The sequence below is a fragment of the Cnephaeus nilssonii genome, assembly GCF_951640355.1.
Source record: "Cnephaeus nilssonii genome assembly, chromosome: 9".
In the NCBI taxonomy this organism is placed as follows: domain Eukaryota; kingdom Metazoa; phylum Chordata; class Mammalia; order Chiroptera; family Vespertilionidae; genus Cnephaeus; species Cnephaeus nilssonii.
The window spans coordinates 74,967,627-75,111,805 of NC_137080.1; the positions used below are offsets into that span (position 1 = coordinate 74,967,627).

Sequence of the window (144,179 nt, forward strand, 5' to 3'; positions counted from 1 at the left end):
AGTAATACACTGATGGACAATAACAAAACCTATTTTAATAATTAGTCATCTGAGAAATACTTTATTTTTCAGAATCCTTCCCTTTTATTTCATGTCTAACAATTTTCCCTCATTGTGTTAGTTTTCTAGGGCTGCTGTAACAAAGCACCAACACTATGGATGCTTAAAATAACAGAAATGCATTGTATCACAGTCCTGGAGGCAAGAAGTCCAAATCAAGGTGTCAGCAGAAGTGTGAGCTTCTGGAAGCCTATAGGGGAGAACCCTGTCTTCCCTCCTCCTAGCCTTTGGCGGTGCCCCCCCCCCCAATCCTTCGTGTTCCCTGGCTTATGATGGAACTCCAATCTCCACATCCATCTTCACAGGGCAGCCTCCTTTTGTCTTCCCATCTCTTCCTTCTGCACATGCCAGTCTCTGTGCTAAATCTCTCCTTCTCATAGGACACCAGTCATATTGCATTAAGGCGCACCCTGAGGCTTTCATTGTAACTTGGTTATCTCGGTAAGGACTCTATTTCCAAACTAGGTCACATTCTGAGGTACTGGGAGGTTAGGACTTCAACATACATTTTTCTCGGAGGGACATAATTCAATTCATAATACTCCTGCTTGGCAAGCTAGGTTGTCTTACCGATTCCACTCTTCAAAGAGATGATCTCTGAACTCAGAGCATCTCTCTTAACCCTCTTGCTTATCAATAAATGCTGAATGAGTACACAACTGCTTAGAGGCTTTTTCTCCATTAGTTGGAAATTTCTTTACAGGAAAGGGCTCAGTATCTACCCTCTTCCATCATGAGTTTTTTGGCATATTGCTTTTGACTTAATCTGATGAGTACACAGATTAGGGTGGGGTTAATGCCCAGTAATGGTTGATGGGATCAGACACAAATGACAGACTGGCAGATATTTCCAGCACCTCTGTAATCATATCATCCAGGAAGAGTGACAAACTACCTCACCAAATGCAGGAGGAGCAAGCATAGAAGCTGCCCCCGACCCTGCCTCACTGGGGACCATCAAAGCAGAAAAGATTTGGAATGACGGAGAAGGGACAGAAATGTCATGTTAGATAATGTGCCTAGTAACCCTTTAAACTGCTTCTTTCATTTAATACTGTGATATTTTGCCCACAGAAACTGCCCCTGGAAACAGTAGTACCCGTTTCAAAGGAAAAAATTACACATGAACCTATAGCCAGTTACCTTTTTTTCAAATTCTGCATTCAAAATATAAAAAGGAAAAATATATAACAAATGTGGTAATTTAGGTGGTCTTGGTAATTCTCAGTAAAACGTGTTAAATAAGGTATCAAGTATATACTCAGGAGATGCTAAGCATGAGTTATTCACCAAGTGGGTTATAGATTCAATCCTCAAAGTCAATCTCCTTTATTCAATTTTAAAGAAATCTGGAAACAGTTAATTATTATTTTTTTGTTGTTGTTGTTGTTCACCCCAGTCTCTATTCCTTTGGCAGCCCATATAAAGAAGAATAGTGTTCTGGTATGCATTATGGACTATATTCAGGGGACATCTTTTATTTTTAAGTGACTTTGAATTCGGTGTTAACATATATTATTTAGATCTACATAATAAATTATATAGCAATTTATTCTATTTCATTCCCACATTTAAGATGTATGGGCTGCATGGTGTTGCATCTATAGGCAGACTCGCAGGAACTAATCCCAGAGGCAGCTGCAGAATCAGTGCTCAACCATTATCTCAGTGTGACTCCGAGGCACCACACTGGGAGAAAGTGCCATTTCTTTTAGGGACAGTAATGTCTTTCGCCCTATTCATTCAGGCTCACTACGGCAGAATGAGGGGCTTTGACAAAGTGAAGATTATTCAAAGCCACACCTAAATGACAGATTTGTGTCCTTCCTCTGTGAAACTGTGGAGTATCCAAATGGTGGGCCCATGCTTAAAATTCCTTATATTCAAATTTAAGGCTATTATTATATTCAAGGCCATTGTAGTAGAACATCATTTTGAGGGCTGTTGTTATTCTGAGTGAAATGAAGACTTACAGTAAAAAAAAAAAAATTAGATATAAGTACAATCCAAGCAAAACTGGTATTTCAAATAGATAGTCTCTGAAATGTATTGGCAGGCAATTATTAAAGGTGTAAGGCAAACATTAGTGCTGCACTTCTTTCAAATAAATTGTTTTGTTTTGTTTTGTTCCCCCGCCCCCGTTCGATATATACCTTATTCTATGATACTGAGTCCAGAGAAATGTTACAAAATTCCAAACACATGACCTGCAGGCATGAATTTGTCTTACTGCCTAAATGGTTTCTTAGCAAATCAGCTAGGCACCTGCTAATCCACAGTCCCAACTTCCTGCAAGATTATTTTTCTGGAATACATTACTCCCCTATCTTGAATTTCTCAGTACTTGATCATTATTGGTAAATTTTAAGAATGCAAATTTTCATTTTCTTTTCATCTAAGACAAAGACTATTTAAAAGTTGTTGGCAGTATATCTTTCTTGTGGCAGAAATATCAAATCCTAAATTTTGGAAGTTACACCAGAATTCACTCTCCAGCTATTATCTCAAAATAAAGCAAGTAAATCACTATGTCTGTTTTTTTCTTAAAGACCTTTGGCTTAGGTGTGGTGTTGGCTTCGATCTCTGCACTGCGATAGATGCTGGGGTTCCTCCTGCCAAGCCATTTACTTGGCATGCGTGGGTGTGTAGGATAAGAGGCTGTGGAGATGAATAAAAGAGTTGCTATAAGGACTGAGCCAAACCCAGGAGCCAGAAGTATTTCTTCTTAGAGCTCTGATTATTTGATATGAAAATAAATACAATCTGTTTTCTACTCCAGTGAAAAATGCAGCACTCCAGTTATACTTAAAATAATATTTTTTTGCATTTTTTATAGATGATTTCTCTAGAGCAGTTTTATTTCTTCAAAAAGGTATTGTCTCCCTGATAATATGAACCATATCTTCTACATATGTTTGTGTCTTATGATAGCATAACTTGTAGTAATTTATGTATATTAAACACCTGATATATATTTTTGGCTAAATGATACTTCATTTTTATATAACTTTGTGGTTCATGGTATGTTTTCTCTCTCCCCACCCCCCTCTCTCTCACACACACACACAAGTATCTAACAACCTCACATAATGTCAGTTGTGCCAAATAAAATTGTTTCCTTGAAACTTGGGGAAATAAGGGATTTGTTCATGGATAAAGTAAATTCAAATCTAAACTTACAAAATCTAAATATATTACTATTCCAGAGCCTACCACTGGTGGCAATCTGATGGCCCTCAAACCAAATTTCAGTCACAGATTTCTTTTTTCTCTTTTCCTTAAAAGAGAATTCATTAAAAGCTAAAAGGAAGTAAAGTAGCAGAAAGAGAACCTGAAAGGACAAAGAACTATTGAGAAAGACATTTGTTATGGGAGATCCTCATAAAACCTCTGTGAGGGCTAAGACCTCTGTCTTGCCACGATCTTTCCTTCTTATAGAATACAAAGGAATTACAGATGATGAGTTTTGTTTTTAAACAAATGAAAAGTCTCTTAACCTTTTGCACTTGGATGTCGAGTGTGACTCGACACGGTTAGCATCGGTAGCAGCTCGTATGTTGAGCCACACTCGACATGTAGTTTCACCATGGGGGAAGGGGGATTTTTGTCTATTTTTCCAGTATCTTTTCTTGTTTTCATTAGCATGAAAGGACAAGTAAAATGTAAATGCCGTCTCAACTGATGCTACCACCTAAGCTTCAACAATGGCATCTTCAAAGTCTATTTGTTTCTAAGACACATCAGTCACGTGAAAAAGGTTAGACCAGTACACTAACTTCCAGGGGTAGATTATTATCCACTAACTTAGAGCAATGTTTAGATGGAAAGCTCCATATAATCACACCTCACCCTAACAAAAAACACAAAGATTGTGTTGTTTGTTCTAACAGAAAAATCAAAGGAGGAAGAAGAGAGACAATTTATATTTGCGAAACATGTGAATGTAAACCAGGTCTTCATGTGGGTGAATGTTTCAAAAAATATCACACCATGAAAAATTATAGAGATTAAAATTACTCTTCGAATGTATCAATAATTTGAAATATAAAAAAATCCAAATAAATAAGTTTGTATGAAAAGAAACTCCAGTTTTTTATTCTGCTGCCCCGCTTTGTAAAATCTGGGGTATTTAAAAAGTTAAATCCCGAGTAGAATAAAGGAATCGAGAAAAAAGCAAGTGAGTGCAAAGGGTTAATACCCCTTTTCAAAACATAGGCAGCATATAAAACAATGGAAATAATAATGTAAGTCTACAGTTCTACTTTTACAAATTTCTCTCTGCTCCTAAAAATAAGTTGTATTTGCTTGGTTAATTATGTTTATTAGGAATTTGAAGGTAACTTGCTCTTCGATGACATAAATCAAAAGTTATAACTAAAAATCTCCAAGGATCCACAGAATCTACCACATGGAAGCAGTCAGGACAAATTCACTTTAGAGCCCGGCCGGCATGGCTCAGTGGTTGAGCATTGACCCATGAACCAGGAGATCACGATTCCATTCCCAGTCAGGGCACATGCCTGGGTTGCAGGCTCAATCCCCATCAATGAATCTCTCTCATTATTGTTGTTTCTATTTCTCTCTCCCTCTCCCTTCCTTTCTCTGAAATCAATAAAACATATTTTTTAAAAATAATTAACACTTCAGAAAGAGATTCAACTGGCCCCACAGGTCACACCTAGCAGTGGCTATACAGTCCAAGCACTTTTCTGTGTCCCCATCCCCAATTACTGTAAGAACACCATGAGCCCCAGGTTCAGAATTTACTGGACAAGTAACGAATCTCAATTCAGACGCAATTTGGAAGCACTGCTATGATGGAATGATATTGTTTAGCATCATACTTAATAGGGAATTAAAGGACAGGCTATTCCTTCTGGCAATTCTGCATCTCTAATTTCCCTGACATTTCCCCTCTTTTTATGCTCTTAAACGAATCACATAAAACTCAATCTCAGAAAAGAGAATCATTCTGAATCTTGTCATATCTTAAAAGAGGATTAATGTTCTGATTCATACTGAGGGCCTTTTAATCATTGAATTGTCTAAAAAGATATAACTTTTTAAATTAAAAGTCTACCCTCTTATCCTCACTCAACTTCTCAAATTCCTATGGCATTTCCCAAGACCTGGTGAGAAGGGTCTATAAGTCCCTTAAAGAGGTCTTTGGATAAAATGTACCTCCAGTGGAAAATAGGTTAAGATTTTTTTCCTCTTCTAATATACTGGTAGTAGTTTGCTATAGTGGATAGTTAGGAAGAGCTATGAGTCTATGTTGGGCTCAGGATGAATTTTGAGATTACTTTGTGGTCTTTCCTCCAGGCTTCACAGAAAAATGAAGATGGGAAGGCCAGGTATTTGCCATGGTCACTCTGATAACCGATCATCAATAGGGAACACGTGTTTATCTCAGATGGCTATGACTCAGGCTTGTTGGAATCTCAATAAGAAACAAAGGTTAAGGGCCTGATTAGCCCTCATATAAAGCTGACAGCTGCTCCTGGCTTAGCAGGTGCTCACAAATTCAACTGCAGCAAGCAAGGGGCTAAAAGGGTACTGACACTTCATCAGGTCCATTCTCCCAGGCCTGGTTTGGCAACTACAGCCCCGCAAGTCAAAACCCCACACAGCAAATTACTTAAATCTAAGCAAATGACCTCGCTGAGCATCTGGTTGATTGACCTTGTTTTTATAACCCCTAGAAGTGAATTATACATAGGGAACAGGACATGGTGCTTGGGTAGCATAAATGGTCAGTTAGGTCGGGACTAAGAAATTGAGATTAAAAAGGAAAATCAGAGATTAGGAAACTGGGGCCAGGCAGAGGAGGGGATGTTTGCAGTCCAGTGAGCTGAGCCCACCAATCATGGTTACGGTAAAGACACCTGCTGCCCCAAGACACGCTCAGCACAGTCCCAGGCTGTCTCCCACCAGCTCTCTATTTCCTGCCTCATGTGGGTTCCAGAATTGGGGACCCTCCCTTGGGCTCCAGAAGGTCAGTGTGAGCCCCTGAGAGCTGCATGTTGGCAACATTGAGAGGACATATGCTTTTTCTTAGCTGACCATGGGATGCGACTGTCATGGACTTAAACATGGGAGTGTTTTGACAGACTCTTCACTTCTAACCATAGTAGATGAGGTTCAAAACAAACATCTTGCCTCCATATTTCATGCCACTCAGTACAACATCTCCTACCCATGCCAATATATAATTATCCTTACCCAAATCATTTTGACTTCTTTTTTACTTTTTTGTAAGTATGATTTTAAAGAGAGCAGTTTATACACAACAGATCCAATACAAGAAACAGCCAAATGTTGTGGAACACATTTTATGAGAAAGAGGGCTTTGAGCATATTTGTTGAAATAATTTTCATGTATCTATTTCTTAGAAGATTGTGCCTGTCTTGTAGTTCGTTTTCCAACACTATTGGAACAATGCCCATGAAATAAGTGATGTAATGTGCATGTTAATCTCTAAAGGAAAAGTAAATATACTTTTCTGTCAAATGAGATATGCGGGCGGCGGCGGGGGGGGGGGGGGGGGGGGGGGGCGAGAATCAACCAGCAGGGCCACATAGGAGGCTCTTGGGCTGCCCTCGCACAGGCACACTGAATGCACAGCCACACGCAGAGCAACGCCCTCCTAAAGGAATCAAAACTAGCCGAGCAACTCCTACACATCAAACACAGGAGAACTAACACACCAAAGGGTAGGAAAGGCTGGGACACACTCTGGCCGTACAGCCCACCCCATCTCAGTGCCATACAATGGGGGGGAGAGGGGGGGTTCAACTCCCAGATTCTTTCTGAGGAGCAAAGGGTTTGGATTCCACATCTAAGTGTCCCAACCCCAACTTTTAAGACTCCCACTGGAGAGATGGGCTCTTCTAGCTCTGAAGGCCAATGAGGAGTGTGTTTATGGACCCACGAGATTACAGCAAACAGAGAAGCAATTTTTTAAAATTTGTTTAAGTTATAGCTTTCTTTCTTTTTTTAATTGAGAGGAAGAAAGAGAGAAAATATGGGTATGGGAATGAAACATCCATCAGTTGCCTTCTGTACCCACCCTGCCTGGGAATTGAATCCACCACCTGGGTATATGTCCTAACCTGCCACCTTTTAGTATAGGGGACAAAACTCCAACCCACTGAACCACACAAGCCAGGGCAAGAAGCAATTCTCAATGGGTACACAAGCACCCCTTCCCCCCCATCATCCCCCCCCCACACACACACAGCTATCCCCTCAGGGCTCAGAGCTCAGGGAACAGGCAAAACCACCCACTCCGTGTCCTTCCTGGAAAAGCGTTTTTCTGTGTACTTTGCAAACTGCTCCGGAAGGCCTGGCTTCAAACTTAGCGGGCATTTGGGGGCTGGCCATGATGCTGCGAGACCAGGGAAGCCAAAGGCCGCCTCTCCCCACCTCTCCAAGCTGCCAATACCTGCCTGGAAGGAAGGAGCTTGTCCAAACAACTGCATCCCAGCTCTAAGGGCTGCTGCCTAAAGGCACAGTCCCCAATTGCCTGGTTCTGATAACCAACAGGGCTTTATCCCCCAAATCACACAGGACTGCAGCAAACAAAGAAGCAGTACTTACAGGGCACAGCACTCTCCACAGCTGTCCGCCCAGGGCTCAGCACAGAGGGGGTGGTAAAAAACTCCCCGTCTTCCCCTGAAAGGCTCATCTGCATACTTTAAACGCTGCTGCCTGAGGGCCAGGTTTCTATTTAGCAAGCATCTCAGGGCTGGCCCCTGTCCTCCCCTGTGACCCGGAAGTCAGTGGCCACCTCTCCCAGATTCCTCCTGTGATTAAACTGAGTCAAGTCACCTGGAAGGAGTTTGTACACACATACCACAGCCCAGGTTTAGTGGCTCCCACCTGATGGATGGGGGTCCCCAGATGACCTGCCCACCTCCCCACCTATCCCCATACACCTGGGCCCAGCACAGAGAAAACAGGCAAACACACCACCGCCCAGTTTCTCCCTGAAAGGGATGAACTGCATACTTTCCCAGTTGCTGCCTGAGAGGGTGGCTACTAATCAACCTGCAATCAAAACTGTACAAGGGTAGGCTGTGTTTGTTACACCAACAACAAACTCAGAGCGAGAAATTAAGAAAACAAGCCCATTGGCAATAGCATCAACAAGAATAAAATACTTAGGAATAAATTTAACCAAAGAGGTAAAAGGCAGTAGAACTTAGTGTTCTCACATACATCCAAAAGGTAAATATGTGAGGGGATGGATATGTTAACTAACCGGATGGGGGAATCTTTTCAATATATATTCATATATCAAATCATCTTGTACGTTTTAAATATCTTACTACTTTATTTGCCAATTACACTTCAATAAACCTGAAAAGTAAACTATGTGAGAAAAGAAACAATTATGGGGGGTAACTGCTCAAATTTGGCAAATGTTAGGACAAGTGTTTCTTAAAATTTAGTTGCATGAGCCTCACCTGGGGATCTCTGTTGAGTCATCCATATAACAGTTTGAGAATTGCAGATCTATTCAATTTAGAAAATTACCATAAGTGGGGGAGTTTTCCAGATTGCTTCTAGAGACTTAATTATGAATACCAAATGCAAACTATATTCCGAAAACATTATAAACATTATTTTAAATGGTGCATTATAAGTTTAATTATTATCTATTTCAAAGAAACAATTATCTCTATTTTTGGGAACTGAATTGCTTTTTGTAAAAATGAATATAAAATTCCCCAATGAGTAAAATGTTTTCAGTGTTTTCAGTAATGGAATATTGGTTTGTTTTTTGTGTGTTTGTATATATATATATATATATATATATATATATATATATATATACATATATATATATATACACACACACGCACACACATATATATATGTATATATATATGTGTGTGTGTGTGTGTATAAATTCACCTGTGTCATTAAAAATATGAAAACTATGTTTCTATATTTTTTAAGTTTCCTGGAAAAATTGTTTGGTAAATATGTAACTGCTGAAAGGCTCATTACTTCTAAAAGAGAGGGATATGTTCATTCAATTTTCTGAGATATGTTTCTAACAATTAGTTAAGCCTTATAGAAAAAAGCAGTCAAATAAATGATATGCACATCATCACCAGTACTGAGATCCTTGCTTATTTCGTATTAATCTAAGTGTGAGAGTTTTATCTAATCATTTGAAAAGAATGCACTTTTCCCACTAACTCTGAATTCAGACATATAATTTTAAACAAAATATAACTGAATATGCCTTTCTTTGAATACAGTGCAAGCCTGGGCTTCTTTGGTCTTTTATATTTCAAAGTTGGTTTTGACAAAGCATCAGGAAGGAAGTCATATAGAAGGCTGCCTTGAATTTATAAAGCAGTGTTTTTCCCAGGGACTCAAAATAGCTTGCATTTCTTCTCACGCCACGTGTGTCCATCTGCCGGCCTTTATTGTGCTTCCTTATGCACTGAGATGTGCCAGGCTGAATGAACACCAACTCCTCCTGCCTTCTAATCAAGGGAGCTGGGCAGAACCAAGTCGCTCTACATGGGTTCTGAGTCTGATTTAGTTTTAGGCACAACAAACCTCATACATCCACGGACAGAATTGTGTTTGTAGGAACCTTGTCAAAGTAGTCACCTTGGAAAGATAAACAGTCCAAGAAGTTGCTACTGTATCAGATATATCTGGGGAAAGGGTGGCGTTGCCTTTGGAGCCAGGTAACGGGCCCTTTAGTGCCACACGGCACTCCGAGCACATTCCCTCTCCATTAAACCCAGCTGCAACTTATTTTTATTGTTTCCATCCATGAACTTACCCCCATGATTAAGATTTGGCGCCCAATGTAAATGTCCAATGAATGAGACACCAACAACTAATCCCTGCCTTTCATAGATCAGGTCAATAAAAATGATGTTGATAAACCTATTAGCTAACACTAACAATCTCCTAAAAGCCAGAAACTATTCTACGCCCTTTATTTGCATAATTTCATTGAATGCTCAGCACAAGCTGTATAAATAGACTTTTAAAAAGAGATATTGAGAGATTGCATAATTTGCCTAGGGCCATAGCTACTCAAATGCTCCCATATGCATATTCAAATTGCCCGTTTTCAAGTCATTTATGACCAAGGCAAGGAATACATGGACAACTGACACAAACACGACCTCTAGCAAAATGAAGTGAGAAAGAAAGATTTATGGTCTAAAAATTTAAAAATCTGCAATAGTTGTCAGAGAGGCAGACAGCACTGCATGCCTCACCCTTGGATGCAGGCGGATTCAGGTTTTGTGATGCCTGAAGCACATTTAATTTGGGGACTCCTCTTTAAGGAAAACGTTATAAAAGTATGAATAAAAATAGAAAAGTACATACTTAATAAGAATGAGAATAGAAATCGTAAAGAATTAAAAAACTTAAACCACAAAGTACCACATCTATTACATAATGCAGAAAAATAATATTAGTATGCGCAACCTGATATACCTGTCAATATTTTATTTCTATAATTTTCGGTGCATGTTCTTTGCTTCTTCCAATGATAATGATTTTAAAATATAACTTTCTAAAAAGAGTATAAGAAAGTAATTTCAACTGCACCTCTAGCATGGCTGATGGAAAGTTGAGTGTGTTTTCAAAAACTAGTGATTCACTTTTTTTTTTTTTTACTGATAATGCCACATCTGTTTAGAAAGTGTTTCTTGCCTGGAGGCAAGTCATCAGAGAATGTCAATTCCTTGTCCAGCTTGGCCACGCCCTCCCTGTACCATGACTCCTGCCCATTCTAGCCTTCTTGGGGCCCTGGGTGTGCAGAGCATGGCAGAGCCCCAAAGCCTGGTCATGGTGATCTCGAGCAGGGAGCAATGAAGCAGACTCTGAATCTATTCCTGTTTTTTAAGTCACAGATGGGGTCCGATGCCTAATGAGGTCTACCTAGCACAGACCTAACTGTTGGAAGCAAATATGGTAGCCTATTGGCCTGCCCTCGGCCTCAGGGCCACCATCATGGGTTCGAGGGTGTTATCCAAGCTGGGAAGCACACCATGCTCTCAGCAACTCTCCACATCTCCTATGGAGAGGGCACCAAGCCATGCTTCATTAGCTTTCTGACTATAATACTTCACATATTTATAGAGAAGTAGGAGATGGCAAGTGACATCCCATGGATTATACAACTATGAAAGTTTTGAAACCAGGGAAATGCCTTGTTAGAAAATGAAAAAAGTCCAGGTGAGCCTGAATAAGCAGCATTGAATTTACCTGGGAACCTTGGGTTCTTCCTTTGAATCAGCTCAGTGGGCTAGCCAACTTCCTGCTAGGTTATTAAAACTTGAAGAAAGGGAGAGCTGACAGGGGCATTTGGGAGAAAAAAAATTAATCTCTCTTCAAAAAAGAGAATGGACTTTAGATCCAGTTAGACTGTGTTGGATTCTACCACTTACTATTTCTATAAAATGGGAATAATACATACTGACAACCATTGAGTAGAGATTAAATTTTTTCATTATATGTATAAATGAGAGTGAGCTACTCACCCTATACACACTTAATGTTAAAATTCTACCATCTCTCCTGAACCAATCAAGACCAATATTCTTCACCAGTGGAGTGAGTTTTACTACTGCAAACTGGGCAGGCAGGAGGTCTTATTGAGCCCCAGTAACTAAATATACATTAAGTCATAGCCAACGTCAATCTCTGTGCTCTGTAGAATATTGCCTTTTTAAGTTTAGCATGTCAGACCACACTGGATTGAATCCTTGCTATAAATCTCTGCTCAGTGGACTAATTCTGAGTGTATTCATAATGAGGATATTTTGCATTGATGACTTACTGATGTGAACACTTCTTGATGGGAGTGACCCCTGCGATCTTGTTCAACCCACTAAATTGGATTTCCTTTAGCATTGTTGCTGGCCTGTCTGAAACCTAGAATTACCCAAGCCCTGTGACACTGAGGGGGTGGCTACAAAGCTAAGTCATTTGATTTCATCTAGTGCTTTCATGCTTCTCTTTCCTGCTGGCCAAATTCTCAGCAAGTAGGAGAGTCTAATCTAGTCTCTTAGGCCACTTCCCCAAGAGGTACACAAAACCATTCTGAGTAACACTATGGCTGAAAAATATATACTAACTCCCAGGATGACTAGTGTATAAAAACATTTATGTGAGTAAAAATTGTAAAGATCAAAATAATGCTAAGAACTTTAATTCTTTCTCTTATTCATCAGGACACCATAAGGGACCTACTAAGATTATGCCCATTATAAAAATCAGGGTTTGTCACACTATGTGTCTGGGCTGCCACCTATTTGTGTGTGCCCAATCAACTTTTTAAGTGGTTGAACCATAATCAGAGAAAGAATAATCTTTTCTGACATGGGAAGTTATATGAAATTTGAATTGCATATCCATAGGTGACGTCCTATTAGAACATAGCCACAGCCATTTATTTACATTCTGTCTGTAGGTGCATTTGCTCTCCAAGGCAGAGGGGAGTGGTTGCAACAGAGACCCTATGGGTGGCAAAGCCAAAAACATTTACTAGCTGAGCCTTAATTGAGTAACTTTGCTGACCCCATTTACAGATAATGAAGCTAAAGGTCAGAGAACTCAGTAAGTTGCCCTGGCCTCCCCTAAAATATAGGTGGTGAAACTAAGATAAAATGGGTTGATTGATTCAAGAGATCATACCTGAACAACTCCTAGTGTATACCGTGGCTACAGTTCTGGTTGTTACAAAAGTCAGTGAATCTCACACTGAGAAAGTAATCACATTTTAATGACTGAGGCCATATTTTCTCTCTTGACCATTGTAGATAGGTTTGGCAGAAGGTGCCTGCTACCACTTCTGTAAAATGGTGTGCAGCTGAATTTATAAGGAGAACATTTGGCTTTGCTGACGTCTGCATGGTGCAGTGAAGTTCTGGTCCTATTTCAAGTGGAATGATTGCCAAGCTCCATATTATAAACACGTCTACTTCTAACCTAACTTCAAAAGCACAGCACATATGCTAGGCGTTTGGAATTGGATGAAAGTTATGGGACCATGCCCAATAAATAATTGCAAATGATTATTCAAATTATGTATTCACTTAATTGCCAGTAAAGTGAAAAAATAATCCTTTCTTGGTTTCAGAAGCCGGAAATAGTGGGAAATGATTCAATCCATTACACAAATTAAAAAGATGCCAGGTTGATGTGGCTCTGTGGTTGAGCGTCACATGAACCAGGAGATCACAGTTCAATTTCTGGTCAAGGCACATGCCTGGGTTGGGGGCTCGATCCCCAATAGGGGGGTGCAGGAGGCAGCCAATTAGTGATTCTCTCTCATCATTGATGTTTCTATTTCTCTCTCCCTTTACTTCCTCTCTAAAATCAATAAAAATACATCTAAAAAAAATAAACTTTATACCCACAAAATCTTTAAAAAAAGGAAAAACAAATAAATAAAAAACAATTCCATCATAATAATCATTATCTCAGGATAACATTTTAATAACCAACATTCATTTTAAGATCAGTTTATAATATAAATATTAAAAATATATTTATGATATTTTATTTGTATTGTAACTGTTAAATTTTAGATCTAATGATTTAAAATAATTGTACAGTCTGTTTTTGTTCTTTTTCACCACAGAGGTGATTACATTTTCAATTAGTGGTAATGCTAATTTCCAAGGATGCTATTATTTTATATGTTAGAGTATACAAGTAGGACCATGAAGGATTAAGGAAATATGTTTTAAAATATTTTCAGAGCTGCATAGATTGCATGGACTACCTCTGCATAGACTGTGGCAAATGGCAAATTAATAGTATTGTGATGCGAAAGTGACTTATGAATTAACAAAGCCATAATGGCATTATCACATGCTATCTTCATTGTGGATGGTATTAGGATCTTTGGACTGAAACTCTTAATCTGAATTTATGACATGTTGTCCACTCTGGAAGGCCTCATTCTCCAATTATTGCTATGTTGGATCTTAGAAAACCTGCTTTTGTGACTCGGCTCTAAAGGTAAATGGCACATCTTGGGAGAGCACTGCTTTTGTAGAACTGTTGTTTACCTTAGTGGAGAAGTAAAAGAGGTAAGGTGTTATTTTTTAAAACTCTAGGTAAGAAAAATGGACATAAGTTTTAGAAAATGTTAAAGGGTGAAATACTTGATAAAAATTAAATCTGTCTTTCCAATTTCCATTTCCATTTGTAAGGAGCTTAGAAGTAGTCCTTCCATAATGACAAAAGGCAAAAAGCTGTACAGACTGAAAAATCAATAACTCTTTGAAATCTGTAAGAGATGGGAAGAAGACACTGGGAAAACCAGTGCCTTGAAGACTGGAAAAACACACAAGTGAATACAGGGAGTGAGGGCTTATGGGAGCAGCGATCACGAGGAAAAATTGCCTTGTAAACAAGTGCCAGAGTAGAAACAATGCACTGAAATTGAAGAATTCCTGGAGTCTCAGTGTGAACAACTCCAAGAGTTAAAAACTGCAGGGGACCCAGTCAGATGGAGTCTCCATATATAGGGATTCGCCTAGAGAAACTCAGCCAGATTCCCAGGGGAGTGTGGGAAAGAAACCAGTTTCTTAACAAGTTGACCAGAGCCTAACCTGCTGAGGTTTTATCAGAGCCTAAAGCAATTTGGATAAGGGAAATACCCAAATCCAGCCCACTCTAGCCATCCTGTTCTAACATGGTGAAGGGGGGAGAGGGGGTGCTGAGCCTTGTGAAGGCTCCCTAAAAGTCCGTGGAATGCTCTCTCTCCCCTCCATACCCCAACACCACTTTACTAAAGGCTTGTTTATAACAGTTTCTTTTACCCAGTAAATCACGTTCCCTATAAAAAAATAAAAATACAATGCATACCAGAAGACAAAACAAAACACAACACAAAAGATCAAGCATGATTACTAGATATGGCAGGAATATTAGAATCATCAGACCGAGCATACAAAACATCTCTGATTAATATGCTAAGGGAGCTAATGGATAAAGTGCACAGTATGCAAGAACACATGGGCAAGGTAAACAGGCAGATGGAAATCCTAAGAAAGAACCAAAGGAAGTGCCACCATTCTGGTGAGTCATGTCCATAAGGAGAGTATGCATGTGCAGAGAGGGGGAGCGAGATATAAGGAAAGTCTCTGTACTCTTCCCCTTAATTTTGTGAATAAACCTAAAACTGCTCTAAAATTAATATTAAAATAAAAATAATAAAACAAGGTATTCCAAAACTGTGCCTTTGACTAATTTTCTGGACAAAGCTTGCTTCATACTTAAGCTATTTTCATACACATAGTAAGCAAAGCATGTGAATCTTCACCTGGTTATGTTTCTTTCATCTTCTGAGCCATCTTAGCATTTTGTCTGCACGCCTCTTCTTGAACTTTTGGTGTTTTCTTATTGTTGATTTACTTGAGCCATTCTGCTGGATTCAACATATGGTAAACTCTTTGAAGGCAGATGCTGAATCTTAAAAAAATATTTCCATTTCCTAATATAAGGGATTAATGAAAAATCATTGACTCAAATTTAATGAAACATTTAATTGTGGAAATGCACATTATAAGAAAAGGTATGCTTTTGCTGGACAGACACAGGGAAACTGCTATGTGCCACAAAATTTGCTGTGTAAACTAATGAAAATTTGTTCACTGTGAACATATGATTTGCTTTGATCTTTTGCAAAGACAGAGTAAATAAGCATGAAGTGGAGAGGCAAATTTACTTTTCTAAGTAGAAAGTAGGTAAGGAGAAGGAGAACTTCAGAGAGACGTAAGGAGATTAAACTTGAAAAGGACTTGCAATCCCAATGGAAGGAAGGTACAAGATAAAATAGTAAGGGCATTGGAGAGAGTGTCCAATCTGAACATATCTTTCAGCATCATCTTCCTTGTAGGTACAATCACAGCATCCAAGAATGTTCCTCTCTTTTCCCATCTCTAATACTCATGGAGTATTCAGTATTGCCAAGTACTGTTCCAGGAACCATAATATTTTGTATTCTAAGTGCCTCAAATTAATTTTGCTGAGGTGAATAGATAAATCTGATTCTTTATTCTAATCTGTGATAATGAATCTGTTCTGAACAGACTTTGTGGTTTAGGCACGGATGGGCACACAATGGGCTTTGAACCATGAAATTAATTAATTTATCCATGAAATATCAATCAGTTCTAAACATATTTTTATGAGCTTTGAAATCTAACCATCTTAATCTTAATTCTAATTTGACTACTTACTCTCTCCTTATCCTTTGAGACTATTAAGAAATTTCTGTAAGCTTCAGTTTCCTCATTGGGTAAATGGGAATAGTAAAACTTAGCCCATATAATTTCTGTGAGGTCACTTGAAACAATGCATTTAAAATACATTGCACCTTATACCATAAGCCCTCAATAAATACTATTATAATCAGTGCTGATGTATTGTGCCGCTGTCTCTACTATGCTCTCTTGACCCCTGGGGTATTTTTAAATGAATAACTAATACTGATAAAGTTTGAATTTATTAACTGGACTTCAATAAGATAGCATTTGTCCATTCAGAATGCTTTATATAAAAATAACTCTCCCAAGTCTGTGAGTCCTTAGTTTTCTCTCTCCATACTTAACAAAGCACAGAATCATCAATCTTGATGGCCATCCCCTTTTTTATTTCAATTTTTTAACTAGTTCCAAATAGTAAGATGTATTCAAGCACATTTTATAATTCATTAGTTATTTAAATGTAATATGAATAGAATATACATCAATAATATTTTTTAAAATAGATTTCTAGTAGTTAAGTCCCTACTTGACCCTAGTATAAAACGAGAGTCCTCCTGAGCATATATTCTACTCTGAGTATAAACATCTGTACTCTCATTGTACTGGCATTTCTGGTATTACATTCTAATTATTCTTTAACTTTTCAACCACAAAGAAATGTCCAGTTTCATAGACCATCCAGGTAACCAAAGTCATTCCTTAGTTTATATTGGTGCAGCTTGGTTTTTAGATTTTTTTAAAAAATTGAATGCCGTTGTGTGTTTTGAAATTTTTTTATATTACCAAGGTCAGTTTCAATGTTATTTTTATGACACAAGCTAGGCCTCCTGAGATGGTACTATGTACACAAACAAAATAAATACTATTTATATTGCAGAATTCAGCTTAGTAATAAAGTTTATTCTCTGTAGCCCCACAGACCTACCTTTTTTACTGTCACCTACGACATAGTAACTCTTTATTTCAAGTCTCAAATTTATTTAAACTGATCAAGTAAATGTATTAAGTAATGAACATCTGGGTACTAAAGTTTTTGAAATGAACGAGTCATTTAGACATCTAAAAAGTGACAAACTTAACAGTTTTTTGGATGGTTTAGTAGACATTCATCTATAGTGCTATATTTAAGAACCAAAAGACTTGACAAAAGTGACTATGTAAACTTATACTTGTGTTAAAGCCTCTATTTCTGAACTTGTACTACGTGTTTACATAATTTCCATAAATGTATCCTGTAACCCTTGAGGCCCATGCTCAATAATGTAGAGGACAGTGTTGATGGTAATTTAACAGTATGCATGTTGAATTAAAATCCCAACCTATCCTATATGTTTATTACTCTGACATAGGGAGATATAAGACAAATAATATCCAGGTGTAGAAAAGAAAATAATTTGTTAAGTATTTGAAAAATGGACCTATAAATAGTTTTTGCTTAGACTATATTGAGTATAAGAAAAAAAAAAACTTGCATAAATTTGGATAAGTCAGTATGGAACCCGATGTAGAAAAGATCTAGCCTGGTCATCACATGCTAAACATACTTTTTGTCATTAACCAAACTGAGGTGTGCTGCTCTTGGGATAGATGGTCTCTCAGAATCCCAAACATGAGATAGACAACTTAAAACTAACTTTCCAGAAATCTTGCAGTCTCTTAAACAATTGTTTTTAGTATTCCAAGAGGCAGCAATGAGATCCTGTCATTTTTTACTGATGGAGCAGCTGGTACTCCATGCATGTCATTGGAGGTTGTACTGGATCATGTACCCACGTGCTCTCCATTTCCCAGTTCTGGCCAATCTCTGACGTCTGGTCTTATATTTCTTGGAACTCATGCAAAAACATTTTAAGCTAGATGACATTTAAAAATATATTTTATCCTTCTATACTTACAGTTTTAATTCCCAGCATCTGGAAATCAACCTCTTTGTCAAACTTTGAATTCACTGGAGATAACTAAGAATTTAAAAGCTATTACTGCCATTAGCCAAGTTAAACACACAGACACACACACACACACACACACACACACACCACGCACACCACACACACCACACACAAAGCAATGCTACGGAGACGATAATTCTACTACGCTAATGTTTACCTTGTACCCTTCTTTCAAGGGGCTCAAATGACAAGGGATGTCTTTAATATGCACTACTCCCATTAAGTACAAAATAGCCTTTTCATTAAATATGAAAGAAAACATGCACAAAGAAGTTCAGTTTCAAAGAGTGGTTTGTCAGAAGATGGAAGTAACATTCAGCTTGCCACTTGCTCTTTGCCCTTCCATCTATTTTTATTTAATTGTATTTCCAAACAATGTCTTCTACTTTATCATTATTAGAATGCAAAATATATCTCTCACATTTTTCCTTTGGAAGTAAAATGAAATTAGTACTTACTCATAGTCCTATCCAAGCACTGTGAAAGCACTTGATATCACAAATATTGTTTAATTTTGAATCACATAAAACACATTTAAAAGAATGCTTTGCAAAGGTCAATGAATTTATTTTTTATTTGAATTAGCAAAATATATAACATACTTTTATCTTATCTTTAAAAGAGCAATGTTATAATCTGCTAGGGGAAGAAAAATAAATCAAATTTTAAGTATTTTAGACTCCTCATTTATGGAATTACATCTAATTCTGAGCTTTATGGTCAACCCTCACTAACTAGAAAACTCATTCTAATTTAACGAATTTAGCCTTAACAGTTGGCTAAAATAAAATTTTTATAGTTTGTAAAACATCCAAATAAATACAAAAACAAAAGAATGTTTTTTCTAAATTATAGCCTTAAATCTAATGGAATCTACAATGTCCTGTAGTTTTCCAAGTACAGGTCTTTTACCTCCTTCGTTAAGTTTATCCCTAAGTATTTTAATTTTTTTGTTGCAGTGATAAATGGGATTTTATTTTTAGTTTCTCTGAGAGCTCATTATTGGTGTATAAAAATGCCATCAATTTCTGGGTGTTAATTTTGTATTCTGCTACATTGCTGAATTCATTTAGTAAATACAGTAGCCTTTTGGGGGAGTCTTAGGGTTTTCTATGTACAATATCATGTCATCTGCAAATAGTGAATTTTACTTCCTTCTTTACAATCTGGATGCCTTTTTATTTTTTCTTCTTGTCTGATCACTGTGGCTATAACTTCCAGTACTATGCAGTCACTATGGAAAACAGTATTGAGTTTCCTCAAAATATTAAAAGTGAAGCTGCCATTTGACCCAGTGATCCCATTCCCAGGAATATATCCTAAGAATCCCAAAACACCAATCAGAAGTAATATATGCACCCCTATATTCTTAGCTATTTATAATAACTAAGATCTTGAAACAGCTCAAGGGCCCATCAGTAGATGAGTGGATAGAAGTACACTTACACAATGGAATATTATGCAGCAGTAAAAAAAAAAGGATCTTATCCTTTGAGGCAGCATGGATGGACCTGGAGAGTATTATGCTAAGCGAAATAAACAGAGAAAGATAATATCACATGTCACATGATCTCACTCATATGTAGAATCTAATGAACAAAATAAACTGATGAACAAAATAGATCCAGAGATATAAAAGCATGGAATAGACTGATGAATTCCAGAGGGAAGGTGGGGATGGTGGTGGTGGTGATGGGGATTAGGAAGAGATTAACCAAATAACCTTTATGCATATATGCATAACCCGTGCACACAGACAATAGTGCAAATAGTGCAGTGAAAGCCTGGGAGGGGTGTATGGAGTGGAGGGGGTCTGTGGGGGGAACAAGAGGGACATCTGTAATACTTTCAACAATAAAGATAAATTTAAAAAAAAATGACAAAAATAAATAAATCTAATGGAATCTGCCTGACAACGAAGACACACAAAGATCATTCACAATCTTTATTCCTATAACTATAGCAAAAAAGAAATTTAGAGACACAATGTGCTAGTATCAGGGTATGCCCAGAAATTTTTTTTTCTAAAATAAATCCCTGATTAAAGTTTATTTTTGTTTTATTTTGGGGGTTGTTGGTTCCCTCTCTCACTCCATTTACCTCTTTCTAACGTGTATTTCCTAGGTCAGTGGTCGACAAACTCATTAGTCAACAGAGCCAGATATCAACAGTACGATTGAAATTTCTTTTGAGAGCCGAAAACCGACTTCTGTGCATGTGCCACAAAGTTTCAATCGCACTGTAGGTGCGCGCCCGCACGTGGTATTTTGTGGAAGAGCCACACTCAAGGGGCCAAAGAGCCGCATTTGCCGACCACTGTCCTAGGTCATTCTAACGCAGTAAGAATGAAGAAACATTAAGTTCCCATCCCTCCTGGCAATATTCTTTCCTGCTCTGGCCCATTGTGGTAATATTGCCAATTACCTTCCACACCAAAAGTGGTCCATGTACCTAATTGTTGCCCAGCAGAGTCTGCAGTTATTGCTACAGCCTTTTTACCTTGAGAGGTTGCTGTTGAAAACCTGAGGCTGTGCACTGAATTTCATGGTGATGGCCTAGCCCCTGACACCTGCGTCTTTCTAAGCACCATCCAGGGAGACTTTAGAGAAGCCATTCTTCCCTTACAGTTCCATATTCGGCCTACGTTGGTTGACAATCTAAATGTCTAACACAAAACACCACTTCCTTCCCTTGTGTGCCAATTGCCTTTGAACTCAATTTGAACAGCTCTACACAGTTTTCTTTAGGATGAATTCTTCATCAGGGGTTTCCTTTCCTTCAAACATATATATATATCCTCAGAAGATCAGCCCTGTTGGGGCTCTAAAGATGCTTAAATCCTAGGGTAAATGTGGCTGAAATTTAAACTAGAAATCCTGCTTCATTAACCCATCAATGCCTTTGATAAAAATGGCTATTCAAATAGTTATAAAATGCAGATATTAATACAAGGATATTAATGGAATATATATTTACCAATTACAGTTCAGGAAATGACTGGACTCACACATAGAATACTTCCCAGGCACCTCTCTGTGCACCCTTTGCTAGGCACGAGGAGTACATCAAAGCACAATTTGGACAAGTAGCATACACATTTTGCTGTTAGTTTGGGCTAGTCTTAAAACACATGAGAACTTGCTCTAGCTTCTGATTATTCAAGACATTCTCTTTTTTCTTATATCAAACGTCTACTATAACCTACACACTTGGAATAAAGTAGGTTCCCAGTATGTGTTAAGTAACTAAATGAGCCAGATTGTTGAAACAGATTACTATGAGAAAAAATGTCCAATTTGACATGTTATATTTTTCTTTGTTAAATCAAGTTTTCTTTTGAATCACTGGCTTCTGTTTCCTACTGCTTTCAGCTTTCAGCTCAGGTAATTCCACCTCATGAGATTCTTTCCCCAGGCAGGACACACACACACACACACACACTGCCCTTCCATATTTATATAGTCCCATTACCTCAGGATGGTCTTTGATTAGTTAAATCAACTGAGCCTCTTCCAAAGTTTCCTTTAGGATGGTCACAAAAAAGTAAACCCTTATCTATTTCCCTTACCATTCCATTGAACCAGGCTTTTCTTAAACATCAGTTTTTATGGTAAATAAAAAATAAACATTTTTATTTAACTACTTAAAATTATACTTACCTACTTAAAAATCACATTTGCCTTTACAAAGTCACTAATTTCCAAAACACAGTATTTCAACTGTATCTTAATCTGCGATATCAGAAATTGTTTTTTCTAAGAAAAACACATTTGGAGTTTTAAATAACTTTCAGACTTTAAATTACTTAATGTCACTAATTCATCTTCCTTTAGCATATTTTATTCAAACTAAATGCTATAGTTATACAAATCAGCTATCAAATTTAAAACAAAATAGATTCTCTATTTTTCAAAGTCCCAAGTTATTTAAAATAGTTACTATAGTGCATTAGAAATAGAAATAAACAGGTGTATATAATATTGTTCAGGGAAGAATATTGTTACTGGATATCAAATATGGATAGATTATATAAAATATTATTGCTAATCAAAATAAATCTAAAAGTGTTTAAGTATGGTTTCAAAATTTATAGAAAAACATTAAAAATGTATAAAAATCTAAATTCATAATAAAATAACTAAGTTAAAGGAAAAATCCAGGGTATGAAGAGAAAAAATAAACAACTTACAATATATTGATGTTTGTACAAAATTATTTAATATTCATTTGTTAGATCTAAAAACAAAGTTAATTTAGAAGAATATTTCTTTGCTAACATTGTAGTTATATTAAAAATTGACTTTTTGGTTTATAATTTCATCCTTTTTATTTTAAATATTCTAGAACCAAACTCAATATTATGATAAACTTTATAAAAACAAACATAGCATCACATATAGTTTACATAAAAAGTTATTCTTCTTTACATCCCTTATCCATAGGCACATTAAGAACAACAGATATTCACAAAAGACAAATATCTGTGGAATAAGAGTTGAATAACTAGATAATCCTGAGAAAAGTTAAAGTTAATGCAGAGTTCAATCTTCTTCCTGCTTTTCTAGATCACATTGGATGTCATCTTGATTAAACAAGGTATTTGGTTCCACAAGTGAGAATAGTAACATATACCCATACCGTAACACAGCACATCAGAACTGAGGTTAACCCGATCTTTATGATAGAGAGACATCAATGTGCTCAGAATACAGGCACTTAAACTATTCTGAAACTACCTGCCAAGAACTACTTTGAAATCACATCAATTTTCTTGAGTTTCTGCTTACAGAAATCAATGTAGTATGTAGAAAGTAAAAATGACCTTACCAAATTTTAATATGAAAATACTCTTATGTGACATTATCTTTCTACCAATACTCACTTGGGAGCAAAATGAATTATATTACTTGAAATAAATATATCCATGGAGTGTGGAGTGCCTGTAAATTATTTGAAGTACTGTGTGCTTGCTCAGTTTTAACCTTGAGGAGTTTCTCGGCCACAGAAACTTTGGAAAGTTACTCTGCACAGATTCTGACATACAGATATTTCTGAAGGAAAAAAATATAGAAGGAAAATAACCAAAGGAAAAAAAGGCAGAGAATAAATCTGCTGTGCAAAAGTCTAAGCTACCCGTCACGAGTGGATAAAATGAAGCATCCTGTACTTCGTTTCACTAGGGAGAGGAGGAACTCAAGACACTGTATAAAAACTGCTTCCAGAAGTGATGGCAGTGGCTGTACAGAAAGGCAACTAGCTCTTGCTTGTAATTAAACATGATCTACACGATAGTCTTTTTGTAATCTCAGCTTTAAAATTACATTGCTCTAAATTTTCAGGATTTGCCATTTCAGAGCTGCCTAAAGACAATTGGCCCACTATCCCCTTATCTCTGAAACGTGCCCCATCTAATAGTAACTTAGAATGGGTCAGATATTAAAGTCAATCTGGTTTGGTTAACTGTGGGTCCAGAATTACAGAAGTCAATTTTTCTAAGAGCAAAATTACAAATCTCTTTTACTCACTGTTAATGTTTTTGAATAACATGCAGAGCACACAATTTCCAGTTGACTCTAAAAATTAACCCACTAACAATTAGAAACAGCTTTATTGCAGCTGAATTCCTTTTCTGATTATAAGGAAATGCACATCAGTTTTATTTTAATTCATTTTTTATAATTATACTTGGCTGTCTCTTCTGTGAAAATGGCTCTTCTGTATCAAAGTTTTATTTTTATGCTATTAATTTATGACAAAATGTGCAAAACTTTCTATTACATTTAACTTACCGAAATAATAAAATCCTATGTTGTAGTACTTGGGAATTCCCTAGGTTATAATGAGAGTTTTAAAATCTGCTTTTGTGAATGATGCTAAGCTGAATATTATATTCTGAATGTGTTTATAAAATGCTACTGCTATAGAGTTACTGTTATAGTTTTGCAATTTGTAAAGAGAGCAAAAGACAGGGACTCCTTTCAAAGGAGGTTCCTCAAGCATCCTATATAATAAAGAGGTAATATGCAAATGGTTGTTACGCCGCGAAGTGTAACGACCAACCACGTAATGACCAGATCACGGATCAGCAGGAGGGTGGGGCAGCAAGCTACAAGCGGGTGGTGTAGAGCTACAGGAGGGGGCAGGGCAGCAAGCTAAGAGGGGGCACAGGGGCAGAGGGAGCTACAGGAGGGCAGCAGTGAGCTACTGGCTACAAGGGGAGGGCGGAGAGCTACAGAAGGGGGCAGGGCAGCAAGCTGTGAGGGAGGGCAGAGGGAGCGGGTGGGGGGAGCTAATGAAGAGCGGGACAGTGGGCAGAGAGCTACTGAAGGGTGGCAGCAAGCTACTGGTGAGCTACTGGTGCACGGATTCAAGCGCAGGACTACTAGTAGAGGAATAAGAAGCCAGTAGGGTATGGTGTAGTATAGTATTAAAAATATAAGCTTTTGTGTTTAAACCCGTTCTACCAATTAAGAGCTGTGTAACTCTTGTCAAATTATGTAACTTCTTTGAGGCTTAGTTTCCTTATTTGCAAAAAGGAGGTATCTCCCAGGGTTATTGTGAATATACAACTAGCCCTGAGTTCCATGCCCTGCCTAGCTTCCTACCCTAATGGGCTTCTTTGTCTAGTACAGAAGCAGGTTGAAGCTCACCAATGGTTCCTCTTCCCTTCCTCTCATTGTCACAGGTGAACTGGAAAGAGATCAAAATGACTACCCAGCAATTAAAACTGGCCTGCTGGGTTACATTCATACATCAATCTCAATTTAATTCCTTAATCTCAACTACTATGACTATTTTAAGCCCCATGTGTCCTGTTGTCTGGTGGCATTCAACTAAATCCTTTTTGGTTGATTGCTCTTGAGTCAGGAAATATAAACATTTTTCTCATTTAATCCCTAATAGTTTGGGTGAGGCAGAAGTTGAACATATTTTGGAGGTAATGCTCTGAGACTGTATGTGATAGATACTTTAGTACCATTACTTATTAATTATGTGACTTGGGGCATTATCTCTTGGTGCCTCATGTCTCAATTATCACCTCAGTCATCAACTATAAATAAAGAGGGTGATGCTAACCCACAAAATGTTGTGGTGACTTTAGATTCAGGCTCAAGACCTGGTCTAAGTAAGCACTCGGTAAATGTTTTCTTTTCCTGACTGTTATTATTTCTCCCATTGTATTTCTTATCATGGTTTGAAAATACTGGGGAAAGTTATTTAAATGGCATAGATATTTTAATGCCATTATTTTAATTATCTCATAACATATATTAATATTTGACTGAATCTTGAATTTCTAAAACAATAAAATATTGCCCCATCCAGCCCCAGCCCCTGAGAGGAGCTGTTACAGCTTCCTTTCTCTTGTGGGTGCTGCCTTGAGAGTTTGACACAGGCAGCCTTAAAACCTTCAACCAGGTCCCAAGGTCATGAAAGAACAGTACCACTTTCCATATTCATCACAGCACTCCTATGAAAACACTGCCAAATCACCCGGTATTTGGCACAGCATAAAAAAAGAGCAAAGACTTCTGGAAGCAAGACACTTAAGTACTGTCATACACTTAAGATAAAAATTTATGTAGAAATTTACGTTTCTAAAAGGTTAAAGTATGTAAAAGGGAGGAATAATTCAGGTTTTTCAATTCCTGCTGCCTTGCTATTAGTTTGAGAGAAGAAATGACTATAAAAGCTCAGCAGCTGATGGATACGTGAAGTACAGGCTCCCTGGAAAGGGTGCAGTGAAGCACATCTGGAAGGAAGACACATCCCTAAGATGTACTTGTACTACATGAGGCTGAGACTTTGCAAACACCCTCAGGCAACATAAAAAATATGCTGATCTATAAAGTTTATTATTGTGCTACCCACCAGTGGTATATGCCCCACAGAAAAACTAATACAACATTAATAAAATATAACAAGTTATCCTGTAAAATTTAAAGGCAATTAAAACAAAAAGGCTTTGTCTTATTTTCTCATAATCTGAAGTTATGAAAACCCCACAAAGATGTGAGCCACTGAGAGTATTAGGATCCTTTTATAAAAGGAATGACTTTGCAATAAATGGTTAAAACCCATACACCATCTCTCCACTAAAGCTCCTAGTTAAGACTTAAGAAGATCTTCATTCTGAAGAAACCAATTACATTTTTTACCATTACCATTTAAAAATTACGTGTTTATAGAGACATTCCATTGGTAGCATAATTAAGCACAACTTTATCATAAACAATAACTTTACTGTACACAGTATGTTGGTAAAAATATATATCATACCTCAAATCCTGCCTCACAGAAATCTATTGGCATTTACAAAAACTGTCCACAATGTTCTTGGGACAAATAATTATAGCCATATTCATTTTGTATTTTAATATCTACTTGCAATTACAGTATTTCATTTATTTTTGTTTATGAAGTTTCCAAACTTTTGCATAAATCCTCGAAACTTGTTTTCATTTGGCTGATATGTGTGGTAAACATTAGTGTTGTAATGAAGCCTTGGACTGGACCTACCATAGCTATTGCCCACAGTTGTGGGTTTTATTTCTGGGCGGTGTAGACTGCTATTTGACATGCTGTTTGTTGGCTGAATAGAATTCTCAATCTTACAAAATGGCTCAAAACGACTGTAAATGCGCCGGTCAGTTGACTGAGTTCTTAGAAGCTCATTGGGCTGCGACCTTGTAGGAGGAGCTGGTTTTCTTACAGGAGCAACAACTCTATTAATCTCCTTTGAATCTCGGTATTGGATCTGTTCTGTGTTAAATCTTGGGGCAGAGGCATCCCCCGCCCTTTCTAAGAACTTTTCAACAGGACTTGGAGAAGGCATTATTTCATTACTTTCATCGGGTGGAGAATGCATCCCCTGGGAGGAGCTAACCGTTACATCTTCCTTACTCTTGTGGATGCTGCCTTGAGAGTTTGACGAGGAAGTACGCTTTCTTCTAGGAGACGACTCAACTTTCGGTTCTGACTTTTTGGGGTTTTGATTCTCTTCAGCCTCAGAAGCCAAAGTGTCAGAGCTGCTACACATTCTATAAAAGGGAGATGCCTTATTTTTGGATAAATTTTCTTTCTTTTCTGGGCTAAGGCTAAGTAATGACCTTAACTTCTGAGATCCCTTTTTCAAAAAGCTTGGGGAACCCTTAACTTCTTTCTTTGAAGTGAGGTCTTTGTTAGATTCCTCTTTATTCACATCAAGCAAAGCAGCAATGGAAATGGACTTGGTAGCTGCGCCACTCGGAGGGTCTCCCTTGATCACCTCCTCCTCCTCTTCCACACTATTGGTCACATTGTGCATGCTTTTAGAACTTTTCAGCAAATCCTCTTTGGGTTTTACAGGCTGTCTTATTCGATTCCTGGTAAGCGTACTATAAACGTAATGCTTACTATTTCCATGATCTAAATTGACTTTTGAGTGGTCAAAGAATGGGAAACTTCGCCTTTTAAGCAGATTCTCATTTTGTTGTTGATTCTTTAGGTTTTCTGTCTGCTTATTTGCACACAAGTTTGTATATAAATAGTTGCTTGACTCTGGATGGCCATCTGTAGTTTGGTTTAAGACTGCTGAGTGGTTTTCAGGCGTCTGCAAGGGGTGCATTCTTGGCGACTCTGCCTGCAATGGTAGCTTGGGGATGGATTCCGGCAAGGGTTCATCTGTCAAATGCTCTGCACTGGTAGGGGTATCTGGGACCGCCTTGGGTGTGTCACTTCCCTGGGAACCAATGATAGTTGAATTTGAAGAGCCAGTTGTACAACTATTAACTTCTTGCTGCTCAGGTAAAGTTGGTTTAAACACTAAAGAGGGGCGAAGCCGCGGATGTGTATAAAGGGCACTGGCTTTCAAGTTCTCACAGCTACCATAGTTCTCAAACCGGTCACCTAGTGCCGATCCATTAGAATCAGGTGCAGCTTCTGAATGATCATTTAGGTAGGATTCGATCCTCCAGTTACGCAAGAATGACTTTGTGGTATTTTCAAGGGTTGGCATTCGTTGTTGCAAAAAGCGAACATGATTATCTGTCCCATTAAAAGACCTCCGCACATTTGAATTCCTCTCTGCAAGATGTGTTGTTTTCCTCTGGGCAAGCCAATTGCCAAAACTCTGGGCAGGGGTGACCTGGGGGCTCACATAGCCTCCCCGGGACGAGGATGCCACACTCAGACTATCCGAAGGCTTTTTCCAGTTACCAGGAGGATTGATGGTGCGATTCACGGTCCTGTTCAGCAACAGGTATGACGCCGTTTCTGGCTGTTCCCCAGCATAACTGTGCCTCTTCCAATTTTCATTCTGACTGGGCTGATACTGACGGATTGTATTTGGACCATTAAAGTTGGGAACGAAATGAGGTTTGTATCCAGGATTCCTCATGCTATATTTGTCATGTTCATTCCGAGTGTATAGCCCTCTGTTTTTGAAGTAACTAGCATCTAGGTTATGGATTTGGTCTTGTCTAGCAAGAAAGTTTCTCTGGCTGGAAGCAGAAGCCAATGAAGAGAGTGAACGCTGGTAAGTGCCGTTCTCCCACAGAGCTTTGCTGTGCTTCACCCTGGCTGATTCTTCCTGAGCGAACGGACTGGGGACACAGGACCTGGCATAGAGTGTCCTGAATTCTTCATCAAAGGACTCAACAAGTTGTCCTGTGATTACCTGAACCATGCTGAGGTGAGCTTTTTCAAATGACCACATGTAGCTGGGGAAAAAAAATCAAAATTAGAAAATTTTACGTTGGCTGAGTTAAAAGATTAATGACAATATATATAGCACTACTAAGAAAAATGTGTGGCTTAATGCCGACAAAAGAGTATATTTTTCATTTGTTTTCCTTGACAACCATAATTTAGAACATCTCCAATCATTACATGCCTGTAATAAATACAAAAGCCGCTCCACTCCCATATTCATATTTTAAATAATAAATCAACTCAAGTTCTGGGTTTGAATCCACCCACAATTCTTTATACAAGAAGTCCAAAGAAAAGTCTGCTATGCATTTTGGATCTCTGCCTGCTAAGATTTTATGGAATAAAAAATGATATGATATTTCATATATAGCATCCGGGCAAGGTCCAGGCAAGCTAGTGCCACAGGAAAAGTTGAGAGAACTGGTTTCTCCTGATCTCTCTAGTCCCATGAAGTGGAGCCTCAGTTTATTCTTATCCAAAATCAGAACAAGAACAGCATAATCGCTAAAATTCTTTATACTTTGAACATGTTATAATGCCTGATAGGCCTATGCAAATAGGATGTGGGGAGTTGTAAACCGAGAGAGGGTTTGTGGGCAGTAGTTATTAAACAGTGCACTCAGTTTTCTCAGGATTGATAAATTTAATCCTCACAAACCATGCCAGTCAGAATGCCAATTCAGATCTTCTAATACAGGTATAATTTCTAGGAAAATAAATTTGTGACTACTTGATAGTATTTTGTGGAACTTCTGGTCTCTTTTTCAGAGTTTAGAGCAAACAGTTACCTTGAAGCTTCATGTAAAATGTTAAATCTGGTGTTTGAAAATCTAAATAATTAACATGCAGAGTCACTGAGCTAAAAAGGAAATGACTAACATGTTATGTATCAAATAATTACATGATGCAATAGGGGTTAATACAAGGAAAAAACTATAGAGACATTCTCCACAATAAAGGACTTTAGTGTTTATACAGGGGGTACAATAACGCAGGCAGATTAAATTGTTTAAAAGAATGTGCAGAGTAATAATGTAAAATACACTAAATACTATAAACAGTAGTGTGCAACTTAATTATTCTGATATGCTTAATGTTATCTAGAATACTTATTGAATGATGGTATGAGTACAACATTTACTATGTGTTCTTTATTTACACACTAGAGGCCCGATGCACGAAATTTGTGCAAGAGTAGGCCTTCCTTTCCCCGGCTGCCGGCACCGGCTTCCATCTGGCACCCAGGACCCAGGCTTCCCTCGCAGCCCTGGCTTTTATTATTATAGATGTGTTGGCCACCAGGCTGACTTAAAAGAAATGGTACAAAAGTGAATCATTAAAGAAATTTCAATCCAACTAAAATTTCAATCCAACTGAAATTTCAATCTAACACTGAAGTGTGTTAGAAACAGCAAGTAAAGGAATGAATAGTCAGCTACCAAATGCAAGAAAAATCCCTGGAGAAAGTGGAAGTGTAGCAATATTTTGATAGAAACTAGACAACCCTGAAGTTCACACACAAAAGGTGTGGGAGGACAATTTGTGTGGAAGAAGAAACATAGAAAAAGGAAGTAATAATGGTCATGTATTGATTGGACACAGGAAACAAATTACATTTACCTGAAGTAAAGAAGCTATATAAGAGATGGATGAACCTTGAAAGCAAAGCAGAGTTGGATTGTGTGAAATCTGTTCCCAGGTTTGAATAAGTTATAATAAAAAGAGATGTTTGAAGAATGATTTTTTTTCTTTAGCTAATTGTTGTATAGACTTGAAAGATGAGGGATTGCATTCACTGTGAAGAGTAAAGTAGCTGCAATGAGGTGATAAGAGACTAAACCAGAGCAGAAATTGGAATGAGTAAAAATGGTGAGCCACTAACAAGCAGAAAGAATAAGAGTATCTGCAGGTCATAAAAAGGCTGTGCATAGGATATAAAAGAATTACCTGCAGGTGTGGAGCTTAGGAATCTGAGAAGATAATGGTACTAATGAATGTGTGGTGGTTGGAAAATGTTCTAGGATTTGGTAAATCAGAAAATACGATTGTAATATAATTTCAGGTAATGGAAAGATATTCAATTGGAGACATTTAATTTAGAGATTATTCTCTGGAAACACTGAACACTCCCAGAGATAAAAGATATGCTGACATTTAGGTAACTTCCTGTAAAATTTCCAGGACCCCAGCCAATCACTGTTCTGTGAATTCACCTATTGATAAACATTTCCTACACAATTTCCACTAAGTTCTACAGTCTCTTATTCTTAAATATAAAGACAGTGCAAAAGATAGACAGACATTAGAATAAAGTTTAGAAGATAGCTTATAATGCTTAAAAGCTTAGGTGCATTATAGAAACCAAACCAAACAAAGACAAAAAAAGGTACTTGGAGGAAAAGAGAAAATGGACAAATAAGAATAAATATGCACACACACAATTAATATTTTCAAAGAAATAAAGAGAGAAATAAGTACATAAAACACACATAGGATGTTAGGAAAATATTTCAAGTAGCAGATATTCAAAATATTTTATAACAAAATTTTAAAAAACAGATATTAAGCAGGAGGAAATCCGCCTGTTAGTAATAATGCCCCCACTACTGGATGGAAAATTACAGGGGAAAAAAAATACAATGGGAACTGAAATCTAGTTAAGAATTCCAGAGACAGACAATTGAGACAATTGAGGAGAAGACATTGTCAAAGAATAAATGACAAAACTTCTCAGAATCCAAAGACACAACTATTTGGATTGCCCAGAACAACAAAAGGAAAACAGGACTAAATCTAGAAACATCTTAATAAATTTGAGAATAGCATGGAATAAAAGGGAAATCCTAGGCCCTGGCTGGGTAGCTCGGTTAGTTAGAGCGTCCTGAAATATTAAGTCTGTGGTTTCGATCTCCTTTCTAAGCTCTCTCTTAAAATAAATAAATTAAGAGAGAGTAATCCTAGACGTTCCCAGAAAGAAAAAATATATATAAAGTTACATGAAGAGAATTTGAAGTACAATTGTTTGAGACTTCTTAAATAGCAATTTTGAAAGCAGGGCAATGCCTTCCAAATTCAGAGGGAAAAAATGACTTAACTTAGAGTTTTATCGCCAGTTAAAACATAAATCATCTGGAATTATGAATTTTTGGACTTAAAAAATTCCTACGCTGATAGAAAATGTTCTTGAGCAAATTTGAGAGAAAAACCATGATTGGAAACAAAAAAAATGAGTTAAAAATGGGATTAAAAGTAGGATTTTAAAAACTGTAGCTCAAACTACCTGAGAATATAGAAAATACCAGAACCTCAGCTGTGCTCATTAAACACCTGTTAGTCCAGACTGGACATCACAGATTGTTGGTAGTAATTGAGCATCTGGAAAAGTTTGTACTAAGAATTCTATAGTCAACTGGGAGAGAAAAAAACAAACAAACAACAACAACAACTAATAGAAAACAAAGACAATGAATAAAACCAAAACAAAATGGTCATTATTAACATTGTTATGAAGGAGAAAACATATCATAAATCAATTCATCACTTAATCAATAATAAATTCTGATACAACTTCAGTAATGTAAACCCAGACTTCTTATTTAACCAAAAATAATGATAAACTGTATAGGGTGAATGGGAATCAGGAGGGCAAGTGGATATGAGTGGGTACAAAATATAACTCTTCGATTGCCATAATATAAAGTCAAAAGATCATATCTAAAAGTGATCAGTTTAGCCTGGCCAGGATGGCTCAGTTATTTGAGCATTGTCCTGTGCATCAAAAGGTTGCTAGTTCAATTCCTGGTCAGGGACATACCTGGGCTGTGGATTCTATTCCCTGTGGGTCACATAAGGAAGGCAACTGATGGATGTTTCTCTCTCTCTCTCTCCCTTTTCTTTTCTCTCTCTCTTTCTCTCTCACTTTCTCCCCTCTTTCTCTCTCCAAGCATGTCCTCAGGTGAGGATTAAAAAATAATGATAAAATAAAATTGATAAATCTAGAAATAGCAGTATAATCACATTATTTAAGAGAATGAAATACATATCAGGAGAACTAGCTAAATAATTAAATACTTGCCCAGCTGGCATGGCTTGGTGGTTGAGTGCTGACCTATGAACCAGGGGGTCACAGTTAGATTCCAGGTCAGGGCACATGCCCCAGTTGCAGGCTCATTCCCCAGTGGGGTGTGTGAAGGAGGCAGCTGATCTGATGTTTCTCTCTCACATCGATGTTTCTCTCTCTCTCTTCCTCTCCCTCTCTCTCTAAAAGCAATAAAAACACATTTTTTACAAAAAGTGGTTCAAGAACTCTGAGTTTGGATTGGGGGTAATAAGTGATGTCCATGGAGTGAAAACAGTGACAGGTTGTGGCATGGATTTCTAAATATGATGATCAGCAAGTCTGATCAAAGATGGCATCTTGGAGCCAATAACTTCAGTGAAACTTACTTCACTTTAATGAAACTTTTAGAAAGATCTTAAGATTTAAAAAGAGCTTATCAAATTCTGTCAGTCAATGTTGTGGATAATACTAAATATCTTCCAGATTTTCATATAACTTCAAATGAGGGTATCCAATTAAAAAAATTTTATTTACACACATTGATAAACAGTATGTAACTGTTTTATCTCATTAATGTTAGGATCATGATATGACAAAACACTTAGGTTTTCCTGATAAAACCATCACCATGGTGAGTGAGCTGTCACACAATGTGTGACTGTGGTTAGTACAGACATCAGACCTGTGTAAAAATGCTGGGAGTTTAAAATATGAAGACTGCCCGGCTGGTGTGGCTCAGTGGTTGAGCATCAGCCCATGAACCAGGAGGTCACAGTTTGATTCCCGGTCAGGGCACATGCCCAGGTTGTGGGGCTCCATCCCTAGTAGGGGGCATGCAGCAGGAGGCATCCAATTGATGATTTTCTCTCATCACTGATGTTTCTATCTATGAGAAAAACAGTGACAATTACAATTTCTTGCCTGTGAGAAAAACAGTGACAATTACAGAATGTAAGAGACAAAGGATGGTTTTAACCTAAAGGAACTAAAAATTTTGGTCAATTTCTATGAAGACTGGTTCATAACTGTTTCACCAGCTCCTGTTAATAGTATGAAAGTTTCATGATAATTAGTCAGAAAAAAACAAAAGTGACAAGGGACGACAACCATTAATTTTTAAAAGAAATATATTCAAAATTAACATAACATCATAAAGAGATAGAGTTGTTAGTTAAGAGTTTTGATTAATTTTTAAAATCTGTGGTCTTAGGCATTTCATATCCACTTCCATAAATGATAATTTTAATTCTGCTTCTGGCTTATGATATAGGTAGAAAGATAACAGTTTTTGTTGCTGTTGTTTGTTTTTCCCAAAATCAACTCTAAACTAGCTCAATTAGCTGAAGGTCTGGGGCGGGGGGTGGGGGCTGGCTGGAGGGGGGTCAATAGGGGAAAAAAAAGGACATGTGTAATACTTTCAACAATAAAAATTATTAAAAAAAAATAAAGTAGCTCAGCTATAGTCATCTCAACATATAGCACCTATTAACACCAAATGGTAGCAAAACAAAGTTCAGGTGAATTTATTGTTGAAAGATCATCTTAAAAGTCAAATTAAATAATAAAAATGGAAAGCATTCATTATTATGAGATTAATGAATAAACACCATTCTATAAGTCAAGTGAATGCCCAATTTTAATTAAAATTTCAATTAACATCAAGTGGATCTGAACAAATATATACACATATAATGAGTTTTTAAAATGACTCATTAATTTCAAACACTGGTTGTAATTTCTGCTCTTCACACATTTTCCTTTAGAACTCCAAACTACATTTTCCAAAAAGGATCCCCTAGAAAGGGAAATTGGCAAATAACAGTTTTTTTAAAGGCCTAAAATAACAGCTTACGTTAGAGGTTTTGGATGCATTAACTCTAATTCTCATAACAACGGCATGAGGTAGTTCTATGATTATCTTCCCTTTAGAGAGGAGCAAGCTCAAGTGGAACCACATTACGTAACTTGCCCACAGCCTTCCACTTCAACATGTTGCCTCATTCTTGCGGACTTTTAAGTTCCTAAGGTTTCCTCTCACACTGTCCTGCTTACATCCACAGGTCTCCTGGCTTCTTGCCACAGTCTTTAGTAAGGAGTCCACTCTGTCCTGGTGACCTGGCAGTGCATACGTGATCGTTGGTACTTTCCTCGGCCTGTTAATATAGCCTCGCTCTGTATCCCATTCAGGACCGATGCCTGAAATTTGTAAGAGAATATTAGGGCAGCACTCACACTGTAGAGCCAGTGGGATCTGGACTGTGCTGCCAGTCCTGGACTGCCTGTGGTCCTTAGCTGTGGGGTTTTAGACAAGTCACTTAAACTCCTGGAACTTCAATTTCATCATTTATAAAATGCAGATGAAAACAACATTTGTAAGGATGGGATTGAAATATATAAATGAACTAAGCTGGAACAGAGTAGATATACCACCAGGAGAAGCCTCAAAAGATGCCAGAGAGTAGAATCCGAGTCACCTGTCTAGTGTCTACTGTGACAGCCAGACTCTTAAACGAACTTTTTAGTAGTATTAGTGACTACATAATTATCAGCTTCTCAATAGCGTTGAAATAAGAAAAATCTGTTCAACAGGTTCTTCAAAAATGATAAACTGCTTCCATTTAAAAATATATTTTTATTGATTTCAGAGAGGAGGGAGAGGAAGAGATAGAAACATCAATGATGAAAGAGAATCACTGATTAGCTGCCTCCAGCACACTGGAGGGATCAATCCCACAACCTGGGCATATAGCTTGACAGGGAATCAAACCGTGACCTCCTGGTTCATAGGTTGACACTCAACCACTGAGCCATGCCTTCTATTTTTATGAGCAATTATTATTAAGTCCACACTATGTACTGCTTTCTTTCATAAGGAACAAAAACACATTTACTACTGTAGAGCCATAGAGAACCTGAGATATCAGTTAACCCCCTCATTCTGGGGATGAAGAACTTGAAGCCAAAGGAAGTTACGGGATTTGCCCAATGTCTTAATGTTCTTTAGAGGTATAGTCAGAACTGAAACCCAAGTCTCCAAGATTGTTTTTATTTTTTTTATTTTTAAGAAATAACTAAATAGATTACATTAACATTGGAAACTAATAGTTTCTGTAAATGACTGATAACAATGCAGGTAAACACAAACTAGGCTGCTATTAAAAAGACAAGAGATACGTGTTGTGCACTGTTGGTGGGAATATAAATAGGTGCAGCCACTGTGGAAAACAGTATAGAGGCTCCTCAAAAAATTTAAAAACACAATTACCATACGACCCAGGAATTCCACTTCTGAATATTTATCTTTAGAAAACAAAAACACTAACTCAAAAAAGATACCTGAATGCCCATGTTCACTGCATTGGCTATTATTTACAACTTGAGGCCCAGTGCACGGGATTCATGCACCGGTAGGGGGCATGGCCTGCGGGGATCGGCCTGCTGTGGGAGCACCGCTCATCCTGGTCAGCTGAGCTGCTGGAGCGGGAGCAGCCGCTCATCCCAGTCAGCAGAGCAGCTGTGGACCCACGCTCTGAGTGGCTGCTCCTGCTGCGGAGAGCAGTCGCTCAATCCAGTCAGCCGAGCCGCGCTTTCACTATGGGAGCGCACAGACCACCAGGGGGCAGCTCCTTCATTGAGTTGTCTGCCCTCTGGTGGTCAGTGTGTGTCATGGCTACTGGTTGACCGCTCATTCTGGTTGTTCCGCCGTTCAGTCGCTGGGCTTTTATTATACAGGATAGTCAAGATATGGAAGCAACCTATGTGTCCCTCCACAGATAAATGGATAAAAAAGATGTGGTACATATACACCGAGTCGCCAGATTATTATGATCTCTGAACGCATAACAATCTGGCCAGTCAGTGTATATTCTATATAATAAAAGGCTAATATGCAAATTGTCCCCTCGACCAGGAGTTTGACCAGCAGGCAGGCCAGCCAACCGCCCATGTCCCCTCCTCCTGGCCAGGCTGGCCGGACCCCACCCATGCACAAATTCATGCACCGGCCTCTAATACACACACACACACACACACACACACACACACACACACACACACACACTGAGTGGCCAGATTATTATGCGTTCAGAGATCATACTAATCTGGCCACTCTGTGTATACAACAGAAAACTATTCAACCATAGAAAAGAATGAAATCTTGCCATTTGCAACAACATGGATGGACTTGAGGTCATTATGCCAAGTGAAATAAATCAGATAGAGATAGAGATAGACAAATACAGTATGACCTCACATATATGTAAAAACCCTGCCCCCCCCCCAAAAAAAAAAAAGTTTATAGATACAGAGAACAGATTGGTGGTTGCCAGAGGCAGGGAGGTGTGGGATGGGTAAAAAGGGTAAATGTGTCAAAATGTACAAACTTCCAGTTATAAAATAAATAAGTCCTGGGGATGTAATGTACAGTATGGTGACTATATATATAAAAGCCAAGCAACCAGAAGGACGGAACGACTGGTTACAGTGATGCGCACTGCAGCGGCCAACTGGCCTGATCAGGGGCAGGACCGGTGGCCAACCTCCCGCATCTCCTCCCCACCACCAGCCTGGCCCAATTGGCCCCCATCGGAGCTGGCCGGCCGGACCCCACCTGTGCACAAACTCGTGCACTGGGCGTCTAGTAGTTAATAACACTACATTGCATATTTAAAAATTACTAAGAAAGTGATCTTGAAAGATTATCCTCATCACAAAGATAAAAAAGTTTTTTTGTAATTATGTATGGTTATGGATGTTAACTACCCTTATCGTGATGATCATTTAGCATTATATATAAATATTAAACCATTATACCTGAAACTAATATAACGCTACATGTGAATTATAACAATTAAAAAAAGAACTGAGCAGATTACACTAAAATTTGAAACGAATAAATTCTATAAATTATTATTAATGTGGGAGATGAACACAATGATCTTACCTGTAAGAACCATACATAACTTTCTGGCAGTCAATTAACAAAAATTTCTGTTCCAATTTTCCATGAAATTTGGCTCCTGTTTTTGAAAGATAATCTTGGCCTTTTACTGTCCTCACTCGAATATTCTAGAATTATACATAAATATAATGTAAAAATTAAGGCTAGAAAGGGAATATTTTGAAAAGTAAAATATATGCTAATATAAAACCTTAGAACCCAAAACAGTGTACTTGAAATAATTTTTAAACACATAACCAAAAGACAAATAGTGAAAAGCAAATTGTAAAACACCACCCAAAAAAGAAATACACTAGGAAAAGAGTAATTTAAGATACTACTTTACATTTATATGGGATGATTTCATAAATCACTTAAGGGTCCTATTGCAAGATCCTTTCAAGTTATAAATTCATAATGTCCAAACAACTAAAATTAAAATGCACCCGCCTTTTAAAAAGTCAAATGGAACTGAAATCACTATGCCAAATGACTGTGATAAGCAACATCTGCTGCATGAAAGAATCACTGGAGTCAGTAGTTTCAAGGTTGTATATGCAAAACAGAAGCATTAATTATGACTGGTAGCAAAAAAAATCTCAGAAGCTCAAGTGCCTCACTATCAAGAAAAGCACCATATACATTTGTCATAAAGATGTGTGCTTTCAGTTACATTCGAAAAAGTACAAGGGGACCCTTTTGGGATCAACCATCATTCTATCTTAAATTATAGTGTATATGTATGTATTTTTTTTCTATTTTACTTTTGGAGTAATATAGCTTACCATGTCTTAAATTCGACTGAGACAAAAATAGTACACAAACTATCAAAACGGGTACCTGAGGAAAAAAACATGGAATTCTTACCCTGAGACGTTGAACTTGGCAACCCTGCTTCTCAGTCATGTTTAGGAAATGATTAAAGTTGGATTCATCAAGCAGAATGTATACAGATACCCCTCGAGTTGATGCCTCCACTATTTCTTTGAAAATGTCCACATCTGTAAACATGTCCATCACTAAAGCAATGACCTGTTAAAGATAAGAATATCAAACAATGTTAGATACCCACTAGGAAAATATCTAGAAATTGGTGCTTTCAATAAAAATTGGATAAAATAGAAAATTAAACACATGAAACATATACATGTATAAACAAGTATTTGTGTTTTTCTAAAATAGAAGGTAAAGGATAAAAAGAATATGTTGACAATAAACAAAAATAAATAAGAAATTAGAGAAAATGGAATGACCTGGGAATAGACACATGGCAACAACAGCCAGGATCATGTAATATGTTAGAAGATGAGCAAAATCATGGGTAGTATATTAAATCATTTTATTTACTCTAATAAGACTTTAAAATGAAATACTGGACCATGCATAAATTATACAAGTTGATGACATTCTCTAAACCAGTGGTCGGCAAACTCAGTAGTCAACAGAGCGGCAAACCATGGCTCCCGAGCTGCATAGCTGCATGTGGCTCACGAGCCATGGTTTGCCGACCACTGCTCTAAACTGTGAAACATATTTGAATTAGATTTTCTCCAACTAGAACAATTTCAATCATTCTAGTGGCCTCTCATGATCCTTTTCTTATTTATAAATGGAATAAGGTGCTGGAAGAAGGGAGATGCTAGGGTTAATAACATCACTCATGTCTTGTGAATATTCTTTAATCAAATATGTGACAAACTCTCAAATTACATTCATAATTATTTTTTATTGTTGATAGTATTACACATGTCCCCATTTTTCCCCTCTTTGACCAGCTCCACCCGGACCCTGTCCTCACCCGCATTCCCTGGCCTTCACCACACTGCTCTCTGTGATTACGCTGCATTAATAAGTGGTGTGACAATGTATGGGCACTGAGATGAAGACAAGAAAATGCCCCTATTATAAACTTACTAGTGGCCGGATGCATGGATTCATGCACCCGTGGGGTCCCTCAGCCTAGCCTACACCCTCTCGCAATCCAGGACTCCTACGGGGATTGGGCCGAAACCGGCAGTCTGACATCTCCCCAAGGATGTAGAAGTGCACAAAGCAGCAGGTGACTAGGGAGGAGCCCGAGCCTGGCCCAGGTGCTGTGCCGCTCCCGCTCATCCTGGCCCTGCTGCACCTGTCACCACTGCTGCTAGGTAGCACTGCCATGGGGCAGGAGAGGCTTGCACCACCGCAGATGCACTTGCCAGCAGTGAGCCCGGCATCTGGCGCCCATTGGTCAGCTGAGTGGCGGTCCCACAGTACGAGTGCACTGACCACCAGGGGGCAGATCCTGCATTGAGCGTCTGCCCCCTGGTGGTCAGTGCGCCTCATAGCAACTGGTCGACTAGTCATTCAATTGTTTGGTCATTCGGTCACTTAGGTTTTTATATATAGAGATTTTACAAAATAACTCTTAGACACATATGTGTAGAATAGTCTGGTACCAATTTCTTTTTCAACTTGAAAGAAATTTTTTTTCTTTATTGATTAAGATATTACATATGTGTCCTTATCCCCCCATTGTCCCCCCACCCACTCCCGTTTATGCCCTCACCCCCCTGGTGTCTGTGTCCATTGGTTAGGCTTATGTGCATGCATACAAGTCCTTTGGTTGATCTCTCCCCCTTACCCCCACCCTCCCCTGCCTTCCCTCTGAGGTTTGAGCATCTGATCAACGCTTCTCTGTCTCTGGATCTGTTTATGTTCATCAGTTTGTGTTGTTCATTATAATCCACAAATGAGTGAGATCATGTGATATTCATCTTTCTCTGACTGGCTTATTTCACTTAGCATAATGCTCTCTAGCTCCACTGATATTGTTGCAAATGGTAGGAGTTCCTTCCTTTTTACAGCAGCATAGTATTCCATTGTGTAGATGTACCACAGGTTTTTAATACACTCATCTGCTCATGGGCACTTAGACTGTTTCCAAATCTTAGCTACTGTAAATTGTGCTGCTATGAACACAGGGGTGCATATATCCTTTCTGATTGGTGTTTCTAGTTTCTTGGGATATATTCCTAGAAGTCGGATCACTGGGTCAAATGGGAGTTCCATTTTTAGTTTTTTGAGGAAACTCCATAGTGTTCTCCACAGTGGCTGCACCAGTCTGCATGCCCACCAGCAGTGCATGAGGGACCCTTTTTCTCTGCATCCTTCCCAGCACTTGTCATTTGTTGATTTGTTGATGATAGCCATTCTGACAGGTGTGAGATGGTACCGCATTGTCGTTTTGATAGAAAGGAATTTTTTAAAAATATATTTTATTGATTTTTTACAGAGAGGAAGGGAGAGGGATAGAAGTTAGAAACATCAGTCAGCTGCCTCCTGCACACCCCCCACTTGGGATGTGCCCACAACCAAGATACACGCCCCTGACTGGAATTGAACCTGGGACCCTTCAGTCCGCAGGCCGACGCTCCATCCACTGAGCCAAACCAGTTAGGGCGATAGAAAGGAATTTTTAAAATAATTATACAACATGGTATTCTTAAAGACATTATTAGCATATCTAAAGAATTTATTTTTAATTTGCCAGATAGTTTCATGTAACAAATTACTGGAAACTTTGGAAAGGAACAAATAAAGAGTACCAGGATAAAGGTTTTTGTTTGCAAAAAGTAATTGAAGTCACTCATCCAATGGATGATTCTAGCACAGCTAAGGGAGAACAAATGCCAGTCTCTCTTGCCTGACAAATAATACACTGGATCAGAATTCAGGAGACTAGATTATATATCTTTGACAAGCTTATCTGATGGCAATTGAGTCTGGTAGCTTATCAGGACTTCTGGTGCGCTGTACTATCACTTGATATTGAAAAATAATATGAAGTCTACAGAAAATTTCAGTTGTGCCAAGAGAGGTAAAATGAAATGTTGACTTTTCTTTCTTTTTAATAGTGGATTACATTCCTGGAAAGGAATAATTAGAAATGAGGTATGCCAAACCTAATCTGAAGGTATTATATTCTCAGCTATCAAAATCACACTGTGCTTTGGAAATTATCACAATGGATATATATAATCAAAGAAATTATACCTATATTATTAGGATAAAGGCTTTTGAAAAGATATATCAATTGATTTTATAAGTCAGTATAGAAGCTGGTTACAGTAAATAGTATTCAACAAACTATCATGATATTATATAATATTTAAGTTCTTATCTTGCTTCTTCATTAATTCCTATTTTATTCTTGCTTTGTAAGTTGAAAAAGTAAATAAATTCATCCATCAGCAACATGAGACTTAAACATTTTTAGAAAGAGATTCCAAGTTGCTTTTAAGATTTGAGTGAAACTTCACATTTTTCAGTAGTTTTGGAGAATCTCACTCAAAGGATGTTGGTTTTCACTTATCTTTCTCACAGTAGTAAATTTTCCTAAATTACCATGACAGTAGAGGCCACACTGAATTAAAATAATATAAATATGGACAATAAATTCACAATAAGTTCATATTCATGACATAATTTAAGGCCAGTCATAATATTACATAATCATTTGGTAAGTAATATACTATAATAATAATTCAGAAAAATATTGCTCTATATGTACATGGGTCTTAGGGGTGGTAGAATGAAACAAACTAACAGGGTTTCATGGAAAACCTTAAATAATGAATAATGACTATTTTTAGCCATCCAAGCTAAAACACTATAGCACTGAAAATGACAGTAATATTTTAATACATTTACTGAACTAACCTAAAGTTAAATACTAATTCATGCTTATGAATATAGAATACATTTAGTAAAGATTTATACAGATTATGAAGGATCTTTAAACTGTGACACATGTTTAGATTTGATCTAGATTTCAATATAAAGCCTAAAAATGGAAATATCTGGTCAAAATAGTACCTTGGAAAATGTGTCTCGTAGCAATATTCATATTAAAAATATCTAAATTCTATTGAGTCATTTTGACTGATAAATATTATAAAGCCCTTCTTTATCATTTTATTGTAATTTTCATATTTATAAATGCACCGAAATATTAAAAACAATGTGAGGTAGAAACCAGTGAGAGAACTGAAAATTAATGACAGTTTTGATAGAAACTGTTCATCACAATGTTGACATTGAATACATGGATTTCCTTAGAAATATGCTTCACTATCTACAGTATTTTAATTTAGAACCCTGTATTGTTTATTCCTTTGCAAGCTATTAGGATAGAAAGCCATTAGTAATATGCTTCTATATGACCTACTTAACAAAATGTAAGTGTACCTTGGGTTAATGTTCTGCAGTCACAGAATGGTCATTATCACCCTCAAAATTGAAAAATTGAATATTATACCTTTTCTGCTTCAAAATACTAAGCACCATTCAAAAGGACTCGGACTTTTTTGATAATTGCCTGCAAAGATACTGGTGGATTTATTTTTTCCCACAGCAGAAAAGCTAATAAGGAGTTCAAATTAAAAAAGAATGAATGGAGCTCTATAATGACTGTATTTATAAGAAAATTCCACACAACTAGAAAACTTTAAGAATTGAGTAATAGAAATCAAGGGAAATGATCCCTTAGGAAACATATATTTCTGAGTCTGCAAAGCCTGTCAAAAGCAATGTGCTAAATGGATTTCAGAAAAAAGACAGGTTGTTATTACGAATAAGTGCTCTTCGCCCTTCTTCTGCAGTCTAAGTAAAAATCTCCATTTTGTGTGAAATTTCATATATAATATTATGTCCATTAGAATATTATATAGTAAGTTACAGATTTACATTATAAATACTTTAATTTTTGCAGATATTAAAGTATCTATCAGTGTAGACTAGTAGCTGTATCGATATATCAACTGGTTTGGTCTGCCATAAATTAAGTAATATGGGGAAGTCTCTAAAGTGCATCATTGGAGTCTCAACGCCACCTATTACATCTATCTATATATACTATATATATAAAAGCCTAAGCAACCGTTACGACCGGTCGACGGACGACTGGTTGACCGGTCGCTATGATGCACACTGACAACCAGGGGGCAGGCAGGCGCTCAATGTAGGAGCTGCCCCCTGGTAGTCAGTGCACTCCCACAGCCAACCTCCCACAGCCAATCTCCCACAGCCGCTGGCCGGCAAACCTCCCGTGGACCCTCCCCCCAGCCAGCTGGCCCCGATCAGCCCCGAATGGGACCAGGCAAGATGGCCCCGATCAGCCCCAATTGCTGGCCAGGCCAAGGGGCCCCCTCCTGTGCACAAATTCATGCACTGGGCCTCTAGTATTAAATAAACCAGAGGAGATCTTGCATACACCAAGTTCTGAAATTCAATGTTTTATTTCCAATTCTCCAACTACTGGATTAAAATGTACGCACTGTTGCCAAAACCAGTTTGGCTCAGTGGATAGAGCGTCGGCCGGTGGACTCAAGGGTCCCGGGTTCGATTCCGGTCAAGGGCATGTACCTTGGTTGCGGGCACATCCCCAGTAGGGGGTGTGCAAGAGGCAGCTGATCGTTGTTTCTCTGTCATCGATGTTTCTAACTCTCTATCCCTCTCTCTTCCTCTGTAAAAAAATCAATAAAATATATTTTTAAAAAAATGTACACACTGCACTTAGCTTGTAAAAATTGCACCAAACAGGACTTGGTGAAAGTGAAAAAACAACAACAACTGGATACTGTAATAAAGTGAATAGGATGTGTAAAGGGAAATGGGCTCTGTTATGTCTACAATACACATTTGGAGAGTCAATTCCTATGTTTGACAACTACTCAGAAGGGAAACTGCATAAATTATTTCCCAGATTTTTTATTTTGAACTAAAGGTCCAGTGCACAAAATTTGTACACTGGAGGTAGGGGATCCCTCAGCCTGGCCTGCGCCCTCTCACAGACTGGGACCCTTAGGCGATGTCTGCCTGCCAGCTTAGTCCCAATCTCCCCAGGGATCGGGCCTAACTTGGCAGTCAGAAATCCCTCTCGCAGTCTGGAGCTCTCGCAGTCCAGGACTACTTGCTCCATACTACCCGCCTGCAGCAGAGGTGGGAGAGGCTCCCGCCACCGCCGCTGCGCTCGCCAGCTGTGAGCCCGGCTTCTGGCTGAGCAGCGCTCCCCCTGTGGGAGCGCACTGACCACCAGGGGGCAGCTCCTGCATTGAGTGTCTGCCCCCTGGTGGTCAGTGTGCATCATAGCAAATGGTCATTCTGCCATTCAGTCTATTTGAATATTAGTGTTGTGTTATATATTGAATTATATGATGGAAAGTGCTCATACAGCGCTTTACAAACTAAATGTTTGTGTTCTCTCAAAATTCATAGTTTGACATCCTAACACTAGTTGTGATCCTATTGGGAAGTAGGAACTTTGGGGAGTGATTAGGTCATGAGGGTGGAGCCCTCATGAACAGGATTAGTACCCTTATAAAGGAGACCCCGGAGAGCTCTCACCCCTTCTACCCCTGCACCAGTGTGAGAAGACAGCTGCCCATGAACCAGGAAGGGGCTCCCCACCTGACACTAACTCTGCCAGGGTCTCGACCTTGGGCTCCAGGACTGTGAGAAACAAATATGTGCTGTGTGAGCCAACCAATCCATGATATTTTTGTTACAGTAGCCCAGAATGAGACCACCGTAAGAATAAATTATGCTTTTATCTTTGTCATATTTAAGGAAAATCTTATATTTGGTTTGCATCCGTAGGCATCCTTGCTTTTTAAAATAGCTTTTACTCTAATACCTCAAGAAGGAAAGAAAGAACGAGGAGCAGGCGGGCCTGAAGGAAATTACAAAGACGAGACATAGTCCTTTAACTGATTTCATAATTTAGTCCTCTTGCATGCTCTCATTTCCCCAGCACTTCTCAAAAAAAAAAAAAAAAAAAAAAAGACTTTTCCTGAAAGTCGGCCTGGAAAAGGTTTCTAGCATGGGCCCCTAAGGTCAAAGTGTCAGGGGGTCTAGACAGAGCAGTGAGCTGAGGAAAAACAAGCTCAGGACTTGCCAGCCTAAGTGATCTCAGAAACAGCCCACCTCACAGAGCCTAAGGAGGAGCTCTGTGGGAGTTACCTTGAGAGGCCTGGAGAGAGACAAAGAGGGAGCACCAGAGCCATTCTGTTCAACCAGCAAGCAGTTACAATACCCCTAAGTGTGTGCAAAATCTAACTCTTGGTGTGTCTTTAAAGGGATGCTCTTTAAAATAAAGATTTGTGACATAATCACAGCACTAGAAATGCTAGTCTATTCGGCTGCTACTGAAGAATCAGAGCAACAGTTTAATCAAATTCTGACAATATTTGTAAAAAGAGAAGAGTTAAAATGTATATACTTATCTTAAAGTAATAATACTCTACTAGGAAACTGAAAATTTCAAAGACAAAGTACATTAGTATAGGTATGTAGTAGCATTACCTCACTAGGAAAGAACTTAAGCGTGTACCAAAATGTAATATTTACATATGACTCTTCTTTATCGCATCCTTAACTTTTACCATTAAAATTATCAAACTTACTGAAAAGTTAAAAATAATACAATGAATATTTATACTTACTACTAATATTTTAAAATTTTCTTGTATTTGATTTAATTTTACATAGATATATTAAGAGATTTGGGATCAAAATTCAGAGTAAAAACTGAAATAAATTTATTGATGGCTATAATTTTTACCCAGGGTTATGAAGAAGGCTGGGGTTGATATATAAGGCAACTTGCTGAAATAAAATATTTACTTAAGCAAGTTGCCTTATTTATCCACCCCAACGTTCTTCAAGCCATTCATTAAAAGTAACACATTTCTTATTTAATTTCTTTATAGATTGCTGTTAACCTTTCAATTTTGCATTAAAATTCTATGTGCAATTGGTTATTTTCACTGGTAATATTTTTAAAATATATTTTTATTGATTTCAGAGAGAGGGAGGAAGAGGGAGAGAGAAATAGAAACATCAACAATGATAGAGAATCATCCTTCGGCTGTCTCTTGCACACCCCCTACTGGGGATTGAGCCAGTAATCCATATATGTGCCCTGACCAGCAATTGAAAAGTGACCTCCTTGTTCATGGGTTGATGCTCAACCACTGAACCACACAAGCAGGGCTTCATTGGTAATATTTAAAAGAAAACCTATTATGGAGAATATTATTATAGTAAGTATGATGTTAAATCACTAATTTAATTAACAAAGCAAAACTACTCAAAATTGTGAAAAGAAGGTAAAAATATAACAAAGGATAGATTGCTATTATACTTTAGAAACTTCCTTGACTTTTTAATTTTCACTAATCATGAGTATTAAAATGGCATTAAATAATTGCTTAAAATTATTTTAAATTTGGGATAAGCCATGGGGAAGGAAATAATTAGGAATGAAAAAATTTAAATCATTTTATGAAAATGTCTTTGTGAAATCTTTAATTATAAGTAAATTCTCTAAGTTAGACTAAAATATATTTGGGCTTTATGAATACGTGTTTTATAATTATTAGGTTAGTTAGAACTCTCTATAATTAATGCCACATAACTTGAGCATATTTACTCTTTTATACCTTGCTTCCAAGGTAGGTATAACTGAAATATATTAGGTTTCATTAAATTTTTGTTGAAATGCAGTGGCTAGATGGCGCCTGTTCTCAAAGAGCTCATAGCTTTATGAGATTTGTTTACAGAACTATACATACATCAATGTGACACTTGCTCTTATAAAATTATGACCAAGAATTAATACATTAGTATATATGGAGTAAGGCAGAAGTTGGAATATCTACTAGTAGGTAGAGAAGGGGGTTTCTTTTCTTATGTAGCATAAATGTGTAAGATGCTAAGTGGAATGTTGGTAGCAGGGATAAAAGGAAAGTATAGAGGTAAAGTTGTAAAGAATGACTGGACAAGACTCAATGGCTGAGTGCTTATGGAAATCAAGAGGGGCTAGCCAAGAATCGTTAGGTGTGAGAGACCTAAATTACATGGAGAATTATTGTACCATTATAAAGAAAATTTCATTTTTATATAAAAGGAAGCCCAAAACAATGTGTTAAATGATGTGCTAAAAAGTTGTGTTCTTTATTTTTTCTATCCATTCATCCATCCATCCATCCATCCATCCATCCATCCATCCACCCACCCATCCATCCAGGCTGTTTTTTTAACCATTAACTCTTGAGCACTTTTAAGCATACAGGGAAAGCTGGCAGGACACCAACAGAATAAAATGGGAAAGAAATGATTCTGTTGATGGCATATCTCAATGGTGTCAGAAAGGAATTGAAGGAACACAGGAGAAAGAGATGGCCTTAGAATTCCTGCTTCAAAGGCTGCATTTTTTAATTGGGTAATAATTTTTTCATTTTAATGTCAACTATAAACAAGGATTAACCTGACATACAAAAATCAAACATAATTCATGGCAAAAATACTACAAATCCTATTTATTCAATAGTAATTTCTATTTGATTAAGAAATCCTACCTTATAATAGAGAAACATGCAAATTGACCGCACCTCCGCTATGCCCACAGCCAATCAGAGCGAACAAGATGGCGGTTAATTTGCATATGCGGGCGCTGAGCAGCCTGGGTCCAGGAAATATCCTCCGGACCCAGGCCACTCCTAGCCTGTAGGCCCGTGCTTAGGTCCTGAGCGGCAGGGGTCCCAGAACGCTCCCTGGCCACTCAGAGCCTATGGGTGTAGGCGCCAAGCAACCTGGCAGGCGGGAACATCCCCGCCCCTAGCAGCTTGCAAAGGCTCCTGCACAAAGTGGCGGTTTGGGGCCATGCCCCCAGCCAGGCGCCCAGGACCAGGGGCTGCCGCTGGCCTCTGGGGTGTGCCGAGACCCTGGCAGCCACTGCTCTGTGCTGCCCAGGGTTCCTGCAAGCCTTGAGCCTGGGGCCCATGGTGGGGCTGGCTGCTGGCCTTGGGGAGTTTGGAGACGGGGATGTTCCCGCCCTGCCCCAGAGGCTTTCCAAGCTCCAGCACCAAGTGGCAGACTGTGTTCATGCCCCCAGCCTAGCGCCCTCCACAGGGGGATGGCTTCTGGCCTCTGGGGTGTGCGGAGACCCCGGCAGCCACCACCGGGTGGCAGGGACTCTCCCCTAGCCCAGTGGAGACAACCCAAGGGGCTGCATGAGCTGCAGAGGATACACCTTTTTAAAAAAATTTTTTAATGATTTTTTTTTTTTTTTTTACAGAGAAAAGAGGAGAGGGATAGACAGTCGGAAATATCAATGAGAGAGAAACATCCATTAGCTGCCTCCTGCACATTCCCCACTGGGGATATGCCTCCAACCAAGGTACATGCCCTTAACAGGAATCAAACCTGGGACCCTTCAGTCTGCAGGCCCACGGTCTATCCACTGAGTCAAACCATTTTGAGAGTAAATACCTTTTCTGACAATTCATTGGCTAAGCTCCCTGTAGGCCACCAATTGCAGTATTCTTGGTAATTTGGGTTATAAGAATCCAAGAAGGTAATCTAGGGTTTTTCTACCACACTCTTGAAGGAAAAAATGAAGGTCCCTTGAGGGGTCCCAGATTGGAGAGACTGCAGGATGGGCTGAGGGACAACACCCCCCCGCTACACCCCCTCCCCGCCGTGCACGAATTTCGTGCACCAAGCCTCTAGTGTAAATATAAAGGACTTACATTAAAGTCATGAAGTATTACAGCAGCATTTTGTATTTAATGTAATGTGTTCCTATGTCTTTACCCTACAGTCAAATTATACAGATTTAATCTCCTGTTTATTTAACTCTACTACTCTTCTTTTCTCTTTTGGATAATTTTCACACTAATAGTTTCTGTAAATTGTGCATTATTTTTTTTCACTTTGAAGCCTGAGAGTTGAAAGAGAGTATACTTTTGGTGGTAGGGTGCAATCATTCTAAAATCTGAGAGATACGAGAAAGAATTTTCAGTGGACCATTAAGCTGAATGGAAAAACTTTAACCACATTACTTAGAATATTTCCTGAATAATGCCTCCTCTAACACACTTTAGTTTTTTTTAGTTTTTAAACACCCATTGATAGTCATTTTATATAGATAAAAATACAAAAGCATAAAATAAGTGTTTTCCAATTATGCCACAGTAGTTAAGACACAGATTTCATATTTTAAGAGCAACTCCTTTATTTTAAGGTCTTAATTATATGATTAAAAAGTCTCATTAAAATCTTTATTTTCTCTGCTGAAAAAAATTATAAAATATAATTTACTTACTGTCCTAAAGTATGTTCATAAAAAGGAACTAACTTATCAGTATTCTGGGTAGAAAGTCTGTTTCTGATTATTACATATTTTACATCTGAAAATAGCGGTTTTATCAAAATTGAGATTGCTTTTATCAAAGCTAAAATAACCACATTTAATAAACTGTTTTTATTAGGTACAACGAAATTGTTTTATCTGTAAAATTAAGGAAGTTCTATCTCCTTATACATCAGCTGCTTGATATTCTTCATAAATGTTATTTGGAAAATGAAATATGTCCCATATAAATATTCTCAAGCAGCCAGTAAGTGTAGGGAAAATGGAAGTTAATGATTAGAGAAGAGAAACAGATTAAAAGTAGAAAAACTATACAAAAATTCTCTTAAATACATTAAAAGTTTGGTAAGCATAACAAATTTATAAAATGGCATTAAAAACTAATTTAATCTTGATGTATTTCCAAAGGCCAAATAATGTCATCTTTTATGTATAAGGACACAAATAGTATTAAGAAGGTACTTCCATTCTAACAAAATTCAAGTTTGAGTTTCAATTTAGACACATGAATATTTAAAAAGTAATTTAAATATGCCTATGATTTAGGTTTTATGAGACTTCATCGCTAGAAAAAGATCAAATGCCAAAATTACATCAGATAGGTATTATAACATTCAGATAACCACAGCAGAAGTAAAAATTATCCAAATCATAAAAACAAAGTATTTCCATAAGAAAGCTAACCCAAGCTTTTATTATTGAGCTGATCAAATGCAGCCTTAAGTCTGCTACATGATAAGGGTCCAAAGAAATTTGCCCTGTGAGAGGAGGGTAAAAAAAGGGTTATGCAAAATACTCTTGTGAATTTAAATATCTGGTAAAATTAACTTTCCTTTTTTTTTAATCTTTTCACTTTCTTGCTTAATTAACATTTTCAATAACATATTTAGTTTTAAATTAAGCTACAATTCTAGGCATCTAGAAAAGATTTCCAAACCTACTTCTTCAGATAGGCTAATTATCCATCTAAAAAATCATCTTACTGTTTTGCTTTTTTAGACTTGATGTTTGCCTTTTTTTACATTAAACTCAAACTTCATAAGTAAAATTTAGAGATATTTTAATTCTAGCATCTGAATCAAAAAATAAATAAACAAGTAGTTAAAACACTCATGACAAAAAAATTTACAAAGTATTTTTCTATTATAAAGACACACAATGTTCGCCTGTCTTTCTTTTGGATTCCTCAAAATTCTAGTGATTTACTAAATAAAGCACTGTCTTAGAAATGAAAGGTACTTTTCATTTGAAACTTAACAGTTCTGGGAAGGAAGTAGGTTGGAGCACAGGGACTATTGCTATAGCTTTGTGTACTGACCTTCCGGATCTTGGAAATATTTTATGCATGTATACGTATAAGAAATAAAATACTCCTAAAGATCAAAGTCATCTGCCTGCTATTCAAATGAAAGTGTCTCTTGAAATACATATTCTAAATGCTGCAGATAATAAAATGTAGAAGTCTGGGAATAATATTACTTGCACTGTGGAAGAAAGAGGGAGAGAGAGAAAGAGAGAGAGAAAGACAGAGACAGAGAGAGAGAGAGAGAGAGAGAGAGAGAGAGAGAGAGAGAGAAACATTGATTGGTTGCTTTCTATATATGCCCCAACTTATGAATGAACCCACAACCTAGTAATGATGTACCCTGATTGGGAACTGAACCAGCAGTTTTTTGGTGCACAGGATGCCTCTCAACCAACTAAGCGTTTCCTGCTGGGCCATCTCATTAATTTTAAAGTGAAAAATCAAGTGATGAGAATAAATCATATGCTCATCCATGTTAAATGCACAGAATTTTAAGTAAGACATGTTTCAGGATATTTAAAAAAGTTATTCGTCCCTGGTGTAGAACTATACATTAGGAATATTCCTCACAATGGAAGTACCTTACCTATTAAGGAGACAGCACCCCAACAGTGTAAACAGAATGACCCATTAAAAAATTACTTATTTCCAAAAAATAAATGGAGGAAGGAAGAAAGTGGTATAAGGGATTAAGGAATTTGAGGATGAAGTGTGGAGAGCGGCTACAGTGTTTGGACAGGTTCAAGCTTACAACTATAGCCTCTGGCTATAATTGTGCTGGGAGGGCGCTGCCCTCCAAGCTGGGACTTGCACGTGACAATGACAGGACTGTGCCCTCTCATTAGTCCGAGGCTTGAACCTGTCCAAACACTGTAGGCGCTCTCCACAATGAAGGAAATCACTGAATATAGCTTCTGTTAGTAGAATATCTTTCACACAGCATGTTTGTCATCATTCACTGGGCTTTTTCTTCTCATGAAATCCCAAGAAAGCAGAGATCTGGTCAACAAAAGAGGTAGCAACAGCAGCCTTTTATCTCACAAACATCAAGTCCATTTACTTTTTCTTCCTCTAATTTTTGTAAACAAGAACCTTGAATAAATAATGGCTTAAAAAAATCCGTGGAGTTTTGGCTTAAAAAAATAATGGCTTAAAAAAATCCGTGGATTTTCTTTCATAGCAATTTATCTATTACATCTTTTTACTGCCATTCCATTGATAAAAATCATATGGCAACTTACTGAAGCTTAATGTGTAACATTTATGGCATTAGGTCACTTTTCAAGCCATTATAAAAATGTGTTGGCATTAGAAATTGAGGTTCCTTCAAATCTTAATATCTTGTCTGAAAATTGGTCAGCACTGCAGTGTTTAACTGGAATCCTGCATAGAATGGAAAAATCCATTCACTGAGCAAAGAAATCAATTTGATCAATTCTGACCTCTGAAGTGCTTTGAAATTCTACACTTCTATGAAAAAAGAAAAAAAAAACTTCATGAAACATTCCCTATGAAAATAGAAACAAGACTTTCTCTTTCACCTCCTCTGTCTCATGACATCAGGAGGCTCCTTATGTCGCAACCTAATGAGATGTTAGATAAAACAGTTGAAAGTAAAGATCAAATGAGAGCAAAGAAAGTATGGAGTTCAAGAGACTCAGCACTCGGCTTATGACAATGGCTCATTGGTATGGCTGACATTACTTAAAAATGTCAGCCATACTGAAATTTTTTACTTCTCTATTTTAGCTACATTTAACAATGCTTTGGAGGAGTTGTCCCCACCCCCCCATGCCCCGCCCCATGGTAACATTTCCAAACAACTGAGATCAGTAAATGAAATTATACTATTTAAGAAGAATAATACATTCTTATTTACATCTGAGTGAATAAAATAATGATAGAAATAATCATATAGAATAATCTTATTTATTTTAATTAAAAACATAAGACTAGTTGAGATAATAGCTTTCCTTTACTAAAGAAACAAAAAAGGCTAGAAAACTATTCTAACATTTGTCTTTTTTTTTTCCTTTTCTTTTTTTACAGTTAACCAGCATTCGAGAAAAGGTACAGGCTGAAAATGCACATTTTAAGAAATGGGCTTTCTTCGTATAACTTCATTGAGGTGTACTGTTTGATGGTACTGTTTAGCCTAAACACATTATAATAACAGAATAAATGGAAATGGGTACATCATATAACATCATATAGCCAGGAAATAATGTTAAAACAAAAAAGGTTCATAAATATATAATGGATGAAAGAGATTGCATAATACCTGCTGTACCTGAATGGATATTTCACTGTTGTTATTTAGTCTTAGTACTTTATCAGAACTTATAGGTAATTCTTAGCAACATTATATAAAATCACTGTATTTTAAAAATCACCTGTTAACGATGAGCAGTGTCAATAACAGGTTTTGCTTTGACTATCTACTATACCAGATTGAGTTCTAAGTCTAGAAAACATTTGAAATTTTTCTAAATTTAAATGTAGATGATAAAGTCAGATAAAATAAATACCAGTCCGTGTATGTCACCTTTGTGGGGTCACTGTCACGGGTTCTGGTACTTTTATCTGCTCTTAATAGTAAAAATGAACTAGTTTATTCCTAAGCCAAACCAGACATTCTACTGATATAAATTGTGGTCCTTTGAAAATTCCACTTAAATGGATTCAGGTTCCCCATCGAGATAGAACAGGATGTTCAATTGAAACAAAAGTTTTGGATTCTTAATTTAGACCTTCCAGCACAACCACACACACACTGAAAGCCTCTCATGTCGGAGCATGAGAGGGAACCTGTTTCTTGAGTGGATTCCTGGCACCTGGCCGGCTTGAAAGCAGCTATGAGAGGCACAGATGGAGCCGACAGAGATTTCAACCTGCTCCTCAGCCTTGCATTTTCCCTGCAGCAAATAACTGCTCCCTGCTTACCCCTAAGTCCTTTGCCCCCCTCCCCCTCTTACCTCCAGTGGAAGCAGAGGAGACTTTATACCCAGAAGCAGCATGACATTAGCAGGTGGCCTGCAGCTGCTCAGCAGCTCTGCCTCCTCCCTTCCTGCCTTCCACCAGGGCTGCTGCCTCCAGGAATCATTTCCCGGCCTTCCCAGAAGGTCCTTCCTTTCCTCTACAAGTAATTAATCCCCTCTCCTCTCTCCTGCTCTCTGCCCCCTCTCTCTCAGACCCTCTTTGTTCCCTCTTTTTTTTTACTTCTCTTACTGGATACTTTTTATTTTCTTTACTTCTCTTACTGCTTGGCTTCTCCACAAAGTTAGTTTTTGCCTCCCACTGCCATTCTGCCAACTTTGGCTTCTGTGAGTGTCACGTGACCAGGGCTAGATAGACTCTGGTTCTTACTATTTCTTGGCCTCACAGTTCCTGTGCTAATTTCATCTGTTACTCAGACTGAAACTCAGCCTCTGAATTTCTTAGTGTGATGTCTTAACACTCATAATCTTTTTTGGCCCACCCATGGGAACCAAACACTAAATACTGGAATGCGCAGAGGTGGGGTCATATCCATCTGTTTATTTTTTATCAAAAAAAAAAATAATGTACTGAGCTCTCATTCTCTGTCAGACACTGGGAGAGGTATTAAACCGAGGCTGGAGGAAGGCGGCAGGGTATGGTGGAGGAGTGTTTATCTTAAATTATCTTAGAAAGGAGTAGGGAGGCAATAATCTAGGTTAGAACAATACCTAATCTTTGGACAATTGTACTTTTAGACAGAAATGATAATGTCTGTAAATTCATTGAACAGGGCACCTTTGGACTTTTGGAAGATGATTCTACTCACTGCTTTTGAACAAGTTTTGTTGCTCAGGTAGACTTTTTGATAACTGCCTCCACATCAGCATATTTACTGATCATCATTCCCTAACACCATTAAATATCTGAGAAGACCAAGTACTGTGTAGAGTATTTTAGAAGACAGAGAAATAGTCTTTCGCTCATAATGAAAAAAACACACAACAACGACAATAATTGAACACTGAACAATATGTAAACAAAGATTTTAAACCATTTGTGATTAATTATAGGAGCCTTAAAATAAAAAGTGCATATCTTGGCCAAATGGGGTGGGGCAATAACAATGGATGCACAGAACAGATTTCCACCCAACAAAGAAGTCTTCTCCTGTCACACTGAGTAAGGATTGACACTCATTCCTTAGTGAAGAAGAGCTGGAAAATGATATACCCTATGTAGACATGACCTATAAGCATTCAGAGCAATGATCCTAATATTTGCTGGGAAAATGAAATGTGAGTAATACAGAAAAATCAGAGAAAAGAGTAATTAAAAAGTGCAGTTTTATTATAGAATAAAACAGTATGCTTCTGGCACATCAAAAATAGCAGTGGAAAGGAATGGAGAAAAAATAAAGGAAAGGGGAATGAGTAAACAACATATTCAAGATACTTTTTGATAAAGATGATTTTAGAAAATAACAATGTATTACATTGAGTTAGGAAATAAAAAAAAAAATAAAGACAAATACCCCAATAGAAAAATAATTAAAGCCAAAACACATGACCAATGAACATATGAGAAGATGTAGAAGAGCTCAATACGAGACAGGATTACAAATTAAGCTACCATGTTTTGTCTTTCATTGTGTCAAAAAATTGAAGTGACTGACAACAACACTCAATGTTGGCAAGTGGTGAGAGAAAATAGGCACTAGCATGAAATCTCAGCAGTAGTATAAATTGAGACAACTTTCCTAGATGACAACCCGGTAATGTTCTTTACAGTTAATAGGTGACTAAACCACATCCTTTACCACAGCAGACCAATTCTTTGGGCTTATCCTAAAGGGAAACGTTACTCAGATATAGAGAGAGATATAGTTGCATGTTCAACATTGCACTCTCTATAACTACATACATATGTAAGCAACCTAAATATTCAATAAATAATAGTGCATTACAATTATGGTACATCGATATAATGGGGGCAAAAGTGGTGAAAACAAGCCAGGTTCAAAGCAGAATGTAAGACATAAACCCATTTATTGAAATATAGAAAATATATAAAGAGAAAAAATCTACACCAAAATTATTAGTTCAGGTTATTTTTATTGTCTTCTATCTATCTCCTATTATAAGTATGACTAGTTCTATTTTTATTATCAAAATGTATTTGTTTAAATATTTGTGAAATTAAATTGTATAAATTTCACCTTATATATTGGGAGTTCAGTCATTCTGAACAAATCATTTTGTTTTATTCTAAAGGCTAAAGCTAAGGAGCCCTTCAAGATTCTTGAGCGTAGAGAGAGCAATAGAGTAACCATCATTCCTTAAAAAAATTATGTCTTACTGAGACTTATTTTTATCTGACTGAGCTATAGGATACAAGTATATAAGATTTTAGACATCACCAGTAGAATACTAGAAATAAAATAAAAGGACCAGTCTGATTCATACAAAATAATGAGGTTTGCCTGGAATTCTACAGTCCTTTTTATCTTAGGACTGTGAACTCGGAGGGGGGGTTGGGGGAGTGGGAAGACACCTACTAAGAAGGGCTCCTGGTGGCTAACTGGGCTCAAATAAAAAAGGCAAAGCCTAGCAGTCATTTCCGCACAGGGCCTCTCACACAAACTGCACTTCATGGAGAACCTCTGGTCTAACCTGCCTGCCTCTGCACTGAACCACTCCCTTTGCACTGAACTGCCTGCCAGCACTGTGTTTCTGCCATCTGACCCAGCCCTAGTAAAGGTTTCCTGGAATCTATTTCAACCAACATGGGCCTTCCCCATCCAATTGGAGCTGTGCAATTCTGACCAATCAGAGAGGCTCTATTCTGACTAATCAGGACAGTGTCTTTGGGCCAATCAAACTTCGAGAATTTGGCATCCTCATTTGTATGAGGATGGTCCAATCAGGAACTGGGGGCGGGGACTTCTGTCCATATCAGCCAGCTTCCTTCTGGGTCAGAAAGAGCATACTCTTCTCCAAAGACTGAAGACTGTGTTTCCCAGGCTAGAGCTGAAACAAGTGAGATGTCTCATTGGAGCAAAGTGCGGGGGCCTGATGCGGCGGGGGCCAAACATGGCGGGGATCTCCCTTTTCCGCATCCCACATGGAAAGAGAGATGAACGAACCGGTTCTAAATGGAGGTGGCCAGGGATTGAGAAATATTAGAAATAAAGAAAACAAGGCGCAGAAATAGATTCATAAAGCTGGGAGCTGGGTGGATCTTTCTGTGCCTTGCTGAGGCCACAGAACAGATCCAGACTGCAAAGCTGGCGCTTTATTTATCATCAGGGACAAACAAGGTAATCTACAATGTTGTTGTAAGTTTCACTTGTTTTGGCAGCACTTGCTGCCCCTCCCACAGCCCACTAGCTACCCAGGAAAGATCTAGGGAGCAGTCACAAGATCAAGCTTAATTATGCTTAGAGGACTGAGCCCTCCAAGCTGGGACTTGTTTGCAACTTTGCCAGCAGGTCAGTCCAAGGCTTAACCCTATAACCACTTCCTACACAAAGCATAACAGACCATCTTGGAGAGGAGTAGAACTATCTAGCTAGAGAGGGGCTTGGCCCCAGGGCTGCCTGGCCCCAGAGCTATTCCATGACCATGCTGTTTTCATAGCTGCGCTGTATCACTGTTTGCACTGAATAACATTTCCTTCTTCACTCCACCCCAAAATGGGGATTCTTGTTGGCTTTGAATTGGCAAAATGACCATCTGTTGACAGGACAAACACAAGACTATTGGAAATTATCAAACACAAGCTAATTATAATGATTAAGGAGAGCATGCATAGTTTCCCCAATAACTAAGACAAACTGATTAGAATTCTTAGAAAGACTATGATCACAACAGAATTAAAAGCTGAAATCATGAGAGACCTAGCAAATTCTTACTAACTTAGCCCCAGATACAAAGAAATTCCAAATGGGTGATATTGGACTTGTCAAATTTCTACCTCTGGAAGTTTATAGAGTCAAAATAATAAATATATAATCCAGAATGACTAAATATGAATTCATGATTTACAGAGTCACAAATGTCTCTGAAATAGAACATGGAAAAATTTCCGGGACACAATCTCCCATTTCTGGAGTCAACTCATGGAACAAAATTACTCTGTTATTTCACAGCATGCAGTTTGATGTCTATGTCAGAAACAAACACAGAGATATAGGAAACACTGTTTGACTCAACAATGCAATATCTTTGCCAAGAGTTGCATGGAAAACAGAAACAACTGTGCTCAAAGTGAGTCAGGCAAAAGATGGTAAATTACCATATTATGATGAAAATAAAGCCAGCCTTATCTTCCCCAAACAAGAAACACCTAGGGAAGACCAGCTGACCTCTAACGACTTGAAAAGGAGGCAGGAGAGGGACTCCTGGAAGGAAATGTAGTCTGCCACTTCCATACAAATGACACACTTGTCACTAAACACACCAGCCAATTACTTCTTTGTAAATCTGGTTAAATGCGAATGCTCTGAATGTAAAATACTGACTTATCTTCAAAGTCATTCCAAGGTAGAACTCGGTACCTCAGCAACTGCTGTTTCTTTTCTTTATGTTTTAGTATTAAATGAATGAATAAAGGAAACAATACTATTTTTATAAGAACCTACATATGTTATTTTTATTAAATTTCTATACTATGGCAGTGCTGAGTCACCACAACATTGTAAAATGTTTCTTTCAGTGCGTATGCGATGTTATACACGCTTTCATATGACAGGAAATTTTGCACAGTAATATTTTCAGGGGATAAGACTATCATCCCTTTGCCTTACTATATAACAGGATTTGACCACATTTGTTTCAAGATAACAATACACCCTTTTGATAATGGTGAGCAACACTGTAAACCTGACACAATTTTAGTTCCTGAGATTCTATATTGAGCTAGGTATTTTTCAAATTCCCCAGTCCCAGCAGTGTTTCCTAGAAAAATGTGCTAACTGTATTAAAAGGAGAACAAAAGAACTTAAGGATAATAGCCTAAAAAGCAGGATCAATATGAATTGTATTCTGAGGCACTTGTCATATTTGTTAATTTCCAGGCTTTTTGTTTTTAGACTATTCAAGATTCCAGGTTTGGCTAGGTATATAGACAAGATTCCCAGTTTTTTCTACGTGTCAACAATAGCTCTTGTTGCAAGTAACTCAGCAAAGTTGACTGATGTCAAAGAACAGTTATGTTCTATTGAAAAAATTTACATTTTGACCTATAATCCCCCTTTAATGTCTGGAAACACAGGGTTGCTTTGAATGTTGAGTATACCAGTGCCTGACATTATTAGTGGTTACATATGTGGATATAGTTTTGGGGTCCTACACCCACATTTTCCAGCCATCCTTACTAAGTTGAATAGGGTGGTCTAGCATGCTCATCAGTTTTGGCATCTCTCATCCCCCCCTTCCCCCCAATATCCCTACATCTTTCATTTTCTTATTAAAGGAACTTATATGATGGGACCGGTGTGGCTCAGTGGTTGAGCGTTGACCTATGAACAGAAGCTGCTCACAGTTCGATTCCCGGGCCGGGCATATGCCCAGATTGAGGGCTCAATCCCTGGTTGGTGCAAGAGACAGCCGATCAATGATTCTCTCTCATCATTGATGTTTCTATCTTTCTCTCCCTCTTCATTCCTCTCTGAAATCAATAAATATATATATATATATATTTTTTAAAAAGGAACTTATGAGGCATGCCACCATTTAACTGCAAGCACAGAGTTAATTCAGCCTTCCAAAATCAAGCATTTTATTTGCTGCGTATATTTGTTACATATATATGTATATATTGTCATGAAAAGTCCCTTTTCCTTATCTCAGTAATCAACTTTTACTTGATTAAGAGCAAAGACAGAATCTGTGGCACCAAATCATTGTTTTATAAATGCTTCATTTCAGGTATGTAAAATATAAGAGGTATTATATTTTTGGTATTTCTGAAATATGAAACAGGAATCATATCAACTGTTGACTTCTTTATTTAATAGTGAGCTCATTTTTCTGCCTCAATATTCATTAAGAATGCCAGCAGACCACACTACAGTCAAGTAAGGGCTTTCTTTACACATGGTGATTCCTGCTGGGGCCAGGGAGAATGAGCAGTCTGCAAAGTCCCCCCAGAGATTCTGATAATGCCTTGTATTTACATGATGTTGCTAAAAGTGGAAGGCACCACCATTAAACTGAAGTATGCTACAATATATATAGTATATCATGGGATGAATCATTTAATTTCATTAACCTGAATCATTTAATTTCATTATGCTAAAAAAGTGTACTCTAGGTCATTTGGCCCCAATAGCTCAACTTATCTTCAATCACCAAAATGTGAGAACATTTGAACAGCATTCAAATTGGCAATTTCCACTAGCTTTTGAACAAATCACTGACGATGGAAGGACCACGTAAAAGGAGCACTGAAATTATAAGTTCCAACAAAAGATAAAATGTGTTTTTGAACCAGGCAAAGGGTTGCTGCATTTTCTACTAATCCTAAAATCCCAGTGCAAAATGATCTTTGCTTGTGATTTTTAAAATGCTTAAAAAAGAAATGTTTGGGAAAACCTTAAACCTATTCCTCCACTCACACAAATGCTGTATGTAATGTCTGTTTAAATCTACCTAATAAAAGAGTAACATGCTAATTGACTACACCTTTGCAACGCCCACCAGCCAATCAGGAGCAAGTATGCAAATTAACCCAACAAAGATGGCGGGTTAATTTGCATACACAGGCACCGAGCGGCCGGGGTGGGATGGTTTCATTGTCGCCATCGACGACACAGGCATCCCCCACACCACTCCCGGCTGCTCCAGGCCTCTGGGCAGCGTGGGAAGGTAGAAAGGCGGCTCCAGCCAGAGCGAAGGCAGTGCCGGCAGCCAGGGAAAGGAAGGCCCATTCTGGCACGAATCTTCATGCAATGGACTTCTAGTATAATAATAAGGCCTTTCTAATTTCTATTTATCAACTTATAAGGCTAATTTGGATTTAATGACTAATTGGAACTCTATTTCTCATTTTTATTTAGGAAATATGCTAGGCATTGACTATGTGCATAGTAATTTTAAAATGTATAAGAACGTTCCTCTCTCAAGGACTTCTTGCAAGTCTAGTTGGAAAAACAGCAGCATAAACAAAGATTTGAATCACAGCACGATTGTTGCAAAGATGTGCATGATAGGTAATACTGAACTAACTTGGGAAGTTCAGGAAATGCTCAGCAGTGAAGACATGCTAATTAAAACTCGAAGGTTAAAAAGAAATCAACAGGAAGGTGCATTTCAGGAGAACAGAGATGGAAGAGGTTCCCAACAGAGTCCAGGCAAGAGACCAGGCAGGCCTGCAGCGGAGCAGATGGCAATAGGGGCAGAGCAGAGAGAGTCAATGTGGTCTATGTCGGCAAAAGAATCAAAGCATCTTGTTACAAATTTGGATGGGGGTATGGGAAGGTAAGTGGGAGAGGAAGGAGTTAAAAAAACACACGTGATTTCAAGATTATGATTTTGAACACATGGTAAGATGGTGATACCATTATCCGAGGCAAAAAACATAATATCTGATTTGGAAGAGGGGTAGAGTTCAGTAAGGAACGTACTAAGGTTGACTCATGAAACACTCGGGTGGAAATACCCAGAAGACAATGATTGTGAACTGGTGATAGGCAGCCCTTCATTCTTCCTGGCTTTTGTCCCAATTCTCACTAAATAGCAATCTCCCCCCACCCCCCCCCCACCCCCCGCCTCAAAGACCAGCATCGCCATGTCTGAGTCTCTACAAAGTGTAGAGAGCACCAGAGTCTGCTTCACACCAAACAGAGCTAGTGATGAGTCTCCCAAGGGACTTGGTCATTCCCACACTGCTTCGGGCTACGCAGGGAATTCTTTCTTGAGCTAGAACATCAGATAGCGGCAGCCATAGGCAGGTTCAAGGATGCCAGGAGCTTCTTGTTTATCTTGGGCATTAATTCCCTGCGGATACATGTTATGTTGGGTCCTTGGAAACCCTACTTAAGAAAAAAGTTTGAACATCCAAAGGTCCAAAGGGGCAGGAAGAAAATACGATTTAGCCACTCTAAGAAAGGTCAACCTGAGTGGAGGAGGGGACGAAGATATGTGTTAGTTATATGCAGCCAAGGTATACAAGTGATAGCATGATTTTTGGAATGTCTGATGTTGGAGCCCGGGGCAGGCTGTCCCCAAGTATCCCACAATAACCTATCGATTGTTTTCTAGTTCAAATCAATTAAGAAGCAGCCAGAGGAGCTTCTTGACTCTGCTCTGTTTCTCTAAAAGCAGGAAATTCCATTTGAAAGGTGGCCTCCCTGCTCTTAAAGGGCCAAGGAGCAATCAGATAAGGGAGAGACAGCCTTCTGGCCAAAGAGGGAGAACCCGGAGCTCAGAAACCTCAGTAAACAAACTCTTGTTACTTGGACTAATCAACTGCCCTCACCTAACCCACATTCTACTTAGATTCCTCACGAAGTACACTAAACCCTGTTCTCCGCCCTCTTCAAGTCTCCAGAAACGCATTGTTTCTTTACATATAAACTGCTTGTTCCACTTTTCTCCCTCACAGAGAGTTATTCTTTGAATTCTGCTGTATACATGTAATAAAACTTGGGATTTTCTCCTGTTGTTCTGCCTGGTGTCAATTTTATTAATGGCCTACACGCAAGAACTCCAGGAGGGTAGAAGGGGGGATTCCCCCTCCCTGACACTGATAATGCTAAGTAAAAATGTATAATTCAGATATTTTCCTTATTCGGGTTTTCTCTTTGGCCCAAATAACTGACTGTTTTATTTGATTATGCTATAATTATAACACGGAAATTCCTTAAACCTTAAGATGGCTCACCAGGAAAATAGTACAGGCACTAGTTCCTTTTGATACATGTCTAAGGCCCACTTGCTTGCCAAAAAACTTCACTGGCTGTGAACTGGCATGTGAGCTACTTAATTCTTCTGTTAGATAGCTTAGTGTTACTGATGTGTCTTTTGTACTGTCACATTATCCTGCCAGTCCAGAAAAAAAAAAAAAGAATGACTAAGAAGTCCCAGAATATAAATCTACTGAACAAAAGCTTTGACCTGAATTTGACAGCTAATGTAACAGTTCGGTTTTGTGCGTTCTTTTGTCTTTTTCCAGAAATCTGCACTTTTTCAGATAGAAATTGTTATTAAGATTTCCATCAAAAGTTCTAAGAAAATTTGCTTAGCCTTTCATACCTATATTCTATTTGTAGAAAATACAATAATAGGTAAGCAAATGTCAGAAATACTAACTTCGTTTAAGGTTTTTCCGACTTAGAACATTTAAACTGCTCAGAATACATAACAAGGCAGACGTGGTTTTCATTATCAGCAAGATTTTAGATATTATTTTAGATTTATCATGGTACCCATGGCCGTTTCCCATCTGTGGTTTCCATACTGTTAAGATGTTGTTGTTTTCCATGAGGTCACATGGTGGGCCACGGCCATGCCAGTACAGCAGCAGTTTTAGCTGGTGAATCTGTCCCAAGTTTGTTGTAAGGTAGGAAGTAGTCAGAAGAGCTGAGAGAGCCGACATGAGAAGGCATGCAGTAGCATTGAACAGGAAAATAATAACAAAAGCCATTATAATAATAACAACAGCAAAGACAACTCAAGAGAAGGCAATCCAGAGACAGTTTTTTAGCTAAATACTGTCAGGATGGTATCAAATGTATTTTCAAACTATTTTGCATTCCTATTGTTTCCATGTGACCTCTAAGAATCTAGATTTGACTATAATATTCAATGATGTTTAATTTTTTAACGAATTGATTTTTATTACATAAGTTCCTCCTAAGGATTCTAGCTAACATATATCAACTCAAATTACATATTTTTCAGGATAGCTACTTGTAGAAGTGCGACTTTAAGCACCAAAATATTTTTTGTCTTTATTCTGTCAATCTTAAGTGAAAAACATTCTTAAATGTAGACTGTCGTCCCTGACTTCTCAAGCATTATAGAAAATAATTTAAATCTAGTATTAATTAAATGTATTCTAAGACAACAAAAATTGTAACGGTTGTTGACAGTGGCAATCACTACTTTCTGGGGCCTTCACTGTTATGCTTACGATATACACTTGTGTACTTCTTAACTGTTTTTCTCCTGCTATCAGGATGTTAAGCTAACACGTCCATATCTTGTCATTACGGCTCCTTGTATATACTTACTTAAGACTTGCAATCTGCTCTGCTCTGGGGAACAGAAGATCAGGGAGACTATTTGAATTGTGTGTAAAATAAGGATAAATGGGTTCTGGGATGGAACCAAGTGGCCTGTTTCATCAAAAAGCTGTACTTTTTTGTCAAGTCTATTTTGGCTGTCCTAGGGCTGATGTGTTTACCTCTTGGTTCTCTGCATCACCAGACAGATGCTATAAACAAGGAAGCCAGCTACAAAAAGGCAGTGTACTGGGTATATACTTTTAGTTTAAGCGATCGATAAAGCATTTTAACCAACAATATTTTTTAACCTACAACTTGCTATTGGTTATTGGTTTCAGAACTCATTTTTTCCTAATTTAATTGAAGCCGGTCTCACAGAAACAACACAATATACGTTGGTATGTTTATTTTCATAATATACGATGTCATGATATGTGAGTGTGTGTTAAAAGTCTCTGATGCAACAACTGTGTTTCAACACATACTGCTTGTGAAAGTAAAAGCAGAACCACAAACTGGCACACCTACCTAAGGATAAAAAAAAGACATACATATATTATTTAAAAAAACATATAAGTCTCAAGAAAGTGCAACAAAGCTTAATAGAATTTAATCAAGGCTACAATGATAGCCTGAAGGGACCTTAGCATGGTATTGAATCTATGCCTTTATCTTCCGAAAAACATATGCTCTCCAATCTCACAAAATGTGATCTCTCCAGCTCAACAGTGATCATTTCTTCAATGCCTCTTTCTAATGCTTAGTCTCACTGATCCAGATTTTGGATGCTAATGTTGTTATTGTTCTCCCACAACCCTTCTGAATTATTAAGTCCACAACAATAAAGTATTTATAAAATCCCTAATGATAAGTCAGAGACTTAGGTTTCAGTCTTAGGTCTACCAAGAATGAGTTGCTAACCTTGGTCTAATTACTTAACATTTTGGAATTTCAGTTTCTTTATCTGAAAAATTATAAGATAAAATATACCCTCCAGTGTTTTCAAGGATCAAATAAAATACTCCTTTAGGTCCGTAGCATCATACTTAGTACATAGTAGTAAAAGCTAAGTATAGAGCTGAGTGAGATTCATCGTCAGGCAGTCTGGACCCAGAGTTCCTGCTCATGATGACTGACCTAAGCTGCCACATACATCTATGTATCTTGAAGTTTCTTTCTACAAGGTATGATATCAGATTTGTCCTGCTTATTTCTAATAATCTTTTGGCCAAACAAAGCCATTCATTAGAATATTCAATTCCAAGGGCCTGTTATCCTTGCTAATATGTCATCTATTGAAAACTGAAGGAACAAAGTGTATATTCTATTTCAGTCAAAACTAAAAAATGTTAAATCAAACACCAGATGGCTGAGGACAAACCCATGCAGAGTTCATTTCTTAGGATCTCTAAGATGCCACATATTCTTAATTAAAATTTCTTTAAGTATGTTCTCTCAAATATAAGACATGTGTGTAAACTAGATTGTATTTGTATATTTTGGGGCACATTTGTGTATTTTATTGACAAATACCATACACATATGTCAAGTTAAAGAAAGGAGATTATATTTCCCAACTTATCTATGAGACTGTCATATTAAAAAAAGTCAAGAGATTTATCAGAATCCAAATAAACTGCATGTACCATCTGACCACTATTCTATCAGAAAAGAAAAAAAAAATGCTTCTAGGACTTGGAGTTTGCAAATTCTTGGCTGGTCCACTGCTCCTTGAATTTATGTATGGAACACTTGGGAGAGCCACTTAAATCAACAGATACCACACTACAATCACCGAAGACCATTCATTGGCTACATGTCCTACAGCATTTCTGTGATTAAAGTGCGTGCAAAGATACTCTTAAATATCAACCTAGCGAGAACTCTTCTCCCTTTCCCTTTAATTAACCCTTTACAAAAAAATGTAAACATCCAAATGAAAAAGAACAGTTTTCCTCCTGGAATAATTAAAGAGCACTGTTCTCTAACCACCATAAAACAAAGTGATTTAGGTTAAGATAAGATGACAAGAAACCAATTATATTTTAGCACTAATAACACTCAAAGTCACTAGAATGTCATATCATTTGCAAAATGGAGAAGTAGGAGGGCTATAGTAATTAAATATTGAGGCCTCACATACATACACATGTGCACTATAAAGTGCTCTTTAGAGATTCCTTTTATATTGGTCTGCACATAAATGTTATAAAAGGAGAATTCTTGATGCTAAACTTTAGAAGATTTTAATAAAAAGAATAACTTTCCATCTACATCACTTAATTTAATATTAAGCCTTAGATTTAATTTAGAGATTGGCTCTGCATGTAACTTGATTCAGTAGAATCATGGTATTTTTTTTTATGGCTGTTGAACATATAATTGGAAATGTGAAACTTAAGATGCTGAGAATGTCTTTTAAGACCCACCAGGTTAAACATTCATATCTAGAACTATTTTAGTACAAAAGTGGTAAGTTACTGAACTGATATTAGAAATTGGGTTCATATTTTAAGCTCTGGTGCATTTACATAGTTTATTAAACAGTTCAGATGTGTAAAAATTTGTCATAATAACCCAAATTATAAAATATGTTAGTAACTACAGTACAAATAGATTGTGTTAAAGAACATGTAAGTGGTATAAATCAAGAGAATTCTCAGGAGTACTCTCATCTCACTAGTAGAGGCCAAGGTTCCTGATAGTAGGAAGAAGCAAGATGTCTGTCATAACCTGACCACACCAACATTTCTGCCATCTTCTATTCATTAGAAGGGAGTCACTAGGTCCAGTCCACACTCAACAAGAAGGAAATTTAGATCCAACTTTGGGAAGGAGGATCTTTGAAGAGTTGTGGACATATTTGAAAATCAGCATATGCAACATTAAAATCTGGTGCACAAAAATATATACAATATTAGCAGGCAGAGATACAGATGAATATTTCTGGAAGAGAGGAGGGCAAAAGCAAAGATTTAAAGTCATGTCAAATCTAGAAAAGTAGATGGTGCTGGATGAGGTCAGTGATTCTGTGTCACTTACAGAATGCAAAGATACAAAGGTGTATAATTAAGGAAAGAATGACTTAGTCAGAATGACATGGTCATTGATCATTCTGGCAAGTGACCGTAGGAATACTGGAGAAAGCAGAATTGTTATGTAGCAAGATGAGTTAAAGGGGCTGATGCAATTAACCTGAAAATAGAGAGCAGAACCTGGGCAGTAGCAATGGAGAGAATTAGTAGTAGGTAGAGGTGGCAGAGATCCAAAATTCTGCCTGATGACAAAACTGGAGGTATAGAGTGAGAGAGGGATGAATCGCATGTGATTTTGAGATATTATGGCCTTGGTGTCTAAGAAAGTGATGATGCCTTTAACAGTGAGAAGACCAGAGAAAAACTTTAGTGAGCTTCATAAACTTCTGGCAACTGTTTGGACAGTCGGCATTTTGAAAGTCCAATGCAACATACAGGTAAAGACACTGGACCATGGGATTTAAAGGCCAATGTTCAGAAGACCAGAGCTGTAAAGGGCAGAAGTAGCTGAAGGTGTGGAAGTGGAAAATAGGAATAAAATGTGGAGAGAGAACAGATCCAAGAATAAAAAATCTTTTAAGCATTCACTTGCAGGAGATAGAAAGAGAATTACCAAAAGACATTAAGAAACAATAGAAGTATAGGGAAGGAATGGAGAGAAATACATGGAAACCAATGGTAAAAGAATTGAGGGTGAATACTACTTACAGAGAAGTGGAAGAAACTGTGGGTCATTAGAAGGTCGCTGGCATGTCTTGACCATGTGGACAATAGAGGACTATGAGGCACCAGATTAGGAGAGGAATGGAAGAAAAATCCAGACTGCAGGGTTGAGGGGAAAGAGAAATCCGGAAGTACGGACACTTGATGGAGACTTTCTTAAGGAAGTATAACAGTTGAAAAGTAAGAGATAAAGAATGTCAGAAAGAGATGATAGTGGATGGAGGCAAGCAACACTATAGAGGAGTGTCATATAGGAAAGCAGAAAGGAAATCACCATAAATACAAATTAACATTATAGAATTCAAAGTAATTCAATTGTGGGGGGTGTCAAAATCAGAGATTTTTATTTTTCCTTCTGAGGAAATTTTTAGAAGATAAGATAGCTGAAATTAGGTTTTCTTTTTCTTTTAATCCTCACCTGAGGACATGCTGAGAGAGAGAGAGAGAGAGAGAGAGAGAGAGAGAGAGAGAGAGAGAGAGAGAAGTATGGGAGAAAGAAACATTGATCAGTTGCAGGGGCACAAGGATCGAACCCACAACCCAGGCATGTGCCTTGACCTGGAATCCAACCGGCAACCTTTCGGTGCACAGAATGATGCTCAACAAACTGAGCCACGTTTGAGGTGGGAAAGCTGAAGTTTAAAGGACATCACCTGGGAAGTCCCCGATCAGGAAGAAAGCAATGCGATTATCCAGGGAAGCAGCCCTTAGCGTTTGAGAAGATATTCAACCCAGTTTTAAATGTTAAGCCCAGTGATAAACAAGTGTAATTTTAAACATTGTTTTGATCACTGTTTTTTCTCATTAATATGGTTACATGAGTTGAATATATTGTTACACAGGTTATAGCAATCTATATAGCAGTTTCTTCAGCAGTTACCAGAAAGAAAAAAAGAAAGAAAAAGGGACTTTTTCTACTTCTGGGGCTGATGGGAAAATTTCAGTTGTAAATGGATGAATGCATTCTTTGAGTCAGATTTCCTGAAGTGATATTTTTAAATAATTGTGTGGGCTGTCTCAATTTCTTTGGTCTCACCCTTAAAAATAAGGCAGTGTGGACATACACATTATTGTGAAACTAAGCTCTGGGAACTCTGACTTTGAGCTCCAGGGATTTTGCTTCTGTGAAACTATATAAATAAATCCTAAGAGCTCCGTTGATTGAATCAGAATCCGTCTACCTTTACAAAAAAATAAAAAGGAAGTTGGCATGACTAACTTTTTTGTGTTTCTTTGTTTTTAGGAATGAGCTGAATCGTTTTCAAATTGGATTGTTAACTTAAATTAACTATTTGAAATGTAACAGAAAAAAAATGTTGGTGTGCTTGACTCATGAATGCATTTATTATTTAAATGTGACAAATGATTTTTAAAAAAGATGAAATGAACATATACTCAAAATAATTAACATCATACTTCCCCAAACTTACGTTTTCTGGAATATAAATGTGGGGACTATACTGCTATACAATTCTTGTATTTGCTTTCTTTGGAGCTATTCATTTTCACCTGCATGTTTTGAGTACATTATGGCATTATATAAACTTCTGTTTAAAAAAAATAGATTAACAAAAATAGTTAAAATATAAAAGTTATATATAATGTTTACATATAAACTTTACAACTAAATTATATTTGTCTATATGTAATATTTATGATCATTCTGGTGCCATTTTAAAAAGATGTAGAGTAATTATTTGAGGCTTTAAACCAGGAGTGGGGGATCATCCGGCCACGGGTCTTATAAGGCCCGTGAAATATTTGGTCTGGCCCTCCAAAGGTATTAGGGGTGAGTTAATTAAATGTTTCACTACATATAGCAGGCTAAGTTTTAAGTTGATAATTTTGTAAGGCCCGCGAATGATGTTATAAATCTCCAAATGGCCCTTGGCAGAAAAAAGTTTCCCTACCCCTGCTTTAAGCCTAGGAGCCCTTTAAACCCCATTATATTTTCCATAGAGTTAAAATTTGTGTGTTTAAAGGACTCAAAGGTCTCCTTGTAAGATTTTAAACCTGATGAACTGAAAAGTCTGTACATATATCCTCATATGTATACATGGACATCTATCCTTACAGAGAGAATATAACACAAATATAGCACATAGAATACAACACACAAACATATTCTTACATGTATACTATTTTTAAGAAGTATTTTAAACACAAAAATTTATCTTTTATCTTTGTAGGTTAGATAGACAAAGCACTGCACAGGAAAATGTTAGATAAGTAAGACATGAGAGAAAAAATAAAATCCAAGATGATTTCCATCCATAAAAATGTTGGAAGTGCTCAAAATAAGAGTAAAACAACAACAAAAAAGCCTTTAACTGATTCACTGAATGAGCAATATTTATATTTTAGTGCTAGACATAAATTCTAAACAATTTTCTCTAAACATTAATAAAGTGACAGCTTATCATTTCTATTTAAAACTCCTTTACTATATACCTAATATGTATAAATTCTTAAATTCACATGCAGATTTTGTAATATTTAATCATACTAATTTATTCAAAATAAAATGAAAGGGACTCCTGTAATATAAGGCTATGATAGCTTGTATAGACCAACTCTCCCAAAGGAAATCATGATAAGGGCTGGAAAACAAAAATAAAAACAGCCAAGATTTGTGGGGCCAAGATCATAAAAGAGAAAAAAATGAGGTAAGCTAACGTTTTCTTGCCACTTTTCACCTAACATTTTTTTCACATTTGCCAATTCATAGAGCAAGGAGGCTGAACAGTAAATGGTGGTGAAGTGCTTTCATCAATCTCAAAGAGATAAAGAAAATGAAAAGTGGACTCCAGGACCACCAGGGCAAAAACGACTTGAAGACCCCTAATCGTAGAGAAAAGGGAATCACAATGAAGTGAACTCAGGATTCTATGCAGTTACTAACCTTAACACATTTGCCAAGTCCTAAACTATCAATGAGCAAAAGGAAGAGAAACTAAATAAAAGGAAGTTGATATGAGAGTACAAAGTTCAAGAAAGCTTTTAACAATCATATTGGGAAGATAAAAGCTGGAGTTCACAATCTTCCAAAAGAGGCTACTGTAAAAACCTCCAGTGTCTAAAAGAAACCCCAGTAGAGTTGCACTAGGAGTAAGTGAAAACTGGAAATAGATCACTAATCTAAAAGACTAAACCTCAGCCTCATAATATCTGAATCCCTGTCTGAAATAAGATGATCTACTCTTACTGTCAATCCAAGAAGAAAAAAACCCCAAATCCTCTCTAAAAGGGATTACTTCTGAAACTTTTCATACTAAATATCCATCATTCAATCAAAAATTCCACAATTGTGAGAGGACAGAACCAAAAACACCAAACACCACAAGAAAAACAACAAAACAGACAACAAAAACAGATGTACAGATGATCCAGAGATTGGTGTTATCAGAAACAGACTTTATAATAACTGTTATTGAGGCATTGAAGATTTACATGACTGAAAAATACCAACACCAAAAATAAGAATACAACAGGTAAGTTTAATAATAAATGCTATGCAAATGAAAAAAGAATTATTTACTTAAAGATAGCTATACAGAAAATATCCAAAATTAAGTAAGGTGAGAGAAAAGTATGGAAAGCAAAAAAATGAACATGAAATATATATGAGTTGTGTTTAAATAAAGAAACAAAGTTGTACTAGTATATCATATATATAACTGGAATTCCTAAGAGACGAGAAGAAATAGAATAAAAGGCAGAAGGAATATGTGAAAAAAATTCTAGCTGAGATATTTCCAAACAGCAGGTAGTACTTTAAGACACAGATTCAAAAAGCAGTTAAGGAGAAAAAAAATTTTTTGAAAAATAAGTACTCACATAGTTAACATTCTATTAAGGCTTCATGAAAAGGAACTCTTAAAAGCAGACATAGAAAAAAAAAAAGCATTATCTTTTAATTAGCCACAAAAAAAGCCAGCTGAGTTTACAATGGAAATGATAAGAGTATGTTTAAAAACAAAAACCAAAAATAACCATAAATCCACAGCAAGAACCCTAGCCCTATGACAGCATGAAGAATATATCTCATCTATATTATAAAAACACAGTGGCCCTAATGCCGTAATGACCAAAGACTGGTCACCAGGAGGCCACATGCGCGGTGAGGCGCGTGTGGGTGGGCGAGGCCGTGCAATTTTGTGCACTGGGCTTCTAGTCTAAAATCAAAGGACAGGAGCATAAGATGACAAAAGCATAGGGGGGTGACTAAGTCAGGTTAGGGCATTGATCATAGCTCAACCAAACACAAAATTTAAGACAGACTTTAAAGGATGAATGGAAGGCAGAGAATACGAGAAAGGATGCTCCAAGTAGGGGAATGACCATGTACAAAATTAGGAAGGAATAAGCTGCCATGGAAGGCCCGGAGAATTCAGTAACACCATAGTATAAGGTGACTGGAGAAGGTGGAAGAAGATCAAGCACAAAGGTAAGGATGCTTACAGAGCTACATGCTTATTGAGTTGGACTGTAGCTGGCGGATAACCAGGAATTGAACAGTATCTGCACAGAATTGTGAGAATTCAGTTGGTTTACTAGTACCGGCATGGAATGGTCTATCTTAGGTAATGCTGATGTTGAAGTGTTCTGTGTTGCTAGCTCCTACTTCTAATTACTCATATAAATTATTTAACCTCTTTGGTCTTCACCACTGAAAGGAGACAATAGAGGTTCCTATCTTAGAGACAGGCTGTGAGCCTAAATTTTAATACATATAAAGAGCTCCAAACACTGTCTGGCACACACCACTCAATAACAGTCAGATATTATTCATGACATTAACAAATTTAGTTACCTTTCCCAAGTAGCGAAGCAACATAATGTAAGAGTCTTGGGATGGAAATGGAGATGCCTGAATGCTGTTTGATTTGATAGATACTAATTAGGTGGGTGATTTTGGACCTTTGGACTTTCTCCGTTTCCAACTGTTTACCTGTAAAAAGACCACGTGGCCACAAGCCCCGGATTATTTATTTATTTATTTTACGACTTCTATGACTCAGATACTTTTTTTCACTCTCATGATTATGGATTTTCCAGTAGCACCTACTGGATTGATATTTCGCCAGATGGCAATGTTTTTGCCTCTCACATTTATTAACTGGTTTAAAGTATTTGTTTGAGTTCTTCGGGGGGGGGGGGGGATCAAAATATAATTATTAACAAGAAATTAATCCAGCCCAAAGGGAAGTTCTGGTTTGTGAAAGAAAATATACACTTGCTGATTTTCATGCTTTTAAAGCTTTAAGAGTCAACTAATTATTGAATGGCTAATGATCACACAAAAACAGTTGTGAGGCTTTCTTCATTTCTACAGGAAGATCACCTCCTTATATTAGCACAGGTGTCCCAAGGGGTGGGAGGAGAGGTAGGGACGAGTGGAGGCTGCAGGGATCTGCCCTGGTGAGGAGGAGCATATTATCACTGATATTATTTACCACTGTCAGCACATGGTGTAATGAAAAGCAGACTGCATTTTGGTCAGTCTCAGCATTGTTTTTAAATTCCATTCCTTAGAGCTGATGAGCTTTCTTACTGCCTACACCCAGGGCCAGTAGCTCCCAATGCTGCCTCTTTTGTTACGCCATTGCTTACCAGTACAGGAAGTCAATTACTTTATCATGGGAAAAGTCCTTAGCGAAAAAAGTCAGGAGGCACGTCTTTATACATAAGCTCAAGTATGATCTCAGTATACTACATATGTATATTCTATTTCAAAGGACTATATAAGGTATTATATATGCCCACACTCACAAACATATGCACATGTACGTCTCTATCCTTCTATTTATCTAACAAGGAAGAAAATTTCTAAATTGTATTTTCTTAAGCCTTCCCAGTATTTTTTCATATTTTCTATAAGGAATATATGTACTCTAATAATAAAGAAAAATAAATAAATCCTTACAATATACATTTGTTGAACTAATAAGTTGAACTAGTAAGAAAACAGAGTAGTGTTTGCCAAAAAATATTTTAAAGTTATTTTATCTATCTCAAATTTTTTCTACTTTGAAGTTTCAGGAAGTGTCTCTATAATACTCTGATACCTAAAAAATTATAAAAAGTGGGGGGGAAAATACAGATCCTTTGTAAAACATAGGTTAATCACATAAATGTCAATGCATTGGCAATATTTTATTTATATAATGAAAGGAATGTTAGGGATAAAATAGGCAGGTTTAGGAAAACTTAGGAATAAAGGGTCCATGGGAGAGCAATGCATAAGTGAGGGCTTGGAGCATACATTCACAGAGAATAGAAAGGTGCCACAGGATAAGGGGCAAGGAAGACATACATTCACAGAGGGTAAAGAAAAGTCACAGAGTATGGGGAAAAGGGAAACATACTTTCACAGAGCAGAGAGAAATGTCGACAGATGCTGAAAAGTGGGAAACATATGTTCAGAGGAGATAGAGAATGTTACAAGATAAAGGAGAGAGAAAGAGTGGAGCACCACGTGGGTTTTGGCCTTTAAAGCTGATATTTTCAAAAGACTGACCGATTTAAAAAAGCACAGGGTTATAAAGTAGGGAAGGGGTCCAATTAGAAGGGAGCATGAAGAGACAAAGAACTACCCAGCCTTTACAAACCTTAGAAAAAGGGGCTTAGTGGGTTACCCTCTTAGGAACCTCTTCCTACGTGGGAGTCTATATTTGCTTCCAATAAATTTCCACCCTTTTATTAACAAGTACTTTTAGTCCATGGATTTTATTCCTCAAACTTCGAGAGCAAGAACCCACAAGGGGGATATCTGCTCCTTGCACCCTATGTTTCAAATCTCACATAAATCTTTTACCATGCCCCCCAAATATTAGACTTTAAACCACTTGAAGTGTTTCTTTTTCCACCTATATGACCTAACAACATGCTTTGTACATAGTAGGGATTCAATAAGTAAATATAGAATTAAACTATGTATACAAAATATCCCAAAAATGTGTATGCACACTGCAATAGCTGATAGCTCAATTTTGAAAATGACATGGATTTTAATAAACATTGTAATTATTCAAAGTGTGTATATAAATTTTGGGGGCACTCTATATGTAGTTGAAACTTTTTGTACAGAAATAAACTTTGTTAACTTAAAATCAAATAATTAAGACATTTCAAATATAGCTTTACAGCCCCAAAAATCACCTTCCTTAAGATACAGAATTACATATCTAGTTATATTTTTCAATTATATTATTGAATATACCATCAATAGCAGGAAATTGATGGTATATTCTCAAGAAGAGATTGTGTTTTACATTTAATTTTAGTCCACTCCAGGCTGTTGTTAGCCTGTCAGTGAGCATTATCCCTTATAACCTGTTTTCTATTTTCCTCTACATTTCAGCTAACCAACAAAATGTTGATATGTCCTATATCAGGTTTGATGGCCTCACTGACTTACTCAAAAACATTTCATGACTTCCCACCATCCATATCCACAAAGCTGGGTTGAAGAACCTTCACAATTTGATCTCAGTCTGCCTCTCTCACCAACCCCACCTTCCTTTCTCGACCCACTTCTACACCCCTCTCACCCCATCTTTAAAAATGCCAAACTCTCCACCATACATCTCCTACTCCTCAAAATGTATTCTACCAAAATGATTTATGAAAAATCATAAAAAGGTGATCACCCAAGTGATACCTTCCCAGTTTCTTATTCTGTCTTTCACATACCTGACCCAGCATATGGGAGTTGCTTAATAATTGCCTTTGGGAGGTTCTGTTTCTCAGGAGGTTATATAATCTGTTTTATTAGGTCCTGGGTCAGCATCCAGTCAGTCTTCCTCTTATCTCACACTCCGTATTTACCCATTCCTTTGTATCTGAATCATATCCAAGTTATTTGTAATGCCATCCATTAGAATCAGGACTGATCTCCAAGCCCAGGCACTCTGTGTTTAGATTCTAATGTGAACCCTAATCTCTACTTAGACACATCTGCTGGTCTTGATGGCTGGGGTAATTCTGGTCAACCATCCCAAGGCTGCGGTGAAAATGATAAAGCCTCTGTAGCTTGGCCTCTGTGTCTGCTTCCTAATCCAACCCTCTGCTGCCTCTGACACCAACTTCGAATGACAATGCCTTCATTCCAACTGCTTAAGCCAAAAATTTTGGAGCAATCTTATATTTTTCAACTTATTTGACATACACATTTTACTGCCTTCAAAATATATCCTAAATCCAACCATCACTGAGCATCTGAGACATATTCATCTCACAACTTGAATTATCTTAATAGCCTCTACTATTCTTAAGCTTCTTGAGTCAATTTTCAAAACTGCAGCCAGATGTATCCTTTTAAAACAGCATATTTGAAATGGATCATATCTCCCTTTTGCTCAAAGTTCTCCAGTGACTCCCCATTTGACACAGAGCATAAGCCAAGGTTCTTGTAATGGCCTGTGAGGACCTCCATGTTACCTCTCTAAACTCACCTACTCATCTCCCCTTTGCTTTCTGGTGTCTAGCAGTTGTCATCCATACTGTTTCTCTATCAAACAAGAAGCCATGTTTCTGTCCTAAACCTTACTATATATACACTGAGTGGCCAGATTATTATGATCTCTGAATATATATATTTGAGGCCCGGTGCATGAATTCATGCATGGGTGGGGTCCGGCCAGCCTGGCCAGGGGGAGAGGACATGGGCAGTTGGCCAGCCTGCCTGCTGGTCGAACTCCTGGTGGAGGGGACAATTTACATATTATTTTTTTATTATATAGGATATACAAAGAGTGGCCAGATTATTATGTGTTCAGAGATCATAATAATCTGGTCACTCAGTATAGATAGATAGATAGGTAGGTAGGTAGATAGATAGATAGATAGATAGATAGATAGATAGATAGATAGTCAGTCAGGCTGGTGTCCTCTGCTGGCAAATAGATGCCTGGCTCATTCTCTCTTTCCTCAAATCTAGACTCCAGTGTCACTTTCTTGATGAGACCTACTCTGATAACTCTATCTAAAAATACGCCTCCCCCCGGCCCCAACACACCAATCTCAAGCCTCCTTCCCAACCATATTTATGACTTGTTTTTCTCCATAGCAATCCTCATTTTTTATGCTTATTATCTCTCTCCCTATTTGTATGTAAGCTCCATTCAAAGGTATGATTTTTTGGTATTTTATTCTCTTATATATCCCCAGAATTTAGAACGGAAGGCAGTAAATAAATATTTGCTGAGTGAATGAATAGCCTGCCATACCTTTTCCTCTAAGGCTAGCCAAAGACTAACTGACCCCCCCCCCCCCATAGTTAAACCCAGCAGAGGCCAAAAGACAACTTCACTGTCTGAATGTCCTCTTACTTTTTTGAATCTTCCCTATATTTGAACTCCGAAAACCCATTCCTCTTCAGTGCCTCCTAGTCTGCATTCTAGGTGCTATACCTCCTCTACTAATTATAATGTTATCTCAGTTCCAGGTTTGTTGCTTCTGACTTCAAATAGCAACCCCATATTATCCTTGTGCCTAGCTCTTCTAGAAACTAAAATACTTATACATCACCAAGTGGTCTCAATCCCAGAGCCTCTCAACAAGGTCCTCCAATACCTCTATTTAGGAATATGTAGTCATTATTACTTTGCAATTATTGCTATCTTGGATTATTACCACTGACTAGGTCACATCTATCACAGGAATGCAGATTATTCATCTGTAAAATATGAATGATAAATGTATGTCACAGGATGGCTGTGAAGGTCAATTTAAGGTAATATATCTAAAGTGCTTAACATAGGTTATGACACATAAGTGCTCAATAAATATTACCTGTTACTCTTTACTAGACATTAAATTCACTACACAGAATCAGAAGGCAATTGCCCTGCTGATGATAAAAGCAAACCAATTTTTTCTAAATAATTTGAAGAGGAACTGGTTAAAAGACCTGAATAATTGATGTAAAAGCATATACCACATGATGAATCTATGGCAACCCTAGAAGAGCAGGCAGAATCCTTAAAATACAAAATGTTAGTCTAGTGCTACATCCCTCGTCATCACAAAAAGGCTCCCATAGCTCACCTCCATGACATTTTACATCTCATAAGGAGGACAGATAAGGAAAGCTAAATGCCCTTATTCTTATGAAAGTTAACTTTTGATAAGATGCCTCAAGGTGTACCTGAGGTCCTAAGCTTATCATCACATTCAGCTGCAAGCTACATTTTACTTATAACATTTTAAACAAGAATTCCTACAGAGTCAAGTTATCTTCTCTTCCTCCATGTTCCTTTTGCTCCCTACTGGAATACCACTTGTCCTCTTTTCCTGTTCAGGATTATTTTTCTGGCTTGGCCCTAAAGACATCTGAGTTTGTAAGACTGCTCAGTTCAAGCCCTATGGAATTTAGGTGTTATTTAGACATTAGAAAAACTCTGTTTTATGAACATAATGTTTTATGATGACAATTGGCATTGTCATTCCAACAAACTACTAAAGATATGTCATCAGAAAAATATTACACAATTTCATAAGTACCTCAATAAATATTTGTTTTTTATTTTAATCCTGTGACAGAAAGGAAAATGAGTAAGCAGAAATAATCATAAAACATAAGCTCTCTGCTTTAGAGATCTGAGAAGTCACACATCTAAAATTTTTCCTACAAGAATTGTTTCTCACAGCTTATTTGGGAGGAGGGGGTATGTGAAATTAAAGAGTATCAAAGGATAATAACTGACCAGAGAAAACTGTATTAAAAACATTTCCCTTAATCAGGTAAGTCATATGTACTCTAAAATAACTCAAATTTTAAATTGTTTACCCCCAACAATTAATAGAGGTATAGATTAATATTATCAAGGCAGGGTTTCTGATAAATTTATTGTCCCTAATAGCAATCATAATTTTTCTTTTTAAGGGTAAATTCTCAAGTTGCCAATTTTCAAATGAAATTGTTAAAAATAAAAATCATAGGTGATCTTTAGCTTTTAACTGATAACACACTGGTGAAACATCTGAAACTCATAAATTACAGATGACTGTAGTGTGTAACCAAGTTAAAGGTCTCATTTAATAAAAATTTTTATTTTTATTTTTTCACGACCTTTAATTTTTTTGCCTCAACAAAGCATAAAATATAATCTCTAATAAGAAATCATAGTTTTTTTGCTCACTAATTACTGTACTCCTTAAATAATATTCATTATCACTTTTTTAATTATATCAAAGATATTTAGTAAGTAGTGATAATATTTCATAAACTTGTAGCTATTTAAACCAAATTTGGACAACAAATAGTAGGTCTATAATAAATATGAACTTTAAAATTTTTCAAAACCTTGTTCTTTTTCATAAATATAAAACCCTTGTATAATGTATTTATTTAAAAAGCTAATACAATTACCACTTTTAAAATTCTAGATGAAAATGGAAAGATTATTGCTTTATTTTTGTCTATAAAACATGCTCTCCCTCCCTAGCTTTTCATCAGCTCCCTGAAGTTTTTGAGATCATCAGAACTTTAGGTAAAAAAGTATGGCTTAGAATGTTTTCTTCCATGCCTGCCTGCTTTCCATAAAAGAGGAAACATATATAGTGTGCTAAAAAGGCTTTCCATGCATGGAAAGCCTTTTTAGCACACTATATATATCTAAGCCATCTTCACAGTAGATCTTATTTTCAAATATACTTACGTTGAATCAATATTTTCCCAGTTTGAACTTTCTACAAAATAACACTGGGAAAATACTGTGTTGCTCTACAGCTAATGCAGTGTACATAATCATTATGATACTTCAGAAAGGTGTTTAAGTATTTTCGGGAATAGTCATTTCACAAAAGCTAATAATCCTAGATGGCATTCCTAGTAACATACTATCTTGTTCAATACTGAACTTTTAAAGAACAAATGCCTAGCCGTGGCCAGGTAGCTGGTGAGAGCATCACTCTGATGCGCCAAGATTGCGGGTTTGATATCCAGTCAGGGCACATACAAGAAGCAACCAAAAATGCATAAAAAGGTGGGAAAACAAATTGATGCTTCTCTCTCTCTCTCTCTCTCTCTCTCTCTCTCTCTCTCTCTCTCTCTCCAATTAAAAAATTTAAAAGAATAAATTCCCAATCACAGTGATGCAAAAATACAGACTGATGGATTTTTTTTCTTAACAAAATAAAGCTCTGGAATGATGTGGTAAGAGGAGGAAGTGCAGGAGGAAGAGGAGGGGGGAGTTGTCCCCTCAACACCATACACAGGGTATTTAATATGTGGTAGGTGTCATGTTAGATATGTCATCTATTTCATTCCATTCTTGCAAGGATTGTATAAAGTATTAGGATCTCCATCTTACAGGTGGGAAAAATAAAGCTCAGAGAGATTGTAGTATAATATCTAATACGAATGGTCGTTTGAGACTAAGATTCAGAGTCTTCATACCATTCCATGAATCCTCTTTTTTTTAAAAAGCATCATTTGGCCCAGCCAGCGTGACTCAGTGGTTGAGCGTTGACCTCTGAACTAGGAAGTCACAGTTCAATTCCAGGTTAGGGATCATGCTTGGGTTTTGGGCTAAATCCCCAGTATGGGGTGTAGGAGAAGCCGATCAATGATTCCCTCTTGTCATTGGTCATTAATGTTTTTATCTCTGTCTCCCTCTCCCTTCCTCTCTGAAATCAATAAAAATATATTTTAAAAAAAGAAAGCATCATTCCAATCTGGCAATTTTAAAAAAGAGAGAGACTACAGCTTTGTTATCAAATCAGTCATGCAAGTCCAAAACTCTATCTTGCAATGAAGTTAGAGTCCTTACATGCTATCTTCTTTCCTCTCTCCTCTCCCTTAAGTAACTTGTTGAAAAGTATATATTTGATGTTATCTTGGTTATTGGTAGTGGAGGGAGTGTGTAAATGAATTGAGGAGAATATGGAATGTGTTATCTCTCTGTATAACACTAGAAGTTTGGCATAGAAAGAGTATTCCCATACACAGCTATAAGAGTTACATGGCAATGTCAGTTTTAACAGGAAACCCTCCTCTCTCTCTCTCTCTCTCTCTCTCTCTCTCTCTCTCTCTCTTTCTCCCTCTCTCTCTCCCCCCCGATTTTATATATATATATATATATATATATATATATATATATATATATACACACATATATATATACATATATATGTGTGTGTATATATATATATATATATATATATGTGTGTGTGTGTGTTATATACACACACATATATATTAACAAATAATGCTCCAGAAAGAAACTCACTACAGACTGATTCATTTGCCTGTCAGCATAACTATTATTGCTCGTCTCACATTCAGCTCTTATAAGTATATCTCTAGTGACACATGATCTCGCTCATCTAGGGGAAATGATGAACAACATAGACTGATGAACAAGAACAGAACCAGAAACAAGGAGGCATAGATCGGACTATCGGGCCTCAGAGGGAGGATGGGGAGGGTGGGGGGAGGGGGGAGAGATCAACCAAAGGTCATGTGTGCATGCATATGAGCCTAACCAATGGTTAAGTTCAACAGGGGGTTGGGGCATCCGTGGGGAGGGGTGTGGGATGGGAATGGGGTGATGAGGACAAATATGTGACACCTTAATCAATAAAGAAATTAAAAAAAAACACAAATAATGCATTATATTCAGAGAATAAATGTTCAAATTAATAGCAAAAGATAATAATGTCATTAAATCTCACTAAGCAAAATATATTTCCTGGCAGAAACTAATTTTGACTCATATTCAATGAATAAAAGTATTCACAGTGAGAGCTGGAATAGGGAGGGGGCAGAGAGGAAGTTCTTAACAAAAATTGGGAATATTAGCAGAGAGACAATTGCAGTCCAAAAAAAAAAAATGAATACACAAATATCATTTAGTTGGGCAGGATATAGTTGCAAATTAATACAGACGGAAATGACACACTATGACACAATAAAAATTATTCATCAATGGACTAATTCAGCAAGGAATATATCATATTGAAAGATGCTTAAGTTGTTAAGCACTATGAGAGATTTAGATAGGAATATTAGATTTAAAAGACATTAAAGTGCTTTGCTTGATATATTTCACTAAATAAATGAAGATACCTGGGGAGATGCAATAACTTGTTAGTGGTAGAGCCCAGGTGATCAAGCCTCTAATCCAGCACTATTTTTATAATACCAGTCAAATCCCAGGAAACGCCCTATCATCTGTTCACCTTCCCAGTTGCAGCCATGCGACAAGCTGGTAGTTAATGTTTCTCTGTATTACTAATAACTCCCTAGGCCATAACAGACACACCCAGGAACACTGACTCAGGGAGGAAATAAGACCTGAGCTCAGGAGAGGCAGTACAGAGCACCTCAGGAATTACTCTGCCCTAATTCTCACTAGACTTCTGCTTATGTATCTTCTTGATTCCATATTTCACAAGACTAAGATTCACATCTCATAGAAGCAGCTTAGAATTAGGAAATAGGCAAATAGCATTCTGGTTAGACATTTACATATTCAAAACTATCAAAAGTTATAATGCATGGATATCTACCACTGAGCGGCTAGAAGAAAAATTCCTTTCATGAAAGATGACTTTAAAGTAATTAGAGAGGATACTTTCATAAGAGGTATTCATAGTAATTAGGAATACATGCATATATCATCTTGGGAACAGCTTTTGAGAGACAAATAATTATCTGGGAAAGTCTTGCTAGATGCTATCAGACTTTACAAAGTTGACCCAAATATGTCAACCACATAGTAAAAAATAGAAATAGGTTAGAAAAAGGGCCAGTAAATAAAAATATGGCCCTTTTAGGGCACAAGTAAGATGTTACCTGCAACTGGATTTTCCCAAAGGAAAATTCTCAAAATATAAATTCTCAAAAGAAAAAGAAAAAAGAAAAAAGCAAAGGGGAAAAAAGGCAATCCTCTAAACAACTTCTAAGTGACAAGGGACAACAATAAAATGAATCAATAAAAACAAATCTATGATTTTATAAAATATTATAAAGATTTTATTCTTCATATAAAAGCAAATAATTTAATGATTGTATTACTTAAAGTAGAAATTGTGAAGATTAAGAACATAACCTCATTTAAACTGGAGTTAGGAAGGACTTCTCATGCACTACCTCTCCTAATGAATTCCCACCTCCAACAGGAAGATGTTTTTTTACTACTACTCCAGCAGGAAGAGGGATTCTCCTGGCCCAGCAACCACTCAGCCAATGACAGACTATTATAATTCAGCCAATGAAAAGCCACTATACTTCAAATTCTCATTTTCCTCCAATGGACTCTATTTACAACATCCCCGCTGAGTTCCCCATTCCCTCTCTAAAAAAAATATGTGTCTCCTTTTTTCTCTGAATTAGTGCATGGTTAACCAATAGACCATGTGTCCCAAATTGCTGTGCATTTCTGTTCCTGAATAAACCCATATTTGCTGGAGAAATCTGGCTATCTATTTAAGATTAACACATCAAATGCATATAAATTAGTGAAATTCAAAACCAAATATTTCCAGTATAGATACATAAAATACAGTATTATTTTTATTTACTTTCTCAAGGGACTAGAATGTTAACTTGGTGGTTATGGTCAGACTTCAGATGTTTGGATTGATAAGAAACTTGCTTTTGGATTCTTTTTATTATTTTAAGATTTTTCAATAATATGGCAGGTATAGTCAGACTACCTTATCTCAATTGCAAACAGAACAGTGAAAATGGATTTAAATTTTTCTCTGAGATGGCTTTCTGGTTCTGTTTGCTGGTTTATAGCCCTACTTGTTTGACCTCAGACCTCCACAGTTGTATAATGTTGATTACCAAAAAATATATCCCTGAGAAATTTGAGGGCATGGAACTTTCTTCTATTAAAATACAGAAAACAGTTCAAAATCAGAAAGTTTATCCTGATAACTAATAGGCTTCCATTGACTCTGAAAGATTATAAGAAACTAACTTATCTGCTAAGCAAATGATAGTCATGAAAACCATGTTTAATCTTTAAAAAGCAACGTGTTCTGACAAGCTTTAATTTTATAAAAATATTTGCTCTTATTTTAAAAATTATCACAGGATCTTGTCCACTATGGGCTAGTAAATAGTCTAAAATCTGGGAAAAAAGATTAATAACTTCAAAAATCTTTAAAATAACAAAGATCTTAAAAGATATTTAAATAAACATAGTGACATATGAAGAAATTTCCAAAATACTTCAGAAATATATATTCCATGCATATTATAGCTCATTTGACCTCAATATTTATTGCAACTGGGTAGAAACTAATCATTCTTCAATGCTTTGAAGGGAAAAACAACACTAAGTTATCTATTATGATGTATATTCAATTGCAATGTATGCAGTTTGCAGAGTTAACATAATTATTTCTGCAAATTGAATAAAGGTAAGAATTCTTTCTTATTTTATGTCACTTTGATTACTTCAAGTTCCTCAGCTCATTAATGCACATCGGAGTTCCCAGCAGACAATGACCAGGCAGAGAATATATTACTTTTAAAGTCTCTCTAAATAAATAGCTGCCACATTAAAAATAATACACACACACACACACACACACACACACACACACACACTAGTGGCCCGGTGCACGAAATTCGTGCACATTAAAAGGGGATTAATTAGAGGAAATAATTTAATATTGCTATTTGCCCTTTCTCTATAATAGAAGTGTCAGAGATAAAAGAAAATTAGTAAAATGTATATGAAAATCTTCCTCCTGTCAGAGTCTGGGGCGCACCACGGGACCCAGAGTCAAGTCCCCGCTCACCCACATGCGCCTCAAAATCGCGAAAGACCCAGATCCGCCCCCCCCCCCCCCCACATTAGGCAAGATCCAGATCCGGCCAGTCCTACCCTTGTCAAGCCCAGCCGAGCAGGGGATGTAGCCTCAGGTCCCCTGGCCTGGCATCAGGATGGGGGGTGTAGCCTAAGGTCCCCCAGCCCAGACCGGGGCTGGGGGCATGCCTTGAGATCCCCTATCAAGCCCCACCGGGTGGGGAGCACGGCCTGAGGTCCCCTGTCAAGCCCCGCCAGGCAGGGGGGTGCAGCCTCAGGTCCCCTGGTCCAGTGCTGGGGCGGGGGGTGCGGCCTGAGGTCCCCCGGCCTGGTGCCGGGGCAGGAGGCGCGTCCTGAAGTCGCCTGTCAAGCCCCACTTGTGGGGGGTGCGGCCTGAGGTCCCCCGGCCTGGCGCTGGGGCGGGGGGAGCAGCGGGGGGAAGTACACCTTGAGGTCCCCCGTCAAGCCCCGCCAGGTGGGGGGCACGGTCTGAGGTCCCCTGTCAAGCCCTGCCGGGTGGGGGGCATGGCCTAAGGTCCCCTGTCAAGCCTCACAGGGGCGGGGAAGGGCGTAGCCTCAGGTCCCTGCTGATTGCTTATTAAGGCTCCTTATTGGCCTCAGCTGTGGGTGCAGCCATCTTTGTGACGGAGTGATGGCCAATTAGCATATTCCCTCTTTATAAGATAGGATATCTCAAATGGTAATGACTAGTGTTCAGTTTTCAGTTAGTGCTAGCCCAAGAACTCATGATAGCTCATGAATTTCATTTTGTGTCACAGAAGTGCAATGCCCCATAGGAAACTAGCTGTGGTATAGGTTGATGAATTCATAACTACTAAGTTTACTCTAATAATAATGTTAATCTTCACTAATGTATTTTTAATTTTCAGTTAACCAAACAGTGGTTCAAAAACATATTGTGTCCCTAAACAGAAATTAGCAAATGTTGGTACTTGATATTTGTTATTTTACCTTTGCAAGAACTCATATATATCCTTGACTTTTGATCTGTAATTTTACAAAATACAATTGTACAATTTCTTCACAGAGCATAGGAGAGTACAGTTTTAAAAATACCCATGGTTCAATTTGGGAAATTGAACTGATAGTTCAACTCATTCAATAAAAGTGTGGACACCTACCGTGTGCCTGATTCTATAGCTAATATTTAACAACTGAAATAGATTAGTGCTTTCTTTAATGTAGTTCTACTAAAGGAGTTAACACAGCAAAAACGCCAGGTTATTTGAGAGGTTTGGGAGAAAAACACCTTACTTTTGCAAAGCCTACATTTGACATCAGCCTCAGAACATTGTGTCTCCCTAACATGATTGCAAAACTTTTAGTTGCTTCTCCTACAATCTACAGTGTTCTACAGATTTTAGGGATCTTGGTTTTACATACTTCATAAATGCATACATTTCACATATTTCTGTATCTTACTGACATGGAATAAAGCAACTCCATGTATGTGTACATCCTAAGGACGTTTTTAGATCTAAATTTATTTATTATATAGTATTTGTAACTAAGAACTAGACACTTTATAGCTTTAAAAATCATAGCTTTTTTGTCCATGTATTTAAAAATGCTACAGTGATTTCAATAAATACTTTAGAAAATTTTGTTATAGTCTCTAAAATTCCTATCATGGTGCTGAGTACATAGATAACTCTCAATAACTTTTACTTAATTAAAGAAAATTTGTACAGTTTAATATGAGCTCTAAAATAGAGTTTCTGAGATTTATAACCCAACATAAATATCTAATAAAGAAGACCAAGGCCCCAAAATGGGGAGTACCTCAGGAACTTCCTTCAGAATTTTACATTATCATGCCTGATTTTATACCATTTCCACACAACTCAGGAAATAAATAAGTAAATCTATGATGTATTTACCAGCATAAACCATATCTATAGCAAAAATTAAGGCACAAGTCCTGTTGAGAACAAAGAAATTTTCACCAGATCTACTAAAAACATATCTCCTTTCAGAGATTAAGGAAAATTTAAGTGCTCTGAACTTTATAAATATGTCAAAGCATCTCATTCACAGTCCTCATATCTTAGCCTTTATGGACATATGGTCTCCTGGGTGTATGTATATTATGAAGAGAATGAAATCTCTACCATTAGCAGGGACCTCACAACTCTCTCAGATATTTGCAAGATATAAAAAGTACAATCTTCCCATGTATCCATATGTATATTTCCTGAAAATAATAGGCATGATTCACACATATAGAGATTATTTTAACATGCATACGTGGTATATTATTCTAGTGCTTTTCCACAGTTTGAGTTTTCATTTAGAAATAGAAATAGCATTACCTTTCTGGCTTCTTTTATCATTTTCCGAATTGTTTCCTTAATTGTAAGTAGCTGTGCTCTTGGTGGATGAAAGAGGAGGTCTATGTGGGTACCCCCTAAGAGTCCAGGCATCACATATGGCCAGCCTAAGTCAAGATCTGGAGCTTCCACATCAGATTCAATGGGCCAATACGTCCCTGAAGATGAGGTATCATCACAGGAATTGTCAGTACCATGGATTGTACTTTGTGCAATTTTCTGGACATTTTTCAAAATATAATTAATTTCTTCCTCAGCTAGAAAGTCTGATACTCGCTCCTTGGCAAGAAATTCCTGGTATGCTTCTAGCCCATGTTCAATCAGCGTATCAATGGCTACTCGATACCATTCCTTGTAGTGAGGCTCAATGTAATTGTCAGATTTACACTCATCATTCAATGAGGACAGCAACGACGAAGTCTCCATGCTTGCAAGTGCTTGACAATAGCACTGTCAAATGTCCATTTGTGCAGCAGCAAGAGGTATCTGCGTGTTTTAAAGGGGAAAATTAAGATCAGTTAGTGCTCTGTAATCAAATGTTTGATAACCCATGTCAATTATTAGTTTCTACATTTACTCATTTCCATGACCTATAGGTTAATATGACATACATTTCATATCAAAAGTGGCATTATTGCACTATAATTCAAAAACTACCACAAAGAGATGTTTGTTTTTTTTACAGACTATTCCTTGATTTTTCATTTGCAAGGCCTCTACTTTCAATTTTTCACCTAAGGAAATACACATTTCTTCTCTGACATCCAGAGAGTCCATCCTTCATAACTTTAATCTGATACTACACAGGGTGGCATCAGTTTCTACAAGCCTATTTGATTCTGGTTTTAATATATGTAAAAATAGAATTAGAATGAAATCAGTACCAGGCCAGCCATTAATATAAGTCTTTACTGAGTACTTGTTATGCATATAATCACATACTGATGAAACATTAAAAAAGCACAAAATACTTGCTTTCCAGGAATTTAGTAATTATCAGAAGAGGCAAAATGTACACACGAAGCTGTTTGTTACCACTTTGAACAAAGCCATACTAGTATACTGCTAAGGGTCAAAATGAGTACTGCCTGCTGTCAATGCCTTCAGATAAAAGCAAGTAGAAATCTAAATGGAATACAGGAGTTGTGGATATCCTTCTGTAGGGCATAGGCTTCAGCTGAACCTGGGGTACTAAGTAAGAATACAACCATGTGGTAAGAATGAACATTTTCATCGCACACAAGACTGAAAAACACACAAAAAGCCCAGAACAGGTATGAGCTTGTACATTCAGGACCTAGTGAAAAAACATGGTCTGCTAGAAAGCAGGTTCCTTTGAGTAGGAGTAGGAGATAACGCTGAATAGACACAACAGAGCCAGGTGTGGAGGGACACAGGAGAGTTCTGTGATTCAGAAAACTTGTGTTTAAAACAATTAGTCTGGCAGTGGGGAATGGAGGAGAGACAAGTATCTAGTCTTTCAGCATTCACATACCCAGTGAAGAACTGACAAGTGTATTCAAGAGATGATTCAAAGCAAGAACTCCTGAGATTGGATAGTTTGACAGCGTAGAGGTAGTGAAGAAATTTAAGACATTAAGATAATTCAGGGATCTCTCCCAGGAATCAAATCTGCCTATTCAAGCTCACACCTCATCCTTCACAATGCCCCACAATGTTAAGCATTCAATCACTCAGCGTGTGAGATACTGGATTGGACTTTATCTCAGTCAAATAAGGGCCTTCCCAGGCTTTTGCAATCATGATCTCCATCGTGTGGAGTCAAATAAAGTACAACTCGGTGATGTGCTACAAGCCCCGAAAGGGTGATTTGACCAAAAACATCTTTGTCAGTGGCCTGGCCCTAATTTCATTTATTTTTCGTTTTTTAAAATAATTTTTTAAAGTTTTCAATTACAGTTGACAGACAATATTATGTTAGTTTTAGACATTTTTATAATTTACAAAGTAATCACCTGGTATGTTTAGTACCCATCTGAAGCCATACATAGTTATTAGAATGCAGGGTGGGGCAACATTAGGTTTACAGGTTTTCGTGTGGGAAGCCTGGCCCTAATTTCCAATTGTCCACTGAACTCAGCCTTTTCAGACTCAGGCCTACCAAAATTCAAATCAGATCTGGGAGGGTCACCTAGGAACCATTACCATTTGTTTATTCCTTAGCTCACAATATGTAACAGAAGCCACTAATCATACAAAAAAAAGTTGAAAAGGGATGGACAATAAGGGACACAAGTTTCGCTGGGCAGGAAAGGACCAAAAATGATCCAGCATCTACTAAGCAGAGCTGAGGAGCAAAATTAAGAGTCCACTTTACTGTTTCAGTGGAGACAATACTCTCCCCATCTCCAGGCTCAGAATTTTCACTGGCACTCTAAAAATATCAGGAACCTAAAGATTAAACCTGATATAAGATTAAAGACAGAATATGTTCATGCTACTGGCACGTACTGTGTAGAGGCCAGTAATGCTGCTAAACACACTTTAATGCACACGACAGCCACCCATATTAAGGAACTAACTGGATCAAAATGTCCAGGGTGCCACGGTAATCTTCAACTTGCTCACTTCATATGCATGGCATCATACTACTAATTAATGACCTTTCAATGTTCATTAAAATTCTGTTACATGTAGTATCCATTTGTAACAAAGAAAAAAAGGTTTGTATCTACTTAACAGAATCAATCCATTTGATTAAAGTATACTTCCCTAAGGTTTAGTGAGGTGTGATTTTCATTTGGTAATTCTAGTCTATGACAGGACAAGGATCCAGTGATTGCATGAAAATCACACGTACTAGTTCTAATTGTTAGAAATGGTAGGTAACTGCTGGTTTTTAAAAAACACACACAAACACACAAAAAACACATTGTGTTTTCTCGGCACTAATTTCTTAATTTTAAAAATTTAACTTTTGAATTCCCATAACATGTGATATTAAAAACCCATTACCTTTTGGAAGTTAAAATGCATAAAGTAATTTAAAAAACTGTATTCGTTTTTGAGCTTCATCTATGCAAAATATACTTTACTACTGTAAAAAATTATTTCTTGAACTATGGGTAATTCAAGAAATCATAGAGGTCAAAAGAACTATGAATGCAAAATAAAACCATGAAGATATAGTTGAAAAGTTAATCATGGAAGAAACAATTGAAAATGAGAACAAAGCAAAATATTATAGGCCTAATCAAATAGCAATGCCAGATACAAAACCGAAAAATACATGATAAAAAAAAAAAAAAAGCAATAGCCCTGGGCATGGAAGTTGAGCTAGCCTATACAAGGGTTTAAGATAAGAAATGAATACACTTGATATTGTCCTGCTAAAGAAGTAATACACTGACCACAGTCTAGAGTTATGCATAAATTTGCATTTCTAGAATAACCAAAAACACACCAAAGGCTGTTTTGTGAAGGAACCATCTACAAAGAAATTTTAAAGGAGAAGAGCAAGGTAATGGCACTTGCATGAATGGTTACTGCAATAAAATAGCACCTGTATTTAGACACAGACTTAACATTAAACTCTTCAGAGTTCAATCACTGAACATTTGAATGGCTTAAATTGAGAACAAAAATTAATTGGGTATGCCTTTAGACATATAAAAGCACATTATTTTATTAATAACCATTAAACACTCCTAGAAAGTACATGAACATACATGATAGAATTAATGAGTAGAGAAAAATAAAATCTCGCAATGATGGAAAAGCTGAACAAACTGCGAGGCTCACGTACTAGTTAAGTGACTCATTCCAGAAAAAACAGTTTTGTATAAAAAGAGGCTCACATCCATTCCTCAAAACCATTACAGACTGCACTTGATATTAAATGTTTAATGTCATTTTTGGAAAGTATAATTTCCAAACATTAAATATGTAAATACAAAGGATACAAAACAAAGTATAAAAAATTAGATTTCAAAAACAGTTTGGCAGTTTCATTTATAAAACTAAATATGCAAATGCCATGTGATACAGCAATTGCACTCTTGGAATTTATCCCAGAGAAATAAAAAAATTTACCTTCACTCAAAAACTGTCCATTAATGTTCTAATGGCTTTATTAATAATAGCCCCACCTAGAAATAACTCAAATGTCCTTCAACAGGTGAATATGAAACAAACTATTGTATGCTCATTCTACGGAATACTATCAGCAATAACATGAACAAGCTATCGATCCATGTTATAGCCTAGATGGATAGGCAGAGAATTGTGCTGAGTAAAGACAAAAAAAATCAATCCCCAAAGATTAGATGCTACATAATTCCATTTATATAATATTCTTGAGATGACAAAATTATAGGGTTGGGGATCAGATTAGCGGTTGCCGGGGTTTACCTCACTGAGTCATTCTAAGAAAGGTGTGTAGAGGAGGGAGAAGGAAGTGACTCCAAAAGGGCAATAGGAATGATCTTTGTGATGATGGAAATGGTCTGTACCTTGACAGTATCAACATCAATGTACTGGTTGAGATATAATATTATGGCTTTTGCAAGATGTTACCACTGGGGGAAACTGAGTAAAAGATACAAGGAAGCCCTAGCTGGTTTGGCTCAGTAGATAGAGTCGGCCTGCAGACTGAAAGGTCCCAGGTTCGATTCTGGTTAAGGGCACATGCCTGGGTTGAGGGCTCAGTCCCAAGTAGGGGTAATTAAGGAGGCAGCCGATCAATGATTCTCTCATCATTAATGTTTCTATCTTTCTATCCCTCTTCCCTTCCTCTCTGAAATCAATAAAAATATATTTTAAAAAAAAGAGATACAAGGTGCCCTAACCGGTTTGGCTCAGTGAATACAGCGTCGGCCTGCGGGCTGAAAGGTCCCAGGTTCGATTCTGGTCAAGGGCATGTACCTTGGTTGCAGGCACATCCCCAGCAGGAGGTGTGCAGGAGGCAGCTGATCAATGTTTCTCTCTCATTGATGTTTCTAACTCTCTATCCCTCTCCCTTCCTCTCTGTAAAAAATTAATAAAATATATTTTAAAAATAAAAATAAAAAAATAAACTGAGTCTAAAAAAATGATACAAGGAATCCAGCTGAAATATTTCTCTCACGTGCCTATGAATTGACAATAATCTCAAAATAGGAAAGTTTAAAAAACAAATACTGATGCACAATTTCATGGACCTTGAATAGAAAAAAACACACACACACAATATATAGAATCAAGGGTGAGAGCTTATTTGTAGGGTCAGATTGCCAGGTTCAAAGCCAGCTTGCCCGATTACAGTGAAGCTCTTGGACAGGTCACCTATGCCCAAAGCCTGAGCTTGGTCACGTGTAGAAAGAATAACAGCAGTCTTCACCTCATTGAGTCATTGTAAAGAGTATATGAGGTAAGTCACTTAAAGTAAATGCTATTAACTTTATTACTTTACATTTAAACAACCTATTAAAGTAAAATTGCCATAAAGACATAAAAAGGTTTGATCACAAAAGTTGTTGTTTTTTTAAGATTCAAAAGAGATAATGATTCTGTCATACCATTGGCATTGTCACTCGGTATTTCGGCAATTGAAGCGTTAAATAAACAGCCAAACAAACCTAGTGTCAATTTGTTTATGGTTTCTGATCTGAGATTCACTGGGAAGTCTTCTGAAATAATAAGTCAATGGGAAAATGCTTCCAAGAGAAATAACCATGTTGTTAAATCACAAATAGTTTGAACTTATAATTACTGTATGTAACTAGTGTGCAAGCAGAAGACCCAAAGGATCACAGCTGCTAATGTCTCTGAGTTCCCTTTTCCAATTTCTGTCTTGGGCTATTTTTATTCAACTATTGAATACTGTTGTGGGTTGAAGTGTGTCTTCCAACAAGATATGTTCCAGTACAAATCCTCAGTATCCGGGGAATGTAATCTTATTTGGAAATGGGGTCTTCTTTTAGATGTAATCAAGTTACAATGAGGACATATTCAATTAGAGTAGGACCCAATCCAATATGACTGAAGTCTATACAAGGAGAGAGTTGCCAGAGACAAATACAGAGGGACAAATCCAAGTGATTACAGAGGTAGAGATTGGAACACTAAGGATTGACAGCAATACCAGAGATAAGAGAAAGGCATGGAACAGATTTTTCCCAAGACCCTCCAAAGAAAACATGGTCCTGATTTAGGACTATTTACTAAAATCTAGAACTATGAGATAATAAAGTGTTCTTTTTTTGTCCAACTTTATTGTTTTATTTTGTTTCAGCAGGACCAGGAAGTTAATACAAATATACATAAAGATTGCCTTTACTTTTAAACCTTAAAAATTTTAAATAAAAGAATCTAATAAGTAAAAAATTAATTTTCCATTCAGAAATTATTTCAAGTCTTTTATCTGGCTTATGTGATGACATAAAACTAGTTCTCTGACATAATTTCTATCTTAAGCAAATTTTATTAAGGATCATTTCAGTCTTTCAAATACTAAACAAAAAAATCTCAAATCAATCTTTTTGAGATAATTGAATTTTTTATATTTATCAAAATTTCTACCTACAGAATATGAGAAAATGTTTCATAAAGAAATGTTGGAAACATCTCTGTCTCAAATTAATCACACTCAAATTAATTTCATAAATCTTAATCCATGGTCCACAAGAGCTGGAAATCAAGTATCTCTTCTTTCTTCAAAATATTAGCTACCAAAATTGTGTTCACTTTGAATTTGATTGTCAGAAATTTAAGGTGACAATTAAAACATTCAAGAAGCTACTATCAAGTTAAAAATTCACTCTAATACTTAAGCTGTCAAGTACAATTTGATATCTAAGTTGGCATCCAAACTTATTAAAAAATTGTAAGCTGACTTCATAGTAACACATAAAAAAAAAAAAATGGCCCAATGGCACAGATCACAGGGTATAATTTTTGGCAGGCCAAGGAATACATGAACATATAGCACACACAGTCCCAGGGTGGTGAGTACAAACATCTCCATATGCAGGTTACTGGGATCACCCATCTCATCAAACCTATGAAAAGAATAAACCTAAACACTCAAATTAATTTCATAAATATCAAATGAAAATTCCTCTTCTTATACCTAACACTTCTTAATTTCCTTAATTTATTTTAATTGAGGGGTGGGGTGATGTTATATCACTTTCTCACCAAAATAATTCCAGGGTTTATTTATATTGGCTGTTATTCAATATATTTAACAACCACCGTCTAAACTACAGTTCAGATGTAAAAAAAATAAAGCCCTCCAATATATATTAGTGACATCCTCTCTAATAAAATGGTAATATGCAAATTAACCATCACTCTGCTACATAAGCCACGCCCACCATCCAAGCCACGCCCACCATCCAATCAGGGCGAGTATGCAAATTAACCCCAATCCAAGATGGCTACAGCCACAGAGAACAAGGTTTCCCAGGTAACAGAGCAAGCCAAGCTTTCCATAGCCATTGCAGGCCTAAGCCTCCACTCAAGCTACAAAGTTTCAATTATAGAAGGTAAACAAATTCAAACAAATGGCGGCAGAATGGAGCTTGAGAGAGCAGGCCAGGGTTGCCGGCGGCAACAGGGGAAGCAAAGCTTTCCGCACACCCTGGCCGGGCTCACCCGCTTAAGGCTACAAAGTTTCAATTGTAGAAGGTGAATTAACTGCCACAGAAATGGCTGCCGCCCCAGAAATGGCTGCCGCCCCAGGCTACAAAGTTTCAATTGTAGAAGGAAAATAAATTCCAGATACCAGGGCCTCCCCTTGGGTTGCCAGGGGGCGTGGCCAGCCTGCAAACCACCACAGGCCCCTCACTCAGGCTGCCCCACACCCCAAGGGAACCCCCACCCTTATCTGTGACACCCTTCAGGGCAAACCAGCTGGCCCCCACCCGTGCACCAGGCCTCTATCCTATCTAATAAAAGAGTAATATACAGATTGATTATCACTGCAACACACAATATAGCTGCCCCCATGTGGTCAAAGATCCTGCCCCCATGTGGACACAAGATGGCCACTACAAGATGACCAGCAGGAGAGGGCAGTTGGGAGGCACCCGGCCTGCAAGGGAGGGCAGTTGTGAGGGACCAGGCCTGCAAGGGAGGGCAGTTGAGAGGGACCAGGCTTGCAAGGGAGGGCAGTTGGAGGTGATCAACCCTGCAGGAGAGGGCAGTTAGGGGTGACCAGGCTGGCAGAGGAGAGAAGTTGGGGGCAAACAGGCTGGCAGGGGAGCAGTTACGCATCAACCAGGCTGGCAGCGGAGTGGTTAGGGGGTGATCAGGCTGGCAGGCAGAAGCGGTTAGGGGCAATCAGGAAGGCAGGCAGGCAAGCAGTTGGGAGCCAGCAGTCCTGGATTGTGAGAGGGATGTCCAACTGCCCGTTAGGGGCAATCAGGAAGGCAGGCAGGCAAGCAGTTGGGAGCCAGCAGTTCTGGATTGTGAGAGGGATGTCCGACTGTTCCTGGTGGGATCGGGCCTAAACGGGCAGTGGGACATTCCTCCAGGAGTCCCAGATTGGAGAGGGTACAGGCTGGGCTGAGGGACAACCCCCCGCCGTGCACGAATTTCGTGCACCGGGCTTCTAGTTTAAACATAATCATTCACTATCATGTGGAAGCACTGAGTGATTCTGGTAGAGAAATTCATAGAGAAAAGCAATAAACCCTTAACTCAGAGCATACTAGTATAGTCAAAATGCAGAGGAATACTCTATGCATGCAAGTGAAATTAAAGCAAAATACTCTTTTACCAACAACCAACTACTCCTGAATTGTATTCCATCATGATATTAGCATTCCAGGAGCTCAAATGATGGGGCTGTATCGTGCACTTTGCCAAAGTGCTCCATCTTGCCCTGGTTCTGATCAATGTGTGTAATAGGAACTAAATGAGATAAAAGCTCTCAACTTTATATCAGCCATAAAAACTGCTAAAACACAGGTAGGTAATAAAATCCTTTCTTACTGAATACCCTCTTTCTGTATGTATTCAAGCAGAGCACATATTTTTGACAGAGTCTTATAATGTGCAACAAGTTGGGTTTTGGGGCACCCCCATTTCAAACTTCTAAGATGATTATTTATTTTTCCTGCTGAAAAATTGTGTGATACCCACCAACCTGCTAGCATTGCTTGGAAATAGAGATATGGTTTGGAAATTGTTTCTTATTCTGGTAGGACAAGGAACTGCCTACTATCCCTTATCCTTCTTCCCTGTTTCTTCTGAGTTAGCCTTCACAGTTCGGTTTCTTTTCTTTTTTTTTTAAATTTACATAAATGTTATGCCCACCCATTATCAAATGCAAAACAAACAAACAAAAAACTCAAGATAGTCAAAAGCCGCCTCTAGTTATTTTAAGAGCATGGAAAACATGCTTATGTTATGATGCTCTGTGGATAACAAGCAGGCTACCAAACTACCTAAGAACAGAATTATAATTATATAAAATTCATCCAAAAACAAAAAGAAAAACATATGCATAAAAATAACAGTGGTTGTCTTTGAGCGGTGGTTCCATGGTTCCTTTAAATTCAGTAAAAAACATATTTACCAAATGTTTTACCAATGACTACGCATTGTTTTGCACTAGAGAAAAAGAAAAGTTTTAAAAGAAGTACCCTACTATTGTTGTTTTTTCCACTTTAGGATATCTTCCTTTCTTTTCATTCATGTACTAAGTTGATAGTAATAGGTAATTCAAAACCCTGCATATAAGATCCTATATAATAAAAGGCTAATATGCAAATTGTCCCCTCGACCCGGAGTTTGACCAGGGGGCAGGGCCGGCTGGCCAACCTCCTGCGTCCCCTCCCCCAGGCCAGCCGGATTGGCTCCAATCAGGGCGGGCTGGCCGGATCCCACCAGTGCGTGAATTCATGCACCGGTCCTCTAGTATTTTAATAATTCTTACAGAGAAACACATAAGCAAGCCCAGAACATCCAGAAACTAAAGTTACATGTGTAAGGGACCATGAAGGAAAGAAAAAATAAAAAAATAACTACAGGCACTTAATGAGGTCTTGGCAAAGTAGCTCACTGACAATGTCATCTCTAAATCTCAGGGCAAGGACGAGAGCCACTGCTGGGAGCTCCCACAGCAATTCCCATTAGTGACCACTTCTTATGCATTAGTTAAATGCATTATTCTCCACCTTCTTTACTAGACTATAGGATCTGCTAGCACAATTATTAATGCTCAGAACATAATTGTTAAGTAAACTAATAATGTACTGCTGTAATAATGCAACAGCATAAGCCTTGATGACAGGCCCCCAAAATGCTGAAGTATAAATGTGTAAAATATACTACCAAAAAGAACTTTACAAGATTGAAGCACATATATGTTAATGTTAAATGGAGGTTAGGTTTTTTGATAATACAAAATATTACCTATTTGTAAGTAGAAACCCACTGAGTACTATAAAAGTGATTCGATAAATCCACAGATCACTGTCAAAAATTACAAATACTGATTTCAAATGAGCACTCTGTCAGAAAAGTAAATAACGTTGTCAAGTGTTGTTTGGGGAATCTCCCCAAAATTTGTATTTTGAAATGTTAAATTATGTCAAACCCATTCTGAAAGTAATTTCTGTGCATTTGAATTAGTTTTAATAAATAAAATTCTAAGTCTTAGTCTTATGTTTTTCAACATAAACGGTGATAAAAATTAGCTGTAAAGCATGACATATTTCTCCTAAGCTTTTGGTATCAGTTCTATTGTTATATGAATTTATATCAGCAGAAAAAATTCAGTGGGTGTTTCAGTGAATTATGAACATAGATGTTAATCATTAAGGTGAAATTGGAGGAAACTAAATATTCCAGAGCAGCCCTGAGTTTAGAAATGCATAGTTTACAACAGGATAAAACAGAGAAATACAAGGCTTAAATTTATCCAATAAATCATCCAGGTCCTAACCCGAATTCTGGTTTCAAGAAATACGTATCTCTCTCTACTCTAAAGGTAAGTAAAACTTGCAACAGGATCAGGAGCTTTTTTTCTTTTTTCTTTTTGAGAATGCTAGAGTGCTGGGGGAAAGGATTTTTAATAATGACTATTGACAGTGCTGACAGTTTCTGAGAATCACTGCAGAGAAATCCTCAATGCCTGGTTCTAGGACAGAAGGAAAAATTTCCTTCAAATGCCTTCACAGCTACTTATTTTCCTGTTGTGCAGGCTTGGATTTGGGAGCTTTAGTCATCTCTACTGTGAAAATTAATAAACAGATATCTCATTTAAAATGGGTTCCAGAGGCGAGAAGAGAGAATTCCCATGCATGCGTCACTTAAGGCAACAATACTGACCCGACAGGAAGAGATACTAACTTTACTGCCTCAGGAGGAGGAAGATTCCTCCTTGCCCAGTAATGGCTCAGCCAATGGAAGATGGCCATAATTCAGCCAATGAAAAGTCACTATCCTTCAAACTTTCAGTTTCCTCCAATGGACTCTTTGTTTACAACAATTTCTACCAAATCCATAAAAGAGCCTTCATCTCCTTTGTTTCTCTGGACTTGCACTTGGCCATTGGGTTGCATGTCCTGAATTGCAATTCTCTTTGCACTCAAATAAATCCATTTTACTGAAGAAATATTTGACTATTTGTTTAAGGACATCCTGCTCTTCCCAGGATAATCTCATCAAGTTTTACTGCATGAAATAACTTATATCCACAGATGAATTGCAAATCTCCAGACCTGACTGTTCCCCTAGGTTCCAGACATATATTCAAGTGGTTTCTGGACACCCTCCCTGGATAGCTAACAGGTTTCTTTCTTTACATTTAACATGCCAAGTTAATTCCTATCTTAGGATCTTTGTGCTGGTTGTTCCATCTGCCTGGAATGCTCCTTGTTTTCATTCCTATCTTACTCATATGCTACCTCCTTACAGAGAAGTTTTTCAGACTACCCATTTTAAAAACAACCCACCCTCTCTGCCATGCTTAATTATATTTAACTTATGGCACTTATGTAAAATAACTGGCTTTATTTAACTTATAGCACTTACATAAAATAACAAAGGTATCTGTTTACTTACCACTGCCTGTATCCCACTCACTAGAATGGAAGTTCCTCAAAGGCCACTAAGCTGGTATATTCTAATTTATCAATGCCCCTGTCATATTGGTTATTGCACATTTTGTGTATCAAGGCTATCTTGGATAAGGCTTATTGTCTTGCATTTTAAGTATATTGGGATCTATGTTCCATCCATTCCTCATTGGGTAATCACAAAGGAGAAAAAACTAGGGTTCTATCTATCCAACTATGTACCTACCTACCTATCCATCTATCCATCCATTCAATCCTCACTTGTTTGCTTGCCTCTCTACCCCCCACTTCACAACTATCCACAGTTCTCTGATTACCATAGGAAGTGGAGTTGAGGATCACTCAACCTGTTTCTTAATCTTAGTATAATTTATAACAAAGACTTTATATATCTATATGAGAGCAAAACAGTCAACAGGGGCCCCATGGCGTGAGATGATGAACACATTTCATATGCACTCATCTATTTAAGACAATAAAAAGTCAATCTTGGTACACTTTCACATATACAGAGGGACAGGTAATGTAGGAAAACGGATCAAATATATGTGCTCCAATATAAACTGTTAAAGTGGCTTTTTGAATTCATTAAACAAAACAGTTTGCTTCATCTATGAAAAAGTGAAAGTTTGCAAATGAAATGCCTTAAGAAAATGTATTTTGCTTTGGTATGTCGGGAACAGCTATCAAAAGTCAACTGTTATATTTAGTGGCAAAAAGCAATCTTGGGCTATTAAAAAGTAGAGCTTTAAAAACAGTAATAAGGTTGTGAAAACTGTATAAGTGGGAAGAAATTTATTTGATTAAAATGCCAAAAAATATTAAATGTCAACAATATACCTAGCCAGAAATGATTAATTTCAATTTGTGTAAAAAACCACATACAGAATCAGAACATCTAAAACAACCTCAGTGCCTAGCAATCCTTTATTAGTCTTTTCCCTTACAATTTACTTTTAATCAAGCCTGTTTATATAGCCATATCACAGTTGAAATAAAATGATCTTTTATTTTCCCCCAGAAATTTAAAAAAAAAAAAAATCTGATTGGAAAACTACCCCACACTAGTTCAGACCTTTAATTGTTTCCAAAATAATCTGGATTGGCTCCTTTTGCTTGTTTATAGAACACTAGCACATGTTGAAATGAATCCAGATATAAGTGAATACATCTTTAAATGTGTAAAAAGCTGCTGGATGTGTATGGATGGACTTCTAGCTCTTGTGGATTACATATGAACCTGGGTTTCCTGTAATCTCTCATCACAATTGTGTTTAAGTCCTCTGACAATGGTTCTAACCTGGAAGACTATAACTGAGACACAGCTGATGTTTATAAAACTCTAGTCACCTTTGCCTAAACCAGACCTGAACCAGACAAGGCACCTGGCAGCTCTTTTGATTCACTTGCATTTGTGCTTAAGGCCCATGTGAAGGAGAAGGGGATGGCTTGACCACATGGTATCATGGCTATCACTGGTGACTTTCTGTTCTGCACAATTCACGTTCATGTGTGTACACTTGTGCAGCTGTGTGAATCTTGCTCTTTCCACTCCTTGGCTGTTCAGAGTTCTGATTTCAAAGACAGGACTCATCTCTTCGTCTCTCAACTTAGCTCCCCTCAAAAATGTGGCTAGCATTTAGCAATTTCTACAACATGCATTCTGAAGAGGAAAGACCTTGGCACTCTTTGGAAGGTGTTATCATTGATTTTACTATCTAAACTATCCTCTCTTTCTTCAGTTTTAACCATCTTCTATACAAATCAAGAAAATTACATGAAATGTATACAAAATAAATTGAACTGTTTGGGGTCTCCCCCCAATAATGGTACCACTAAGTTATGGTATTAAAATCAAAGAAAACAATTCATTTCCTTAACTCAAACATTTAATAATTTTATCCAGTTATTCACTCTATGTGTGATACACAACACACCTACTTATGCTCAAGGGCTCCTTTCCCAACTTTCTGGGGGATCACATTTTGGATCCAATATCCTTGAAAAGACTTTATGCATTTTTAAGTTTTTTGTATGCTAACTCTTCTACAAATAAGATTTAATCTGCTAAAAGGGAGTAAATCTTCTCTAAAAGCAAATGTGGAATTTAAAATAGCTTGAAGATCCTATCTCAACAACAGGGCTCTGAATCTAGGCTTTGAGTGTGTTCCAGAAGTGACTGCATTCTGAGATCATACTTGTAGATATGAGTGTACTAGAATTCGTCTAGTATTGCACAAATAAATGCTCTTGCAATAGAACACTTTCAATATATATAAATGGATGGGTGTGTTGGGGTGTGGTGTTGTGTTTGTTTTTTTTCCTGATATTAATAGACATAGCAAATGTAGACTTTTGCTATAATTTTAATTTTCTTTGGTATCATATTCACACTGAGATTTTTTTTAAAGAAAAGTCTAATTAGTTCTTTTGACCTTCAATTTTTCTGCATTGGACACTGATACTCAAAGTACCTTTTTTGTGATAAATCCAGTCTTTAATCCACCAATTAACAAATGTTTCAATGAACTCCACAGCAAGGCTATCAGCATATCAATATGCAGTTTCAATAACATTATCCTTCTTTTTACAGTATGATGTGCACTCTTATTTGAATATTTTCTTGCAAATTGAACTTACAAGTTTTTGGAAAGTGGAAAAATGGAAGTCTTCATGCTAGTGATACAATGTTTAGCTAATAAATTGACTATAAAAAATGGAAAATCACTGGATGTGCCAAAAGAGGTAAATCATTAGTTTTATTAGGATGATCATTGTACACATGCTCCATGTTAATGGCAAATACATTTTTTAAATGTACAAGATGATAGAAAAATACTGTAGTTAGCATTTAAAGTATAACTGGACACTTTATTTATAATATATTTTAGCTATTAGAGAATACAATTCCCCAAATTGTATAATGTACCAGAGAACTAGACTAATAGAAGAGATGACAGATAGAAATTAAAGAAAACATAAATGAATAAATAGTTGAACAGAAGGAAAAATAAACAAATAAATAGAAGTGTGAAATGGGAGAAGAGGGAAAAGATAAAAAACAGGATAGAAAAAGAAAAGCAAAAGGATGAGATGAGTAAAGAAGGTAAGGGGAGACAAAGCAAAGAAAGAAAGGGAAGGGAAGAGAAACACTAAGAAATAAAGGACAGGAAAGACAAAGAACAAGAAGGAACAAAAAGGGGCCAGAAAAGATAAGATTGGAATAAAGGCACAATAGAGATGAGAAAGGAAAGAAAGTGTTGAAATAAAAAAGAAGAAGAAGAAGAAGAAGAAGAAGAAGAAGAAGAAGAAGAAGAAGAAGAAGAAGAATCATCACTGGGAAACACTGTCAATAGTTCCTTACTCTAGAAACAACTTTGATTAATTTCACTCTTCTCTAATAAATAACTCGAAGTTAAATTTGAGAAAAACACATATTTTTTAAACATCAGGAAACAACTGTTGAATGAGTCAGATGAGACTAAGTATTTGGAGACATGTACTGTTAAGAATTAAAGCCATCCATTGCCTGTGCATGTATATAAGTGACAGCCTAGGCAGGCCTTCCATGTCGAGTGATTCTATTACAGCCAATGAGGTGGAAGATGCCACTTTTTAGTGCTTTGAAAACTGCCTTTTCTTACCCAAGTGTGTAATGGTTGTATAATTAGAGAAGCAACCTGATGACAAATAGAAAAGTAAAACCCTTTGAAATGAAAATTTGGCAATGGAAGTGGAAACAGTGAGCTTCCCAGTGGTACTTTGGGGAGACCTTATAGTTAACGTTATTTTATGGTACCCTTGATTAGAAGTGACCACAGAGAATTTCAGAGCAGACTGTGACACGCTAGTGATCATGTAGTCCAAACCCTTTACCACACCAGTAAAAAACCTGCGAGGCCAAGTGAATGTAAGTACTTTCTCCAAAAGCACAACTCACAAAGGTCCATTAATGTCCTATTTCTCAAATAATTAATGAACGTATATAATATCTGGTGAGACCTTCAGAGAATATGAAGGCAGGACTAAGTAAATGGATCTGATCCATTAATTTCTGTTTGTACTTAACAATGGTTATCGGGAGCCCAACAGTGAGCTTCCTAAGATTCAGCATAGCTTCCTATGCGACCTTCATATACCCAGAGTGGAACACGTTGTTGGTGCACAACTGTCAATACACACGTTTAATGAATGGATGGAGTGAAAGAGCACAGTAATGACCTTTAGATAGCATGACTCCTTAGCTTGTGTATAAACTCTTTAAAATGAGCCACTGCCAGTAACATAGATATTACACCTGACCCTGCCCCAGTACTGACCTGACCATGACTAAGGGATGGGCGCAGTCTACAAACTACTTGACACATAGCTCAAAAGATCAATGACATGTGCCTTTAAGGGACAGCTGGCCTCACTCATAAGGACTTTGTGAAAATAAAACAAAAATACAAACTGGATAGTAATTAGAGATGTCCCCAGAGGAAAAGGTTCCTCATATCATTCAGCCATCATGTTACTCAAGTACTTCCCAACATAGACGTGCCCAATGGGTGAGAAAATTCCTCCTATTTGGAACATCTTTCCAATCCAGGCTTATCTTCCTCACAGACTCAGACATAGCTGCTGAAAACATCTTTTGCCTCTCTAATTTTCCGCCCCTATTTCCTGTGTATGTTAGCCTCCTGACACCCTAATAAACTCTCCTCCTGAGTCCTTCAGCCAATGTGCTTCCACTCTTCTTGACCCCCAAACATACCCTCTCTACTGGAGTTCACCATTTCCCCAGCTCCTGCACCACCACCCCCACAGTACTCAGTCTCCAAGGACTGGCAGTGCCAATCCCCCTGGGAACCCTAGTCACTCTTGTGGGGGGTGACAGACACCTCAAAACAGTGCCAATGCCCACTGGCCACCTCGGTAGGAAAGAGGCACTACCTGAAGGCTTCAGCACATTTTCTCAGAGAAATACGAATGGAGTTTTTTTTGTTTTTTTTTTTTAATGGAACTTAGGTGTTATTTGTACAAAATTTAACTTGTTATTTGTATAAAATGGTATCTTTCAAATCCATAACCATCATTTAGAACTGTATTTCCAGGGTGGGAGGGTGGGACAAGGAAGAAAATGTATTCTGATTTTCAAATGATAAACTCACCAACCAAGTTCTAGAATACATTACATTTCCAGATTAGAAATAATTAAGTGAACAAAAGTACACTTCAAAATTAACAGTAACATTGTGTTTAACAAACTGTGAATTATGAAATTTCCCTAGAGCACACAATATTTTGCAAGTAGCAGAGGGAGAGACATGTAAACTTACCTAACTAGCTAAACAAGGCCAACCTGTCATTTTACAAATAATTGGTTAAATTAAGCTAAGTGGAGCCTTGTCAAAAGGCCTCCGCCAACCAGATTTATGTTACAGAAGAAGCCTACTTTCCTACGGTCACATTTTCACCACAATATTCCGCCAACTTACAGTACAATGTTAAGTCCTGGAAACTCATTACTGAGTAATGTACTGGTAACTGAATGGAATACAGGTATATGAGTTGTTGCAGGGTAAATTGTGGTCAAGAAAATACTCAATGTATGAACCTCCACTGTACACTGGAAGGAGCTCTGGTACCAGGAAGGGTTATAATAAAACGAATAATAAAATTAACCCATCCCAAAAGCATTTGCTCAGTTATAGTTAAAGTGATAATCTCCAGAGAGTAATCACCAGAGACATCACTGAGTCAGCACCAGAGAGGTGCGGTTTGTCTGCATCTGTGCAATCCCTTTCAACAGCTGCTCACTAGGTGATGCTTCCCACAATGCACTGGGAGCATCTGCGGTCTCGAATGTGCCAGCTGTGAAGGCAGGACCCACCCAGCCCCTCAGGCAGACTCTGTAGGGCGCAGTCAGCACCAGTAATAGGTGTGTGCACCACGTGTGACCTAAGCCCAAAAGCAAGGGAGGTGGAATCTGGAGCTGGAGAGTGTGGGGCTCCCATCCCGCTGGGAACTGTGGGAAGACGGGGAGAAAACAAACAAAACAAAGGCCCACCCCCCGCCTCCCTCCTTCATCCTGTTTCACACCATTCTCATTCTTAAGCTACTTTGAAAAAACAAAAAGACCAGCTTTCTCTCACCAGTCCCTTTCACCATTATCCTATTGCTTGTCAGGGCGGATTCCAGCCAGTCATGGATTTCCCTGGGGCTCTGGCACTTGTTGGGGATGAGAAAGGGAAAGAAGGGAGGTGCCTGTCAGTAAGTGGCCTGGCAAGATGTCCAGCATGTGGGGATCTGGATGGGAGCTGTTGAACAGGAGTCGGGCCTTGACTGCTTGCCACCAGCATGGCTTTTTTTTTTTTTTTTTTTTTTTGGGGGGGGGGGGGGAGCTCCTTGGTTCTCACCTACACTTTCAAGTCAGAGACCCTCTAACCTCATCCCTTCCTGATAGTCAACACGCTATCCTGTGTTCCCATAACCTCAGACTCCACCCTATAAAGCACTCTGGTCTCTTTACAGGCCCCAGGATTCCAACAACTAACACATGCACATTATCTGCCTCCTCACCCGCCTTCTATAGGGAATACTTCTCCCGGCATGTCACAAAGACTAGGACTGAAGTTTCTAGGAGCCATCTCCGCTAGTCACACTCTCCTTTTAAGGTGACCACCACCTACAACAGTGGTTCCCCAAATCCGATACAGTACACCCCACAATCACCTGCCCAGCGAATCAAGGGCACTGGCCCAGGCTGCGGCCAACTCAAGTTTGAAAAGCTCAGTCCACCGCTAATCTAGAGGCAGAAGCGGGATTGGATACAAATAAAAAAGAGATTTTTCGCAAGAAAAACTTTTCCTTCTCCAGTCCTGCTCTTCAAGTGAGATCTAAAGAACACCCCACGCCCCCCATGCAGCCCAAGCTCCCCACCTTTTCCCGGTACTTCCCACCCCCCGACACACACGCCCCTCCACCTCCACCTCCATCTCCACCTCCACCTCCACCTCCACCTCCACCCTTCCTTCCTCCAGGAGGCTCTTCCCAGCCCCTCTCCACGCTTCCTCCCCGGGTCCCCAGCGGACCCTCCAGAAAGAGGAAACAAACCCCACGCCCAGGGCGGGCGCCGCCTGTCCCCGGGGGAGCCCGAGCCCACTCCGCCTGAGACTTCACTTTTCAAACTTCCTCACTCCCTCGCGCGTCCACGAAGGGCAAGAAACCAGACCAGGCGCAGGAAACACGCTCCGCACCCCGCTCCGTCTCCGACCCCGCGCGCGCGCTCCCTCGCAGGGAGAGGTCCCTTCCCCTCCCCGCGGCCCAGGGTGGGCGCCGTCCCGGGCCCCCGCCGCGCGCCCCTCGCGCCCGCCGAGACCTGGAGGGGAACCGGGAGCCCCACTTACCCCCAGGAGCGCCCGCCCGGAGCCGCGCCGCCGCCGGTTTGCCGCCCAGGAAGCGGGAGCGCGAGGGAGGGCAGAGGAGTTACCTGCCCAGCGTCAGGCCGGCCCTCCCCGCGCCCCGCGCCCCCGGGGCGAGGTGCCGAGCCGAGGGAGGGCGGGTGCGGGGACCAGTTACAACAAGTCCGCAGTCCCGTCACACCAAACTCCGTGCAGCCGGAAAGCGCCTCGGAACCTGCCTGAACTCAAACACCCAACCCTCCACCAGCAAAGTCTAAAGCTGTTCTTTCCCCTCCGCCCGCCAGTAATTACCAGTCCCCGCCTCGGGGCCCGGCGAGCAGAGGCCCGGGAGGGCGGAGGCGCGCACCTGGGCAGAGGGTGGGCCTGGCGGATCCAGGCTGTGTTCCCATTCCCCGCCCTTCTGGGCTCCGGAATGTACGGAGGGGAGGCCCGGGGCGCTGCAGGGTGAGAGCCGGGGTCCCAGCACCCTCATGAGTGGGGCGGATTCAGCCCCCAGTTGATCATTCCCATCAGCAGCCAGCAATGCAGACCCCTACCCAACCGCCAGAGAGTTTCCAGGCTTGGAAAAGACAGGAAGTGGAAAGGTGGAAGGAAGAGTGCTTGTGCATTTACCCTTTTATATGAAAGAAGAATTTTAAGTATCATTAAAGATTTGGTTCCAACTTAGGACTGCCCTGGTTATTGACTTGGAATGAAAACACACTGTTTTGTTTTGTTTTTGTTTTTGTTTTGTTTGTTAATCCTTACCCAAGGACATTTTTTCCATTGATTTTTAGAGTGGCGGGGGGAAGGGGGGAAGGGGGAAAGAGAAACATCCATGTGACATGATCAGTTGCTTCTCGCATGGCCCTGACCATTGCCGGGGATCAAACTTGCAGCTCAGGTGCTTGCCCTTGACCAGGAAAGGAATCCAGAACCCTTTGGTTTGTGGGCCCGTGCTCTAACCACTGAGTTCACCGACCTGGGTGAAAAGACACTTTTGAAAAGGAACACCTGAGTGATCAGCAGGTCACTCTAGGTCAAATGCTACGGAGCAACGTTATGGCATTAGGAACTTTCTAATTTGGTTTTAATATAAAAACAGAAGTTAATAAAATTTGTGTTCATTTCCTTGTCTACAACTCAGTAAATAAGTTATGGGTTTCTAGTAATTGTATAACCATATAGTCTTCAAGATGTAACTGTTAGCAGCAAATGGTAAAAATGCAGCCTCCCGGGGGAACAATGGAACTAAGGGTAATAATAGGTGTGTTAAGCTTTCCAGCATGATATCTAAATTACCAAAAAAAAAATGGTTAAAATTAATTTTATAGCTATTTTGCTCTGAATGAAACACTTGGGGAATACTAAACTATTGGGATTTGAACTAGGTCTTGACTGATGAGGGGACTTAGACAGGAGAGTGAAATTTACATATTAGTTGGTGAAACAGAGTAAAGGCCAAAGGCAGAAAGTAAAAGTGAGTTTCAGGATAGTTAAAACTAAACTCCTGGATTGTGGCATCTGTGACCTATGGTTTCTTTTTTTCAACAGCATATAGAGAATTGTTTTTGTTTTACAAACTTAACTGTTTGTTTTTTCTGTTTCTGCTAATCTCCATGTCTCAACTTTATATATATATTTTTTTCTTTTTCTTTTTTTTTGTAATTCTGGTCTTCATTTTTGACATGCTTTTATATGATCGCTCAATGTATATTCCCTGCATGGCACTTTATCTGTTGGTATGCTTTTTCAGTGTTCAAAAATAATTCTGGATGTTTCTTAAAAGAGCAATATTTATGAACCTTTTGAGACCACATTCATAAATATACACATATTTATAAAAACAGCAAGAATATTTAGACTCAAGTTAGAATGGGCCCATGGGAACTCTAATTTTATTGATATATATACATACATAAATCAAGGGAAATCACAAGGAAGGATACCTACTACAGTGCTAATTATTCAAAGCAAATAAAAGAGAGGACAATGTAAAAGAAGAGGGACTATTCATTAAAGGCACTATGGGAAGGGCTTTCTATCCTTACTGGGATAGGAGAAGATATGAAATGGGACGAACCCATTAAGGAGCCTACAAGTTAGGTGAGGAGAGAAAACACTTGCACAAGGAAAAGGAGCTAATTAGTACAAGCCAGTGTCAGGAACGTTAAGTGGAAAGGACTCAAGTCCTTTCAGAGGTAAGAGGAAGAAATGATTAACCGCTTAGATCATGGGAGTGTGCTGGCAAGACTTCACACAACTGCTGGAATTTGAATTGAGTCCTGATAGATGAGCAGACTTGACAGGAGTCTGAGACTGACATCTGACTAGATGCTGAATGTACAGAGTAAAGGCTGGACATGAGAAAGTTCCAGGACCATACAAAGCAATTGCCAGATTTGGCCATGAGCGTGTTTGGAAGGTAAGTTTGGGAATATAGTTTAGAGTCATTTTCTCACCTACATAGTGAGATCAGTATTATTGATGATCTATGATTGTTATGAGAATTATGAATTAGAAATAGTTTATGGAGAACCCTTATCACAGCACCTGATATATGGTAAGCGGCCACTATAATTATCCTGGGGGTCGGACTGTGAAGGGACCTGATTGCAAGGTGAAAAACATGGACTTGTGTCTACTGATGGTGTGAGATAATGACTCATTTCACAGTTGGTGACCTTTAGTAGAAATTCTAGGAAGTCTGGAAGAGCAGTTTAGCCCAGTTGTGGTATGAAAAGGGTGACAAGGGAGGAAGTAATGAAAATGAAAAAGAGAGACCAATTTGAGAGCCAATTAGATTGAAAATATCATTTGGGGTTAGAGTGAATGTGAAACTTAAAGGGAAAGAAATAAGAAATAACGAGTTTCAAACTGCTAAAAGTTATCAGTGGAGGGAAGGAAAGAGTATACTAGCCATATGTGAGCAAAGTAGAAAAAGGCAGGAACAGGGTCATGTCAAAGGTTATTCTTTTTTTTAAATACATTTTTATTGACTTCAGAGAGGAAAGGAGAGAGAGAAAGAAAGAAACATCAATGATGAGAATCATTGATCAGCTGCCTCCTGCATGTCCCTCACTGGGGATCAAGTCCACAACCTGGGCATGTGCCCTTGACTGAAATCGAACAATTAATACTAAAACCTACCTAGTTGAGAAGATTGTACTCATGATTAAGAGGCCCCCAACGCAGTATCCTATCTAATAAAGAGGGAATGTGCTGATTGACTGCCCTGCCCTCAAAGATGGCGGCACCCACGGCCACAAGATGGTAGTGCCCAGTCCCCTCAGCCCTGCGGAGGCAGCAGGTGTGCAGCCACTCCACACACCTGCCTCCAGAGTCCCTCAGTCCCCTCAGCCGCCCAGGACCGGCCCAAGGTGCAGGCAAGCCTCAGATAGCAGCTGCCCAGCCGCCCAGGGCCACCTGAGTCTCAGGTAACCAGGGCCAGCCAAGGCTTGCGCTGCCAGCAGTGGCAGTAGCAGAGGTGTGATGGGGTGTTGCCTTCCCCTGATCACTGGGTCGCCTCCCGGATTTGAGAGGGGGCAGGCCGAGCACAGGGACCCCCCCTCCAGTGCATGAATTTTCATGTACCAGGCCTCTAGTTTATTGATAAAATAGCAAGTCAATCTTCATTGGCTCTTTATTCCATTCTATAAAATTTAGTCTGAAGTTCAAGAACAAAATAGTAGACATGTTAAATTACATTCAAAAGACTTCAATTTATCTCCCATATTGAGTTCAAGTACACCAGGGGATTCAAAAGCAGTATCAGGTGTTGTTGCTTTTTTGTCCTCAAAGTGATTATAATTTAATTGAGAAGAAAATATATATATGAAATAGAATAATACAAAGATTAATATAGATATGCACAAAAATACAGATAAAAATACAAGATGCATAAATTACAGAGGAGAGGAAGCAAGCACAGTTTATTGGGAAAGAAAAATTATATTCTTTGTGACTTTTTTTCTAATTGTTTATATTGCTTTTAAAAAACATGTTCCTTAAAAAATTCTTAACAATATAAGAAGCTATTTCATTGGGTTATAAGGCCTCAATCATTATCCTATCTAATAAAAGAGTAATATGCAAATTGACTGTCACTCCAACACACAAGATGGCCACCCCCATGTGATCAAAGATGGCTGCCCCCATGTGGACACAAGATGGCTTCCACAAGATGGCTGGCAGGGGAGGACAGTTGTGGGTGATCAGGCTAGCAGGACAGGGCAGTTGGGAGGGACCAGGCCTGCAGGGGAGGGCAGTTAGGGTTGACTCGGCTAGCAGGGCAGGGTAGTTGGGGGTGACCAGGCCTGCAGGACAGGGTAGTTGGGGGTAACCAGGCCTGCAGGAAGGACAGTTGAGGGGGACCAGGCCTACATGGGAGGGCAATCAGGCTGGCAGGGGAGTGGTTAGGGGGTGATCAAACTGGCAGGCAAAAATGGTTAGGGGCAATCAGGCAGACAGGCAGGCGAGTGGTTGAGAGCCAGCAGTCCTAGATTGTGAGAGGAATGTCCGACTGCCTGTTTAGGCCCAATCTCACCAGGATTGGGCCTAAATGGGCAGTCGAACATCCCTTGAGGGGTCCCAGATTGGAGAGGGTACAGGCTGGGCTGAGGGACACCCCTCCCCCTGTGCATGAATTTCGTGCACTGGGCCTCTAGTTTGTAGATAAAAGTCATTATTTGTAGATTAACCCTTTGCACTCGCTTTTTTCTCGATTCCTTTATTCTACTCAGGATTTAATTTTTTAAATACCCCAGATTTTACAAAGCACGGCAGTAGAATAAAAAACTGGAGTTTCTTTTCATACAAACTTATTTATTTGGATTTTTTTATATTTCAAATTATTGATACATTCAATAACCGTCACACTCGACATCCGAGTGCAAAAGGTTAAGCTCCTAGTCCCTTCAAGCGTTCTGAAATATTCATATTTTAATGTGCTTCAAGAGAATGGCCTCCAGGCAGATAAAGCCATTGATACAGAAAGAATGTCATGTCTAACATTTCCCCAAGTACTTTGGGGAAGTGAAGAAGCAAAACTTGTTAGTGTTGGCAAAACCTATTGCTGGACGAATCATAACATTAGTTTAATAGTCTTATGACATTTCATGTAAGACTACCGTGAAAATAATTGAAATGAACATTACAATCATTTCATATATCTGCCATATTTAAATAGTTACATAAAGTATTATGTGTCATTAATTCAACACCTATTTATTGAGAGTTTTCTGTAGGAAAGGCATTGTTCCAGGCACTGGTTGGGGCAAAGGATGGAAAGATTAATAAAGCATAGTAGGTATAACTAGGATTCAATTATCTGAATCCTTGACGTGTCTCTGTGTGTTTATGTGTGTGAAAAGATGGAAATACTTAAATACAATTTAAAGTTCAAAAAGTTGTACAGTATTTGTGAAAAGCAGTGTGGAAATGAATGTAATTAAATCAAATTAGATAGATATGTAGATTAGTAATTGTTTTTCTGTGTGCTGTTTTTTTTTCCCATCCCTAAATTTCTTTAGAAGGACAGGCAACATTATTATACTTTGTGCTTCCTCCACTCTTTCAAAATTATGGTGTAATACTATAATTATTTTTTAATCTGTAAGTATCTGTAAAAATTAGATAACTGTAACAAATTATTTGAATGAATGAGAGAAAGAAATAAATGATAAAACAGTAGAAAACCATGTTCCTTTGTTTTTAAGCTATGCTCATGGTATTCTCCTCTCTCATGAGTGCATTTCCTCTTTTTTCTCTTCTGCAGATCAAAGACATGAAAATATTAGGTTGCTTACATTTTTTATAACACATAAATAACTAAAAATCTTGCCAGTATCAATTGCTAAAATGTATAATCATGCAATTAGGAGGATCAACAGAATGAGAAGTGATGCTATCTAGGGGAAATGATGAACAACATAAACTGATAAACACAAACAGACCAGGAGACAGGGAAGCATCTATCAGACTGTCAGACCTCAGAGGGAAGGTAGGGGAAAATGGGGGAAATGGGGAGAGATCAACCAAAGGACTTGTGTGAATGCATATAAGCCTAACCAGTGGTCATAGACAACAGGGGTGTGGGGGCATACGTGGGGAGGGGTTTAGGGTGAGAATGGGGGGATGAGGACAATTATGTGATACCATAATCAATAAAAAAATTAAAAATAATAATAAAAAATGAGAAGTGATGCTAATACAAAGATATTTGATATAAAATACTAATTATTATAATTATTCAATTTTAAATATATCTTAGGCTTTTGTTACCAGTGTGTACTGAGACATATACTGTCCAGTTTAAATATCTTTAAAAATATGTCACCTAATATATGAAAAGTCATTAGCTATTTATCATTTTTATGAATGAAAATGAATAGCCCTCTTCAGGGGTATTTTATCATGTTAAATATGTAACAGTCATTATCACCAATATTATTAACAAAACTAGAGGCCCGGTGCATGAAATTCTTGCACTCAGAGGGGAGGAGGTCCCTCAGCCTGGCCTGTGCCCTCCTGCAGTTCAGGAAGGCCAGGAACCCTCGGGGGATGTCCAACTTGGACATCCTTAGCACTGCTGTGGAGGTGGGAGAGGCTCCTGCCACCAGCGCTGTGCTTACCAGCCACGAGCCCAGTTCCGGGCTTCTGGCTGAGAGGCACTCCCCCTATGGGAGTGCACTGGCCACCAGGGGGCAGCACCTGCGTTGAGTGTCTGCCCCCTGGTGGTCTGTGCACATCATAGCAACCAGTCTTTCCGCTGTTCAGTTTATTTGCATATTAACCTTTAATTATATAGGACTAGAGGCCTGGTGCACAAAATTCATGCACGGGGGGGTGTATATGTCCCTCAGCCAAGCCTGCACCCTCTCCAATCTGAGACCTCTCGAGGGATGTCCTACTGCCTGTTTAGGCTTGATCGTGATGGTGGGATCGGACCTAAATGGGCAGTAGGACATCCCTCTCACAATCCAGGACTGCTGGCTCCCAACCACTCGCCTCCCTGCCTGCCTGATTGCCCCTAACCGCTTCTGCCTGCTAGCATGATCACCCCCTAACCACTCCCCTGCCAGCCTGATCGACACCTAACTGCCCTCTCTTGCCAGCCCGGTCACCCCCAACTGCCCTCCCCTGCAGGCCTGGTCCCCCCCAACTGCCCTCCCCTGCAGGCCTGCCCCCCCCAATGGTCCTCCCTTTCAGGTCTGGTCCCCCCGAACTGCCCTCCCCTGAAGGCCTGGTCCCCCCCAACTGCCCTCCCCTGCTGGCCTGATCGCCCACAACTGCCCTCCCCTGCTAGCCATCTTGTGGTGACCATCTTGTGTCCACAATGGGTGGCCATCTTTGACCACATGGGGGTGGCCATCTTGTGTGTTGGAGTGATGGTCAATTTGCATATTACCTTTTAATTAGATAGTATTACAGACATCCATTGTTATTCCATGTTGAATGCATCTGGTGGAAATACATCAACAGTTATCATTCTAGGTGTCCTCAGAATCAGTCATTACCTGAAATGGGTTTCACAGAGGTCAGTTGAGGTCTGGGATATAACTTGTACTTCTGTAATTAAAAGAAAAAGAGAGAGAAAGAGATAGGGAGAGAAAGTAGCAGTAAACTTCTAACTTTAACTGCCTTTTCTGGAAGGTCTAATTCACAGATATCTGTAATTCTGTATCACTGTCTCCCAGACATATTATGTCTATTTGCATTCCATGCCTTTGTCCACCTCTTCTCAGTGGTTCTCTAGCCTGTGGCTCCTTCCTTGTTCCTTTCTGCCTCTCTGTAGGATAGCCATCACTCATCATCTAAGTTTAGCTTTAACTAGTATGAGCTCCTTAAAATGCATAAGTTTTGATCCCTTTACTATTTCTCTACCAAAAATATGTGACCATATAACATCATTTTATTATTTTATGGGCTGTGATTGAGGTTTGCCAGTATAATGTAACCTCCCCAGTGCCTTGTCTTCCAGTCAGTGGAAGCGATACCAGCCAGCCCATAGGAGACATTTGGAAAATGCTACAAATGACGGAGGCACTTCTTAATTTCTACTGGCATTTGGTGGGCAAGGACCCATATGTCCTGTAATGTGTCCTGCACAAAAATTACCCCATGTTTTGTACAAATGGTAGTGGTTCCCACCAGATGTAATGAAGGTGAAAATCCATTATAATTGCCCAAGACTAGAACTTCTCTCTGTTTTATACACAAATATAAGAATTTTTGTGCAGTTTTAACATCCACCAAATTCCAGAAATCTAATTACAATGTATCTTGCTTAATTTAGACATTTGCTAAGAATTATTCTTTATTTTGTAACTCACAGCACTGACAGAACCGCATCGGAGTTACCAATAAAACTCATCAGTCTCCTGAGCATCTGAAGTCTGATGACTTCTTCTTTTCTAGTCTCGTTGTCTGTGAATATTTACCAAAATAAGTAGTATTTTTATAAATTTCTATTACAATTAAGCATAGCATTATTTTTTTAAAAACCTGTGTGGGTTAAGTTATTTTATCAATAATTTTTTTTTATTTTATTTTATTGCTATTATAAGGAGAGATTAACCTTCTTAACCTTAATTACTCAAAAACATAGAGGTTCATGAGCCTGAGAGTTGAGAACTGCAGAACCAGATTATACCTTCCATGGGAAAAGCAGGAGATGCAAGGGAGAAATAAGTGAAGTCAAAAGCTAGGATTTATGAAGTGATGCCTTTGCACCAGGTATAGTGCCTTAGATTCTACTATATGCTCAATACTCTGCAGGATCAGCTCAGTGATGGCATTTAACGTCTAAGTGAGAAAAGAACAAGTAGTTCAAAGGTGTAAATCATTTACTGAATGGTAACAACAGAGTCCTTAGCATGGCCTGTTCTTTCATGGTCTCGCCAGTCTACTTCTCTACTTACCCTGGCCTTTCCTCCTCCCCTTGTCCTGTGCTCCTGCCCGCATTTCTGAGCTCTAACTCCATCAACCTCCTTATAGTTCATCTGTTTCATCAGGCTCTCATCTTCCTCAGGGAACTGGAAAATGCTGGTCCTTACACCTGGAAAGCAAGTTCCTCACTCTGCTTCCCTCTTTTTTCCTTCTTGAAACCACTCTCTGGAATTATTCCTGTGCTTCAAATATATATAATATAATACAATATATATATTTGTCCCATTTCTCACTCAATATCGCTTTAAGTCAAAAGGCAAAGCTCTAATTGATTCTTTTAATGGGTGCATAACGTCCCTTTGTGAGATATACTCTATTATGTATGCAGGATTCACCTATTGATTAGAGTTTGATGTCCATATTATATTGTTCTGCTAGTCATAGTGTTGCAATAAAGACCCTTGTGCATTTAAGAAAAAAATCTACTATGAACTCATCCTTCAGAGTTAAATGCAACTCTTCCTTCCACAGGAAAGTCTTTCTGGCTTCTCAGACTAGACAAGTTCTAGGTTTATAAACAAGTTCTAGGCATGTACTTTTTCTTCCGAAAAAACGGTCATAATTATAAGTTTAGATTTTTTTTAATGCAAAAGCCCAACTCCTCTAGTTTCAAGAGAACTCACACTAGTTTCCAGACAGCAAGCATCTGTTTCTTTCTGTCCACTACTGTATCCCTAATGCATAATAAGAACTCAATAAATATATGATGAGTAAATGAGGAAGTGAATACAGTGTATGAACTCATAGAGTATTATAACTTAGAGCATCCTCTATTGAACTCTTGCAAATAAAGCTTGCATAGTCTCTCTTTTGTCACTTAACAATTCCTGTAACTGACATTTATTTCTTTTTTTCCTTCTGAGAACTGAGAGTTGATATAGAGTTGAAAAGGATAAATGGAAGATAGAATGATCTTCAAAGATCTAACTTCTATATTCCTCAATATCAAACTTCCAATATTAAAATTTAGCTCTTAATCACTGCTTTAATTATTGAGTGAAATGATTCATATTTAAACATAAGCAGACACACTTTTGAACAGTATCCTTTTCTGCCTTTGCCGCTCTTCATATTCCAACCAAAACTATATTTCCCCAGTGGGGATTAAACAGGAATTTAATTTAAACTCACAACACTTCATTTAGGCAGATGTTCCCTAAGGCTCCAACTCTGTTTACAAACATAGGCAAAATAAGATCCACCATCAATATGATTATTAGTTGGAAAAAAGGAATTAAAGGAGAATGTTTACAAAGAAAAAAACGTAGAAAACATATAGGATACTGTTGCAGCAGATAGATTAGTTTTAGTTTTCTATTTGTTATTTTATAACTTTTTTCATTTAAAAATTATATTATGAAAAGCAATTGGGACATTAGAGTATCTGGAATGAGAAATGAGAGAAGAAAATAGAAATCCAAGTAGAACAAAAATTGGGATCCAATACCATTGCCTAAGTTTACTGCACCCAAGTTGTTGAGTCAGTTGATTTGCATTCAAATCTGGGATTTGTCATGACCCCTTAGCAAGGCTTCTTAAATTCTTGTGTCTCCATATCCATATCCCTAAATCTGGCATAATTATAGTAATACTGACAAACCTCAAAGAGATGTTGGATAGCTTAGAAAACCTACAATTATGGTACAAAAGTCTGATATTACTATGGTTATCATTACTGCAGACATTGTACACCTATTTCAAACATCAAAGCCAAGACAAGCCCTAAGATGAATTAAGACACAAAATACCGTATTATTCACTAAATGGCAGAATTCCATGCTGATGATTCACCTTCAATGATTGTGTTCCACAGAGATTATCTAATGTTTCAAAATAACACCCCCCCCCAATTAAATTTTCACTTAGCACAACCTATGAACTAGGGAAAGTATTTGTCTTAAATTTAAGCCAATCAGATTTTCTCTTGGAATTTAGAAACAATGTTCACATGTATCTGGAGTCTGTGGAGCCATGCGTAGTCATGTAGACAGTAAAGCAAACTGGTCCGCAAAGAGAACCAGGACACAACAGGGCAGGGTGAAGTAGAAAGAAAAGCTGAAACCGAGTCCTAAGTGCTTTCTACTTCCTAACTCCAGATTCTATTGTGGATTTAAATGCAATCCTGTCCTTGGTCTCTGGGAGATGTATATCCATGGTCATGACTGAAAGGTTCAGAGTGGGCCGGGGTCACGCACCTATGACATGAGGCCATAATGTATCAAAAGAGATTTTTATTTCAGGCACCTGGATGCAGGTAGGCTGAGGGGGAGGCAGACTTTTATTAATCCTTGCTGGCTGCAAACCGTCCTTGGCTCCTCCCCGTGCCAGATGTCTAGTCGTTATGTAGGCTACGTCGTGCTCAAGGCTGCAAGCTTTCTGCAAAATATCTGCTAAGCACAATAAGTTTTCTCTGCCCGTTTTATTTTTTTTAACCCTTTCAATAACATATTTCCCATTCCCACAATTATAAACACAAGCTGGTTTCTGTTACTGTTAGAATTCTAAAGAATTCAAATTACCTACATTAGAATCAGGTGAAGGACTAAGAATAACATACCCCCAGAGAATGTTGAATGGACAAGTCAGAAAGGGTCAGGTTCAAGGAGGACTTTTCCCACCCCAGAAGAGGAAGTTGATAGTCCATACCATGCCACAATGAAGTATTTGATTACACTATTATCTGTTGACTCTTAAGACTTAAGCAGAGTGCCTACCTAATGATGAATTATGTGTTAACAATGAAACATTAGTGGAAAAGCAGCAAATGACAGCATATGTGGAAATGTGTGGTTTTGCCCAGGATGACAGCATATGTGGAAATGTGTGGTTTTGCACCTTGAAATTTAGCCCAGGGTGTTCTTCAGTTTGCATTCAGCTTCTAGCATATAAAGAAAAACTGGGTCAATGATTTAAAATATTTGAGGTCTAGACAAAAAAATAATAATCATCATCATAAATTACAGGAACTGCAGTAGGTACATTTACCAGATACTGTGGATAAGACTGATGCACTGATTAAAAAATACACAGAATCCAAATATTGGGGGTACATCTATCAAACTTGACCACTACCACCTGGCTGCATGTCTTTAAAGCAGTCTTCAAACATTTGTTCTCAACAGTGATAATCTCCACATTTCAATCTAAAGCTCATTCCATCACTACATTCTCAGGAGGAAGGAGCAGGCTCCTTTCTTCTCCCATTGTTACCCACCCATGGTCTGTGGCTGAGCTCAATCCTCAGAGAAAAATAGGGATGTTTGAGCACGGATGACACTCTAATCACCTGCAGGGAGCTTTCCTGGTAAAATAAGGTTTGAAGAATTACCAAACAGGCAATGTCTTGTGGAAGTGTGTTTGTTTGTTTGTTTGTTTGTTCTTAACAAATTGAGTCCCCCAAAATGAAGTCAAAAGATGATAGTCCAGGAGGTTTCAGGGCAGTGTGAAGTTCTGAGGCACAATGACGCATACATAATGAAAAATAGTGTGGGGAGTGTTATCCATTTGGGTCACCCTCAGATCCAAATTCAAGCACCACTAAGAAGTAAATGGCATTTGCATACATCTGTGTGCAAGTATGCACACACATACATACACACAGAGAGAAGCCTTCCTTATGCTCCTCCCGGGGGTGGCCTTGAATGACATTGCACGAGGAAAAGATGGAGACTTATTGTGTTTAAGATTCATCTTGTTCCCCCCACCCCACCATTGTTTCCCAGGTATATTTGCCATAGTTAATGCTATAATTTCAGTTGGTAATATATAAGGTGGTGAGATTCCATACCTGGACAGATTGAAAATGAAGTAGAGAAAGAATGAGTTACACCTATGTGTGTATGTATGTATGTATGTATGTATTTATGAAAACCATATTTTCCCTGTTCCTTTTGGATTCGATGGGGCTGAGAACAACAGTTTCTCCTCATTCTACCCACAGCCACAGTGGTTAGCATATACCCTAGCCTTGTACAATTTAGTGCAAAAATAAAAGTGAGGGAAAAGACTGCTCAAGTTATCCAAATCTCTGCAATCAAAATCTTAATATAAATAACATTATTTTTCCTTTTTTAAGTATAAAATATATTGGCCATACTAAAACATATGAGAAAACATATACCAAGAAAAAAACATCACCCATATAGCTGAAGTTCCTATGTACAACACCACAGCTCATTCCCCTGTGACCCCACAGAGGTAATTATTCTCCCCAATTTGGTGTTTATCATTCTTATGTCTGTCCTGATACTTTTTTCTTTACATGCGTGTATATTCCTAAATGACATAGAAAAGTTCTTTGTAGCCCTATCTGGTTTGGCTCAGTGGATAGAGCATCGGCCTGTGGAGAGGTCCCAGGTTCAGTCGATTTCATGTCTGGGCACATGCCCAGATTGCAGGCTCAATCCCCAGTAGGGGATGTGCAGGAGGCAGCCAATCAATGATTCTCTCTCATCACTGATGTTTCTACTTTTCTCTTCCTCTCCCTTCCTCTCTGAAATCAATAAAAATATATCTTAAAAAAAGAAAATTACTTTGTAAAGTTTAAAACTATATTAATACATCAGAAATCAATTAGAGAATTTAGAAGTCATCTTTCCGCTGAGGCAGTTAATCTGAAGCGAGGGAGCCTGGAGTATCAGCCTACTTCACGAACTGCATGGAAGAATGTGAAGCGGAGAAAATCAAGCCAGTTTATAAGAGAAAACAAACCATAAGTAGTGTGTGTGGAGTGGGGGTGGGGAGGGAGGAGAGTCCTAAAATGATTGGGTCCTGGATACAACCAAATATAAAACCATCAACCCAGTCCTGTTTTAAACTTAATCTGAATTAAATTAGGTTTTTGTCCTTTGCACCCCAAAGAGTCCTCATATATAAATTGGTGTCTTGAAAAGAAATACTGCAGGAACAAAGCCCTGAGATGGGAAACTGTCTGTCCAGCCATGATTTCTGTCTCTGGATAGGAAGTTGGAAGTGTGTGTTTGATGTATCCAGGAATTCATACTTCCTGCGGTGAAATTTTGGGGGACCTATTAAAAAGATGAGAATGTTAGCAAATGTTGGGCATTTCTAGCAGCTTCTGGTAAGATCCTGCAAGAATGGGGATAAGCTTTGATTCTCAATCCAGTGATCTGCAAGCAGAAAGGAAATATTTAGATTTGTTATGAATCTGAGATGGCTGAAAGCCCTAAACCCAGTGCTTCATTAACTGTAAAACAAAATAATTATTTGGTTAAAGAAAAGTTAGAACAAGCAAAAGCAGTGAGGTGAGAAAATAAGGTTGGTACCTATGAGTGGCATAAGTCATAGACTCTTCTTCTAAATGGAATCTCCTAATGTTGTACCCAGACTGACAGAGGAAGTACTCTCCCTAGGCAGTAGGCAGTGTAAAGCACTTTCTATTGGGATGCAGCAGGATAGGGCAGAGATGGGCTCACCCTCACCACCACCAGCTGAGCGCTCAGTGGAAGCCTTTCATCAGTGGCTTTGAGAAATCAGCAGAGCATTGAGGACAATTACTGGGAGAAACACCAGTGCTCTTGATCCAAGATGGCTACTGCTGCTTATTATACTGTAGAGATTTCAGAAACAAATTAACAATTAGAAAAGTGGGGGCTTTAGGATGTTTAATTGTCAGAGAACCCTCAAACCTGGAAAACAGAAATCTGTTATTGCTCACCCATCAACTCAACACTCAGGTCATTATAACCATATCTTCAGAGAGTGGGTGGATTAAGCAATTACAGTCTTACAGAGGGAATCTTTCCTCCAGCATGGCCATTGAGGAAAATGGGCCCTGGCAATCCTCCTAGTCTTTTGAGTAAAAGTAGGTAGATTGTGACTGAGTATTTGCTCCGTGGTCAAGGAGGGGCTCCTTACTCTTCCTTCCTATAGAATATGACTTTTGCTAAGGTTCAGTAACAACTATTATTTCTTCTTCTTCCCTTTTCACAAACAGTAGGTTCACTTCTGTTATCTTTTTGTCCTGCCAACCCTATTGCAGACTTTGTTAGGCTGGTTAAATTCATCATGGAAATCCACATATCCAGAATTGATCAAGGGAGAGTACACATCAGTATATGTGTCATCTAGAGATGATATTGATTTGTTGCCTAGGGAGAGGGACTGAGTATGTATCTGATGACATTTGGAATTATTATAGCACATTAGGTGAAGACATTTATAATTGGTTACAATGTGGATGCTGGACAGCCATGGTTGGAATACAGGAATGGATTAGACAATATTTTATTAGCACTTCTACCTTTGTGAAATTATTATCTTCCCACTCATGAGGTTCCAGTGTGGCTGTCAATCACAGATCATGTCCCTCTCCTCCAGGCCTCAGAAATAAACACCTGACACTGGCCTGCCCATAGACAGAACTCCATTTTTCTTAAATAGAACAATTGGTCCTATGACTAAAACAAGAGCAATTACAACTGACCTCCTCTGGATTGTATAATTGGATAGTGGAGAGAAAACTAGCTCAGTACACCATGAATCTAACAGTGACCCAGCACTCCCAGACTCAGGAAGAAAATCCCCCTGAAGCACAGAATATCAAGGTCACATACAGAGCAAAGCAGTGGCCATAGAGATACACATATTGGAAAATTTTTCAAACTCTGGAATCTAGTTGAGCCTGAATCTAGAGATACCTTTTGACTTCCCAATTAATGATTTAGTAAATTTTCCTTTTAGTTTTAAATGTTTGAGTTGTTTCTCTCCTAAAAGAAGTCCCAATATATGCCCTATGGGATGCCTCTGGGAAAAGAAATACATTTATGTTAGGTTTCCTCCATTTATGAAATAGTTTAGTGTGTTTGTTGCTATGTATCATTTAGTTGAATTGTGGGTATATCTTTGGATATATGGGGGAAAAGACAAATATGAACTGAGGAATAAGAATAGGACAAAACATGTCTTGTTTGCAGTGCTAACACTAATCCTCTTTCCTCTGGAAACTGTTCCAAGCATCACAAGAGTGAGATGGCAGCCATTTCTAAATTGTATCAACTCTTTGATCCCAACAAGCTCAGGAGGAGATTTCTGAACCAAGTTGGACTGCTCCCATTTTCTATCCTATTTGGAAATGATCTTGAGAGTCAGCTAGTCAGTCATGGCATGTGGTTGGAACTACAATGTGTAAACATGAGGATTGTTGCAACCCGGTTTTACCCTAAAGATGGAAAGCAGAGAACGCCATTATGCCAAGATGGGAAAACTGATGCATACGGGAAGAGATTAAAAAGAAAGATGAAAAGAGGATTTTGACGGTTCTCCTAGGACTAATCCCATTATCATCTGGAGCTCAACACTATTCCAGCCCTTTATGTCACTCCTCTGTCTCTGTGAATTCAGCTAAGCTTCATTGTGTGCTTGCCCTACTACTAGTTGGGTTTTGTTTTAAATAATATATCTGTGTAATTGTAATAATAATTTGATTATAATGGTAAGCATGTTAGCTAACATTTATTGAACATTTTTATAGCTTTACATATATTATGTCATCTTCACTGTAACCTCATTAGATAATATTATTATTCCCAATTTAAATGATAAAATAAATGTTAACATATATTGTTATATGTTTAGTCGAAAAATTACTCAAGCAAAAATGTTACTATAAATTAAACATGAATAAATATTGAATTCCTTTAAATAAACTATAATATTATATTAAATTTCCAACAGAAAAGGTGAATAATAATCTCAGGAAGAAAGCAAATTATTTTTTGGTGTTTGTTATTCAGTAGCACGGTATGATAGTTATTAAGAGGTAAATACCATTATGAGTCATTTTGACATGTACTATTATTTGATTCAAATATATATATATATATAAAAAAGATGTCCCACTGATACTAAGCCTGTTTTAGGTTCTCATAGAAAATCCTGTGAATATGTTTAGAGAGATAACACTTGGTGCATAAAGTCTTCAGTATCTAGTTTTGTTTTCCCCTGATATTTCTCTTAGCTGAAACTCTGGCTTTAAATTTTAAACAAATGCTTACATGACTCAGACAATTTGATGTAACATGAAAAACCAACTTTGCCCCAAGCTGAAGAGAACTTAGGTGGCTGCCTAAATAAAATGTCAGGGAAAAAACTAATCATAGGAAATCTCACCTATGATATGACCTCCCATAATATAATTCAATATAAAGACAGGGTTTTAATCTAATATATCATTGTATCTTCTTCTGTACTTTGTACACTTTTATGAAGTACTCACTAGGTTTTTGAGAAAATCAATGAAAGGTCGATCTATTCTTGAACTACATCTAGGGATGACTGCGTATGATCCAAAAGGCTTTCATTTCAACAATCCACCACTATCATAATTTCTTATTACAAATGTTTCACAGATTGCTGGAATGCATTTTCTCTATATTACCATTTATTTTCATGTTTGTCTCCCCTATTAGATTGATGTACTTATATCAGAGACTGTGCATCCTAATTCACCTTTGCTTCTTTGGTGCCTAGGACAATGTGAGCACTTGATAAAAATAGGGAAAATAAATTGATGCTGTATCAAACAGAATTGTCTCAAGGTTCCAGTGCATTCACATAGCTGAGATAGCTCAGTTTAAGGAGTGCATGCGTAATCTGGCCACTTATCTCTTCTTGTGGTCATCTATGATTTCTTAGTCACTCTCTTTATTCCTTAAAAATTCCAGCATCTGTATAGCTCACTAATTTTTGGTGAGTGCAATATCTACATAAATCATCTTTCCGATATACACTGGTCACTTTTTTGTTTGTTAGTTTTTTTTATCTCTTCTCCAACCTACCTCAGGTAACCACTCCCATGAATATATCCTGGACCTTGCTATTACCATTAATGGTGCCATCTGAGAAAACTGAAGAAATTAGAAGAAAATGTCCCAACATTTCAGCAACCAAATAGGAAAGCCTAAAAATAAAATATTGCTCTAACCTTTGGATGAACTATCTTTATTCCTGAAAAATGTTAATCTCTCCACAGGTGCACTGGATTCCATCCCTTGTCACCCATTCATAGGCAGGACATGTTTCTCTCATGTTTCATCCTTTCCACTAATTCTCTCTATTGAACATTTTTCATGAATGTACAACTACTATACCGTGCTATAGTATTCCCGTCTAAAAGAAAATGAAAAAGAATTTTAAAAGCTATTTCCTCATATCTCTGCTCCTCATTACAAAAAAGGTTCCAAATAGAGTTGTTTATACCAGGAGACTTAATGCCTATTTTCTCATTCTTTTAAAATTCATTCCATTCAGGCTTTCCTCCTACCACTCAATGAAAACAACTCTTGGCAAAAGTGTCCACATCACTCACATTGACAAATCCAACGGTCAATTCTTGATTTGTATTTAATTGGATCTATTAGCAGCATTGGTCACAGTTGATCACTCTATTCTTCTTGAAACACAACCCTCTACCCCATGCCCCTCAGGTCTCAAAGACACCTTACTGGCTGCTCCTTTTGAGTTTCTTTGCAAATTAGTCCTCATCTTTTGGATTTATGGAATTGGTACACCTCAGATCATCCTTTTACCTTTTCTTTATCTATACTTCTTTTTTTTTTAATTTCTTTATTGATTAAGGTATCACATATTTGTCCTCGTTACCCCATTCCCATCCCACACCCCTCCCCACACATGCCCCCACCCCCCTGTTGTCTTTAACCGCTGGTTAGGCTCATATGCCTGCACGCAAGTCCTTTGGTTGATCTCCCCCTTTACCCCCACCCTTCCCTCCCCTCCCCCTGAGGCCCGACAGTCTGATCCATGCCTCCTTGTTTCTGGGTCTGTTCTTGTTCATCAGTCTATCTATACTTCTTATCTATGTCTGATAGGTCCATAATTTTATCTCCACCATGGTCCTTTCCCATGAACTTCTATATCATGCCCACATCATATTTCAATTTAAATACAGAATATCATCTAAAGCCAATGTATCCAAAATAAAGTATCAGTTAGGCCTGCCCTTCCAAACTGAAACAAAAGAAAACAACACCCCCCCAAAAAAATAAGAAAAAAGAAAACAATCCTATATCCCACAAATCTTCCTCAAATCAATAAATAGTAATTCTATTTCATTTTATTTCAGCAAAACGTATGATGCATGCTTGATTTATCCTTTTATAATATAATCTACATTCGATATATCAATGATTCCTGTTGGATTGTCCTTTAAAATATATTCTAAATCTTAATACTCATTATTATTCCATTATGTCTTTACCCTGGTCATTTTTCACTTGGACTATTGCATAAGTCTTCAAACTTGTTCACCTACGTTCACCTTTTCTCCTATGTTTGTTAGACTTGAATTCTGCTATGTTTAATAGAAATACACAAGCAGTGTTATGAACAAGTTAGGAATGTCCAGGAGGTTCCATAGTCATCAGGGGCCAGGGGTTCTTCTATCTCACTGTTCCACTGTTCTAATTAAGTAGTCTCACAATCTAAGATGTATGCTTGAGCTGATCACCTGTCAGCCTTCAGAGGAGCAAGAAGAGAAATACAAAGAAAACGTGGCTCTGACCCTTTAAGGAGTATTTCTAGGAGTCCTCATATAACATTTCTACTCCCTACTTAATAGCAAGAAATTTGTCACTTGGCCATGCCTAACTATAAGAGAAGTGAGGAGGTATGAGAATCTTTCATCAATGTGTTGATCTAATACTCTCTTACTAGAGAATAAGAGGGAAGTAAATATTAGGATACATCTAGCAGTTTCTGCCACACTTTCTTATATAATATTCTTCAGCATCTGCAATTATTTTCAGCAAGAACAACTATCCAGACAACTAATCATCATATGAATGGAATGAGACTATCAACTTAATTATTGGAAGAACCTCTTAGCTGGTCTCCCTACCCTTGCCCATAATGTCTACTCTCACAGAGCAACAAGTGTAAAATTTTTAAAATACATCTGATCATACAGTTCTTCATTATAAAACTTTCTAATGGCCTTTCATCCCACTCAGAGTAACATCCGGTGTTCGTACAATAGCCTGCAAGGTACATAAATTTTTATCTGATTTTCTTGCCATTGACTTTCCCCCCTTGCTCACTATTCTACATACACATTATCCTCATACATTTCACACATAATCTGACTTGCAGCACCTTGGCACTCCCCATTCCTTCTGCCTAGAATATCCTTCCCTCAAATACTCATATGGCTTACTAGATATGACCTCATAGTGAGAGCTTCCCCTAACACTTTACACAAGAGAAAGACCCAGAGTCATGTTCTAGGCCCTTTCACCCTTCTTTCTTTCATTTCATTTACTTACTTTTATATTGCATGATTTTTGTGATCTTTTCCTATTAGCATGTAGCCTTTTCAATGGCAGGGACTTCATCATATTTGTTCACTATTCTACCCCAAAACACCAAAAATAACTTTGGCAGAGTGCATTCAATTGGAATTATAAAACAAGTTGATATTTATTGTAAAAAAAATTTTTAGCTCATTAATTTTGCTTTTCTGTATATTTGATGAGTATTAATTACTCATTTAATAATAGCTTTATGAGCAAAATTAGAAGTGCTGCTACATGAATGTTCTTGATCATTCTGATATCCTGGTGTGAAACATGACAAACACATACCTCCCATAGAAAATAATTATGAAATTTAAATAGATTTTTCTTACCAAGGAGTTTTGCTCAAGGAGGAATAATTCTCAAAGTTAATGAGACTTCTTAGAATTACACTAAAGCAGTTCCAAGATTCACTAAAGCCAGATTTCTCATGCTGGGTGAATATTTTTAGAGATCTTCATTCTACTTCAATCCCTAATGATGAGGGTGTTGAAATAAATTTTAATAGTTCTTCTTCCCATAATTTTATATTGCTAATATAAAAACATTCTATTATTTCTTCTCATAAATATTTTATTGAATTGTTTTTCTGTATTCTTTAAAATCCTATCTAATAAAAGAGTAATATGCAGATTGACCACCACTCCAACACACAATATGTCTGCCCCTATGTGGTCAAAGATCCTGCCCCCATGTGGACACAAGATGGCCACCACAAGATGGTCAGCAGGGGAGGGCAGTTGGGAGGCACCCGGCCTGTAAGGGAGGGCAGTTGGAGGCGATCAACCCTGCAGGAGAGGGCAGTTAGGGGTGACCAGGCCGGCAGAGGAGGGAAGTTGGGGGCAAACAGGCTGGCAGGGGAGCAATTAGGCATCAATCAGGCTGGCAGCGGAGTGGTTAGGGGGTGGTCAGGCTGGCAGGCAGAAGCGGTTAGGGGCAATCAGGAAGGCAGGCAGGCAAGCAGTTGGGAGCCAGCAGTTCTGGATTGTGAGAGGGATAACCAACTGCCCATTTAGGCCCGATCCCACTGGGATCGGGCCTAAAAGGGCAGTCGGACATCCCTCAAGGGGTCCCAGATTGGAGAGGGTACAGGCTGGGCTGAGGGACACCCCCCCTCTGTGCACGAATTTCGTGCACCAGGCCTCTAGTATATATATATTACAGATGTCCCCTCTCTTCCTCCTCTTTGCCCCCCTCCACCCAGCCCTTGCCCTACACCAGACCTTCACCACACTAATGTTTATGTCCATAGGCTGTGCATATATGCATATAAATTCTTTGACTAATCTCTTCCTGTCTCCCTACCCCACTCCCTTCAGATCTGTCAGACTTTTGGGAACAACTGTTGTATAAGTTACAACTATACTAGAGCTAACCTGACGATCTAATTTAACAATCTGGCTTATATTTTAATACCTTAAATTGGTTGGTTATCTCTTAAATCTTGGTTATGAAGAAATTATTTCTTAGCTGAGTTCCAAGTTAAGAACTAGCCAAAGCCGGTTTGGCTCAGTGGATGGAGCGTCGGCCTGCGGACTCAAGGGTCCCGGGTTCGATTCCGGTCAAAGGCATGTGCCTTGCTTGCGGGCGCATCCCCAGTGGGGGGTGTGCAGGAGGCAGCTGATCGATGTTTCTCTCTCATCGATGTTTCTAACTCTCTATCCCTCTCTCTTCCTCTCTGTGAAAAATCAATAAAATATATTAAAAAAAAAAAAAAAAGAACGATTTTTTTCTTTTTTTTTTTTAATATATTTTATTGATTTTTTACAGAGAGGAAGGGAGAGGGATAGAGAGTTAGAAACATCGATGAGAGAGAAACATCGATCAGCTGCCTCCTGCACACCCCCTAATGGGGATGTGCCCGCAACCAAGGTACATGCCCCTGACCGGAATCGAACCTGGGACCTTTCAGTCCGCAGGCCGATGCTCTATCCACTGAGCCAAACCGGTTTCGGCAGAGAACTATTTTTTCTTTTGTCCCAGTCCCAAGTAGATTGTGTTGCTCTACTTCTTAGAGACTTTAGTTGTGAAGTAAAACATATAAAAGTTTTACGCTGAGTACCTACCATTTAATCTGTCGATTAGCTTACTGCATTAGATATCATTAGCCACTTTGAAGATGAGCAACCAGAAACTCATACTATCTTTTTATATATTTAAGATCTATTTGAATTTTCTCTTCTGTTAACTTTTTAATTATACTCTCTGGCCATTTTTCAATTGGTTACCGATTATTTTTTATTTATCTGAAGTTTCTTACAAATTAGGAAAATCCACTCCTGTCTAAAAGTTGCAATTCTTTTCTTTTAATTTTTTTAAAAAATATATTTTATTGATTTTTTACAGAGATGAAGGGAGAGAGATAGAGAGTTAGAAACATCAATGAGAGAGAAACATCGATCAGCTGCCTCCTGCACATTCCCTACTGGGGATGTGCCCGCAACCAAGGTACATGCCCTTGACCGGAATCGAACCTGGGACCTTTCAGTCCTCAGGCTGACGCTCTATCCACTGAGCCAAACCAGTTTCGGCTAAAAGTTGCAATTATTTTCTAGTTTATCTTTTTAAAAATATATTTTTATTGATTTTAGAGAAGAAGGGAGAGGGAGAGAGAGAGATAAAAATATCAATGATGAGAGAGAATCATTGATCAGTTGCCTTCTGCATGCCCCTTACTGGGGGTAGAGCCTGCAACCTGGGCATGTGCCCTGACAGAATCAAACCATGACCTCTTGGTTCATAGGTCAATGCTCAACCACTGAGCAACACTGGCCTGGCTAGTTTGTCTTTTTATTGATTTTTCTTATGGTGATTGCAGCCATACAGAAACTATTAAAATTTTCATTTTTAAGTAATCAAGTTCAACAATATATTATTTCATGGCTTCTGGTTTTTTTTCCATATCATATTTGGAAATTTTTTTTTCTCATTCTGAAATCTAAAAGAAATTATCTTCACACCAATTAGAATGCCTATAAAAAATAAAAAAGTAACAAGAATTGGAAAAGATGTAGAGAAATTGGAACCACTGTGCATTGCTGATGGGAATGTAAAATAGTCTAGTTGTTATAGGAAACTTTTTGCAGTTTCTCAAAAATTTAAACCGAGAATTGCCATATGATCCAAAAATTTCACTTCTAGGTATATACACAAAGGAATTGAAAACAGAGATTTGAGCAACATTCATGCAGTATTACTTACAATAGCCAAAAGGTAGAAAACACTTAAAAGTCTATCAACAGATTAATGGATAAATAAACTATGGTATAAACATAAAATAGAGTATTATTCAGCATTAAAAAGGAATGACTTCTGATACATAATACAACATGGATGGATGTTGAAAACATTGTGCTAAGTCAAATAAACCAGACACAAAAGGATAAATATATGTTTCCATTTTCATGTAGTAACTAGAGTAGTCAAATTCATAGAGACAGAAAGTAAAAGAGTGAAGTTACTTGTTTAGGGGCCACAGAGTTTTGGTTTGGGATGATAAAAAAAAAGTTTTGTCAATGGATAGTGTTGTTTATGCACACCAATGTGAATAAATTTAATTTTACTTAAAAATGGTTAAAGTGCTAAAATTTGTGTTATATAAATTTTACCACAATTAAAAAAACACACCTCATTATATCATTTAATACTTTGTAGTTTCATTTTGTAGAATTCAATATTGGACCATTGGTCAGTTGCAAGAATCAGGTCAATTTTTAATAGAAGAAAGTTTAAAGAAAGACATTTATTTATTCAGTTTTATACTAGTTTGTTTAACATTAAAATTGAATTAATTTTTTTAAATGCTCAAAAAATATTATGGAGACTTTTCTGAAATGTAGATTTAAGTTGAAGATAAAGTAAAACTTTTTGTATTAATTCTAACAGATTTTACTTCAAGTTGAGAAAAGGAGGAGGCTACCCCTCAGGCTCACTTTTCACTAGGAATCACCAAAATTCAAACTAGATAAGCATATTAAAAGGTATGTTAGGGTCAGATTTTTGTTTTGATAAGGTCTCTCCCTTTAGAAAAATGTCCATTGACTAACTTTTCTGGTGTTATGTTCTTTATTAGTGGCATATTATATCTAGCTGAAATGAATTTTTCAAAACCCATGAGAGAAATTAAAAGTAACCTTTAATCCCTGTTTGTTTTCCCAAACACAGAAGTACATTTAAATACTATATTTCTTTAAATATAATGATTGCTTTTACTCCCAGGAATTTCAACCAATATTTATATATATAAAAGCCTAACCAACCGGCCAACTGGCCAACCGGCCAACCATCCGGTAGCTATGATGTACACTGACCACTAGGAGGCAGATGCTCAATGCAGACATGGAAACATGGAACAAACTGATGAATCTCAGAGGGGGAGGGCGGGGAGAGATTAACCCAAGATCTAATATGCATACTAGAGGCCCGGTGCCCGGTGCACCCTTTGCCTGGCCTGCACCCTTTTGCAATCTGGGACCCATTGGGGAATGTCAGAGAGCCAGTTTTGGCCCGATCCCCACAGGCCAGGCCGAGGGACCCCACCAGTGCACGAATGCATGCACCAGGCCTCTAGTTTTAATATAAAACTCATTTTCCGTCTTATTTTATCTTAATATTCTAGGTAGTGATCCTATATTTTCACAAATTACCCCTAAATACATGCCTACTAACAACATTATGTATCAATGTGTCTAGTACAAAGTGATCAAGTGTGAGAGTGGACAGAGACAAAGTCAGAGAGGTTGCTGGGGCCAGATTCTGTAAGGTCTTTCACACTTTGACCTTTGGGCTTTTATCCGGTGTGATAGTAGCTACTGGAGGGATTATAGCAGAGGAGCAATTTATATTAAAGCAATGTTTTGATTACCCTGTTTGGAAGATTCTCTAGAGAGGTGAGGGCAGAAGCAGCTGGACAAGTTAGGCAGCTCTGTCAATAGTCTAAACAAGGAGTGATTGGTACCTGATAGGGTGGTGGCAGTGAAGGTGTTGAGACATGGTTGGATTTGGGATGTGTTCTGAAATTAGAATCAGTGGCATTTATGGACAGATTGGCTAAAAGATGTTAGAAAAAGAGAGGAGTCAAGAATGACTCTGTGGTTTGGGAATTAGGACATCTGTGTTTAGAAGAAGTGGAAGATTAGATAGGTATAATGTAATCAAATGAAAAGGATCTTCAGTGCCAAATGGAGTAGTTTAGACTTGCTCCTGTAAGCATTACAAATGGAATTTAAAGCCACTTTAGGTTTTGGGGTGGGAGAATAACATGATGTAAGAGCTGCTATCAGAGCACCTGATGGCATTATCTAGGTAGGCTGAAGGAAGGATGACAAGGCAGGACTCACAAAACAAGACTCTGCTTGTTTCTGTCTGAGGATGGTTAGACTTGTTCCTCCTCTTTTCTCCGTTGGAAATGCAGGCTCTCATGCCAAGTGGTTCCTTGTCTCTAGCACATGTGCTCACCAGTTCCCCACGAATCCCTCAGAGTGAGAACATATTACAATTGGTATGGTGGGTCATACAAACACTCCAAGACACAAATGAAGTTCCTGTGCCTCATAAAAATTCCCAGGCAACATGGTGAGCAGCTTGATGGGAACTCTCAGTACAGACTACCTGATTTTGAGTCTTGACTTTACTACTTATATCTGCCCAACCATGGACAAATTATTTAAGTTCCCCACATCTCAGTTTTGTTTTGTTCTCAATCTTGAAAATGAGGTTAAAATAATACTTAACTCAGAGGGTCAAGATGAGAACTTAATGAGTTTTACAATGTAAAGGATTTGGAATACTGCCTAGGACCTGGCAAATTGTTCAATAAATGTGAGCTTATTTATTCCCCTTAGCTTTCAAATAAAAATATCAATGTAGAATAATCCTTAAGATATGTTCTTATAGTAATCCTGGTAGGAATTAATTGGGGTTCATAGTAGGCAACAGTGAAAATATCATTTCAAACAAGAATAACAGAATTTGATATCTGTATAAAGAAAATAAGAATGTAAGTGATAATACTGAGTGACTAGGAGAATATTGGTATTCTCAGAAATGAGGAAGTTTGAAAGAACCCTTATTTTTAAAAGAGGAAGTAGGCGAATTCCTTTGGAAATATATTTATTTCCATTAATATTTTTAGATAACCATATGACATAAATTATATCTACAACGAAAATGATTCCAGAATTGACTGTAACAAAGTCTCTCAGTAACTGGAATGCAGAGATGTAATGGTTAGCAAAAAAAGAACAAAATCCTTGAGGAACATAAAATCTGTGTGATCACTTTCAAATAAAAGTTTATTAGGAAAGATCTACTCTCCATTATTATAAGGCTGTGTTTTCTGTTTGAAAATATCCCAAGGCATTTCTCCTCAATTGAGCTTTTGTTCTTATTACCATGCAGACTTACAAATTCAGTGTATGTGTGCTGATTGGCTGATATTGGTATGGATTAAATAAAATTACATGATTTAATTTATTGTTTGGCTTGAGTCAATTTCTGAGGTCTCTATTCTGTCCCATTGGTCTATATGCCTGTTCTTGTGCTAGTACCAGGCTGTTTTGATTATGGTGGCTTTGTAGTATAACTTGAAATCTAGTAATGTGATTCCTCCAACTTTGTTTTTCTTTCTCAAGATTGCTGCAGCTATTTGGGGTCTTTTTTTATTTCATATACATTTTTGGAGTATGTGTTCTAGATCTGTGAAATATGTTGTTGGTATTTTAATAGGGATTGCATTGAATCTGTAGATTGCCTTGGGTAGTATGGACATTTTAATGATAATGATTTTACCAACTCATGAACACTGTATATTCTTCCACTTGTTTCTATCTTCCTCTAAACCTTTTTTTCAATGTCCTGTAGTTTTCCGAGTACAGGTCTTTTGTCTCCTTGGTTAAGTTTATTCTTAAGTATCTTAATTTATTTGTTGCAATGGTAAACAGGATTGTTTGTTTAGTTTCTCTGAGAATTCATTATTGGTATAAAAAGCCACCGATTTTTGAGTGATTTTGTATCCTGCTACATTCCCAAATTCATTTATTAAATCTAGTATTTCTTTGGTGGAATCTTTAGGGTTTTATATGTACACTATCAGGTCATCTGCGAATAATGAGAGTTTTACTTTCTCTTTTCCAATTTGGATGCCTTTTATTTCTTCTTCTTGTCTGATCGCTATGGCTAGGACTTCCAGTACTAAGAGTGGTGAAAGTGAACATCCCTGTCTTATTCATATTCTTAGGGGAAATGGTTTTAGTTTTTGCCCATTCAGTATGATGTTGGCTGTAGGTTTGTCATAGATAGCCTTTATCATGTTGAGATATGCTCCTTCTATTCCCACTTTGCTGAGTTTTTAACAAAAATGGGTGTTGGATTTTGTCAAATGCTTTTCCTGTGTCTATTGATATGATCATGTGATTTTTGTCTTTCAATTTGTTTATGTGATGTACACTGCTGGTGGCAATGCAGACTGGTGCAGCCATTATGGAAAACAGTATGGAGTTTCCTCAAAAAATTAAATATGGAACTGCCATTTGACCCAGTGATCCCACTTCTAGGAATATATCCTAAGAAAACCGAAACACCATAAAAAAGAAGTATGCATTATTGGTAAAATCAATATCATTAAAATGTCCATACTACCCGTATATTTATAGCAGCACAATGTACAATAGCTAAGATCTGGAAACAACACAAGTGCCCATCAGTAGATGAGTGGATTAAAAACCTGTGGTACATTTATACCATGGAATACTATGCAGCAGTAAAAGAGTAGAATCTCTTACCCTTTGAGACAGCATGAAGGGACCTGGAGAGTATCATGCTAAGTAAAATAAGTCAGTCAGAGAAAGACAAGTATCACATGATCTCACTCATATGTGGAATTTAAGTAACAAAATAAACTGATGAATGGAGTGGATCCAAAGACATGGAAGAATGGAACAGAGTGTGGAATTTTGGAGGGAAGGCGGCAATGGGTGGGTGGGTAGGAAGTAATCAACCAAGAACCTTGTCTGCATACATGCATGCCCATGGCCACAGTCAATGGGGTGGTGAGGGCCTGGGGTGGGGGGAGGGGGAGGGCTCGAGGGGGCCAATGGGGGGAAAAAGGTGACATATGTAATTTTTCAGCAACAAAGAATTATTTTAAAAAATAAAAATAAAAATCAATGAAAGCATATCCTCGGGTGAGGATTAAAAAATAATAAGCAAACAGATAAACCTAACCTGAGTGGACATTCTAGAAAATATCTGGTCCAGGATTCTACAAAAGCAGTAAGGCCCAGAACATCAAGGAGACTAAGGGACTGGACTGAAGGGGACAGGAAAAAAGAAGAAGAAGAAGAAGAATATATAAAATGTATAATATCTTTCACCAGAAAAGTTGAAGTTAGATATTATATTCACTGCTCAAATTAGCACCTATAGCATTTTCATTTTAACTCCATTCTTAGAGTTAAACTATCTCTTCTGTCTCTAGAATTTTCACAGATTTGGCCCAAATATAATAGCAGTGAATATAAACTATGAAAACTTAAGACGAAAAATATTTTATAATACTCTTGCTTATTACATTAGAGTGGAATTCTTTTTTAAACTTACCAAAGGAGTCATAACCTCTACCTAAAACAAATACCAGGGGGCTTTTATGACTCTATTTATAATTATACCAGCAAGTTTTATAATCATTAAGCACTGTTCCTAATTTACAATATTACTCTCAGCACATCACTTAACTTCATCGTTTCTTAGATTCCACTTAAGATGTGAAGTGATGATTAATTACCATGTGCCTGTAAAATATATTATACATCTAATAACATCTTTCATCAAAGTTCCCAAAGCACAGTCTATAAGCAGTAGTGAGTGTTATTAGCTCAATTTTACAAGGGGGAAAAAGGCAGAAAGGATTAGCTACATTAGAAAAAGCCATAAATTGCCCACTAGTGGTAGCAAACCCTCAGGGCTGTGTTTGCTATACTCTATTTAACTACCAGAATTTTAATCTCTATTATATACCTCTAGGCTTTATTAATAGAATCAATAACAACACAAGCCCTAAAACTCATAAAAAATGCATGAGAGAGCCTAGCTTGTGTTTTACTAGTGCATGATGTGGAAAGGGCTCACTTATCTGTGTAACATTTTATTGATCTCGGTTCTAACCATATCATAAAGAGAAAGGAACTTTTAATATTTCTGTCATTAGTCACACTAGCTTTGCTAAAATTGTGGAGGGCTCTCAGAGGAAACAATGCACAGGTTATTTACAGCAATTGAGACTCCTAAATAGTAATTAATTTAAGAGACTTTTGGCTATTGCATAAAAGCTGCTCCTGGGACAAACTGCCAATGAAACCAGTGACATCTAATCTCAGAAAAACACATGGTGCAAAAACTTAATAGCAAAGAGACCAATGTTCTATACAAAATATATGTAATATACATATACAAAATATATGTAATATACACTGAGTAGCCAGATTATTATGACCACCTGATGTTTGTAGGCAAATTAGCCGTACACTGCATCGTATGGGATATGGAAGCTGAAGGCCTGTTTGAACACCTTTGCTGTCTGCAGTTACCAAGATAAAACGTCAACAATTAGCACAGGAACACAAGAATTGGACAGTCGAGCATTGGAAAAAAGTCATGTGGTCCGATGAATCATGTTTCCAGTTGCATCATGCAGATGGCAGAGTGAGAATTTGGCAGAAACAGCATGAAAGCATGCACCCCACATGGATGAGTACAACCCTTCAAGCTGGTGGGGGCAGTGTTATGGTTTGGGGCATGTTTTCCTGGCATGATTTGGGCCCTTTAATTCGTGTGGAACAACGTATGAATAGCACAACATACCTAAGTATCATTGCTGATCAAGTTCACCCTATCATGTTGATGGTGTATCCCAATGGAGATGGCTTCTTCCAACAAGACAATGCGCCATGCCACAGTGCTCGTATTGTGCAGGCGTGGTTTCAAGAACATGAGGGAGACTTTACCTTGCTTAGGTGGCCCCCACAATTATCAGATCTCAATCCAATTGAGCATTTGTGGGATGAAGTTAAAAGAGCCATCAGGCAGCTGGTTCCACAACCATCAAATCTCACAGAACTGGACAGTGCTATTCATCAGGCATGGTGTCAGATTCCTCGCATCACCTTTCAACATCTCATGGAGTCAACGCCAAGAAGAATCGCCGCAGTATTGAAGGCAAAAGGTGGCCCAACGAAGTACTGATGGGGTGGTCATAATAATCTGGCCACTCAGTGTACATATACAAAGTATATATTTAATACAGAGGATCTTTTGCAGCACTTTGTTGGGAGTAAAGGGAGAAATATAATTATATTACATCAGGACTGATACGTAGGAGAATTTAGTAATATTTCCTAGGCCAGTGGTCGGCAAACTCATTAGTCAACAGAGCCAAACATCAACAGTACAACGATTGAAATTTCTTTTGAGAGCCAAATTTTTTAAACTTAAACTTTTTCTAATGCCACTTCTTCAAAATAGACTTGCCCAGGCCGTGGTATTTTGTGGAAGAGCCACATTCAAGGGGCCAAAGAGCCGCATGTGGCTCGTGAGCCGCAGTTTGCTGACCACGGTCCTAGACTAATAAGACTTGGCAAAAAATATTTATTTAGTGAGGAATGTATATTTTCTATTATTCATTGTATTGCCAATCATTTCATAATATTTCCATGTAAGGGAGTTATAAGTTAGTTCATTGTCATAAGAAAGTTTTTGTTACAATCTGACTTTAAATAATATATTTCTAACATGTTTAACAAAAATCTCTGGGACCCTATTTCAATGAACTTCAAAAAACCAATGGGTATAAATGTAATTGCCAAACTGAATTTCCATATCATAATTTAGTTATCTATAGTGGTACTTACCATATGCATCAACTCACTAGGAACTATGCTTTAAAATACAAGTTTAATACACTCATTATTGGGCAAAATAATTAAAAGAAATGTTCTAGCCGAAACCGGTTTGGCTCAGTGGATAGAGCGTTGGCTTGCGGACTGAAAGGTCCCAGGTTTGATTCCGGTCAAGGGCATGTACCTTGGTTGCGGGCACATCCCCAGTAGGGGTTGTGCAAGAGGCAGCTGATCGATGTTTCTCTATCATCGATGTTTCTAACTCTCTATCCCTCTGTCTTCCTCTCTGTAAAAATCAATAAAATATATATTAAAATATATATATATAAAAGAAATGTTCTAAATTGTCGTTAATATGGCAATATTTTTAATGCAGTAGGTACAATTTCCTCCACCATGACATGATTAAGGTACAAAAGTGGTGTGCTTGTTCTTTTCCTTGCCTAATTGTTCTGGGTAGGACTTCATTATGATGTTGGATAAAAATGGTGAAATTGGGTGTCTTAGAAGAAAAGCTTTAAGTTTTTATTGTCAAGTATGATATCACCTGTAGTCTTTTTATGCTGTATATAGCCTTTATTATGGTAAGGTAAGTATCTTTCTTTTCTGGTTGGTTGAAAGTTTTTATTATTAAAGAGTATTGAACTTTGCCACATGTTTTTTCTGCATCTATAGAGATGATTATGTATTTTTTATCTTTCATTGTTAATGTGGTTTATCACATTGATTTTCATAGGTTGAACCATTTTTGCATATCTGGATATATGCCAATTGATCATTGTGTACAATCCTTTTTAATGTGCTATTGAATTTAGTTTGCTAGAAAAATTGGGCAAGAAAAAAAACCAAGGTGTTTAAATTAGAAAGGAGGAAGTGAAATGATCTCTGTTTGCAGATGACATAGTCTCATATGTTAAAAAACACAAAGGCCACCCCCCAACAAAATAAAATTAATACATGAATTCAGTAAAGTTGCAGGATACAAAATCGGCATACAAATGTCAGTGTGTTTCTACAAACTAGCAATGAATTGTCTGAAAAGAATTTTTTTAAAAAAATATCATGTACAATAGCATCAGAAAGAATAAAATATTTAGGACTAAACTTACCAAGGTGGCAAATTCTACACAAAAACTATATAACATTGATGAGTGAAATTAATGAAAATTCAAAGAAATGAAAATACACCCTTGTGTTTACAGATTAGAAGATAATATTGTTAAGTGTCCATACTACCTAAAACAATTTCTATCAAAATGGCATTTTTCACAGGAATAGAAAAGACAATTCTAAATTTTATATAAAACCCGAGGTCTCCTGAATAGCCAAAACAATATTGAAACAGTAAAACAAAGTTGGAGGCTTTACTAGTACACTTCCTTATTTAAAAATATGTTACAAAGCTACAGTAATTAAAACAGTATGGCACTGACTTATGTGGATAAAAATGGTGAAATTGGGTGTCTTAGAAGAAAAGCTTTAAGTTTTAAACAGTATGTCAGTGCCATACTGTTTTAATTACTGTAGCTTTGTAACATATTTTTAAATAAGGAAGACATATAAACTAATGAAATAAAACAGCAAGTTTGAAAATAGAGCTATGCTTATGTGGTCAACTGTTCATCGACAAAGGTGGCAAGAATACACAGTAGAGAAATGACAGCCTTTTCAAAATATGGTGCTGGAAAAACTGAGTAGCACATACAAATTATTTAATTTGGGACCTTATCTTATAGACAGGAATCAACTCAAAATGGATTAAGACATAATAGCTGAGACTATAAATTTCCTAGGAGAAAACATGTGGCAAAAGCCTTCTGACATTGGTCTTGGCAATGACTTATTGGATAAAACACCAAAAGCACAGGAAGCAAAAGCAAAGTACACAAGTGGGTCTACATCAAACTAAAAAGCTTTGCACAGCAAAGAAAAACAACTGAGTGGAAAAATAACACCTATACAATGGGAGAAACTATTTGCACACCCTATATCTGGTATATTATCTGATATGTTGATCACATAAGGGGTTAATATTTAAAATATATAAAGAACTCCTTCAACTCAATAGCAAAATAAAATTTTTTAAAAAAATGGGTGAAGGACAGGAATAGACAGTTCTCTGAAGAAGACATACAAATGGCCAGCAGGTTATGAAAAGATGCTCAACATCACTCATCAGTAGGAAAATACAAATCAAAACCATAATAAGATATCACCTCACATTTTTTAGGATCTATTATCAAAACACAGAGATAATAATTATTGGTGAGGAGGTGAGGAAATTGGAACCCTTGTATAATGTTGTTGGGAATATAAAATGGTGCAGTTGCTATTAAAAACAGTATAACATTTCCTCAAAAACTTAAAAACATGATCCAGTAATTTCATTTATTGGTATTTATCTAAAAGAATTGGAAACAAGACCTTGAAAAGGTATTTTTATTCTAATATTTATTGCAGCATTAGTGTAGCCAATATGTGGAAACAATCTAATGTTGATCAAGAGATGAATAAAGCAAATGTGGTATAAACATTCAATGGAGCATTATTTAGTCTTAAGAAGAAACAAAATCCTGCCATATGCAACAGCATGGATTAACCTTGAGGACATTATGCTAAATGAAATTAGACAGTCACAGGACAAATACTGTGTAATACCACTTTTATGAGATATATGAGATATATAAAATATTCAAATGCATAGAAGCAGAGAGTAGTAGTTATCAAGGGCTGAGGGGAGGGGAAATGGGGGGTTGCCATTCCACAGGTACAGCCTTTCAGTTACGTAAGATTACTGAGTTATAGAGATCTTTAGTTTGTCAAAAACAAATGTTAAAAATATTTAAAAGAATGCATGATCTCATCAGAAAATGTCAATGTCAATTAAGCAAACAACAAAAATTGGAAACAATATGTAAATGAGGCCCAACATATAAAACCTGAAATAAAGTTATTTTTAATTAAAAAATCACATTCACAAAAGTGTATAATAATACAAATTTTCTCTCGCTATGATCAATAATGAATATTATCCTTGCCAATATGATTAATACAAAATGTTATTTTACTTTCTAAATAAACTTTAAAATTTTTTCATTTGTAGATTTTAGAGAGAGAGATAAGAAGGGAGAAAGAGAAACTGATTTGTTATTCCACTCTTTAATGTATTCATTGGTTGAATCTTGTATGTGCCCTGACTGGGGATTGAGCCCATAACATTGGCACATCAGGATGATGCTCTAACCAACTGAGCTACCCAGCCCGGGTTTTTACTTTCAATAATATTTTATTTCAACCAAATAACACAAAAAATGAAAACAAATGTTTTAGAGATCTGTTATATAACATTGTGTCTATAGTTAATAATTCTGTATTGTACACTTAAAAATTTGTTAAGAGTATAGATCTCATGTTAAGTGCTCTTACAACAACAATAAAAATAGTAACCATCATGGTGATATGTGTTTTTGGATCACCCAAATCAAGTGTAATGCAGCTGGAGCTGCCTAATATAGCTACATTGATATAACATTTTTCCAGGAGTTCATTCTCCATCCCTGAGTTTGTGCAAACAGCCATGCAGCCCCTGTCCTCTTTAATTCAGAAAGAGGTCCACAGTTTCCATAGCAACCTCAGTTTCTAGTAGACGCAGAATTCTTGGAGGACTCAGATCTGTTGTTTCTGTTCAGTGCTCAAGTTTTACTTAATATGAGATTTTTCCCCCAGCTTCCTGACCAAACCAGTGGATTCCATTAATTGAACAGCTCCACTTGTGACCCCTTTTTTAAATGTTCTTATTGATTTTTTTAGAGGGATAGGGATAGGAACATTGTTCAGCTGCTTCCTGCACATCACCTAAAGGGGATTGAGCCTGCTACCTGGGCATGTGCCCTGACCAGGAATTGAACCGGTGACCTCTTGGTTCATGGGTTGATGTTCAACCACTGAGCCACACCAGCCGGGCTCTACTTGTCACTTTTATCCCTCAGGTCCTAGCCTCTGGCTTGGGTTCTCTTGCCATGCTATTTCCTTAGCCTCCCAACCTACCTCTAGGCTCATAGATACCCAGAAAGCTGTGTTGTTTTTGTTTTTGCAGTCTTACTGTAATTCCAAGAAAGAGACTGTAAATATGCATTCTCGGGCCCCTGTACCCCTCACAAAACTTTCAGTCCTGACACAATTCCCTGCCCCTAGGTGGGTGTGCCCTCTACTTATGCCCTTCCCCACATACTCTCCTCAATTCTGGATGCAAAGCTTCCATAACTTTCTCTTTCTGGATCCTTTTTTTAAAATATATCTTTATTGATTTTTTACAGAGAGGAAGCGAGAGGGACAGAGAGCTAGAAACATTGATGAGAGGGGGATGTGCCCGCAACCAATGTACATGCCCCTGACCGGAATCAAACCTGGGACCCTTGAGTCCACAGACCGACACTCTATCCACTGAGCCAAACCGGTTTCAGCTCTTTCTGGATACTTATACTTGCTCTAAAGTTCATAAAGAGTTACCAATAGAGTTTCAAACCCACTTGCAACTTCTTCCCAGTTCTGACACAGAAAAAAAGCACAAAACTATTGATTCTCTTTTTCTCCCTGACATCTTCATGTGACAAAGGAAAATCTATATAAATAAGAACTGGCCTCACTTTTGAGGAGTTAGAAGAGGATAATTATCTTTCCCTCTTAAGGGCCAACAGCAGTGAAATGTATAGCCAAGCAATTTTATAATGGGTTATTACATGAACTTGCTCTGTATAAATTCTCAATAAAGCACTATGTTCAAATAGTCTTATAAAGTGCTGGTGGCTTCCTAGTATTGTATAACACACTGGTCTTCAGGTATCACTTTTACCAGGAAGTAAATCACCCAGTGAAAGGGGATTAAATTTTCCACACTGCACCCCCTTCTCTCATCCTACAGTGTGGAATACAACTCAAGAGCCCTCTCCTCAGAGATAGGGAGCTGCAGCACCCACTGCCAGGCCCAGCTCACATGGAAACATGGAAAGACTTCTGAAGTAAGATGTTAATGAACACTGGTATTCTGAGTAAGTCCACTGAAATATAGACATAAAAGCCTGGGGGACAAAGAGCTGACATATTTTGAATATGTAACAAAGAACAAGAATTACATGAGACATCTGAAAAGGGGGAATTGGACTAGATATGACTACTGCTTTAGGGAAGATACATTTCTTAAGTTGTTGTTGTTGTTTTGTTTTGTTTTTTTTTAATAAGCCCTTGATATTGATGGCATTACCATTCTCTAGTCAGGAGGATTTACTGTATATCAGCTTCTCCTTACTGAGTAGTAGGTATGAATAAAGGCACATTAATATTACTTTCAAAACATTATAGCCTCCATCCTTATGAGAGCAGGATCTCAATTCTAGCTTTCAAATTTCTTCAAGATATTATTGGGGGTTCTCAGAGAATTGCTCGTGTTCTGCTCATTTTCCCTGAATGCTTTTGTGATGTTTGTATGGTTCTAAGTTAGACTTGGATATCAATAATGGATGTGTCCTATTTGTCCATAGGAGTCAATATATATAGGTCATTAGAGTGTGCAAACCAGGTAAACAGCATCTCATGGAGTCTGTCCTAATGAGTGCTATTTTTGTAAAAGTTTCATATATTGTATATGATCTGTCAACATCTGTTTTGTATTGTGTAAATATTTACCTATACAAGGTGCCCTTTTTAAAATTTGCTTGTACTTCCCCAACTCATTTGATAAATACTTCTTGAGCACTTTCTGTATGTATGGGCTAAGTAGTTGCATTTCTGAACAAGACTTGATTTCTGCTCTTCAATCTAATGGTAATGAGTACGGACAATGATAATTCAAAGAAAAAAATAGATGAGAAAATCCATGAGGGATATAAATAAAAGTAAATAGTTGTATTTCAGGAAAGGAAATCCTAGTGCTTGTTGAAGTCTACAAGAAGGCTTCAAAAGGAAAGTGGCCTTGAGATGAGCATTGAAGCGTGGTTATCTCATCAGAAAGCTGTTTGTTAGATTTAATTTGG

At 37.9% G+C, this 144,179-nt stretch overlaps 1 protein-coding gene across 2 annotated transcripts; it reads right to left on the minus strand.

Moving 5' to 3' along the window:
• Positions 1-22,595: 22,595 nt before the first annotated feature.
• Positions 22,596-107,276, minus strand: FAM83B (family with sequence similarity 83 member B). 2 transcript variants are annotated; one of them, XM_079781439.1, is made up of 5 exons: positions 106,986-107,276; positions 87,548-88,051; positions 38,843-39,007; positions 37,979-38,103; positions 22,596-28,984 (listed from the first exon to the last, which is right to left on the minus strand). In XM_079781439.1, the coding sequence occupies exons 2-5, from the start codon at positions 87,989-87,991 to the stop codon at positions 26,686-26,688; spliced, it is 3,033 nt and encodes a 1,010-aa protein (XP_079637565.1). In that variant the 5' UTR covers positions 87,992-88,051; positions 106,986-107,276; the 3' UTR covers positions 22,596-26,685. The 2 variants fall into 2 exon arrangements, with proteins under 2 accessions (XP_079637565.1, XP_079637566.1); XM_079781440.1 differs by lacking the exon at positions 106,986-107,276 and adding an exon at positions 105,732-105,951.
• Between the last annotated feature and the right edge of the window lie 36,903 nt (positions 107,277-144,179).

Excerpts from the sequence above, each read along its gene's own strand:
- FAM83B (XM_079781439.1), bottom strand. The coding sequence starts at position 87,991 with ATGGAGACTTCGTCGTTGCTGTCCTCATTGAATGATGAGTGTAAATCT. Across the intron at positions 38,104-38,842 it reads GCCAAGTTCAACGTCTCAGG|AATATTCGAGTGAGGACAGT; the intron begins GTAAGAATTCCA and ends GTATAATTCTAG. Across the intron at positions 28,985-37,978 it reads GTTATGTATGGTTCTTACAG|CTACATGTGGTCATTTGAAA; the intron begins GTAAGATCATTG and ends TTTTTTCCCCAG.